Here is a 144,179-nt window from a genome sequence, read left to right as displayed (position 1 = left end):
ATGTAGTCCTATCGTATTTATATTTATAAAATCCTTTAAATCTCAATTTTCAAAGTTCTAAGTAGGTTTTTTTTTTTTTTTTTTTTTTTTGAACTTACTCCTAGCTGTACTATGTGAAAAAGTTGTTTTTATGTTTTAGGTCAAATTTCCCAGCAAAATAAACAAAAGTAAAGCGAAAAAAGAAAGGAAAGAAAGAATAAAAAGATATGAAACAAAAAATGAAGTATCCTAGTGAAATTGCCTTAAAAAATTTGAAATAAAATGAAAATTCGAATAAATTTGGAAGTAAAATTAAATAAAATAAACAATGCGATTAATTTGTTGAAATTGAAAAATCTGTTTATTTAACACAACTCTAGTTATTTTTTTTTTAATTCCGGTTTGGAGAAAGGTTTTAGTGGAAAAGGTTTCTCTAACACCTTTGCGTCTGCCTTATGTCCCAGTAATCAATCCGAATATGTTTTAATTTGACATGAATATTTGAAAAATGCTTAATGGATAGAAATGTAAAAGTTAAAATATTTGTGATTTCTGCAAGAAAGATGATTTGTGGGGTGGAGATTCTTCAATAATAGGTAGTGTACCCTGGACAAGTTTGCACCTTGAGTCATCTCATTTTGTATTGTCCCAGCTCGGTCATTCCATGTACAGAGGACCAATGAGTACTGCTCTTGAATGAAATTTGATGCATAGGTTGTAATATTTCGTGGCTTATCAAAAGTAATTTTCGTTGTAATAACATGATAACGTTTTTATAATTAACATTTCAAATATTAATTGAGATCTACTGATGTCCAGTGAAGTACTTATTTGGTTAATATTAGGCATATTTTGGTTTTAAGTGCGTTTTACAATTCGTCAAGTGTAAGTAATAGTTCAATACGTTTACTTATTCATTCATTTATTAAATCACTTACGCATTCACTCATGCATTAATTCATTTGTATTCCATCATTAATTCATTTTTTTTTTTTGTATTCTTTCACTTTCGTTTCAAAGTCTCTTAAATTCACGTCAACTTCTTCTACGTTTAAAATATTCCAGTCTCAGCAGCTCTCAAATTTTGAAGCGGATGTTCATTGTCGCCAACAATTCTTTTTAAGTACGTTGACAGGTGTCACAGATGTTTAAAGCCGTTGCATTCAGAAGCAGAAAAAAACCCCCTTAGAATAAACAGAATATGCAACATGCTCGTAAGAAGGTACTTTTAAAGACAATATTGTGACTTAAATCGCATTATTTTATGCGCAGATCAAAAAGGTTTTAAATTTGTTACTAAAAATGAAGAGTATGGGTAATTCTGTTGAAATTGCCAGTTTTAAACATTTTGGTGAAAATCAGTGGCAGCATTTCGATGGTTTAAAGTTGTATAAGGGAGAACGGGCACTACACTTTTTAAGGATCCTATGAATTTTTGAAAATGAAAATGCGCTTAAGTGCTCATTCAATGATCGGTCTACCCTAGTTGACTAATACGCATTTTCTGTTTTGATTTTTCTAATTTTCATTATAACGTACTAAAATAAAACTTCATGTTTTGCTATTACTATTCCCACATTTTTTTCCCCATGCACTAAAAATCTTTTTTTTTTTCGAAATGTATCAATTAGAACCAACTTCGAGGGGAGACGGGGGGGGGATTTACGCAACCGGGAAAAAACGAATAAGCTGTTATTTTGGTTGTAATAAGCAACAAAATGAAAAATTTTCAGAGTTGTTTTTTAAGAAAATTTTCACAAAATGTTTGAAGTTTTAATCCAAGTTCGATGATAAACGTAACTCTGATTTACATCAAGCAAAAGTGCGACTATCTTCTCTGAAATACGCTCTTTGAAATATTTCAAGAGGAGTTTCCTTATTTTGAGTTTTTTTTTTTTTTTTTTTTTTTGACATTTCCAAGCAATTCTGTTCAAAGAAAAACTTGTGAGTTAAATTATTACATGTTATCAACTTCACCCAAACAACGCCAATACGTTAGCACAAAAACGGTTAAAAAACAGCTTCGAATATAAGCAACTTCTATTATATGTAAAATCAGGTCTTCTATTCAAGGAACACAAGAGTATCTAGCTTAATAAGATATAATCATTTGAACATCCTATACGACAGTGGGTTTTTCTTCTTGCTTTTTTGTAATCTATTGTACGTTAGCTTTATTGTACACTGTACAAGCATGCTTAGTTGGTTTCCGCTGAAAAAAAAAACCTTGCATAAAAATGTTATTTCTTACCTACATTAATATTGAAACTAAAGTCTTACAAGATGAAGGGGAAGTGTGAAAGTTTGTCAGTGATATTGTAGTTAGTTATTTCAGTCCGAGCACATTAAATTACACCACTCCTGCTGATCCCGTTTTTCAGTTGGGAATGCAGCCTACTGAGTTACTACTTGAAGTTTGATTGTAAAAGGCAAAAACATATTTATCATTAAAATTTGACATAGAACTTTTTGACTGAAGATGATTTGGATAATTCCTGAAATCAGTAATTTACTACATGAGTACCTGAAAAGTTCATTAAATATAGTTAACGTTCTAGTCTTTGTTTGGAACCATTCTTCTAATCTATTGAATCGGCAAACTTTTCCACAAATATTTTACTCTTTTACTGTTCCATTTATGTATGCGTCATGCTCCCGAGTTACAATTAGGATCAACGACAGGCTATGTAAGCCTGATCGAAAACTAGAGTTCCAGCTCTTTTGGGGGTGGGGGGGGGGCACTTGGAGTCTGAGTAATATAAATTCTATAAGTTTTATGAGGAGAGGGGGCCCGGCGACCAAACTGACAAGGGGCCCACCTTGGCTCTCGGTGACCCTGCTTATAATCCTTATTGGATTATACATACAGATGGTTACAAAAATAACTGAAATACCCTACGTGTGTGAATGGCGTTTATGAGGATTCTGATTATGTTTACCAAGCAATCTGATGATTGGCATGCTTTTATCTAAGCCCATGTGCTAATGATTAGGAAAAAAGTTCTTCACACAGACGCTTCACTTTAAAAGTTAGCGAAATGCTGGAGAAAAGTATGCCTATGTATTGCCTGCCACTGTCTTTCACCCAAATGACTTGATCTCGATCCCTAGTATGAAGACAACCAACCATTTCTCCTACGCTAAGTAACAATGTTAAGGGCTAACGCAATAAGGGGAAAGGAATGTAGTTATAGTGGTTTCGGGGAAAAGTGATGGTGGAAGTCAACAAAGAGAATTGCGCTTTGACTCCAACATTTGCCGCTTTCATGAATTACTGGATGGATTGGCGATTCTGTTCATGAACTTTTGCTTACGTGATTGGCGCTATTTTGAACCATCGCAGCGCCAAACAGACAATGCTGTCGACAAGTTTTACGTTGCTTTGGTTACTTCCACTATCACTTCTCGCTGAATGCACTATAGAGAAGAGCATGATTTTCTTGCAAATAGTAGCTCAATTAATCCAACATCAGCAAGTTGTTCTGAAAGTGTCTACGTATCGTTTTCCTGTAAGGCAGTTCAGTGTGTTTTGACCCACCCAAAGTTTTTGCAGTCACTATAAGTCGCCTTTTTTGATGAAACCCAAGATATTTTGGCAAAACATTTTCCCCAGTTTTCGGCTTCTGGAAAAAATTACAACTGAAATAAATATATTTTTTTTCAGTGTACATGAATTATAAATTTTCAAGTGCGTACTTATCCCTGGTCCACATCACCTACTGGGGTAGTTAATATGATTCTCTGTTTTCAGACAATAAATTTTGAAAATCTTAAGCAACGTAACATTAGATAGGGGAATGAGCAGCATAGAAAAATTGAACATATAATAATTGAAAACTTCTCTTGATGACATAACTAAGAACACGTGTCTCAATTTTATCCCATATTTCTTTAGGGAGGCCAAAGTTTTATGAGGTTTATCCCACACCCTTGTCTCCACGATGGACCAAATAGAATAATCCATTGGGTTCAAATCTGGGGAATACGGTGGCCATTCTTGAACTCCAATGATGTCCGGAAAATGTGTCTTGCACCAATGTTGAGTGCTTTTAGCTCTGTGTGCAGGTGCGGAATCCAGTTGGAAGCCCCATCTTTTGTTTCTAAAGAACTTCTGCGACTCAGGTAAGACAGCATCGTCCAAAATGAGTTCGCGATATGTTTCTTGATTAGTCTTTATCCCTTGATCAACAAAAACAAGTGGTGTTTTTCCACTAGCACTTGTGCCACCCCAATCCATTACAGATTGGGGTCGTTGACACCGTTCGACAATACAAGAAGATCTTAGAGACAAGGGTGTGTGCTAAACCTCATAAAACTTAGCATCCTAAAAGAAATCCTTACGCAAAAAATGGGATGAGATATCAGTGAGTGAGTCACGAACCACAGCAGAAAAGTTTATGACACATTGAAAGTTCTGTATTAAGACTAAACGAAAGGTAGCCATTTTGAAAATGTGTAAATATATTAGACGAAATTTTGCATTTATATTTATTTTGAAGTTTGGACGTAATATTTTCATTAGCATTAAAATTATAATGCATCATGTATGTCCAAGTTATTTCTTGTCACCCTGTAGATAATGCTATTTTTGCGACAATTGGATGCCTAAGTTGCCAAATCGATTAACTCCACTTTTAAAAACAATCAACATTTCGGCTTTATTAGTGCTTAATCAGCATGTGAATTAATATTAAAGTTTTGGTTCAGTACATTTCTGACCATGATGGCAGAAAAGGTCCTATTTACTCCTATGAATAACACCATCTTCTTCATAACTTTTTTCTACTTTTTGTTTTATGGAGTTAATCTATTTGGCAAGTGAGGCATCCAAATAATAATTACGAATAATTATTTTTGTTTTATGACTAACTTTAAACTTCCTATAATTCAATTAAAACCGATCAAAATATTTCTGAACGAGTCCATGGTGGTCAAAACCTAGACAATTTTGACGGTTTAAATTTTAGTTCATTTTTAAAGTAGTTTCTAATTAAAGAACTACACCTCTTTTAACTGTACTATTTTTTTTTCATTTTATCTCTGGTAATTGTCATCAACATTTTACGTAATTAGCAGCCATGTGACAATATTAATATCCCCTCTTTGTCAAAGAATACCACGTGAGCACAATCTGTTGACGAACTCACGTCAAGGGTTTGAACGTTGGAAAGCAAAAATAACCCCTGTAGGGTGGGAGAGGGCGGAGAAAACACCATGAAAGCCCTAACATCAACTCGCGCGCGGAAAACGACGTCTTTTAGTTGATCTATAAACAGTGTGCAGAGGAAGGGAAGACTACCATTCGAGCGAAGCTTGCGGAGCGTAAATTAAACTAGCAAGTTCTCCTGAAGGCTGCTTGACGAAACGCTTCAACCCCGAAGAAGATAGTCTGGTGTCAGTGGGTTAAATTGTTTGTTTACGTCCGATTTGCGAACTTGGACTTATTCGCCGCAGACTTGCGATGTGGAAGCTTAAACTTCGGTAAAGTGAACCGGGATGTGAGAAAGAACTCATGTTTAGGAAAATTTAAAGACCTTTTCCCCCAAGAAAGATAGATACTTTCATTTGTGCCCCACAAACATTTTACGAAAAAACTTTTTTAAACGAGATGTGGATATTTGAATTTAATTGAATGTCCAGTATTTCTTTATTCATGGTAAAGTGTAATAGAAACAGTGATTCTGTGTTCATGAAGATATGTCTTCTGCGTTAAGGATTTTGAAGCACATCACGAAAGTATTTTACCAAAGGATTTGCTCAAGACAACAGTGCATGAATACGCATTAAACGATAAATATTGTGTATGACTTCGATTAACTTCAACGGAATCAGTGCTTTTTTGTATGTAAAACAAGTCGTATTCAAATCTCATCAGCAAAAGATTTCATCCAATATTTCAATATTGCTTACAACCGGGATTAATCTGAAAATACCCTTCCGTGTCGTTCTTCTACATTTCGTTTTCAACACTACGATCACTAGTGATTGACTTAATCAAGTTATTTTATAACTTGTGCAACATAACTTGCTACAAAGTCTATTTTGTACAATTTGTTCAAACCATTAAAAAGCTCGCAAGTTTGCTATATGAGTGAAATTATTTTTATTGGTATTAATTCATTACCAAAAAGTTAATCTTTAAATCATCTTGTGACTAATGCTTTCAAATATTATTTAATACTTTTTTGATGAATTTATCAAGTCATCATTACGGACTCAAGATGCTTCTTGACTTGTTTAAAATGTTTCAATGCGTAGGCATATAACTTTATAGAAGAAAACACTATAAATTCAGAGATTTTAAAGTGATTTCAGTGAAAATTTTGGAGAATTTTTACGAAGGACAGGAAAATGAAGCTGTAAGTATATTTTCCTCCTTTTTATGATCCATCATTAGCCATTTTTTCATAGCGAATGATGAAATTCAAATAGAAAAATAATTTATTATTATTATTTACTTATTTATACTCGTATTTCAGGGTGATCTTTGTTTTAAAATCCTTTCATACAGCCAATTTTCATTTAAAAACGTATATTTATTACGGGTTTGAAACAGAATATTGTTTCATGTGCATTTTTTTTTCTTCAAATGCAACTCCTGAAAATGATAAAAAAGTAAGCAAATGGATTTTGCTTACTTTTTTATCATTTTCCTCTGGCAAACTCACTACTTCATCTTCTCTAATTTGATCCTGCTCTCTCGCTCTCGTGATATAGAAATAAAAATGTTGATTGCGGCAAGGTACAAAGAAAAGCGTGTTGTGGATTTTGGCTTGCTTAACGCTGTGCCAGTGCCAATTTATAACCTTTAATTACTGCCAACACGATAGGGAAGTTTAAAATGTTACTTTAAACTTCAAATTCTGCAAATCAAAGATTTAGTTCATAGCGCGTTTACAGCTATCACGAAAAAAAAAAAAAAAAAAGAAAAACACAGTAACCACGCATAATTCAGTGCGCATCTATAGCGAGATAGTTTTTTTTTTTTGAGATAAATTAATTACATTTAATCAATTAAAAATGAGTTTAAACGTAGAAAGCCAAATAAAGAAGAAATCATGTTTTATCTGGCGTGCAACAATTGATTCGATTGTCAAAATAAATTATGTAACGGAGCAAAAATGTAATACAATGTTTGTACAAAAACAGCAAAACAGCGAAAACATACGCATTTTGTATTGAAAAAACTTTCCTGTTCTTTTATCCGTTAAAAGTTTTTAAAAAGCTGCGAAGATTATAAAGGAAGTTACAGTTGTTTTTGTTGTTGCTAAAGTCAATGTAGTCTAACAGAGCCTTCAATTTAATAAACATTCTCGAAACAGCGTATTACAATCGAAACACCACCACCCCCAATCTAAACGTCCCCAACTTATTTCTAATTGCTCAAGAAAACCTCATAAAACGACATCAAATATGGGGTTGTGCAACAATACAGAAGTGCATCAACTAATAGTGCCTCCCTTTAAATAATAAATAGACTACACTCTTTAAGAAGAAAAAAAAATCCACGCAAAGGAGTCGTTAGAATGAAACACAATTTTGGACACGTAGGGGCAACATTAATATAAGAAATTACAAAGTGAAATCAAAATGATCATTTTTTATAGGAAAAATTCGAATTGAATCCAGGTTTTAGTGTCTTGTTTAGCCACCTTTATCGTGGATACACGAGGTGACGCAGGTGATCTATGATGCATAAAAGTTTCGTACGATGTCGAAATCTCGCTACACGGTTATTGCAAACGCGCCCCGCTAATTCGATAAAACTCGTACGCTGTCTTACTTAAATCCCAAGTGATCCCTGATATGCTCCATCTGTATCAAATCAGGAGAACAAACAGATCAGGGAAGGTGATAATGTGGTAGAGATGGATCTGCGATACCCTTGTTGTGTGTGACCGAGCGTTGTCCTGTTGTAAAATCCTTAGAGCCCTGCCATGAGGGTCAAGACATGTGACTGAAGCGAGTCACGAACGTATCACTGAGTCAAGTTGGTTTGGATCAATATTAGGGGTGACCATGTATCGTACTCTACACCGCCCTAGAACATCACCAAAGCTTTGAGTGCGGTATGCCACTGAAAAGCAAAGTCACTATTGAGGCACACAACCGAGGTGCCTCCGCACACATGCACAAGTGTCATCAATGCCTGAATTGAATCTGGATTCGTCGCTGAATATGATCGAATGCTATTTGGTTGCAATCCATTCCCGTTGAACGCGACACTACTCCAAATGGAGCCGACAGTGTGAAAGCTCAAATTCTGAATTTGTTTTTAGCGGCACACCAAACCTACAGCTGGAGAGAAGTTATGTGGTGCCATCGCATTCGTTCGTGACATGTCTCAGTCACATGCATTAGCCTCATGGTAATGCCCCCATTAGTCGTTTTTAGAGTGGACAATGCTCAGTCAAACACAACAAGATTGTCACAGGACTTCCTTCACCAGATTATCACCTTCTTTGACCTGTTCGAGTCCCTGATTTTTCACAGATTGAGCATATCTCAGATCACATGGGATGTTAAGTTAGACAGCCTACGAGCTTGATCGAATTACGGGGGCGTTTACAGTAACTGCGAAGCGAGATGACGTAGGACATAGACTTTTATACCTCAAAGATCGCTTGTATCACCTCGTGTATCCACGCTAGAGGTGGCTCAACGTGGCGCTAAAATCTCTATTCATTTGAGATTTTTTCTGTAATAAATTATCATTTATTCGCATGTCCCTCCTGAATAAATAGTTGGAAATGTTATAGTTAAACTTGTCATTAGGAAAAAGACAGCAGTCCCGAGGTACCGTTAACAGACTCAACAATTCGTCATTAGTATGAGTGCAACATAACGCGGACATTTCTTTTTATTATAATCACGACATTAGTCCCAAGAGTCCAAGTTAGAAAAAGGACAAAAGTGCATAAATTATCTCATGAAAAGGAACATAACACTTCCTAACTAACGTCAACGGTCCCGTTGAAAATTTTTATTAGAGTTAAGTCAACAATCCTCAAAGTGCCCCATTTTAATAGGGGCCTTATTACGCTGACCGTCCCCAAAAACTCCCGTTAAAATAACGTAAAGACCCTGTAAGGACAACAATCCCTAAAAAGTCTTATTTGAATGGAGAATAATGCCTTATTACCCTAAGGACTACAGTCAACCAAAATCCCTGTAAATTAAGAACCGAAATTTCTAAATATCTCCTTATAAAAACGACCCCATTCTCTAAAAAACCCCATTCGCAAATAGTTTCAGAAGTTTTTCGTGCTCAAAACTCTATATTTTTCAGCATGACCCATCCTAAGTGTTATCTGTCTGTATCCGCCACTGCTTTAGAGCGCTCTGAAAAAACTTTCAATGCAGACAGCTAGGGCCGGATTAACCTATAAGCTAAACAAGCTTCTGCTTAGGGCTTCGTTGGAGGCCCCCAACTCCAGAAAAATTGCATGATTCGTTCCTAAAAAAGTTAAAAGTACTTGAAAAAATTAATTTGATTTTCAAGTGCTTGAAAATGTGGAAAAGTGTGGCTGCAAACCCTGAATTTCAAAATTTCTAACAAATGGGATAGACTAGCGGATGAATCAGAAAATGTGTCAAATTCAGCTACATCCTGTACCAAAAATATAAAAATCATGGTTCTGACTTTTCACTAGCATATTACTTACAAGAAATTTTTGTGACATGTTTTATATCTTGTTATTTATTTAACTCCGAACGCGGTATTTTGGAAATTAATTAGTTATTGCTTAATTTTATCTAACGTCATCTGCTATTGTCAATCCGTCTAACACGGGAAAAAAAAAGAAAGAAAAAAATCACACTACCTCTATTTCTTCTCGTTTTCTACATTACTTGTTATTGAAAAGAAAGTTGATGTAATGAGAAATCTACAATTTATTTTTCTTTTAAACTTAAAGTAGCTGTTTCTTACCAAGTTAGAAAACTATTCAATCAAGTACGGAAATGCTAGAAGCTGGAAAGTGCAAATGAAGCGCCTTAAGTAATTTTATATTTGTTCTAGTCCTTAAAAACAATTATATAAGTCTTTAAAACTCCTAAGCAAAGTGCTTCAATTTATTTTTTATCAAGTGCATAAATTATGAATTGTTCAAATGGGCAGTGTGTTCTCTCTTGTTATTTTCTAAATCTGTACACCATTTCTTTTAAGCATGTTTTACTATTGAGCATTTTTTTCACTGTAGTATTTGTGGGTGGGTTAGAGGTGTGATCAAAAAATAATTGTAACAAAAAGCGATGTGAGCAAACGACAGTGCATTTATCTTTTCTTTCCTTCCTCGCTCTTATCTCTGTCGACTGCTCTCATTGATTTACTTAACCAAATTCAATTTACACTGTGTATTATCCACTTTGCCAAATCTTAATTTGCATAATTTTATAAACTTATGTTTGCAAATTTTTTCCTGATATTTTTATAGTTCCAATTACCCCTTACAAGGCTCCAAAAAGCAGAATTTTATATCTATTTTTCAAAATTTCTAAAGGGGGAGAACCCCCCGGACTCCCTAAAATTGGGGATGTTCTGTTTCCCGCTTAAATTGGAGCCCTGCATCAATTACTCTCTTGATACCATTCCTTCTCTTGTGGTCAATCGAAAAAAAAGACAGCATGCAAACACATTAAAAAACAAACAAATATTGTTAGAAAAAATAGGCTTTATGTATCAGAAAAGAGACACAAGCGTAGTGAAAAAAATATAATAAATGGACATGGCCTCTTTCGCCACCAACAGAAAAATTTTTTGGACAAAAAAGAGGCCCCATACCTGAAATAGTAACTTAGGGTCTAAAAGTAGACTTAAGTAGTAATTTTAAGTCTAAATCCGGCCCTGCAGATAGCAAAAAATCCATAAAATTATGCTTTGTAGTTAAATATTTTTTTCACTTTCAGTCGATTTTTTAATGTCCCTTCCTCCAGAAAAATCATAATTCAAACACCACAAAAACACAGTAGAACCTAGTTTTTCTGGCCCTCGGTTATCTGGATCAAATTTGTAGCTTTTAAAAATTGTTTGTCGTGACATAGATAATTTTAATTATGATCGCAAGAAAACAACTATAAGTATGCCTAACATTCGGCTCTTGTTTTGATTGAATGTACAGCTCTTGCAGAGATTGTACGATAAATTATGGCAATCTGAGATTTACCGTGTTTTATTAAAACGACGCATGTATTTGAGCCAAAAGACAATTCTTTGTAAAGAAATGATGAGATCATCCAGACTGCTTTTGGCCCCAATAGTCCAGATAAAAGAAGTTGCACCGTAGTTCAAATTAATTTCCCATGAGCATAGTCATTTTGATAGATAACAGATGGCGACACCAAAAATTTATACTATTGCATTCGTAAATTAAAGTTAAGAATTGTTTCATGTCTCCTACCTTTTTTGCGATAATACTTCCACTGATTACAGCAGAAATTATTTTAAACTTATTAATTATTCGTTTTCATTTATATCAACCAGTAAAATGTCAATCATTGTTTATAAAGTAGAAGTCAAATATTTCATTCTTTGAAAACGTTTATCAACACCGTTGCTTAGGAAAAGGGTTGACGAGGGTGATTTTTTGTGGTTTTGAAAAATATAATGCATTTATATTCTAATGCGAACAATGTTGTTGTTTTTTGTTCTGCATTGAGTGTCTGAGGCCTGCCTTACTCTGGAAAAGGCAGGAATTTCTGGAAAACAATGAAATGACGAACTTGGTTTTACAGACAACATTTGTTTTACTTGATGAAAAAAAGAGCTATAAGTTGTAAAGTACAAGATTAAAGTCGAAAGCTCTGATTGATGCATTTTTCAAAAAGGAATCGACATCCTATGCAATAAATTAAAACTATATATTTCATAAAATACTTCTTTATTCTATCTTGTATCTAGTAGAATGTAGATGGCAGCACTAAAACTTCAGATGATACCGATTTTCTATCTTTCTTTACCTTTCTGGGTTTTTTTTTTTTTTTTTTTTAGCTGAAAACTTATTGAGCATTCAATTCCTGCTACTTTCGCTCGTTTTAAGATTTTTATTGTGATTTACTTGCTATAGTGCATAAATATAAATTTAAAAATAGTAGGGGAATGTGGAGGAGGGGGGGGGGGGGCAACGGGAAATGGTGAAATATTTACTTATATTTACTTTGCTTTTAGCGCCACCTACCTAGTAATATTTTGACCATGTAGTTCATTTCAGTCTCTCTCTCCCTCTCTCATATATATATATATATATATATATATATATATATATGAAAATCAAAGAATATGATAAGACAAGCAATTTACAGAAATTGATACTCATTTTGTAACATTTTGTCGTAAGTCAAAAATTATTTTTATCATTATTAAATGATAAAGTTCTTGATATTAACATTTTAAATATTAATTAAGACCTACTAATATTCGATGCAGTATTTATTTGCTTAATATTAAGCTTATTTGTATTTTAAATGCTTTGTACAGTCATGTGCGTACGGAGCAAAGCGGATAGGGCAAAGTGAAATAGTTCATTTCATTTACTTTTTCAATCCTTTTATCAAATCACTTACACATTCATCTATTAGTTATTTCATTTACATTTCTTCATTAAATAATCCCCTTATTTATTCATTCATTCGCTTATTTTTTTTTTTTTTTTATAAATTCACTATTTTCTTCATTCGTTATCATTATTTTTTCATATATTAAATTATTTATTTAATTATTTATTCATTTATAGTTCCATTTCTTTTTCATTTATTCATTTATTCTTTTATTTACTCATATAGTTGGTCAAAAATGTCTTTAACAATCGAATAGAAAATATTTCATCAGAAAAAAGTTTTATTTTTCACTTTGCCCCATGAAAAAAAGAGAAGTGAAAAATGTGCACACTTTTTTGAAAGTAAAAACTTACCGCCAAAATAAAAAATCATGTTTCAATGCAGGTTTCATTACAAAATATATTGTCTTTTCTCTATGGACCGTAATTTTCAGAACAAATTTCTAATTTGTTCATTTTAAAAAACGCAGGTTATCTTATATATTTCACTTTGCCCAACATTCTTCTACTTATTATATTTCGTGTAGAAAACCATTGACTATTACGAAAAGTAGACGCAAAATGAAAGTAAAAAATACTGTATGAAACGTTATTTAAATTTTTTTAATATGGAAAATTCTGTTAAAGTGAGCAAGTAAAAAACTCCGAGGACAGGCCAAATTTTCCGCCTATAGAGAATTGCTGTTTTAGATCACTTCCTACCTCTAAAACAATAAGGAGCCTCAAAAATTACATATCTTTTCTAGTGAAGCTAATTCATTGTATGACATGATTCCTTATCCTACTAAACTGAACTGAACACAATATTAAACAATTAAATATACTTAAACAATTAGTATTTGAGACACTTGTGAAAGGAATAATAAATAAATAAGTATATACTTTTAACTAAACAAGTTATTAAGCAACATAAACAGTCACACCAGGTATATGACATGCCACGGAGGTGAGAGTTCACATGTTGTGAACCAAAAATATATTAAAATAAAAATTATTATTTAAAAGTTGTTGACAGGTTTAAATAGATATGTTTCTGATGAAATTAAAAAGCACTGTTAAATGAATTGTTCCTTAAAGTTTTGACAGTAAAAGGCGTGTGACAGAAAAGTTACACTTTTTGAAGAATAACCCATTAGCGTTTCTCTACTTTTTAGCATTCACGACCCAGTTTATAATCTTAATGCTCACCACATCCATTCATAACAACATAAAAAAACAATAGTCTAAGTATTTTGGTTTTGAACCGAAAGCTACACCGCGACCTAAACTAAAAATTTGCAGTAAAATTGCAATCCCCCCTTTTTTTGTTTTTGTTGTTTTACAATTTTTTTAAAAGTTAAATAATGGACTGTCACAGGTTTCACTAAATACTAGTAGGGGAATGAGATGCAAAGTGAAATAGTTTTGACAGCGCTTCTCAAACTGCGGAAAAAAACCCCTTCCTGCTTCGTGCCAGCGGACCCATTTCGAGGACCAATATTCAATGCGAACCCCTGTCGTTGGAGTGTGTATAGATACTTGTACTTTCTAGATAATTGAACTTAATTACATTAACCAGTAGGGTCTGGTGGGGGAAAGTGGTCAATGGGGGGAAGTAGTCATAATTCAAAAAAATGGCTGTACCTTAAAAATAAATGTTCGAATGAATGTGAAAATTTTATTTTAGAGTAGTGCAGTTAGAAACTTCATTTTGAATACAAAATTTTACAACTGGCAAAATTTTATGTGGTAAAAAAATATTTTAAGTGATTATGAATTTTTTCAAAATATAAACACCTTTTTTAACTTCCTTGGGAAATTTTGTTTGTTAGAATTATGAAGAGATTGACTGCACAGGAAGCTTCCTACATGTCTCAAGAACTCATACTCATTAGCAGTTAGCTGAATCTATTTTGAATAATTTGTTACAACAATTTTAGTAAGATGGGGTAAAGTGGTCATAATATTAGGCGTAACGAATATTGTTCTTTTAAAATCACTTAATCTTTAAGTATAAGGCAGGTATAAATTAAATATTAATTTCACTTGATGTATTGTTTTTACAGTAAACAAGTTTAAATATATGAGTATATGTGCATGCATACGCATATACTCGTGTAGGCACGTATATATACTTATTCACATAAATGCACCAATAAACACGTATTTGGGTATCTCGTAGTAATTTTTTATCTATACAGATATACACTCGACTATACACGTATATATCCGCTTATACTCGTACATCTACGAACACTTATATACTCAGGTAGACACGACGTATATACACGTACATACTCGAGCTGACACTTACATACTAGCATATGATATACATGCGTGCAGGGTGAGTTTAAACTCTTGGGCAAATTTTTAAAAGGTGTTAGAGAGGAGGATAAGAAGTAAGAATCATAAGAAACATATGGACACAAACTCAACGCTGACGCTACATGCAAGCAAAGCCAGAAACTAATGAATGCAAAACAGGTCACAAATTTATTACAAAAAAGACAATTTTACGCAACGACTTAAGAAAGTTTTCAAGTCATCGATGAAACTTGCGGCCGGCATCTGTAATACATGCGTCGTAATTACTCTGTTGCAATTACGAGACTCTTGAAAAACTTTCATCAGTGGCTGCGCCTTTGTTGCGATGCGTGTATTAGAGCTACTACAGACCTTACTTTTTAACAATTGTCTAAATATTTCTTAAGAACTGAAGTGTCGGGTAAAATCATCTTTGTGTAACAAATTTGTGACCTGTTTTCATTTCATCGATTTCTGACTTTTTGTGCATGTAGCGCGTCAACGACCATAAGTTCCTTATGATTCTTTGCTTCTTATCCTCCCCTTTCACACCACTTAGATTTTGCCCAAGATCTTGGATTCACTATGTAAGCATACATGTATATTAGCGGATATACTCGTAGATATACGTGGCTACATGTACTGGTGTTTACACGGAAATGTACGTATATACGTCTAACAAGTATAGAATCGTGTTTACATGTAAGCATACGTATATACTCTTGCTTCCACATATATATATACGTGAGTAGACACGTACCAAACACGCACTGGATATATCCACGAATTAACTCGTGTATACCCGTATATGTATGTAAGTACACTACTGGCCGTTTAAATTGCTACACCAAGAAGGAATAATCTGAATGAAACAAAATTTTGCACACGTGATGGCAACATTGACACTAGAAAACGATTACAAAATGAAAGCCAAATGATCATTTATTACTGGAAAAATCTCATATGAATGGAGGTTTAAGTACCCTGTTGCGCCACCTCTAGTTGGAATTTAGGAACCGATATGGTCGAGCATTGAGGTACAGCAGTTTCGTACGATGTCTTACGTCTTCTCGTACCACAGTTGCTGTAAACGCGCCACTAATTTGATCAAACTTACAGGCTGTCCAATTTACCGTCTCAAGTGATCCCAGCTATGCTCAATTTGTGACAAGTCACAAATCGCAGACCAGAGCATCACGCAGACCAGAGAAAGTGATAATGCGGAAGAGGAAATCCCTTTACACCCTTGCTGTGCTTGACCGAGCATTGTCATGTTAAAAAATGGTTCCTGGGAGCCCCGTCGTGAGTGCTAACACGTATGAGTTTGATCGAATGAGTGGCACGTTTACAGCAACCGTGGTACGAGATGACGCAGGATATCGTAGGAGACTGTTATGTCTCAATGCCCGATTGTTTCGCTTCAAGTACATCGTACATTCGCGCTAGAGGTGGCTTAACAGGGTACTTAAACCTCCATTTATTCTAGATTTTTCCAACCATAAATGATCAATCTGCTTTAATTTTGTAATCACTTTCTAATGTCAATTTTATTATCACGTGTGTAAAATTTAGCTTCATTCTGGCAATTTCTTCTTGGTGTAGCAATTTTAATGGCCAGTAGTGTATCTATGTACACTTATATATGCGTATATCGATTGACTATACACGTATATACTCAGAAACTCAGGTATGCACATATATACTCGAGATACATGTGCAAACACGCAAATGATGTTCGTTTTGCGCGTATATACTCGCATATACACGTGACTCGTATATACTCGTGTAGACACGTACACTCCTGTAGGCAATCACGTATACATACTTATACGCTCGTGTATACATGAATATACTTGAGTAGGCACATGCATGCATGTATCTGATGTATACATGTATTTATTCATATATGAACATGTTTACTCTTGTTTACACGACACGTATATACTCGTGCATACCCGCATATACTCGTACGTATCCTTGTAACTAAAAATAACCGAAATATACAAATAATAGGGTTATTTGTAACAGTTTTGCAGCTGTCTTTAACTATGACCACTTACCCCATGCTATGACCACTTTTCCCCACCCCATGGGGTAAAGTGGTCATAAATACAAAGAGAAATGAAAATGTTATAAAACTACTTAAATCAATATTTTTTTCCTGAAATTCAATGTACGTGTTCTTTAATAATGCAATGTAAAATAATAACAAAAAAAGTTGAAGTATTTAAAGAATTTAGTGTATTTATTATCCACCTAAGTTGAAAACCTACGATTTTATGACCACTTTACCCCACCAGACCCTACCCATTAGAGGGGAACATAACTATTTAAATGCATAACTAGGTAGGTACTTTACTATGCATACCTTTACTTACAAATTCTGGAGTACGAAATCAAATTGAACAGGCAGATTAATAGACAACACTGGAATTAAAATTCAAAGTTGAATTTCGAGTTAATGGGAAGAATTAGGTTGTTATATAGCAGACACAGTTTTTGATTTATTGGGTTTAATTTTTTTATGGCGGTAGAGAAATATTAACCTCCGCATCTACACAATTTCGATACTTAGTTTTAGTAGGCACACAGGTTGAAAATTCGGATTTGAATTGGTAGGTTGTGGCAAATGGACGAGCAAGCTTTGCTTTTGGAACGAGCGGTTGGTATTTTTGTTTTCCAGTCGAAACCAAAAATGGGAGTATGTATCCTGGAAGATTGATTTCAAGGTGCATTGCTATGTTATGTCTGTTAATCAATAGACGAAACAGAAAAATTCCGTTCACTCGCCTTATTTGCTTCTCAAGTTTCACAATTATGCATTTAAATTCAGTTTTTAAGTTTTTTTAATGACTAATTTTATTTCGTCAGCGGATTACTTTACTTCTTATCACGCTTTTATTAGCTTCACCCGTATGTATGCATTCATATATCTTGCAACTCGATTTATCCCCTGCTTCCTGTGATTAATATCTTTTGATTTTTTTATGCGACCTCAGATCGGATGACAATGCAATCTCTAGTCAAATTAATTGATTATCAGTTTATTCCAGTTTTAAGCAATAAGTTTGCATAAATCCTCTAACATGAGGGCGAAAAAATGCTTGCACAATGCACAAGTTAGTATTATCTATCGATACATGATTTTTTTTTTGCATCGCATAATATTTGTTCGACTTTACTAAAAAATTTGAAAGCAAATTATAATTGTTTTTAACTAATTTCATGCAAAAATGTAGGTGAGTCTTCATTTGGCAGTTCATTGTTGATCACGGTCATTGTTGAGCAATACTTGTATTAAAATGTATATCAAATTTTTAAAGTTATATAAATGTGGTTTCCACTTTGATGACTGGGCTGGATTAGCGGGTTAGACAATTACTCGACAGGCAATTTATCGGAGTAGTTCAACTTCTTAGAGCTCTGCTGTTACATCTTAAGGAGTATAATTATTCTTATTAATTCTTCTTATTCTTCTAGATGAATTCGAGAGATTTCAGTTTCAAATGTCGCCCGAGCCTTTAAGTCGGTTTTTGGGAAATGACATGAATACAAAAAAAATCTGTAATCATGTTTAAAAAAATATTTTTTCCCTAAACAAGTAAAACCAAAAAAAAAAAAAAAAATTCAAGTAATAGTTTTAAAAACTGGAAAAAAAACACGCTTTTGTAGCAATATGAACTAAAAAGTAAAAGATAATCTTTAAACATGATTGACCAAATGATAATTGAGTAAATTTATTACAATAGTAAATTCATGAGGAGTTTAACACTTCGATAACAAGTCTGAGAAATTTGAGTTTTTTCGTGACTTGTGAAAATATTAATAGATATATTATATAACAGCTCTGACTTTGAAAATGACCTTCATTTTATCCATCACGCTTAGATTTTTTGGGAGTCGCAAATGTCGAAATAGACAAAAAAAAAATAAATAAATAAATAAATAAAAGTTGCAACTTCAGAGTAGACTCATTTTTACCTCTATTTTTGCCTATGATTTTTCTTTCTTTCTTTATTTATTTACCTCATTTATTTATTTATTTATTTATTTTCTTGTTCTAAGCACCAATTATGCCTAAACAGGAGAAAGTTTTAAAGATGAAGGAAAGGCCATATGTGGCCCGCAAAGCTAACCCGTGTGATTCGTTGTTTTGTTCAATGTTACAAAACGAAAACTACGATTCTTCGAGTGATCACAATGTTACAAATGTATAGCCTAATGCTCACGAATTCATTTTTGGGAAACATATGCAAACTGCATTATTAACTTAAACATTGAGTGTTGGATAACAATTCTCAGTTCGTATTTTTTTTTCCTTTTTCATGTTTTCGTTTGCTATTTGGAAAAAATTAAAATATTTAAAGAATTGTATGTGTTCTGGCCCACGAGAATCATTTAGTATGAGGTTTGACCCTCGGTTAAAAGATTGTTGGGCACCATTGCTTAGTTTCTTTATGTAAACTGCCCCAAAACTGGCCTAAATTTCGTTTTTAGCGCATTTTAAAACTATTTCATTTCTCTGTATTTTTTTTTGTTTGAGACGACATATTAGAAAACATTCCCCATCTTCAGTCGCTCTTGAGGAATAAGAATTTACATTTATGTCATGCGTCGAGCTGCCTTGGATCGCTCATGCTCTGCTTCTTGTGGTATCTTTCATGTTGCCTTATATGAAGAGTCTAGATGTTACACAAAGATATCTAGATGTTACACGAAGATGAACCAGTAGTAAAGTTGTCCGCATCTATTGATGTCTCATTTCTGATGAAATCTCTTACCTATATTTTTGGTTATAGCAACTAAGAGGCTATTTACCTAGAGATTTGAGATTAAAAATAAAGTCTCATCAATTTGGATTATCAAGTGTGGCTCGTTTCTTAAAATACGATTTTTCCTATAAAATTAATGTCTAAGTAACGCTTTAGTAGTAAACGTGATAGAAGTATTTCTTTCGTAAGCTGAAATTTCCGCCAGGAAAAAATGAAAACAACAATTTTTAGAATTTACTGCAAACTAAAACTATGAAATTGATGTGATCAACTATTTTGAACTGACCATTATATGAAAAGAGTGCCATCGAAGAACGCATGGAAATACATACCTTGAAATTAGTGCTGCATTGACTAAAACTAGGAGCCGACCACAAATGAAGCAGTGAGAAACAAAGGGGTGTAAGTGGACATTTTCAAGTTTTGAGTAAAACGTGTATAAAGATTACGTCCTAGGTAGACTTTCATTGATTTTTTTTTCTAAATCATGCTGTACAGCAGCACCTACTAGGGTTACTAGTAGGGGAGACTGTTGTACCTTGTGCCATGCACTCTAATCAGCTAGCGCTTTTACCTAGTGAGGAATCACGGTACTATGTCAGCCACGACAGTCTCTCCACCTGTCAGAGTGAGTTGTAGGTTGAAACTCTAGCTTTTATATGGACAGTGATTGTTTTGTGATTTGTGCAAACAAAAGTAAATAATTCCATTGTTACTTAAATGAAATTGAACTTTTAACGACTGGTGTTACCCAACTGATTGACCATTATATCTATTGCCTATCTCTCGGTAAGTGCATTCAACATTTAGTCTTTACTTTTTACGTAGCTGTTAGGTTAGGGTAGCCACTTTTGTATAAACATGCACCCTCGTGTACCTTGACACCAAGCTCCATCTTGTACCTTGAACCACTGGATCAAGGTAAATAGGTTGTAGTAATTGTTTTTATTTATTTATTTATTTAAGGTAGGATTTCATCATGCCTCGAAGTAAAAATGGAATCAAGAGGGATCCAGTAGATGTTGAGGCATTGCAAAATGCTACTGAAGCAGTAAGAAGTAATGATCCTGAAATGAAAATGACTTTTAGAGAGGCCGAAAAAGTATTCAAAGTGAGCAGGTCAAACATTACTAGGCATTTAAGAAAGTTGAATGAAAGTGGGTCCAATAAACTTGAATATAACGTAAGTTATGCGGTTAAGCTAGTACAAGAGGTCTGTCTCAAGGTACACGAGCATCATGTACCATGGACCAAATTACATAAAATTTGTGAAAAATATACAAAAATAGAAAAATATTTTTTTATAATCCGAAATATTTTTTTTACTTATGCAACAAGACTTGAAGTTAAGTTTTAATAACTGAAAACCATAAAAATCACTCATTATTTTTTTGAAAACCCAAAAGTTTTAGAAGTGGTCTAAAGTAGAACAGTCTCCCCTACTATCTCTTGCCCCAAGACAGAGGAGGGGTTCACCTACCATTTGTACAGGTTATCTCCAAATTTTTAATTTTGCCACTTGATCCCTTTGCTTCTCACTATCTCAAATGATATCACGCTTTGAGTGGGAAAGGAGAGTTCGTGAAATTGTGACAGTTTGGGACAAGAGAGAGGGAGGGGATAACAAGGAGTGTGACATCAGGTATTTTTTATTAGAATATGTTTATGAAAAATAGCATGGCATGTGACAAATGGGAGGGAGGGATAAGGTGAAGTGACAAAGGATGGGGGGAGGAGGGGGCTCAAAAAGTTTTAAAAAAGTGTGACATCATTTGTAGTCAGCCTTTTATATGCCTCTGAACATTCAGCAACAAAATGCGAAGCACTTTTTTGTAACAAACATGTTTCACTACAATGAATAGTTTACTTATTTTGAGAAAACAATTTTCATCTATACGTTTGTTTTTAAGTTTTTACAGAAGCTATTCTTCATGTACACCAATGTTTTATTGAACTTAATAAATAAATGTATGACAGTGAAATATAATTTATTATTGTTTATTCAAACTTTTTCTTGTTTTTCATAATGTTTTGAAGGCCTCCTACATCACCACCTAATCCAAGTCAAGAAGATTTATTGCAACCAGGGCATGAAGTAAAAGACAGATGGCGTGTAGTAAGTTTTTGTGGGACATTTGTTATGTGAAATGTACTTTTAGTCATTTATTTCAAACGAAGTTTAACTCAAATTTAAAAAAACTTGAATGCTGCTGCATGGTTATGTTATGATGTAACTAACTTATTTAGATATTTTCTGAAATTTTAAGGTGTTTTCCTTTTTTCTCTTTCGTGCCTTTTTCCGAAGCTTTGCTTATTTAAAACCATTGAGTAAGCCTGTAAGTAACAATGATTTTAAAGTGGTAAAACGGACTGAATTTTGCATTTTAGAACAAAAGTAGAATATAAATAGGTATGTTTCACATGGTATCATCGTTCTGAAAGGCACCTCAAGTTTATTCCTTAAGTTGTCATTCAGTTTCGGGTTCCAAAACTATTTTTAATAATCAAATTAAAAGCTTCTTTAAATTTTGCAGTTGGTGTTTTTGTCTTTGAAAAACGAGGATTTTTAATAGAACATTGTAATTAAACTGAAAAAGGCAAAATAAATAAATAAATAAATAAATAATGGTTTACCAAATAAAGTTAATGTTAATGATAAAAACTAGTTGTTGAATAAAGGCTTTCCTTCAACATTATTGAAAAATTTAGGAACGAATGAACCGTTTATAATAAAACACATATTTTTGCTTTCAAAATACGACAAAAGTATTGTTGCAGTCTCAGGGGCTTTTGCTCTGTATTCATAGTTATAAATAATAGTTGAAAAAATAACAGAAGAAAGAGCTAAGTCTTCAGCCCAAATTTCGACACACAAAATGGAATTATGAAGAATTAGATTTCTTTCCGCGCTGTATTAGTAAAATACGCTGAAAAAGAATAAAAAGCTTTTAAGACGAGTGAAACAATAATTAATACTTAACAAGTACGAACTAAGAATAGAAAATAATTTAAATAATTTTAATAATTAAAGGCAATGTCACCAACCTTTGCGACATTAAAGTAGCCTACATTGCTTTATTGTTTTAAGGATCCTAAGGATCTAGATGGCATATAGTCATAAAAACAACATACACACATTGACTTCTAAACTGACAATATTTTTTCACACCACAGTATTAACCCAAAAGTTTTTTTTTATTGAAAAACTGTTTACACGCTAGAAGTCTTATTTTGCTGAATCCATTTTTACGGGTGTGACTTTTTACGCATAAGTTTGAGGTAAAATCCGAGAAATTTAAAATTGGACTCTAAATTTTTGCGTATTTGAATATAAGTAACTATTATGTAACTTAAAATAAATTATCAACTTTCAACTTTATTTAATTAATTTAAAAAATCCATACATTTGTACTCAAGGACACACAACCATGTGTATCCACGGACAGCAATTTTTAGTCTCCTTGGGTCACACCTGAGTCTTCTTGCAATGTGAAGTACCTCAAAATGGTGCCTTGTCATCAACGTCCAAAATTTGCTATTAACAATGATGATGAATTTGAAATACGACTTGAAAATATAGTGTTGAAGTTAGCCCCACCTGTTGTAGGATCTACAGGCCGTCAATCCCACCTGTTTTCATTTGAAGTCGATTTTTCTAGATTTTGTTGGTTTAATCTAAAGTGAGTTTTTTTGTAATGGGTTAATTTTGGTTAAAGGTTTCAATTTGCATATAAATTGAAGTTATTACGTAAGTACATAGAGAGCCATACTATCATGAATCTAGTTATTTTTTTGTTTAAAAACATATATTAATTATCCATAACATCATTAACTCTCTTAAGACTTATAATTTTTTAAAGAGTTCACTAAAGTTAAAAATTAAGGAAAATTTAAAAAATTGAAAAAAAAAACCTTCGATTAATTTTCAAAGTTTAATTTCTTTTGGATATGTTACTTAATGTTATTTTCAACGGATGTTTGAAGTGTTTCAATATAAAATGGTTTATGAAAATGCGTTAAGTATAATTGAGTTCCTCAGACCTATTTAAAAATTATTGTTTTATATGTTCATGGGTACAAAGGCACCTGTTCGCGGGGTGAACGGGATGTTGTACCCACGGACAGAAAAGATGGTTTTTAAGATTTTTTTTTGAGGCTGAAAGCTTTAAGGTTTTCACCTGACAAAAATTGCCAAATTAGATGATAAGTTGTAGATTCTGCCAGAAAAATTTTCCGATCAACTATCCATTCCCAGAGACCAGCAAAAATTGAGAAATAAATTTCGTCCGTGGGTACAGCAGTTTCCCCTACTTTCAATTTCAAAATGCTTAATTTAGAAAGAAAGTACAATTAGATCTAGGTTTATTTTACAAATGATATTTGAACTATGGTGAAACATCGTCATAGAATAAAATATATAATACGTTTATATGTCTGCTTTATAAAAGGTAAATTGAGTTTTTAGAGGAAATGCAAAACTCGGCCTCATTATGGCAGGATGGAATTAGTCGGAGTGCGAAACCGGCAGTTTTCAAACTCTGTTACCCGTTCGGACACATTATGTCAAGTTTTCGAGACTTTGCTGTGCATTATATAGGGTGTTCCGTTATAACCTGCAAGACCTTTATTTTCGCAACCGTTAGTCCTAGATGTATACTTCCAATTTTAAAAATGTTCAAAATCAGATGCAGAGTTAAGATATTGAAAGTTTGAAGTGAAACTAAAAATAAGAGGAAAAAAAATAATTTGAATTTTGACATCTTGAATTAAAATTACGTTTTTCGCAATCACGAGTGTGTGTGTATGTAGGCGTGTGTGTTTGTGTGTGGAGGGTATGTGTGTTTGTGTGTAGGGGGTATGTGTATATGTGTGGAGGGGTGTGTGTTTCTGTCTCTGTGCAGGCATGAGTGTGTGGGTAGTTGTGTGTATGAGTGTTTGTGTGCGTGGGGGCGGGGTATGTGTATGTGTGTGTGTGTAGGCATATGTGTTTGTGTCTGTGTGCAGGCATGAATGTGTGGGTAGTTGTGTGTATACGTGTATGTGTGTGTAGGTGTATGTGTTTGTGTGTGTAGTTGTGTATGTATGCGTGTAAGAGTAGGATATTGACACAACCTGGAGACGGCTTTCGCTATAGGAGCACCATCGTGAGGAGCCGGTCAACGGTGGTGCTGCAGAGGGTGCTGGCGGGAAAGTAAAATGATAGCACGCCAAAAACAGTCAAATGAAAGCAATAAGCAGTCGTGATTGCTCAAAAATACAAAATTTCGCTTTTTATACGGGCCCCAGGTCCCCTAACTAATACTTAGAGCAATAATCTCCGTTGAGAACTACACTGCTTGACAATTGCTAAGGAACAAGTGATTTATGCAAATTTGTACCTCAACCACCTGGCCAATGAAAATAAATTCAAGTTCAGAAGGCGTGGTAGACCAGGACTCGTTATCTGTATAAAAGACAGTGCATGCACACTCAAGATTCGTAAGAAAATTCACGCTGATAGGTTTTTAACAAAAATGGTGCTGGATGTTAAAAAAGATTTTTCTCTGAAATTATGTTTGGTTCTTGAAATACTTAAGAGTAAAATGTCAGCAAGACATAAATTGAGTATCTACCATCGTGGACGAGCGGTTGGACGACTGGAAGCAGGTCAAAGTGTCACAACTGTGGCTGCTGCAATGGGTGTATCAAAAAGTGCCATCTCCCAATTAAACACGACCGCTGAAGGTGGAAATGTTTTGCAAAAGCATGCCGGGGGTCGTGGTAGGAGCACCACACCTTCAGAGGATCGCTATGAAGCCCTCGTGGCAAAAAGGAACAGAAATTTCACTTGGACAGATAGCTGCAATTATAACAACCGCTACCGGTACGCATGTTTCTGCATGAACCATCTCACGGCAAGTAAATGACGTCGGTTTGTATGCACGGAAGCCCGTACGTTGCATCCAAGTTCAACCATGAAATCGTCGAAAGAAATTACGCTGGTGTAAGGAACATGTTGGTGGGATCATCAAAATTGATCTAGAGTGATGTTCTCTGACGAATCTCGTTTCAGTGTGGCAAGTGATTCTGGTCTCCAACTACTGTGGAGAGAGCGTGGAACACGTTATGCACAAAAATTTGTTTGCAAACGCGATCGGTACGGCCCAGTCGTCATGGTGTGGGCAGGCATCATGCACAATGGCAGAACACCACTTCACATTTTTGAATAAGAAAACGATACGTCGCAAATGTATTGCAGAGATGTTATGCTGGACCATGTTCGTCTTTTTAGGGAGGCTGTAGGCCCAGACTTTCTCTTTACGGACGACGATACACGACCACACTGGAGTATTGAAGTGTCAGACACACTGCAAAGTGAAAACATTCTCCGTATGCAGTGACTTGCTTACTTTCCCAACTTAAATCCAATTGAACTTGCCTGGGAGGCTCGTGGCAGACGTGTTGCGCGAAGAACCGTCCCTTCTAGAACAGTACAAGAACTCAAATCCGCATTGAGAGAGGAGTGGGAAAACATCCCCCAAGCACTCCTCAGTAATTAGTGGGGAGTATGGAAAACAAATGTAAATTGTGCATCAGTGTCCCTGGTAATCATACATCATATTAAGGTACTCATGTCTCTATCATTCTGACCTAGATCATTTTTTTGTGGTTGTATGAAAATCATCTAAGTAGGATTATTTTTTTATTTTTAAGTTTTTACTTCATTGATGCAGTAATATCTGTATTATTTTGTGCTTATAATAAAGGCACATCCTCCCTACTAACTATATATTTCCTTCTGTTTCTTTAGTCATTATCTATTCTTAACTGTTCCAAAAAATGTAATTGTTCCTTAGCAATTGTCAAGCAGTGTATTACTGACACAAAAAACTTGACATTTGTGCAACCAAAACTCAAGGAGATACTCCATTGCAAAGTTTTAAGGGACCATACAGAAGATGAGATTGAAACTTATCGCCCTTTCAGGAGAATGAGAGGTCGTCAAAGTAAGAAAAACAAGGTATTTATATTTTTCATTGCTATTCACAAATGTTATGCCGTGAAACGCAAAAACACATGACAAAACCTCGAACAATTTGAAAAACCACTCTATGCACACATATCATTTTAAACACTTGTTTTCTTTACACTATATTCCCCCCCCCCTAAAGGTGTTATTGACGGCGAGTGAAAAGTGGTCTAATTCACAAATCGCTGCGTTTCATATCTCAGTGAATATTGGTCGTACTAAGTTCAAACTTTTTTTGTTGGAATTATTTTTCGATGGATATTATTTTCCTAAATATAAGTTAGGGGATCTAGGGCCAGTATAAAAAATTAAATTAGTATGTATTTTTTGACTTATTTTTATTTTTACTTCAAACTTTCAATATCCTAATCCTGCATCTGATTTTGAACGATTTTGCAATTGGAAGTATACATCTAGAACTAACGGTTGCGAAAATAAAGGTCTTGCAGTTTAAAACGGAACACCATCTATAATAATGAACGCAGAAAATATATTCTTCGCACTAAATAAGCGCTTTTATTCGTAAAGTGGTTAAACATTTCACGCAGCACGCTGCCAACTCCGGTTCAATCCCGATGGTGAGTTGCTCTGTTCAAATAATTGCCACATTACTTTTGATTATTAAAATTCATGGCATTACTTCCGCTTTGTATTTAAATTATATTGTTAATAACGATGAAGAAAGTATTACATCACAAAAACTTTTTGTAAACTTTGAAAACTTGCTATCATTTTCTTTCTCATTTACTTGACCTGCCGAATCCTAAGAAATCTTCCTCGTGTTTCTAACAAATTGTATGGTTACAACGCATTACTTATGTGCATCACAATAAAATAATTAGTTATAAAATTCTCATTAACTATTTAAAAGCATTATAAAATTATTGTACTCAAAGGTCAAAGCAGGAGGCTTAAGTAAGAGTTGGTCTATATAAAGAAGCATTAACTTATTATGTTTCTCTGTTCAAATGTGGTTCCAGGTCAATTAAACGAAGTCTATAATTTTCAGGTAAGCAAAATTGGATTCGGAGGGTTTGGAGAAATCTATGAAGCACTTGATATTACTTCCAATGAATTAGTCGCCTTGAAAGTGGAAAAACCGTCAAAACAGTCTTTAAAGATGGAAGTTTCAGTTATCAAAACTCTTCAAGGTAGGATTTAAAGTTTGTTATAATCCAAACAATAGGTAATTATATTTTTCTTGAGGATATTTTGAGGCCAAATTTTTCCTTATTATGAATACAATAATAAACAATAATCTTAATGCGAGTAGTTTTTCGTGTTTCTAGCATTAAATTTATTTGGTGCAGATTTAGCTGTAAACAACATTTCAGATGTTTGGGGCAAGGATGAGGGGGGGGGGGATCCTAAAATAACTATGCATTTAATTTATTTTTCTTCTTTAATTTGCTTTACACGTTTTCAATATAAAGCTTGAATACTCAGGAAAATACTTATTTCCAAATAGAAACTTAAAATTTCCACTCTTGATACTATATTCATTCGTAATTCATTTCATGTATTATGTGTGCTATTTTTAACGAGTGCTTTACTTAAACGCTTAATGTATCTATAAATATAAATATAAATATATATATATATATATATATATATATATATATATATATATATATATATATATATATATATATAGTGTAATAGCTGAAATAAAATATATGTAGTTTTCGTATGTGAATTAAAATTACTAATTTTATATTTATCCCTTTATTTTATATTGTTTATAACTTTGTTGTAATTCAGCTCTACAATTTTTTTATGCCATGATTGTACGCTTTGGTAGTGCAAAAATAAAATAAAATAAAATAAATAAATAAATAATAAAGAAAAGGTGGAATTTAGAGCTCCCAATAAGTAGCATTATTAATAGGACCTTACGGAAACATAACGTCTAACATTTTGACAAAATTAATTTTATATCGTTTTTAATTTAGTTGTTAGTTTTATTACACAAATGAGACTTTAATTGTATTCAGAAATCTTTTTAAACCATTAAAAAGATACTACACGGTGTTTATAGTATAAGAAGTTATGAACCGACAAAGAAAATTTATTCAAAAAAATATTGAAGATTTATGCATAATTCTTTGCTAAGTTTTGATCTTTATCTCAAATTTTGGTTTTCCCTATTAATACAATATTAGCTAAAGGCATTTAGGCAGTGCTAACATCAAGTATTGAAAATGGCGACTGCGAAATAAAAAACTCTGTGGGGAGTTATGAGGATTGTCACACCCTTAGAGTCTTTGGTTTTAGCATATGTTGACAATCTTAATACAGCGAATATCCTATCCATATAAGTAGTGTTATTACCAAATCTACAAAAAGGGAAATTCTGGTTGCGGTAATGCCTGGCGCGAAGTTGAAAGTCGTCCGAAGCTCCTCAGAACTACGAAAGGCGCTCACGCAGAAGTATCTTAACATTGTAAAAAAAAGCTTTTTTCAATAAGGATCAAAATAAAAATAAATTATGTTTAAATCCGATATTTTTTTTTTTTTTTTTGCTTTTTTAAAATGATTTTTCTCTATCAGTGCAAGATTTTATGAAACCCATGTAATATATAATCCGACCGCAAACAAATGACCCTTGTCAATCCTTTGAGAAAAGAAGTCCCCATTCCTTAAAATAGGTTGAGAAGGATGAAAGTACGCGTGCCATATTTTGGAGTTTAGTAACATTTTGGCGATATGAAAAATAAAATGTATTCATAGTATATTTTTATTCTGTGATTACTTAGACCTGAAAGGTTTAAGCTGCAGCAATAACTGCATTGAGTTAGCGAAAAAGTAAAAATGACAAGCTTCGCATCCTTTATTGCAATCCTACTCTCACCAATTTTCAAGTGAAATTAATTATAGGAGGCGTTGTTATCTCTAACCAATTGCTAATAAATGAAGTAAAACCAAGACACTTACGTCTGTCCAATGAGACATCTGCCTTGACCGAGCAGAATTTAAACGTTTTACCTCTTTGGCTAATTTCTTAAATTGCAAGGTGACGTATTCAAGCTCTAGAACCAATGACGCACTAGCAAGTTCAATTCCAACTTTCCTATCCATGTCGCCCCTTCATGAAAATGGACAATAATTCTGAAACAAGATGGAACCAAGGGGATCTCATTGTGGTCAGACTTTACCTACGATGGCGAATAAGCCACTTGAAAGTGATCTACTGTATTTGATGTTAAAAAACCAATGCGAGCACCGGGCATACAAAAACGTAGGCGTTAATAGTTTTTGACAAAATTTTTGTTTTACTACAATATTAAATAGAGTTTTAAAAAGCTTGATGAGATTAATAAAACGTAAAAATCTGTTTTTTATGATGAGTATGTTTCTCTAATTTTGGTTTTGATCTTCTAAAATTAGTTTTCATTGGATAAAATTTTATGGAGCATCGTTTACTTTGCAAAAAACTTTAAAATTTTTAACCCATTTGATCGAAATACATTTTATGTTTAATATGTCTTGCAAATGTTTTTTCTTTCTTTTTTTTTTTTGTAAATAAACTATTAGCTTTCTATATGATACTAAGCAGTATTTTAATTGCTAAATTACACATATTTTTCAAGGAAATGATGGTATCAGTCGCTTTGTACATGCTGGAAAAAGTTCAAGTTTTAACTATTTAGTCATGGAATTACATGGTCCCAGTCTTGCAGACATGAAACGAAGATTTCCAAAAGGTTTTACTTTAAGCACAACATTACGCCTAGGAAAAGAAATTCTGAAAATTCTTACTTGTCTTCATGAAGCTGGTTTTATTCATAGAGATATAAAACCTGTAAGTGCCTTTGAATTATTAATAATGCGTATTAAAATGTCTGTGTGAATATATTTATATCGAATGTTACGGATACGATAAGAAAGCTATTAGTTTACTGCTTTTATTGTAATCTATTTTGAAACGAATGTCTTGATGAGGCTTAAAGTAAAACTGTTACATTACCTCAATTCACTTATTTTGTTACATTACCTCTTGGTTTTATTGGTATTTAAGCATGTTTCAGAAAAGTTAAGCGACAAATGCAAATTTTCAAAGTTACCCCAGTATAATTTTATAATAGATTATTCTGTATCTCAAAGCCAGACTAACTAAATCACATTACCACTACTTTTCAGGAGGACGTAAAAACTTTCGTTTCTGATAAATAATTATAGAAGACTTTTTTTCCTTTGAATTACTGCTCAACTCTTGTGGATCAATGCGCAATAGGATTAAAACTACAATGTAGTAATAAGCTACAAAATGCCAGTTTTGGACGTACGTTAGTCTGGCCCTGAGGCATTGACAAAAACAAAATTCAATTTTTCACCAAAAATTCAAATATATTTATATAGTAAATAATTAATAATACATAATAAAAATACTTTAATAAAAACATAAAGGAGACTATTTTTGCATGATAATGTAATCATAATGCACAGCAATATTGTGAAATATAGGAAGAAATCTTGTCTTCTTGTTCTATTAAGGAACATGCCTCGTAATAATAATGCCGTGTTACTGCTAAAATCACCTAAATCCTCGGATGCTGCGGGGATACTATTTTGCCTTGTTATAATGTACAATGTTTTCAATAATGTTTAAAAAAAAATTAATAAAAAAAATCGGCTTTAATCATTCAATCAGTCAGTCAAAGGGTTTATCAGAAAATCAGTTTTTTGTGTCTCTTGCAAAGTTTTAATTTTCAGCCTTAAGCTACAGTCTGAAGCCATTTTCGAAACTTGAAGTTCACTTCTTTCAAAAAAAATAAAATAAAATAAAAATAAATAAATAAGTAAATAAAAGCATATTTCAGACCCTTCTAAGGAACAAAACATTGAGCTTGAAATGATTTCGTTGAGAAATAAAGTTTATCACTATACAGTAAAAATCTTTAAAAAGTTGTATTTACGCGTCATGTTAAATTTATGTGGTTGAATTTCTTTGTTCGTCGGTTCTGACACTCAAAATTCAGGCTCAAAGAATGCTAGTTTCTATTCAATTTTAAGGGTGATGAGTCAAATATTTAGGTGTTTACTCAGGCGTAAGAGTGAAGACATTTTTATACATGGAAGCAGAAACTTTGTGTGTCTCGGACAACATTCCTTACTCTTTCGGTTCTCTTCAATCTACTTCCTCAACATTCATATTGTCTCGGCATTACATTTCGTACGAGCTGCTGCAGCCTGATTTGAAGAAATTGTTCCAAGGAAATCGGTCATTCATCGTTTAAACTTCGTTGTTTCATTGTCAGAAATTATATTCAGCGCCCTTCTATCATTTTACCATCAGCTGTCAACATTCAAGGCTACTGATACTGTTTCCATATCCTTTTCAATGCGGCAATGAGTTCAATTTCGTTAGCGAGCCCTAGGTCTAGAACCTTTTCCTTTAGGTTTGACGAAGCCACAACTTTTCGATGGTATTCAGATCGGTAGAGTTGCTTGGTCAGTTTAATACCGAAATCCCTCTTTCTGTTTAAAATTTACGAGTCAATTTAGAGATATGACACAAACCGGAATGAAAGATAAATGCGTCACTGAATGTGTAACTGTTGTGTCTCAGAAAATAGTGCCATGCAGTAATTTAGTATATCTTGATAAAAAGCGGAAACCACACATTGTTTAAAGATCATATTGTTTTAAGATACATACAATTGTCCAGTTCCCAGTAACTCTCATGCATCCCCAAACCATAAAGGATGTTTCAATTTGAGAGCACGTCTTACACAAGATTTCTCAAACACTTCGCTTTTCAAATGTCAAACCCGAACACCTCTTTCTTCAACAGATATTTTAAATAAAGATTCATCGCTGAATAGGGTACTTTCTCACTCTTGTTGTACCTAAATGAGCTTCTCTTTGCTCCACGAGAGTTAAGCACGTCTCTGCTTTATGTTCATCTTTGGTTTTACTTCGGGCAATTACTGCAATAAACTGCAGTTACAATAGCAACTGCAGTTTATGCAATCATCCAAGTGTAGTTGGCTTGTACAGGATAACTACAGATTCCTTCCAACACTTATGGTGGTAAGAGATTTTTTTAAAACGATTATTTTAGACGATTCACTTCAATTTGAATTTATCTCTACCAGTTGTTAAAAGTTTTCCACCTCATTTACTTCGGTTATTTTTAAATTGGTCTCGATCCTTCTATATTCTTTTAATATCTTCGAGAACTTAGATAGTAAATCGATCAAGATTAACTGTTTTTCCCCCCTAACTTTAAACAATGATGCAATAAGAAACTTCCATATTTCCGATTCTATCACGTTGACAACCCGTTTTCAGCAAAAGAATAACGTAAAATTTCCTGACGCCAAGTTTTATACATACTTGCCTCAACCTACGCATAGTTAACAGGCATACAAATATTTTCGCTACTTTTCAAAATCACATTAAAGTAATTAATTATTCTAATTTTTTGACCCACACAGAAAATCAACATACTTTTCAAATGTGTTTACTACTCTTAAATTGTTAAAATAATACTATTAAGGTTGTTGAAATCGTTTTACTCATTCATAAATAACTTGTTTTACTTTGTTTAATTAGGATTCATTCATTTTACCTGACTCATTGACAATTTTGTTTAAAGAGTTCTGATATTCTTTTTTTTTTTTTTTAAATTTGGGTTGTATATGACCACAAAATGAGGTGTATGACATTGCCGCAGTGAACGGTGAAGTGCCAATTTTCATTGTTTCCTAACACTCATTAAACTGCTTTCTACACTGAAAAATGCAGAATTTTTTACAGAAACTTTTGCTGTATTGTTCCAATCCCTTTCCCACAATATTTTCATATGCAATTTTCCCCTTTCTATTGGCAAATTCATTCGTATTTATTTACAGGCGAATTTCGTTGTTGGATCAAAAAACTGCACAAAAAATGAGAAAAAAATATTTATGATAGATTTTGGGCTTGCTAAGCAATACCGTACAAGTTCAGGAGAAGTAAAACCACCTAGGCAAAACATTGGATTTCGTGGCACGGTTCGATATGCATCTCTGAGTGCCCATCAGCATAATGTAAGTAATTGACAACTTTAATTGAATGAATATTGTTAATTTTCTGACAATTTTACAATGAAACGGGCATGTTACAGTTTGACACGTCTTGTAAATTCAATGAAATTCGAATATTTTTGGTGATTCACGTTAAAATTCATAAATGTGATAATACTGTTTACTGTGTCAATTTTTGATTATTTTTAACTACATTTTCGACAGTGTTTGTGATAACGAGATGAGAAGTTTAACCAATATAACTACACCTCTCAGGAATATAATACTGTGGAAGACAAAAATCCAAATTGTTAGGGTAAGGAGTGGAGAATATTTTTGTGCGGCAGTGATGCGTCAAGGTTCTTCCACTCAGTAATTCCCGATTGAAATCTATTATAAATGGTTGTTTTTGCTTTTATTTTATTTTTTTTTTGTCTTAAGTTTTTGGTAAAATAAAAAAATTTCTTACGTATCATTATAAAGAAAAAATAAATAGCTCCATCGGTCTTAATTCGTCGAGTAGTTCCGGTTACACCATGGCTTAAAAAATAAATAACTTCAACAAAGCCACAGCGTTTTCAATGCATTATTTAAAACTTACTTGTTATAAAGATTAGCTTTAGGTGTTTCATATGTTTGGTGTATTGATATTTAGTTATTTTATTTTCCATAGCTTGATAAGCTTTGACCTTGAAAGTAGCATTTTGTATGTAGTGCAGACCCTGCCTTTTTAAAATAGTTTTTCGTTAATATCTTTCGTTCTACTCATTAGACTGCTGTTAAATTTGAGCACACAGACTGTAGCAAACAACACTAATTTATGTTATAAAATATTTTCTAAACAAAAATTCAATTTTCTGTTCATTTTACTTCGTGTATAGCCCCTTATTATAGCTCTAGTAAGCAATTTTAAAGGATACTAATCCATGTCGATTGATACATTTTTTTTTGTAGTGTGCATAATATCCGAGTAATTAATAGCGTTTTGTGTATGTGTGTTTTCGTGATTACCTTAGACATGTCTGTATGCGCTACTGTGTAGAACTATTTTCACAAAAATTTATACACACTAACTACACAGTTCTTGCAGAAATCGCATTTTAGTTTTTATATAAATTCCTTTTTTTCCCAGATAATTCTCCTTTTCTGACTCAGAATCTAAATTACAATGATAAGCTGATTAATGGTATGTTACAAACTAACTAGATCCCGAATCTCATCTCGAAGTTCGTGAACCTTTATTTGTGCATAGTATCTCAGTACTTCAGCTAGACAATCAACACAATTTGGTGTCAAATGCTTTACGAAGTGTTTAGATCAAGGATAGATGACAGATCAAGAATATCCCTCGTGCAGCGCCCTATGCCGTTTGAATGAGCTTTATAGTTTTGCAAATATAGTGTTTGTTGACGGATTAAACATTGTAGCTTTTACTATCTGCCCCCGCCTGGAGCGGGCCTGGTTTCAAATCGAATTTCCATCGAAAAAAATCCAATCATTTTTTTTGATCCAAGTAACAACAATATGATGCCTAGTCTGTTTTGAAATCTTTCTAACGTAGTTCATTCTTATGTTTTTAATCCATTCTTGAGTATTTTTTAAAAATGAAAACACAAAACTTTCTGTGTATACCACCAAATATTCCACATTGCTTTCATGAGTACGAAACACAGAAAAAGGAACAAACAATAGGAGAAAAAATAAGAATAAAGTATGGAGGAATTACGAACAATTATCATAAAATTGTTTTCAAAAAGTTAAAAGCTACCCTTTCGAAAATAAACTGATGACAATTTAAAGTTCATTTAACATTAATACTAATTTTAATAGCTGGGGAGCTAACTGATGGAAGCTGCAAATTATGATAAGAAGATGCCACTTGGTAGGAATGTTGTTTATGACTATACAATGAACCCAGAGGCACTTTCAAAAACCGTTTAAATCCAAGGTGGCGGCGATTTTCAAAATGGCTGTCCATATTCGAGTTTTTTATTATATGTTGTACAAAAGAGGTTTTTATATTGAATTATAGATTTTTCAGGTCACAGATTTTGTTTTGTACGTTAAAATTGAGCAATGTAAAAATTTTGGTGCTTTTTTAAAAAATATAATTTTATTACTTACAAAAGAGATAACATGCTTTTCAAAGTACTAGTATGAAAATAGGAAAAATATTAAATCCAAATGTGTACCAAAATATTAGTAATATGTCTTTAGTCAAACACTGCTTCATTGTTTGCATTCATTTTTGCATTTGTATAATAGTGTGTAGGACAGACACAAACTTCTTTTTGCAGATTTTGCACGTGCACTTAATGAGCTTAGTGCATGAATCAGAAATTTCCGTACAACTCAGACTATTTCAGCTGCCAAGATTTGTCATCCAACCGCCATCCTCATTCGCTTGGAGATGGCGAACGTATGGTATGTTTGTGAGCTTGTCCCCAAATGTGTCCAGTTTGCAAAGCACAACGCAATACTTGTTGCTGTAAAAGCGTTTCTCTGTTGGTGACAAACTATCAAGTGGCCGATATTTTGTCATAAACAACTCTTTTCTGGTATTATTTAGTTACGTTATTACTAGTGGAACCGTGCAGTAGTACTACATACCTTTCGAAAATGTCGAAAATTTCACTGGGTATCGAACTTTGAGGTTGCGAAATAAATAAAAACGCCGCAGTTGCTTCTTTGAATATCACCCATGCCTTCCAGGTTGATTTTTTGGACTTCCCAGTGAAGCTAGGAATGCTTTCACAACCTGTGAAGGCATGAAATCCCGGTGAAGGTAAAGCCTTTTTTTTTTCAATAGCTTTCAATAGCATAATAAGAACATTAATAGAAAAAAAGGAGGAAGGAAAAGAAAACTGAATTTACGCCCTTTTTGAGCATTATTAAACTGACATTTTATCTAAATTTTTGTAATATATACATCAAAGTCTAAAAAATACCATTGTAATTAAAAAAATTTAAAAAATGTTAATTTTATTTAAAAAAAACCCTGCCGCTCGTTTAGAAATGGTTTGCTTCTAATATGCCTACGAATGTGTGTGAATGTGAGACCACAGCTGCGTTAGAAAGGACGATGCACGTTTTCTGGAGTGCCCCCCATAGTGATAAACTATAATGGCTATATTCATCAGCCGAGTTGAACCTCTGTCAGTGCCCAAAGCACCTACATGAACCGGAATAAATCTATAGCTCTTTCCTGTTCCAAAAGGAATCCAAAGTTTATCCAGACTTAATGTTAGAAAAAAAGTAAGATGTTGCTAATACTAACTAAGACCATTGTATCAACAGTGCGAATGACAAAATACCATGTCTTGAAGATGCAGTCCTTCTTGGGTTTTCTTCTTCTTGGCCAGGGCAAGTAACATCAATGAGCGAAGTTTTACCAATATTATTTCCTTTAAAGTCTTCACCTAAGTCGTAAGCACCTGCACATGCATTATGGTACTTACAGCTAACGTACCTATAGCAGAGCAAATAACTCTTTTTTTTTTGTTACTTGAATTTCTTACAAAACCTTGCCAAACTTTAGGTAAAGGTCTTGTCTTCTTATCTCTGCTTCCCTCTTCTTTCTAGTTTGACCTTTAATGGCTGGTGTAACATATCTGCCCCAAATAAAAATTTATTCTCTGGCGTTGGAAAGTATCAATATATTTACAAACGTAAAGTTTAAATATGTTTTCATAGTAATTAAAAAATCTTTTAGAAGTTTATGACTTTAAAATATGAGTAAAAATAAGCGCACCATCGCAAATTATAGCGTCACAAGTGTCTGTGAAGGCATGGTCATTTATCATGATAGTATCTTCTAAAATCTAAAATGTGTGCTAGGTCAGCTTTGTTACTTGATCGACATTTACCATTACTGGAAAATGCAGCTGGAAATGGTTGATTTTCATGTTTGAAAAAAAATTGACAGATCCAACTAACAGTTTTGTGAAACAATAAAGAGCTTGGAAAACAGCTGAACGTCCGCTTTTATAATTTTTAGTTCACTATTTGTCTTATTCAATTCCTTCTCAGAACTGCTGAACAAAGGAACGTTGTTCTTTTCTAAATGTTGAAATATTGTAACCAGTTTTCGCAAAAGTCTTTCTTCGATGAAATTATGGAATAGTTAAAGACCAGTGGACTCGGCTGAATAAACTGGCATTGACATCACTGTGCGCAATAACCCTGCTATCGATTATGATAAGGTCCTGGTCATTAAAAAAATGGATTTCCTAGCTCTTTCAAAGTGCTATAAAGAGCTCGAACCTTAGAAACCAATTTAACTTGAAAGGAGTAGCAGTGCTCAAGAGGAAGCAGACTATTTTCTGTATGCTTTTGCTCAACACTACACTCAAACTCTTCTATTAATCGACTTATTTCAGGTCCAGAAACCATCCAACGCCTAGGTGTTGATAGATTCTGTGTAAATTCTATTGCACCACCATACCCTATAACAGTTGCATTATTTTGTTCATGTGCTTGGTCTATACTAATTGCTGAGAATAATCTCTTAGATTTTCTTATCACAAAATGTCCATAAATGAATGATCGATGTATCTCTGGTAGTTCAATCTCTGCATTACAAAAATACCCAATAAATACATTTTTAATGATGATCGTAACAAAACTGCCGTGAACGAATGAAATGCTTGGATGTGCCCAAAATTCTTTGACATAATTCATCATAAATAAGATTTCATAATCTGTTCTGTTTTATATGAAAAGGAATTTATTTCTGAAAATCTCACTCAACTTTTTCTTAAAATGTGGATTTTTCAAATTCATTGGAATATATTAAAAGTCGTGTCATTGGAATATAACTATTTTTTTATTTCAGGACCTAGGAAGAAATGATGATTTATGGTCATTTTTTTACATGCTTGTTGAATTTGTCCAAGGCAGTTTACCTTGGAAAGGCTTGAAAAATCACGATGCAGTGAGTGTGTCAATTTCAATTCAAAATATTTTTTGTACCTAAGTTCAATATCTTATATGTTTTTCGGTTATATAAATTATCTCATATTTCAAGTTCATCAACTTTATTTTATTCTGAGATTATAATTATCACTTGTACAAAGGCTGTTTTTTGAAATATTTCTCTCATATCTCACATGATGTCTTGTTTTTCTTTTGTTGAAGAAATTATAGCTCTCAATAGTACAATCTTGGAAAAATCGAAACACTTCTTCGTGTTTGACTGTGATCACTACTAGAGATATATGAAACATGTCAGCTTATTCAGGTATAGTCCATGTCAATTCAGGCACAGGGGTTACCTTCACAAACTCAAAAGATTTTTGATTTAGCATTTGTTAACATTAAAAAAAAAGTAAGTTATTGGCATATTTTTGTTTTGCACAAAAAAATTCTGACCCGCGATACAGCCCGCCAAAATTGGCAACCTGGGCGCCATTTTTCACTTGCACTTTCTAACACAATTTTGAAACTGCTTATCTCAAAATGATGCAGGATATTTTATTGCAGTTTCTTTTTTAATTCGAAGGCCCCATTGGCCCCCCACTTGGGTTCACCCCAAAACTCGCCCCAACTCCTTAGGGAATAAGTGTCAAACTCGCGAGGCTTCGAAAGGAACAAAGGGGAAGAGATAAGAATTACAATAGATGCCTTCTCCTCCAACTGGAGGGAAAAGTTAAGTGAGAGGGGAAATTTTCAGGGATATTTCTTGTGTATGATCGTTAGACCGCCACCTTGGACTGCAAAATGCTAATATTGTCTCTCTAAAAGTCCACTTTGAAGATATATTGAGTCATACAACTTATTTCTCATTAATTGTTTTTTTTTTTTTTTTTTTTTTTTTTGTTAAAAAATATTTTAAGATTCTTGACACGATATCATATTCTGTACTGTAAATGAAGAAAATTTTATTTTAAAATCAATTATGGAATCGTTAAAGACCAGTGGACTCGGCTGAATAAACTGGCATTGACATCACTGTGCGCAATAACCCTGCTATCGATTATGATAAGGTCCTGGTCATTAAAAAAATGGATTTCCTAGCTCTTTCAAAGTGCTATAAAGAGCTCGAACCTTAGAAACCAATTTAACTTGAAAGGAGTAGCAGTGCTCAAGAGGAAGCAGACTATTTTCTGTATGCTTCCTCTTGAGCACTGCTACTCCTATATTTTCTGTATTATTATTAGGCAAAGGCTTTTCCCAAATATTTCTGAATCTCCGAGAAATATCTTAATATCTTTTATACAGTACATTTATTTTCAAACCGAAATATTTTAAATGTGATTTAATGTGGGATGGCTATTTAGAATATGAATATTATGGATGTGCTGAGTAAAAAAATAATTTTAGTCGTAAAAATAATAAAATATGAAATTTTTTTAGTATGGAAAGTGAATTTAATTCATACGCTTGTTAATTGCATATATTCCTAAAGTTAATTATTCTTATCTGAACTTGATAACTGCAAACTACATTTCACAATGTTCAACCTATCAGATTATTTAATAAATAAACCGAGAAAAAAAAACAGCTCCTATAAAGAAGAAATTTAGTGATTCGGAAATAGCATGAAAATAATGAATTAAAACTAACTTCTCGTATTATTCACATGAAGTTCTTTATTTTCATGAAGTACACATTAGGGCCATTTCACGGAAAGCGGTCACTTTGTCTCGCAAGTAACGCCTCATACATTAGATTAAAAATAATAAATTTAAATCGGCATTGAACAGTATCTTGTTACTTAAACACACATGTATGTGCGATTCATTAAGTAAAAAATTTCGTTATTCCTTTTAAAAATTATTTAACTTCTTAATGCTTCTTAACCCTCATGTGCTAGACAAAATGGCTACTTTTTCGTGGACTTAAATTGCATACTCAATTTTTTTCACTGGTTCAAGTTATTATTTTTCAGCAAATGAGACATGTTTCATTAACATTGGAACTTTAGCTTTTAAAACTTACAACTTGTATTGTCATTGCAAAACTATTAGGGTTATCTCCAAAAAGTATCTTTTCCGTCACACGCCTTTTAGTAAAAACTTTAAGAAACAATTCATTTTATAAAGTTTCTGTTTTTTTTTTTTTTTAATTTTTTTTAACTTCATCAAAAGTATATATCTATTTAAACCTGCCAGCAATGTTTTAATAGTAATTCTTATTTTAACTTATTTTTGGTTCCCAGCATGTGAATTCTCACCTCCGTGGCATGTCAAACACCTGGTGTTACTGTTTCTGTTGGTTAATAACTGGTTCTTTATTTATTTTTTCTTTCACAAGTGTCTCGAATGCTAACTGTTTAAGTATATTTATTTTTTTAATACTGTGTTTTAGTTCGTTTTAGAAGCATAAGGAATTACGTCATACAATAAATTCTCACCTCCGTCAGAAAATGCCATTTCTCATTAACAGATGGCAGTAATGACATCACATTTTATTTTCCCTTATGCGATGGAACCCCTTGTTTATGTTCAACCATATAGAAGTTGTGAGATTTTACTTGAAAATCAAGATAGATTTGGTTTTAAAAACTGAGAGTGGTTGTTGAGAATTCTCACTTCCGTGAACTTGAATTTCAGAACGTAAATTAATGTAAAAAAAGCATGTTTTCATATGCTTAACATGAGCAGACTGTAGCAACTAAGAAAAAATTTATTTCCCTGAAAAATTTATCTATTAAGCCTACATTAATGGAAAATTCTTCACCTCCGTGGCAGACCTTATTAATGTTATTATTATTATTATTTTTTTTTTTTTGGAGGTGAGAATAAATGATGAAGGGGAGGAAATACCTCAATTTTAGAAAATCTACCAAAATTATAAATTACCAATGCATTCTCAAATTTTACTAATTTGGAATTATATTAATACTATACAATTTTTAACACAAATTTGAACTAAAAGGATGACTGAAGTTTAAGCCGTACTTTAATTAAAAGAACTTAATATTAGATTCACAATAATCAATAAAATAACTAATTGTTTGCACATTTAACAAAATTTCTCCTATGATATTAAATTGACCTCTATTTTCAAACACAAGTTTCTTCCTTTCTTTTTTTTTTTTTTTTGATTTCCGTGAACAAGGTATTTTATTTTTTATTCTTATTTATGAATAAAATAATTGGAATTTAGCCGAGCCTTTGTTTATAGTTACTTCTAGTAGGTAACACTTTCATGTAAGACTAGAAAAACACACACACACACACACACGTGACGCATGAAGATAAATTCAAATTTAAAAAAAAAAAAACTCCTTCATAAAAAAATAGTAAAGACAATTTTTACATCAAATGTAATACTTAAAAATGCTTACTCCGGTTAACTTAAATATTTAGTTTTTGATGCAAAATGTTGGTGCAATAACTTGGTCTTGCAATAGCTTAGAATGTTTGTGAAGAATTCAGACACGTTCCCAGTGATAGCCAGGCATGTTTATTGAATAAATCAGGAACCTTCGACGAAAAGTTAAATATGTTTATACACTATTACCTTGGTACCTTCCTGATTTCTTCCTACTTCCTCTCAGGGCCTGAATACAACACAGGTCAAGTATGTCTGGGCCTAGGGAACCCAATTTCCTAAGGGAACCCAAATTTTTGAAAAACCTATGCATAGCATTAAAGGATCATGTATTGTTTAGAAAATAATTTAAAAAAATCAATGATAATTAATTAAAAAAAACTTCTTTGATGTTTGGTTAGCATTTGTCTCATTTAGATGTTCTGTATCAGTACGAAAGCTTCATTCCTTAAATTTAATCCAAAGTATAAGTTTATTATCATTAAATAACTGACTAGTAAAACGAAGAAGACTGAAAAAAAAAAAAAAACTATTTGGTACATGACCTAAACCAAAATCCCTACAACTAGTTTGAATTCACATACCCCACACCCCGCACTGGGAGATTCCCATCCATCATACTCTCAAGAAGAAATCCCCTTGGGGATTGGGGCGAAAGATGGTAGACACGCCCACTTGTCCCCCATATGGGCGCCTATATTCCATGTGATTCATGATAAAAAAGATTATTTGCGAAAGATCTCTCACAGTTCGTCGCCTAACCTAGAGTTATCCAAATAATAAATTTTGATGTATAAATTTAACACTTGTAGGTTATATGCCTTGCCGTCTTTATTCACTGCTTAATTTGTATTTTTTTCGAAATTTTTTTTCAGGTTCGAGATTTGAAGGCGAAAATTCCCCCACAGAACCTAATTAAATATTTTCCAACTGAATTCGAACCATTTTTAGGACATTTGCTTCAACTCACTTTTGAAGATACACCAGATTATGCATTGCTTGAAAATACGTTTAATGAATGTATGCAAACTAGAGGAGTCAAAGATGAGGATCCATATGATTGGGAGCATATTAAACATGGCTTTGTCAAAACAGACTACCCTGCTGGACCAATATCAGTGTATGTATTTTTCTTAGTTTAATTTATTTAATTAAGTAAACTTCTGCACATAGGGGTGTATCGTTAAGATCCCCCCCCCCTTTTTTTTTGGAAGTTCAAAATTTCAAGCTGATTAAATGTTGTCCATATAGACCTCTACATACCACAAAAAAATTGTCCAATTCCAAAAAATATTGATCTAAAATAGATTGTTTCTTGAAACGTTTTCTAAATTAATGACAAACTTGAAAAATAAATTTCAGTTAAAAAACATAAGCAATGATGCATGCTATTAATGTTAAAAATTTTATTTTGCTTTGATACAATATTAAGTACTTAAAAAAAGGGGGCGTTTTTTAATTTTAAGTTATGATTTTTCATTTTGAACTCATAGTTATTTTTTTATTCTTTTGTAAATGTTGACAAAAAATTAATCACTAATGACGATTTTCAATACAAGTTTTAATTTTGTTTCATAAGTAGAAAATGTTTGGATTTTTTCTGAATATCTTGCAAGTTTAATTTTTAGATTTGGAAATGAAATAAAAGCTTTAAAATAACATTTCAAATATGTTTTCCCTTTAAATACATTGCAATATATTTTTGTAGTTTAACAAAAAAAACTCATCACTAGCGTTTATGCTAATGTACTTGTGTTATATAAAATAAATATTCATATTAGATCAAGCTATTTAATACACTAATTTTTCCAGCAGTTGCATTTGAATATGTATATTTTGCATAGATCCTGTTTGGTCCGAAACAATAGCTTTTATATCAAGCTAATTGCATTTGTTTGCAAACTATTAAAAACTAAACTATTTCGGGTATTAGGGGAAAAAAAGACTAAATTAAAGCATATTCTTTTACAGAATAATATTTTACTGAAAACACTGCAAAAAAAAAAAAAAACCTTCATAACACTTTTGACATAATTCAAGCTGTTTCTAAGGAAATGGACCCCCTGAATATAATTATGACCACCATTTCCCCCCATCACGTCTGGCTTTAAGGGGAATAGCGCTCTTCATTTTTTTTTTCTTTTCTCAGTTTTCGACAATTTCATAACTTTTATTTTTATTTGGAGAGAAAGGAGCATTATTTTAGCCATAAACACTCTTGTGAGAGGATCGGGAGGTGCAAAGTTCAAAGGCATGAACATTTGAAGCAATCTGGTAGACTCATCAGGTGTATTCCGCCCTCCCTATAAACTATTTAAAATGTCATCAAAACTGATTTTTTATAGGGGTTTGTTTTACACCTTTTTCATTTATTCTTCGGCATAAAACCGGTGACTCACTCCTGTGAACCCCATGTCGGAAAAAAAAAAAACGTCGTGATTGAAAAAAAGAAAAAAAAAAGAAAAGAAAAGAAAAAAATATAGCATCATATTTTGCATAGTCAGAGTCGCATCGCAGAGCTTCAGTAAAGAACCTTCCCGTATTATTCAATTCACATTCACAGATATAATTAAAATGAACTTAAGCATGTTTATAATGTAGCATATATATATATATATATATATATATATATATATATATATATATATATATGTATGTATGTATATTAATATTACCTAGATGAAGGGAAATCACATACCAATGCATGGTCGGAAACGCTTTCCTGACGTTGTAGTAACGACACAAATCACCAAAAAGACGACACGAACAAAAAAAGAAAACATATTTATTATCCTTAGTACAGCAAAAAACTAAGAAAAATGAACATGAAGGAGCCAACGATCGTCATCAAAGTAGGTGTTCGAAATTACGATCCCGGACTGTGATGCATGCCTCATTCCTCCAGCACATTGAAAATCGAACGTAAAATCGAATGCGGCAACAAAAACCGCGTGTGCGCATGCACCGTCATCTGACGCTTCGGTTTACGTAACGACGTCTATCGTGTACACCAGACAAACACTTATCAGCATTTTTTCTGTATTAGAAATAACAAACAGGTCTTTTCCTTTTATTTGTGCCCTGTCTTTCTTGTACTTTATGTCGTCACTATCGCGTCAAGAAAGCGTTTTCGACCATACATTGCTGTGTGATTTTCCATCGTCTAGGTGTATTCTATCAGCCCTGAAAGTCTGTAAACGCTGCAGTTTTACACCCTGTATATGCTACATGAGAATTTGAATTTCCAAAAAAAAAAAAGTTTTTCCGATGCACCGTACTTTATATTTGTACAAATATTGAAGTATTGATTGAATATGTGAGTGCAAAAACAATATTTAAATCCATAATTTAATATGAATTCAGTGTTGGCGTTAAGTTTTTTAGCACACTCAGTAAAATTTGTTGCTTTTGTTATTTATTCAACCATACTTCTATATTTTTTCTCTTTTCGAACTATTTTCATAAAAACAATGTTTATAATATGTTGCCCATTTACGTGTTTATTTCTCGTTTAGGTCGGAGCAGTCTGTGGCGCAAAAAGATGACGACTCTTTGAGCAATGTAAGCCTCTTTTTATTATGATCAAAACTACTATTTCTTTCATCTTATGTGGTGTTAATTTTTCATACATAACAGATTTTCAAAGAATTTAGAATATGAAATAGACCTGTTCCCAGTTTTCTGATTCCACAAGTGCGTTTTGTAGTACAACTGCCTTAGCACACAAACGCGCAAAATAACACAAAATAGAATACCATATTACTAAGGAGAGTGATACAATAATTTGCAAATCTGATATATTTAATATGCATTTTGAAAATTACATGGTTGTTATATTTTCAGTAAGTTACCGCCCTATAGCCAGGGCTAAGGCAGAAATACATGAAATAAATGATATGTAAATAATGTTTTCCACCTCCAGCTCAGTCACTTCCTAAGCCGGGCTGATGAGTGCTAATAAGCACGAAACTGCAGTCCTCGGCTGGAATGACTGAGCTGGCGGTGTATTTCAAGGTTGTTATATGTTTGAACTTCGGCATTTTATAATCCAACAATATGCGCTAGTTACTGCTTTATATCTTATTGGCGTAGAAAGCATTAATTTCACAAGAACTTTTTTCGTAACTACGTATCAGTTGAGTTAAAAACAATACTGTCATGCAAAGTGGTAACTGCAGAAGAGCTCAATATGAGTTGCTTTTTAAAGTTTTACAACTCCAATCTGATTCAGATGCCACAATTTCAGAAATTTTTAAAAATATTTTCCATTTGCAAATGACCGTAAAACATTGTATTTAGGTAAAATATGTTACAAAAAACCACCTGGTGACAATAGCTTTGACAAATATGCAGATGCGACTTTTGTGCTTAACACTGCAGAATAGTTGATGTAGTAGAGTAATTTCATGGCGAAAAATTTCATCAAACACAAAAATTAGGCAAACAAAGTGTTCCAGACCTTTTACCACCATTTTGTATGTACGTGTATATACCAATTATTTAAACGTTGCATCTCTAAACTAAAAAACAAACCAAGACCTGCATTTATTGCTGAAGAAATAGTGAAAAAAAAAAAAAAACTCTTTCTGTATATTCATAATAGATGGCAGATCCTGCTTCAGCTCTCGGTAATTTATGTCTTCGATCTTTTTCAGGAAAAACAATTGTTTAACACAACCGTAATTTCTAACACCTAAGCTGTCGCATGTTGAGAAAAAATTAAATTTTTATCATGGAAATATATTGTAGGATACATTGTTATTGTTCAACTTAATTTTGAACTTAAAAGTAGAATCATGTTTATAGATATTTTAATTTTTCTTCGTTATTTTCTTTTTCGTTTTTCTTTCTTTCTTTCATCTTTTTTTTTTTGGCCCTACATGGATGTGACAAAATAAAGCATTTTAATTTTTATTATTAAGAACATAATATATCTTGATTTAATCAAATATTATTACTTAAAAAAATCGGAGTAACAAGAAAATAACTGCGTATGACGAAATTTATAAAATTCATTGAAAAAACATTCTGTCTATCCTGCTTCCTATGTATTTAGTACCATTTACAAAGCTTGCAAAAAAATTTTAACAATTTATAAACTTAGTGCTTTAAAAGTTCTTATTGCCCACGAAATTGGATAGTGTGGCAACCGCAGATTCCTCCGCTAATTTCGCTAGAAGCCGCGAAATGAGGAAGAGAAACAAAAAAGCATTCAAACCATTTTCATGAATCATATTATTTACGCATTAAGTGACTTCGTTAACAGCATCTTTAAATATTTACAAAACATCTTACTGTTTCTGTTTTCCCGTTTTGAAACTCTTACATCACGTTAATTATCATCAAAAAGAGGAGAAAGTAAATGACCACGTGGATGAATTGCGAAGAAAATCATCTGTCCACGGATAGCCGAGAGTTAACTACATTAAAAGTAGAAGATAGTAGTGGAACCCCGGTTTTACGTATTCCGTTGGACTAGAGATAAAAAACGCACCAAGAGGGGGAAACGTGAAATCGGGGGCCAGGGTAAAAATCAAAGCATATTGTTTAAAAATTGACATTTCCCGAAAGACTAATGGAAGAAATCTGTCCGTAAGCTTTAATTGTTTTTGTTTTTATATACAGGATCACTTATAGCACGCTATGCGCGAGCTTTTTTTTTTTTTTTTTTTTTTTTTTTTGCAAATTTGCTCTTTGGTTTGCATTTGCAAATAAAAAGTGTTTTTCTGATTTTTTTCTTCGACAATAAAGATAGTAAGGCGAAACAGAAAAAATAATAGAATGGCTTCAAATAGTTAAGAAGCAAATTTGTCTAGAAAATACCCAGAAAAAAGTTGGTAATCTTGTAGAGAAAATGTGATTTTCATCTGTTTCAAGAAAATTGTATTAAGCAGATTTTCTGAAAAAGACTAACGTAGAATGAGGAATATTTTAATATTATCGCCAAAGCAATTTTCATGGACCAGCAGAAAATGACGTCGGATGCGGGATAATGTATGAAACGCGCAATGTAAAATCGGGGTTCCACGTGGTTACTTTTGTAGTTAATGACTGATACGCGGAATATATAAATAATTAGTAATGCTCTTGTCTACGTTTTTCCATTTGTTATTATTATTATATTATTTATTTACTTAATTTTCTTTTCATTTTACATGCATTCCTCTTTAAATGGTCTGTATTAAAATGCACTTATTATTTTATTCAAGGAAAAACTGGATGTTGTTAAAGAAAAAGGTTGTGTTAAATCAAATAAAAACAGTAAGAAGACCAAAAAGCGCAATTCTCTATCAAATGATAAGCGTCAGGTTGCGAGCCCTGTGATTTTTGCTGATGATTGCAATAACTTTTTACAAGATTCCTTTGACAATCTTACTGATCCTGACAAGCAACAAAATCCCAACGCTACAATTGTGCCATCTACTTCTGCATTTCTTGATGCAACGCACATTTCAGTTGAAAATAGAAGTGGTTTATGCATCTCGAAATCTCAAAGTAACCTTTTATCTTCGTCACAGTTTGCTGTAGCAAATGGCGACACCTCTATAATTCAGTTTACTCTTGGGGATGAAACACAATTAACTTCGGTTTCAAAATTGCAAGAATCTGTAGAGCTTAGTAAAAATACGGACCCTGTGCCGCAAATGGTTCATGATATGGAATTTAATACAACTTTCAAAGAGAGACAGTATAATTTTAAAAACATGTTTGATTTCTGCTCTGGATTTCAATTCAGGAATAATGATTACAGAAAAGGTATGCAAACTCAGTTAAATTGGCAAGCAGAAAGAAATGGTTTGAAATTATTTGATGTTTGTGAAAAGCGACGACGTCCCGTTCGTCGTTCAGTTTCGCATCCTGCAAAAGTTCACCCTAACGTAAAAGTTAGAAGCCCTGTTGTAAAAAGAGGAGAACTTTCAAATTTCTTTCAAATGGGCAATTTATTCTCTAGTGGTCAATCTGCTCAAGGTTTGCCACGTTGTTGGAGTTGCCCTACTATTTCACTTCATATTCGATCACACTTACAACCTCCTTTGAAACAGCAAGCCTCGTTTGATGAAAGTGTATACGAAGTAGATGTTATGAGAAATGTTGCGGCGAAACAGACAAGCGTCGAGTCCGTATTTTCGAGTGATGAAAGAAGAACCTCTTTGCCACATATTTCCGCTAGTGATGCTCTGTCTGAAGAAAACCAGAAGTCAAACAGCATGATCTGTGATCAGAGAGACAATTTTACAAGCTATGTGAAAGAGAAAAGTGATAAAAATAGTTTTAAAAGTGGCCGTAAAAGCAGCACCGATTCTTTCTCATGTTCCCAAAAGAGCATTTGTTTTGCCGAAGAAAGCAGAAACGTCTTATGTAAGGACTCAAAGCAAAAGTCAACTAAATTGCAGAGAAGTTTTTCAATGCCACGTAGCAGAAGATGGGAAGTAAAAGAAAATAAATGCAATTTCAATTGGAATAAAGCAAGTTTTCCACTAAAACCTTCTTATGCTAATGCTGAAATTGATAAACAACTCTCTAGTATTAAATATCCGGTGGAAAACAGTTGCAATGCAGAAATCAAAACAAATGCAACTCTTTTGACTATTGAAAACGGAAGGAGAAAAAACAGTTCTACCTCATTTTTAAATAACAAAGAAGTTTCTACCGTGAACGGTACTAAAGATTCATCAAGTGAAGAAAAGGATATTAGTAATATAAGAAGAATAAAATCATCTAAGTCTGATTCTAGAGTAAATAACATGAAAAATAATGAGAATAATAATGGTAACAAAGATAAATCTTATAACCAAATAGTCACTAAATCCAATTTACTAAATGGTGAAAAATATGTTGACAGTATAAACAAGAATAATGTAAACACAGAAAGGAGTGAAAAAGCTACGAAAGAAAACGAAAATATTTTATTTCGTCAGAGAAACATAGAAAACTCAAATGTGGTCAAAAGCGGCCTTGCATTTGAAAAGTTTAACGACTCGCATAAGTTAGACCACCAACTCGTTGAACGTCCTATGCCTGGTATTGTACTTGATGGAAAAGAGAAAGAGAACAAACTATTAAAGGAACTTAATGGAAATGGAGAAATTGTTGTCGATAATAAAACTTGCAGTAACAATCGGCAGCTGCAAAAAGAAGAAAACTCAAAGCGTCTAATAGTACCATTGCACTGTGATATTTTTTGCAATGAATCAAGTACTTCAAATTCGGGTGAAATTAATGGTTCCCCACCAATAGATGAACCTCCAAAATTTGATGGCAAAAGTAGCCGGTTAAGAAGACGTCGAGTCGACCCAGACAGCAAATACGTAAATGACGAAAGTGAGCTTAAACTTAATTTTCTTAGAAGAAGACAACGTCCGAACTCTGTTATGAACTTATCTCCAGTGACTTCACAAGTACATTCTTATAATTTACAGGTGTCAACTTCGAGCGACAGTCTCTTTAAGCCAAATAATACTCATTCCATTTACAAAAATGAAATAAAAATGATGAAGTCTGATAGCTTAGACCGAGCTGAAGAATCTTCAATCCATTCAGAAAGTAAGCAGGTGCCCATTTTCTACCAAGATGTTGAAAATTATGAAAATTCTGTAAATAAACTTTCAAACGGTCTGCCGATGGATCCACCTCACAATTACCACTTCTCTTCAAGGTAATTATGCATCTACATTCTAAACATTACGTTTGAGTCCCTGTCTAAAATCTCCAGAATTTTCTCTTTCGAGATTTCTTTAAAGATATTTTATTAATCTTTTAAAACTTGAAGTATATGTCTACGAGTTAATTCAACCAGGTATAACATTTACGACAATCTATAGTAAGTAACAAAAAATCCATATAGTAGTTGACTTAATATTGTTGATAAAAGAATATTTTGCTCAAAAAATATTGAAAATATTTTTTAAATATCTTTTTTCAGAAGCTTTTGCTCAAAATTTTGGTTTCCGGGATTAATATGTTAATAATTTGTTTTTACACGCTGTCAAGTGTTTATAATAAAGGGTTTTTTTTAGAGACAGAAAACTTGAAAGTAAAATACAAGAAATAAAAATCCTTAATATTCATTTAAATTGCTTTATTTGAAAGATAATTTTATGCCATCAATGTTTGTTGCGCCACCGCGGCTGCCGCGTACATGGTGTAACCTGGAGGTCCAGTTTTCACACACTTTTCGCAGTCGACCAGGTTGACTGTTTGCTATAATGTGCTGAATGTTGGCTTTCAAGTGCTGCATTGTTCCTGGTTTATTGACGTAAGCGAGGGACTTCACATATTCCCAGAGGACATAATCCAAGGGCGTTAAATCGCAAGAAAGAGGTGGCCAGTGTGGGCCAGTTAACAGATTCATTTCGGGGTATTATTCTTTCGTCAAATGTTACTTTCAGTAAGCTAATTGTCTCGCGTGCTGTGTGATATGTGCTGTCGTCCTCCTGGAAGCACCCTCTCCCCCCCCCCCCCTGTCAGCAACATTTATTCCTTGCAATCGAGGCACAGAAGCCTCCGTACCTCTGAGGTAGAAACTTCATTTCGAATGCCAGAGGTTGTGGGTTCGATTCCCACCGAAACCCTGGGTGTTATTTCCCTTCTTTGTGCTGTAAAGCTTTCTTGTGCTGTCTTATATGGTAATAAAGAAATCAAACCTCTTGAGACAACCCGTAACTTCTTAGTGATTATTACCTAGACACGATAACAACAACAGAAACAATCGAGGCTCGAGAAAGTTACTTATTATGTCTCGGCACCACTCACCGTCGACTGGAAAGATCTGACCCTAATTTCTGAAGACACATGAATCAATGATTCCAACGGCCCAAAAGGCGCACCTTGCAATTTGATGCCATTGGATTATTTCCAACGGGGAAATGTGAAGTTCCTAGCCTACCTAATAAACCAGGAACAATGTAGCATTCAGAAGCCAACATTCCCCTCATTATTGCCTACATATCGCCAGATCTACTGCGAAAAGTGTGTGAAAACTGGACCTCCAGGTTATGCCATGTACGCGCCAACTGCGATGGCCACATACCCAACATCATATTCAAATATTGTCATAAAGTTATCTTTTATTAAACTTTATCTTTTATTAATCTAAAGTTATTTGCTTCAGTTGTAAACTGAAGCAAATTACATGACTATTAAAGATTTTCTTTTGGATTTAATTTCCATTTCAAGTTCTCTACCTCTAAAAAACATCCTTTTTTCTGTTAAAGTCAGAGAAAAAAATCATAATTGATCTTATTTTTTTGAACAGGTATCCCTATCATCAGTCCATGTCCCATTGCTGTTAGTGGTGAAAATTTTACTTTTGCAGTGTTGCTTTTCGTGTTCAATAGATCATTTTGTGATGTCTTTTGCTCTTCATATTTGTGTGTTATCATCGTAATTTAATATTTGAATTACATCTAGTGATTTAATGTTATCTTCAAATCTTTTCTTATAGCCTTCATTCCAACGTTGCGAACCTTAAAAAAATAGAAATAATTTAAATGCTTTTTTTAAACCGATTTTGTAAAATGCATTTTATAAACAAAATGTGTTTCATGTAAACACAGCTATTTCTTCTTAGGAAAATCCACCATCAAAAAATTTCATTTGTCTTAACTGTCTGCATGATTTTATATTTCATAAGTATATTAATTCCATTCATTGATATCCAAACACTTTAAAAATGACTCCAAATCATTATTTTGCTTTGACATTTTCCAATTATACAAATAACACACTATGCAATTTTTTTCTCTTATGCTGTCAATGAGCAGAGCAAAAAATATTCTCAAATCATTTCACAGCATCCTATATAATTTTTAACTGTGTCAGCAATATTCATTGTAAAATTACAAATGTTCTTAAAACAAAAGGCTGTTAAATTGCATAATTTAATGGAAAAATAATATTTTATTTCATTAAATTTCTAACCTTCTAAAATCTTGTTACAAAAGTGATGTTTAACTTTGAGTTTGAATACAATTTATGTTTAAAAAAAAATGAAGTAAGATTCAAAATATTGTTCTATTATGTTACAATTTATGGCATACACTTTTAAACACATTGAATGTACATGACGATTCAAACTTGTATTTTCTTACAAAATGAATATGTCCTATAAAATGCAGTGTTAATTTTACAGTATTGATTTTGTCACTTTTATGTTCATTATCAATTTCTTTGCTAGAATTGAAAAAACTATATGTGTCCATTCATCTTTTGCAATTTGTACAACATAACGAAAAAAGCGAATCATGTTTTATATTTTAACCATTGGTGCTAACATACTATTTGTCAATGAATTAAATTTATTTAGTATTTTATGTGTGATATAAATATCTTTTTTCAAAGAAATTTTCGTTCAAAAGAGTTATTTTTTAAGCGTTCTCACCTGGTTCACTATAAAACAGACAAGTAGGGGAATGTGAAGCAAAGTGAAATAGCGGTGCAAAGTGAAATGGTGAAACATTTGCTCTGCTTATAGCGCCACTTTTATAGCGCCACCTCTATGGTAATACTTTAACTACATGCCAACACATGTAATCTATTCCAGTCAAGAAAAAGTTAACTTTGAAAATCAAGGAATATGATGGGTAAATCAAGGTATATGCAATTTTCAAAAATCGATACTCATGTTGTAATACTTTGTTGTAACTCCATAACTATTTCTGTTATTAAAAAATGCTATAGTTCTTGTTATTAACATTTTAAATATTGAGCCCTACTAATATTCGGTGCAATATTGGTTTATTTAATATTAAGCTTGTTTTTATTTTAAATGATTTGTACAATTAGTCAAGTGTATGTGAGGCAAAGTGAACTATTTCATTTTGTTTACTTATTCAATCATTCATTAAACAACTTACAAATTCAATTAATTTATTCATTAACATTCCGTCTGTTAATGATTCACTTATTTATCCATTCTCTTATTTTCTTGTTAGCTCATTATTTTATACAGCCATTGATTTTTTTCTCGCATAATAATTAGTTAAAGAATTAATTTATTCATTGCTCCATTATCTATTAATTTATGAGCTCTTTTTTTTTTTTGAATTACTCATTGATTTGATCAAAAATATTTTAATAATCAAACAGAACAAATTTCATTCGAAAAATGTTTTATTTTTCACTTTGCCATATGAACAAAAAGGTGAAAATTTCTACTTTTTTTGGAATGTACAAATTTACTGCTCAAAATTAAAAATAATGTTTCAGTGCAAAGTTTCATTATAAAATAAATTGTTCTTTCTTCATGTACTGTAATTTTCAAACCGAAATTCAAATTTGAAAATGGTACATTATCTTAACTATGTCACTTTGCCCCACATTCCCCTATATATCAGGGTCGAATTACGGTCGGAGTGCCGATCCGATTCTGCTTTCGTGGAAAAATTAATTTTCCCTTTCACATAAAATTAGTCAGGATTCAGTTGATATTCATTGACGTATCCGGTACTGGGAAATATTAAGTACCACCTCAGAGCAACAGTAAGACATCAAAGTTCAGGATTAAAAGTAAGGTATGCTAGAGTCCTTGTATAGGGACTCAGAGGTAACTTATTGTTGCACTGGAGCGACGATATATATAGGGTCTTCCATTTTTACCTGCAAGACCTCTATTTTCACAACCGTTAGTCCTAGATGCATACTTCTAATTGCAAAAATGTTCCAAATCAGATGCAGGGTTAAGATAAGGTCCCTATTGTAAGGAGCCGACGCATCCGCCATCTTGGATCAAAAGTCGTCTGCCGTTGATCCATTACCGTGGAGCAAGCTTGTAAAACAACGTTATTAGTCGCTGTATCAAAGACATAAAAATGGTTGGTTGTGCCGCAGTTAATTGTGCAAACAGTACACAGAAAGGATTCCGCTTATTTAGATTCCCGTACCAGACAGATAGCAGAAAAAAGTGGATTATTAATTGCTGACGTGCTGACTGGAAACCTGGACCTGGAGCTCGATTGTGCGAAGTGAATAATCTTTATATCATAAACATTATTTTCAGTATGGTTGAAACACTTATTTTGAACATTAGTTTGAGACAGTTTCAGTTCATTTCTGATTAATTTCTAATTTAATTATAAAAATCTAAGCTGCAAAGAATACAAGGTTGCCAGAAATGGGACAAGTGTATTTTCTTTCAAATTCTAATACTGTTAAAGGAATTAGAGAGTTTATGCACTCATATATCATAAGTAATAGAAGTAATAATTAAATTATTTGATTTCTAATCATAATCGAATAGTTTATAAAAGTTTTTGACCACAATACTAACTAGCGAAGCTCCAATAACTCGCCAACTGAAATTGCTTCAATTTTACGATCTGTTTGTTTTGTTTTTCGCTCATTCTTGACAATGTTCGTTCCCTATACTTGATAAATGTTGTTTCTGTCCCTTTTTATTTTGAAAGAAGAACTTCTTAATCACTTTTCTATAATCGAAATGTTGACATAAAAATTCATTCTCTATAATGAGCGGTTCTTAACTTAAGGCGACAACTTTGGCGTCATTTTTAAAGGGCTGCAGAAAGTTGTTAAAAAAGCTTTAAAAGCTTAAAAATCAGATGATTTTTTCAACAAAAAAATAGGATACTCCTTTTAGGTGTACTGCGTCTCCCATAGCTTTTTCAAATTTAAAAGTAAACAAGCCAGTTGAAATCTGATAAGCTAGTTGAATACAAAGTTAGTTATTATTTTGTTTTCCGTAACTTCTCTTACGGTTTCCAGCCTGGGGAGCGGGGGAATTTAATGTAAAAGTCCTGTGTTAATTGTGTCGTGTAACATTTTTTGTACAATATTTGAAGCCTTTTACTTAAGTCTTGAATTTAAGTACAGCATTTTATTAGAAAACACTTTTTTTCAGCCGTTTTATTTTTTTACAAACGTTGTAAATATTGACTACAAACAATTATTCATAAATTGCTACAAACTCTATTGTGTGTGTGTGTGAAGATATTATTTTTGCATTCAAAGCACTAAATAGCTCCAAACTATTAATATTTTTGAAGTCATCTTTATCTTTAAAATGCAGAGTGCATATCAGGGCTTGAAATTATAGTGGTTCGCGGGTCCGGGACTATCCCATTTTTTGTTAAAGATTTTAGGTCACATAAGTTTTTTAACCGCAGGATCAGGCCCATCAATTCTCTTTTTTGAGGGTAGGGGGGGGGACATTTTATCAGGAATTTTTTTATGTAAATCCCTTTTTGAAATAAATTTTAAAACTTATTTTCATCCATGATTTTTTGACAAACATTTCAAACCAAATTTAGGCAAACATTAAATAAAGTAATACTTTTAAAATACAATTAAAAAGATATGAAGTAAAGGAGGTTAAGTGACACAAATATTACTCTTTTTTTTTTTTTTGCACGTACACAGTTATTTTTATTTCCTGCGTTCTTGTGTTCACATAATTAGTTCATTCCAAATTCAAATCTCATTGTGTATTTGCGGGAAGAAAAAAAAAATACATTGCGCGAGTACGAAGCTGAGCTGAAAAGGGCGATAACTCGCCTAGCGCGGCAGCACGTCAGATCACCTTTTAATCCAAATTGGCGGATAAGTCGGCCTGAGTACTCATAGGGGTTCTAGGTTAAGATATTGAAAGTTTGAAGCAAAAATAAAAATTAGTCAAAAAATACAAAATTTAACTTTTTATACGGGTCCTAGGTCCCCTAACTTATATTTAGGGAAATTTTCTCCATTGCAAAATAATTCGAACAGAAAACGTTTAACATTAGCAAGAGCAATATTCACCGAAATATGAAACGCAGCGTTTTGTGACTTATACCACTTTACGCTCGCCACCAATGAAACCTTTTGGGGGAAAATATAGCAGTTTACAAGGGTTTGAAATTACATGTGTGCATAGAGTGGTTTTGCAGATTGTTTGAGGTTTTGTCGTGTGTTTTTGCGCATTATGGCATAACATTTGCATTTGTTTTTGAATAGCAATGAAAAATATAAATACTTTGTTTTTTTACCTCGACAACCTCTCATTCTTCTGAAAGGGGGATAAGTTCCAATTTCATCTTCTGTATGGTCCCTTAAAACTTTAAAATCAAATATCTCCTTGAGTTTGATGGCACAAATGTAAAATTTTTTGTTAGTAATATCTATCAATGGAGATTATTTCCCTAAGTATAAGTTAGGGGACCTAGGGCCTGTATAAAAAGCTAAATTTTGTATTTTTTGACTCATTTTTTTTTCGCTTCAAACTTTCAATATCTTAACTATGCATCTGATTTTGAACATTTTTGCAATTGGAAGTATGCATCTAGGACTAACGGCTGCGAAAATAAAGGTCTTACAGGTTAAAACGGAACACCCTGTATATAGCACAATAACTAGTGTTAACAGGGCTCCATAATTAAAAAGATCTTTAATTTCATACATTACACTTCCAAACGGAATATGCTCACATACAACATCAATAAAATGCAAAAATTTCAATTGTGTACTGCCATGAAAAACAGAAAACAAAGTCTAATAATTTGGAACAGAACCAAGACTATGCCGAAAAAAAGAAAAAAAAGTATATTGTATCGCATATTTCCATCTCCTTCAAGGGAAGAAGAGTTAGTATCGACTTCGAAGCACATTGTATGCAATTTGCATCAGATGTTTGTGACAAACAACACTGGACTTGAAGTTGAATAAATACAATAGTTTTCGAATTAATTGGGACAAGATTTTTTGTACTTTCAACTTGGTTGCCAGCTAGCTCCAATGAGTTCCCCTGAACAATTCTGTCTGTCTTAATGTCATCTGGATTTCAGTTTTGACTGTTTAAAACTTGTTTAGATGGGAACATTGAAAAATTCTTTAGTTTGTTTCTGTGAGAGGAGAAAGTAACGCTTTCCATTCTTTCATTATAATGTACGAAATAGGGATACACCTTCTAGAGGGGGACAACGCCAAATATAATCAGACTTAACAGGCACCACAAGGGCACATCACAAGAATTGGACCACAGGACATAAAAAAATATTTTCTGTGATTGGTATTAGAAAATTGAACTTTCGACAACTTCTCTAATGATCAACAGTGAGAGGTCTCCGATGCAGTCCCAAGCAGTGAATATGCATATGAATACAATAAGCAATAAATACTTCATAATAGATTGGCAAGTTCTTGTTGGTCTAATAATGCTGTTCCAGAGCAAGAACTGATCCAATTTTGGAGTTTTTTCTTTTCTCCTTCACATTTGCTATTTCTTCGAGGAGGAAATGGCTGAGTTAAATGCATTTCTTCAGACGCTGGGAGAAGATCGATATTCTAATCTTAATCATGGAATTAGTATTTTTTTTTACAGCTACAGATGCGTGACTGTTACGTACGATTATCTTTGCAAACTTTCTAAGAATTATATATCCTTTTAGCGTACTAAAATGAACGAATGCAAAATGTAATTTCCTTTTCTCACAGAAACACACAATCTGAAGAATAGTTCAATATTCATAATTTCTCATCTAAAACAGTTCTAATCAATCAAAACTCACATTCAGATCGCATTACGACAGACAGAACAGCTTAGTTGGACCTGCTAGACCCAGCTGGCAATCAACTTGAAAATCCGAAAAAAATTTGCTTTGTCCCAATTAATTCGAACACTATAATACTTTTGTGCCTTGAAAAGAAAATAAGAAATAACAACGTATAATTTCAAATCTGCTGATTACTACTGGCAGTAATCTACAATTTTGATTAGTTTTACGTTGTTACATATTTCTTATTTTACATTGGATTTATTTACATGTAGTTATGCTCATAGATTTTCTACGGTTAACAGGATACTATTTTTTTTTAATTTATACAAGGTCGGGTCTAAATTTCTAGGACTGACGTAACTGTACGAAAACGAAGGGCTGGAAAATGGTGCAAATGATTGCATATTGAAGAGCGTTTTCTCGCGCATGCGCAGTGCAATCGGCGCTATTCTGAAGTATGTGGTTCTCGTGGAAAGGAGACATTAAAACGCACAGTGGCTCCCAAAAGTGTTCGTACACCTTGAAATTTTGTAGTAAAACCAAAATAACGCAAAACTGAATTTGAATATGAAGTTCAATTTTTTTTCACACCATTCTTATGCCATTCTGAATAAAACTCAGTAGTTTTTTTTTTTTTCAAAATATTGCCAGATTTTATTTTTGAAATTTGTCAAAAAATGAAGAGACGGAGAAATAATACGCCACAAAAGTCGTCGTACACTCAAATTTTTTGAATAAATTCATGATTAAAACTATCATATGTCATTTTTTTATTATTTTTGCATTGTGTTGACCCTTAAAAGTCATTTGGCTTTAATTTTTTGTTTATTTATTCCTTAATATTGTGCTTATTACTTTAAAATGACTTGGTATTTGAAAAACACCACAAACACCATTCGAAATTTGAATTGTTTACTCACAGTAGCGGTAAATTGGTTTGAAATGTCTCTAAATTAGGTAATTTATACCATTCTATAGTGACGTGCTTGATAAAATGCTTTAAAGACAAGAATAGGATCGAAAACACAGTAAGAAAAGGTCAACTGGCAAAGTTAACAATGCGTGATCGAAGGTTTACAGTTAAAAAAATTATGAAAAATACACATTTGAGTGCTGAAAAAACTTCTGCAGAATTGAATGAAACATTTTACGTTTAATTTTCACCTAAAATTGTTCGCCAAGTTCTCTGATTAACTGGATTAAATGGGACCTCTTCCTGCAGAAATTTTCTTGTTCGTGCGAATAACAGTAAGCTTACGCTTTCCGTCGCAAAATCAATGATAAATAAGCTCAAAACGTTTTGGAACAACGTCTTACTTATAGATGAAAATAAATTTAACATTTTGGGTTAAATTGTTGTATAATTGTAAATAAAAGAAAAAATGAGGAATTTAATCTGAAGAACTTAGTTGGATCAGTTAATCAGGACGGTGAAAGTGTTTTAATGTGAGGGTGCATTACAGCATCAGGACTTGGAAATTTGGAATTTTTTGATTAAATAATGAATCATGCTGTTCATTTAAATATTTTAAAAAGCAATTTTAAACTATTAGCCCAAAATTTGGTAATCGGAAACAACTTTGTTTTTTTATCGAGATAACGATAAGAAGCACACGTTTGCGTTTGGTGCCTCAAAAATTGTCCTTAAGCTTAGAAATACCCCCTCAATCTCCAGATTTGAACTTAATGTAAGATATTTAGAAATATCTGGGGGCTAGATAACGAAAATACAGCTTTGAAACGAAAATAGAGCGAGAAACAGTAAGACTCAAACTGGGGTTGAACACTTACTCAGAAATTACGCAAAAAAAGAAAGAAAAAATAATGAAATCTATTCCCAGACGTTTAAAAGCTCTTGTTGATACTGCATGATGTTCTACTAAATAATAACTTTGTAAAAACTTAGATTATTTACTAATTTTTTGACATTTTTTCAAAGTGTACGAAGACTTTTGTGAGATAAAATTTCCGGCAATTTTTGGTTTTTGATTTTTTAAAAATTATTTTTTAATGTTTTATTAAAAATTTTCATGTAGTTTTGTTAAATATAGATCATAGATCTTATAATAAAATACCTATTCCGAAATATTAATTCTAACCAATGGATAATGACCTATTTCATTGAAAATCGTAGGTGTACGAAGACTTTTGGGAGCCACTGTAGCTTTTAAATTCTGTTGTAGAAGTGAATATGACGCAAAGAATTAACATCAAATTTTGCTTCAAGGAACGCTTCCTATCCAGGAACGCGTTGTAAGTTCGCTACACGCGTCCCGTAAACTTGTTTCAACATTTCGTAGGTTTCCGCAACAGTCTTGCCCAATTTGAAGCATTTAATGTTAATTCTTTGCTCCATTTCAACTTCGACAACAAGAGTTTGAAAGTTACGCTTTAATACGCCTTTTCCACGATAACCAATTACTTCAGAATGACGCCGATTGCACTGCACATGCACAAGAAAACGCTCTTACATATGCAATCATTAGTGCCATCTTCCGGCTTTTCGTTCTCTCACAGTTACATCAGTCCTGGAAATTACTAGCCGGACCTTGTATTATTTAATCTATAACCCAACTAACTCATCTATGATACATTAAAATAAGATAGATAAGTCAGTATCTAGTGCTGTCTGGTTCTTTCTAGTACAGGATGAATAAAAGTGCAGCCTTCCAAGAAATTCGAAAGGTTCCAGATGAATCCAAGTTTTTTCGTACTGGGTATGGCATACATAAATAAAATATTAGTGAAAAAAAAAAAAAAAAAAAAAAAAACGAAGCACGCGAATAAGATAAAAGCTCAAGCTCTGATCAAATCTTTATTCAAATTATATTACCTTAAAATATTTTTTATGTGACTCTGGTTATAATATCTTTTCGTTTCTTTTCCAACGTAGGACATTCAATCATACAGTTTTTTGGGGGAAAATTCGTCTTTCAAATGAACACAATGCTTAATGGCATAAGATAATATAAAAAATTATTGCACGGTACAGTTTTATTAAAAAAAATAACTATAGAAAACTCATCTATAATTATCTCAATTCTTCGTACTGTAGTATACATTACTGATGCTAATAGTGTGTTAAGTCTCTCCTAATCGATTACTATTATTAAAGTATGAGTCATTATCATTGAGTATCTTCTCAAATTTATCTTACTGAAAATTTAAAAAAAATTAAAAATTTAGAAAAATATTTGTCAATAAAATCATTTTTATAAAAGTAATTGAACAGGATTGAATAGGAATTATTTGCATACATTTCATACAAATTATAGTAACTATAGGGCCATTCCATGGGGAAACAGAAATATTGCCCTAAATGTGACAGCGTTGTATATAGTTTCATAATGAGTATTTTATTTGTTTCTTTGCCTACGAAATCACACAGGCATATGAGATTTCTCAAACAAAAAGTTTCGTCGATTACATCTTTTAAACAATAAACATTCCTTTTAGAAATAAAATATAAAGTTTTCATAAGCAGGACAAAATGCCTTATTTTCTTTTGAACAGGCAACATATGACAGCAGACTAGGGACATATTTGAGAAAGGATTGGGAACACATTTGGGAACACTTTTGAATTCATCGCTTTCTTTGTTACAACGATGATGGATAGTAAAAGATTGGTTGGTTGTACTACCGTACTACTGTGTGCGTTCTGTAAATCTTACACCTATGGAAAGCGGAAAGATTTTTTTCCGCTCCGCAAGAAGCTTGCAGATTGAAAAGAGCAATTTTTACTAAATAATATATCTCCTTTTCAGCATTTTTAAAGAAAGCTAACTCCAGAAAATCTTTATAACCTAAACGAAAAATATTTTATCTTAAAAATTAACTTGAAACATAAGTTATATACCTTAACTTTTATCTTTATACATTTGGTAGAAAAATTTTTTGGGGCTTTATAAGAGATGTCACACGCGTAACGTTTCTGTATAATATTTTACTATTTTTTTACATGTTGCACCTTTAAATTTGAGTGTAATTTATCTGAAAAGTTTGTGTGCTGGTCCTAAAAATAGATTTCAGTGAAAAATGCATTTATGAGTGTTTAAAGAAGATTTATAACTGAAAAAAGTGAACAAAACTTTAAAAAAAAAAAATCATACCTAAACAACAATTTAAACTAAATATTTTTCATCTACCTACTTGCACGGCGAAGAGGTTAGTGACAAGGTGGGAGAATGAATAAAATCTCTGTTCAAGCAGAAAAGTTCCAATTAATTTGGAAAAATAAATGTTCAGTCATCAACTGATTTCTTTAATATCATTGAAATAAAGATCCTACGCTTTCAAGTTTTTTTTTCTCTTTTTTTTTTGTTTAATCAAGTGGATAGTGGTTTGAAGTAACACAAAATAACCTTTCATAAGAAGAAAAAGATATTCCATGTGTCCAAAGAATTCATTCTTTGGATACCAATTCGCAAAATTATGGCACATACATCATACAGATGTTAAATCTGCACCAAATTTGACAGTAACCTTTTGTGATGGTTCAGATGAAACAAATTCTGTTATTGAGCTACAAGTAGGTGAATTGTGTTTAGTTATGCGGATAGAAGAAATCCTATCAACATAACTTCGAGAATCAGAAATAGACCTACAGTAGGTTCCCGATTAATCGGCCTCCGTTTAACTGGATCTCTAATTTAACCGACCGTGATTAGTTGTAGTACAAAAATCGAAAATCAAGTAGCAAAAAACCGAAAATTTTATATTCACGTATTTTAAAAAGGAAATAAATTTAAAACAGGGAAAATACTTTTCTGGTGCATTGGGTATCACATTCTACAGGGACGCTGATATACACTGGTGTGCAAAAATTAAGGACGAAGTCGAAAAATTAGCATATCAGATGAACGAAGAGGCAGAGCGGACAGAAAGACCAATCAGGAGATTAAGTAAAGTAATGTGGGGTAGCACATGCGCAGATATGCAGGCAGACGTAATGGGGGAGTGTGAGTAGTATAAAGCATGTTGTCGGTGTAAGATCAGTATTTCTGGCAAAGAGACTGCACGCCGTATAGCAGTTAAAATCACATCGAGTTGCTGCCTCAGCGAGAAATGGCGAATAATCAATCTGTTAGACGACACTGGATGCTTTTACCCGAGGTCGAATCATTGGGAAGTTGGAGGAAGGCCGCAGTGTGACAAGTGTGGCTGCAGAGTTCGGAATTGCTCATAGCATCATTTCACGAATTTAGAGACAATTTAAAACTACAGGAACAGCTATCCGGGGGTTCAGTAGTGGTCGTCCACGAGGAACCACACCCGCAGATGACCGGTATATTGTCTTACAGGCCAGAAGAAACAGGCGGCAGACAGCGGAAGAAATCGCTAGACACACGACGCAGGCGACTGGAAGACCGATATCGCGTTTTACCGTGGCCAGAAGATTGCACGGTGGTGGTTTGTTTGCACGACACCCTATACGGTGTGTACCTCTAACGCCTGCCAATCGGAGAAGGCGTTCTCTGTGGTGCCGGGAACACCGGAATTGGAGAGACAATGAATGGGGACGAGTACTCTTTACAGATGAGAGCTGATTCAGTCTGAGTAGCGATTCTCATCGCATACTCATCTGGAGAGAGCGGGGAAGCCGCAATCATCCCTCGAACATCATTGAAAGGGACAGGTATGGAGGTCGCGGTGTTCTCGTTTGGGGAGGCATCATGCTTGGTAGTCGTACAGACCTTCACATCTTCGACGCAGGTTCAGTCAACGGAACCCGTTATTGTAACGAGATTCTTCTTCCATATGTGCGTCTTCTTAGAGGCGCTATGGGTCCGCAGTTCCTTTTCATGGACGACAATGCACCATGTCATCGCACAGTAGCTGCCGAACAGCTCTTAGAGAGTGAGGATATTGAACGTTTGGATTGGCCGGCACGATCTCCGGATCTCAATCCCATCGAGCATGTATGGGATTTTCTAGGCAGACGCTTGGCAGCTTGTACCTTACCACCAGTAACGATTCGGGAGCTTCGATTGGCGCTGCAAGACGAATGGGCAGCAATGGCTCAACAACTTATTGACACCCTCATTCACAGCATGGGCAGACGCTGTGAAACCTGCCTAGCAGTCGGGGGAGATCATATCCCCTACTAAAGACCGGATGTTTCTTGCTGGACACCCATCACAGGGATGTTTCGGCCTTCAGTCGCATTGCGCTCCATGCTACTTTTTCAATAAAGCTTCTTTTTATCCCTCTGATTTCTCTTTTAGTAAGTGTTGCTTACATTACACATGTCCTTACGTATCGGGGATCTTACGGTATTAAATGTGTCGATTTGGAAAGCTTTTGTACAAAGTTATATTGAAAAAACCGTCTCGTCCTTAATTTTTGCACACCAGTGTAGTTCACAATAACCCCGTCGTATCATCAGAAACAGCAAATGCACTTGAAATAGCACTATGCTATGTGGAACAACAGTCATCAGCATCATCTACTGCTGCTTTTTTGAAAAAAAAATGGAGAATTCCGCAGAACTTCCACCTTTGAGCAGAAAAAAAAATGATTTTTTCAAAATCTCCTTTAACGATATGCAAAAAGCTTTCTAAATCAGCTCTAAAAGGTTTATTTTAAAGATTAGTCAGTTACTTAATGAAATCTTAAAATGTGAGATTATCAAAAAAAAATTTTTTTTATTTTATTTATTTTCATTCTCTGCTTTTAAAGAAATTTTTCTTACCCAGATGAACCCGTGATCACCGGTGGCATTTAAGTCAGTTTAATCGGGAGTTTAATGTATCCGTGATGGTAACTTCAGGGCAGGGCCGACGCCAAGGGGGGGGGGGGTTGCTACACCTCCCTCCAGTTTTTCAGAAGAGGGGCCGCCAATTTCCTTTTAGTGATGCAACAAACGAAGAAAAGGGAAACTCTTCCCTGTTTTAAAAAATGAAATTAGTAAATGTAAATGAACAATTGAAATAATAGTGACAAAATATTTTTTCTGTAAAATTTGAATGGAAAATGCAATCTTTTAAAATACAATTAAGGAACATCCATGATTATTTTTTATTAAGATTATCAAAGTAAGGGTCGCGGAAATGTGCGCTTCAAACCTTTTTTAACGCATAGTGGTTATGTCTGTGTTGTCAGAAACTATGGGCCCAGCTCGGCTCAAATTAAATTATTGTGCATAGAGCAAAATTAGCATAATGGGAGAAAGGACCGGCGACAAAACGTGCGCGCCTTGTCTCTCGGCGGTCCTGGTTATACAAAACCATGCTTCATGGTTATTCAGTTTAAAAAAAGAAATTGAAAATTAATAGGATGGCTTTATAGGGGCCGGCGATATATAATTTTTTTGATGAAAAATATTGTCTTGAAAATCGTTTCTAAGTGGAGAAAAATGCATGGGTCGCCGAAATATAGTTGAAACTAAGAAAGGGGAAGAAAAAAAACAGTTTAATGCTTAAAGTATTGTGATGAATACTCACACCAGAAGTTCTAAACGTTTGAACGTAAAAATCGTAAGTAAATCAAAGCTTGATCAAGAGATGCAGGTGACACATTTAAAATAAAATGAAGTGGAATAAATAGGACCTGAGGTATCACAAAAAATTTCCACATCCGTTCTAAATTTTAAAAGTTCTTTTTCTGGGGACGCAGACGCTTGTATTTCAAGAAAACAAAATTATTAGGCCGGAAATTGAGAATTTTACAATGGGGGAAATCCAAGCAAATAATCGTGTTTGGCAAAGGAAAATTGGAAGAAAGTATTACCACAATATGTTTATCAATAATTAAAATTTAAAATGAAGACAGGGACGTAGCCAAACTGAGGGTAAAGTGGAGAATTCCAAATCCTTTTTTTTTACGTCCCCAAAGCTGGCCTGAAAGTGCATTTTTAAAACTTCGGTTTTGAAAAAAATCCGAGAAAACGTTCTCAAACCCCATCTTTTGCCCTAACGTCATTAAAGATGGCCTATACATGAGTATTTAGGACTACACTTTCGAAAAACCATGAGAGTAACCCCAATGTAACCCCCAGAGAAAATTATTCATTCATCATCATTCACGGTCGAGTAAATTTTGTCATTAGACTTTGATTTAAAAAATAACTCCTTGAGTTCTGCCGAATCTGTCTCCCTCCTACTGTTACCGAAGATCTTCAAAAATTTCATTGTTAAGGCTTCAATTCAGAAACTTTTTCGCGGGAGATCACCCAAACCCAATACTTTTCTAACAGTATTGAAAATTGCCTACGATTGCGTAAATTGAATTTCAATTTTGAAAATTTACCAGTGGACAGGAGAGGACTCCGAATCTCTCCACCCATTAACATTACCAAAAATCTTCTAAAACTGTGTTTTCTACAAATCAAAAATTTCTCGAGAGAATGCCCCCCCCCCCCCACTCCCTCGCCAACATCATCGGAAAACGTCTTAAATCTCGCTTTTAGTGCTTCAATTACAAAACATTTCTGTGTGCGAACCCCTTCAAACCTCCCCACCCCCCCCCCCCCCTTTTCATTGAAGTTTGGCTTAAATTACGTTTTCGAAGCTTTTATTTTCAAGAAACTGGCGTTGCACTCAATTTTAACAAAAGAAAAAAAAAAAAAAAAGGCTACAACCACGTTTATAAGGATTCAATTTCAAAAAATTTCGGGGGAATGGCCCCCGCATCTCTCTTATCCTTAATATCAACCGTAGATAGTCTTAAACTGCATTTTTCCAACTACAATTTTCAAAATTTTCTCGTGGGAGAGCCCCCTTTACCTTTCACAATCAGAATCAATTGCTTGCTTGGAGTTTGGAAATTTATCAGCGGATGACCTAGAGTCTCTTCCTCTCTAAACATCACCATAGATCGTCTGAAACCGTGTTTTTCAAACAACAATCTTGAAAATTTCTCAGGGGAGAGCCCCCGGACCCCCTCTCAATACATAATCAAATGTAACGTACGATTGTGTGTGGAACTTAAATTTGGGGAGGAGGATTATCGGGAGAGGCTATCGAACATCCTCTCCCCTTCCTCCCCAACTTAAAATATAGTATGAAACTGCGTTTTTATGTACGCAATTTTGAACAAATACCAGGAGGAAGCCCTCCAACACCCCTTTTATATTACTGGTACTAAAGTCTAGTAATATGACTATCCCTGATGAACCAGAAACTAAATCTTCTCTCTCTCTCTCTCTCTCTGCATATTGGAACATGCGTTTGGAACAATGCATTTTTCCAACCAAATTAAGGGGCCGCCAAACGCATGCACTCCCCCAGTTCTTTGACCTAGCGACGACCCTGCTTCAGGGAAAAAGTGGATGAGCCAGATATTTTGTTTTAAGGGATCAAGTATTTAAAAAAAATAAAGCCATCAATTGTAGTTATTAACAGGGGCTAGCACACCAAAGATTTGCGGTGAGATATACCACATCTCGCAGTGCGCCAGGCTCACTTATAAAGGGGTAAACTCTCAGCTGGGCTGACGCCCAGCTAGGGGAACTTACCGGGCGCAATAAGTACAATACCGTCCTTAGCATCTTTACGACTTCCTACCGCAGATCTCAGCCGTGCGGGGGGTCCGCAACGCCTCCCCCCCCCCGATGGTAAAACCTAAGGCGCACGCTAAGTGGTGGGGTGATGCGGAGAAAAATTACTTTAGGGGTGTCTGTCCCTCCAAATGCGATGGCATGCGACCTTGAATATTAGAGAGCCCCCCTTCCCCCAAATGAGATCAAAACCCTATAAAATGAATCCACCTAAAAAAATCCGCGGCGTCATTATCGCCATGAACACCAATTCGTGGGAACCCTCTGTTTAACACTCTTGGACAGTTTTAATTCATTTTGAGATAAAAGCTACTTAAATAAATCATATTTTAGTATTAAAATGACTTTTAAGTGAAAAATATTTCATACGATCATTTACGTAACGCTCTATTGTCACACACGCAAGATAATGCATTATTTTTTACTGCCAATGCATGAACTCCAGGAAAAAAAATTTCATAGAATAAAACTTAATTTAGTAAGTAGACACATATAGAAGAAAACGCAATCCATTTCGCTTTAAAAACTTAACAGCAAATTATAAATTAAAATGAGGTGCAGATAATATTACGGATTTTCTGAGTCACACACTTAGAGCTACAAATTTCGAGAAAAAAACAAATTATCCTACAGAAAAAAGAGTGTCATAAAAATAATTTTAGATACTCTATATTATCATGCTAAAAAAATAAAAGATATTTTAATAGCTTAATATAAATTTTAATTTTTATTTGCAAACGAACAGCGTCAAAACGACACACACGTAATGGTGGAATGGCCCTGAACTGAACCATTGTTTAATTGTTGGCCCGCCTCACCTCCAAAAATCTACAATATAGGGTAGACCGGGGCACGTTTACGCGGATTTTTTTTCAATGCATTTTCTAATTTTTATGTTCTAACCTAGGAAATTTTAGACATTGTGGTTCTATGAAGCACTAAATGAAGTCAAAATTTGTATATTTTGTTGTTGCTCAGCTTGTGTTCTTAACCGTAAAAAATGTTTTTTAAGTCCATGTCGGTTGCATAAACTTGCCCCCGAAACTTGCCCGATTTTACGGCCATGATGCGTAAACTTGCCCCGAATACGGGGCAAGTTTACGCATCAAGCGGGGTACGTTTACGCATATTAAAAATGATACGAAGGAGTAAGTGAAATAGATATTTAACCAAATTTAAATGATTTATTTATCTTAAAAAACTTTTAAAATAAGAAAATTACAAATAACTAATTAAAGAACATTTTATATGCTAAACTAAATTCATAGGGTTTACAGCTACTTAAAAACCGAAACTATTTAGTCATCTTCTTCATCACTGTAAGATTTTGCCAACAAAAATAAAGAGTTTTATTTTCACGTACTTGTCATGGAATCATGTTTTGACACCTAAGACATTGAGCCCTGTCTTGTCCTTTTTTTTTGGATTGGTTATGTGCTTTCAAAAAATAGATGCAAGCACAATTTTCTACTTCGTCATCAGCAAAGCTCACTAATTTCCTTTTTACAGAGTGTTCTAATTTTTTTCCTGTCGCAGTTTTTGGTTTCATGCTTTTTTCTTTTGTCTTCTAGTTCTGCTTCAATAGAAACTTGGAAATTTTTGGGTAATTTCTTTTTTTTGTTTTGCCCTGCCCATTGTGCTTTTTACTTTGTAACTTCTAAATGCTCTTGTCTTTGGGCTTCTTTAATCGAAGTATCAGTTAGGATTGCGAGCATCCTCTTTGTTTTTCTTTTCCTGGTTCCTAAGTTTTGGTTCTAGTTATACAAATGGTCTCAGTAGGGGTAGTCCAAATGTGACGAAGTGGAAGGCCTAATGGGAGAAATACTTGGATTATCAATAAGCCTTTTCATAATTTTGACATCTAACGTGGTTTTGTTACTGTTGTGAACACAATGTCTTAACATCTTTAAAATAAAGAAAATGCATTACAGAAGGCTGAATAGTGCATAAAGTTAAAGCTGAACAGGCATTAAGTCACTATTATATGATTGTAAGCTATAAGATACGAATATTTTACTTAATTAAAAATGAATGGCGATTTTCAAAACTAAATAACCTGAAAACACTAAAGGTTTGAGACAGTACAGAGCGAAAAAAGCTTCCGGGGACCGTTTAGAAGTAAGGCAGAGTAGCAAAATACAGTAAGAAAGTGCGTAAAAGTGTCCCGATGTCAATGCGTAAACTTGCCCCGTCGCCAAGTTTGGATTTATTTTTAACATGCAACAAAATTTAATAAAATTTTTGTTCATACAACTACAAATCTCAAAAAATGATAAAATTCTACTAATTTTTATTTTTTTTATTCTTAAATAAGTATTATTTATTCACAATTAGCTTCAAAACGTTCAACACAAAATTTACTCAACTTGGTGAAAGGTAGATTATCCTTTCCGCATGCTAGACCGAAGCTCAACTGATGCTCAAAAACTTGTGAGAATATTTACTAGGGAGCGGCATCTATCTGTTATAACTGTTGGCTCCCCAGTCATAACTCGTTTTGGGGAAAGGGCACTGCGTTAACGTAACCCGGTCTACCCCATATCTTGAGTGAAGAATGTCGGAGAGCCTTGGTGTTAATATAGTTTTTTTTCCCTTTTTTAACACACAGTATACTTCCATAATTTATGGCAAAGTTTTTAGTTCTCAAAGTATTTACAGATTTCTTACTACCTTACTTTCTACCAGTTACTAGAATTCCTCAATATGATACTACTAGAATTCTTGCTACAAAAAGATTATTGATTGACGACGCGAATCCCTTTGTACAGGATCGCCTCAGACCTTCACCGGTCGATCACTATCCATTGCCCGGAGGCTCACTCAGTGGCGTAGCTAGGGAGGGGCGGAGGGGCGGTCCGCCCCGGGCGGCACTTTTTGGGGGACGGCAATTTCACATTTTTGATGCGAAAAAATCCAACGCGTTTTCGCAAGGAAATCATGCTTTTGATCTATTACTGGAATCAAAAAAAAAAAAAAAAAAGTTCTTCGAATTGTAAGGTTTTGGTACGACTGTGATAATAAAATTACTCTAATACAAAACAGGTGTTTTTCGTGTGGACATCTCAGTACTGTTGTTTGTTCTTTCTCTTCCTTACTGTGAAGCTACAGACCAAGGGTGGTGTCAGTGTAAAGACAAGAGAGTACCATGTATTTTTTTTTTTTTTTACTGTTACGATTAACTATTGCAACAATAAGTTTAATATGGAAACAATAAGTTTCATAACGTTCTCGTTATATGATGAAGCTGCAAATTGATTTTCAAAAAGTTCCCTGGAACTCACCTTATTTTTAGAAAAAAAAAAAAAAACACTGTTTTTTGAAAGGAAAGTGACAACAAGAGTAAAAGAAGGGAGGTCTTAAATGGTAGATGATTTCTTGCTCATTTTCAGGATAGCATTTCAACAATTGCTTTCATTGGTAATTGATTACGAAATTTTCATTAAGATAGAATGAATTTTCTGTCCATTTTATAAAAATACTTATTCACAACTCAAAAAATGCTTGCGTTACTGTTTGATATCAACAAATCCTTTTAAACAATGAGTTTCACATTTAGTCATTCATTTAAAAAAAAGGTTTCTAATCAGCAAAATAATATCTAGGCAAAGCCTTTCACATTTACATACCAAGTAATGATTTTTGATACAAGCTTTTTGTTATGAGTCACACTATGGTTAATCGAATGTAAAAAGGGCCACCTGATCTTATCGCCATTTATCAGTGAAAACGAGAATCATCCAAATTTGGTAATATAGCAGTACCGTATCTAGAGGAGGGAATGGAAGGGGGGGGGGACTTACTCTTACCCTGGGTGGCAACTTCTGAGTTTGTCAACATTAATGTGATTCGCTCAGCACGGATCCAAAAGGGAGTTATAACTCCCTCTGAGAAACCAAATTTACCCTAAATATGCGTTTCTAAAACTTTAAATTAGGAAAATTTCCCCGACATTTACGCTCCTTCCTACTCTCACAAAGCTTAAAATGCATTTTGAGGACTTTGATTCGAAAATTTTCCAGAGGAGAGCTACTTACCGCCTCCTTCTCCCTTAACTTGGCTAAACATAGCCTAAAACAGAGATTTGAGGGGCTCCTTTTCAACCTCACCCCCTTTTTCGCTGTCTAACGTTGCCAAAGAGAGCTTTAAAATGTGTTTTGAGCCCGGAGAATTTGGACCCACCGAAAACGGCTTAAAATTGCGTTGTTAAACACTCAATAAATGTCACATTTTTTGGGAAGAGCAACCAAACCTCTCTATCCCTTAACGTCACCAAACTGCTCAAAAGTCAAGTTTCAGACATTCAGTCTCGAAACATTTCCAAGGGATAACGTTCACCCAACCTTTCACATCTCATCTTTTAGCCTAATATTGAGTTTTTAAAACTTCAATACCAACATATTCCTAAGGGTCTTTGTTGGAGTTAGGGAAGATCCTTTTACCATTAGATACAGCCTACATTTACGTGTTCTTTAATTTAGTTGGAAAACTTTCTGGACAGAGTGCCTCTGAACCTTCCCCAATATTTTCACGTATCCAAAGATAGCCTAAAATTGCCCTTATAACACTTCAAATTCAGAAAAATTCCTTGAGAAGTTCCAATTTTCTAGTGTTACCAAATAAAGCATAAAACTAATTTTAATTTTGGAAAAAAAAATAGCGGGAGCTTTTCAAGCCTCTTTTTTCTATATGCGTTACTAAAAATTGCCTGAAACTCTCAATTTTGACTTACATTTTGGAATTTTTCAGAGGGGCTATATGAATTCCTTTTTTTTTCTCTTCTGCAAGAAAAATAAGAAGGGAATTGCTTAAGTTTCTTTCCTTTTTTATTAAAATCTTATTAAAATACTTTTGACTCTTTAATATATTAACTATTTCTCATCAAAAGGGCGGCAAATTGAGGAACCGCCCCGGGCGGCAGAAAGTGTAGCTACGCCACTGGGCTCACCATGCCATCTTGGCTTTTACCGAATAATTATTGCACTAGCATAGTTGCATTGAGAAGGAATAAATGGTGGAGAAAGTGAAAATTTTAATTCTTGAAACAAGGATCCCAAGTCAAGTGATATATTTGAAAGGAAGGTACTGGAAGAAATCTGGTTTCTTCCACTTGCTTCACGGAAAACGTGTCTCCTATTTTTAGAAGTTGAACCATGTGACTTGAGATATTTGCCTCAACATTTCCTAAGCCAATGATTGAACTTGCTCTCTCTAGTTACTAATTCCTGCTCTAAGCATGCGTGCTGGTAGAAGATGAGTGCCCCATTAAATATCCCAAAAACTTTTCTAAAAAGGGTTCTAAAACCGATGACAGTGTAAGTTTTCAAAAAATATTTTCAAATGCATTCCCAAAGGAATTCAAAAAATGTGCTGAACTAAATAATTATTCTGAAAACTGTTCTAAAAAGTGTGCTGCTTCAAAGATGTTCCAAAAAAAAAAAAAAAAAAAAAAGGAAACGTGTTCATGTTCAGAAAGTATTCAAAACGTGTTTCAAGATTTTGAAGAGCATCGACTGTCTGATTTAACCCGAGTGAATTTCCTACTTAAAAAAACCTTTCAGACAAAAGTATTTCGAACAGAGCTTTATAAATATCGAAAAGAAATTTGCAAGAGCATTTTGTGGAATTGGGAAATGTTTTCAGACAGTAATTACAACCTCAATTCCCATCAACATCAATGTAGCTTAAAATGACTTTGTTGTTATTATAATTACAATTTAAAATATCATTCTTTTCCTATAATACGTAGAGGTAAAAGAGACTGAAAATTAAAATTGAAACCGAATCAATGAATATCATTTGAATCAGGAAAAATTTACTCATTTTGAGTAATTCGACTCATTATTTAATTACAGTTTAACTCGATTTCATTTTCAAATTGTTTTCTAATACCCATTTAAAAATTAGTCTCTTAGGTCGAAAAAAACATAAGTTGGTACGGGTAAATGAACTGTATTCACTGAAATGAAAATGTGTATGCTTTTTCAGTAATGGAATAAAATCAATGAATTCAGCTGCCGTTATCTGAAAAATACCCATCACAAAAAAAGTAATTACTACATTAATCACTTATTTAAACTTCTGCTTATAATAAAAGGCTACCTTATTTTGCACGTTTTTTTAATACGCTACAGAAGGTGGCGCCACCAGCAACCGATTTTATCCATTTAATTCAGAGTTCCTCAACGAAGACCATAAGCATCCTCGTAGGCTACGACCATATGGACACCTTTTAGGGGGCCACAGAGAAATTGAGAAGCCATGATACTTGCGAAGGGAAAAGGCGTTGAGCTTTTTTTTTTTTTTTTTTTCCTTCTTCTTCTACCCATTTTAAAAAGAAGTGAAATATTTCACTTAATTTTGACTAAATCTGTGATACATGTGTATGGGAGAAAAAAAAATCCAAAATCATAAGTTGTTGTGTATCTTAAACAAAATCATACATAAAGAACATAATGTTAAATAGCCTCTTTTTTTTTCTCAAACAACAATTAAGACATTTTGAAAGAATATACGCATTTATTCGCAAATAGTGACTTTTAATAAGAATTTTTGTTTCAGAAAAAATACCAATAGCAATTTGTCTTTTTTTTTTCTGCTACTACATTTCTGTATTTCCATCAGCAATATTTCTGAGAATAGTTTATTTGCAATTTCATATAAATAAAAATCAAATTTTAAAATTATGTGGGTTTTTTACTCTTTTCGGCCAATCTTCCCTTAAAAGCACTTTAGAAAATAAATAAATAAATAAATAAAATAAGAACATGACAAAAGCTCCCGTTGGAATATAATCCCTTCAAAAAATATCGCAAAAAACCAAAATTAGTCAAGAAGTAAATTTAACTAATGGAATTAATGTTTCAAAACGTTTTAAAAAAAATGAAAGCAAGTTAATGAGCTATGGGAAATATGTGTTTCTCCTCATGAATTTTGAAAAAGAAAAGTCCGATGCAAGGATCTTATCCAAAGACTTGATGCTGGAAGGGGCTCATTCCCATGATTCATGTCTTGATTTGTACAATATTTCCTTCATTTTTGAACAGTTAAGATAGAAACTTAAGATACAACTCAGAGAAAAATTGTTTAAATTGTGTGTAATTCCACACATAATAGGTGGACTGGTTTCATCGAAAACAGTTTCAAATGTGAAATTTTTATTTTCTCTCTATTCAAAATTTTAAGGCTTCTTTCCCAGAGATAAATATTATTTATCGGAGTATATTAATACATGCAGATGAAGATTAAAATCTTTATACCTATAAGCCAATGGCAATAAAATATGTGTGCGAAAAAATCTAAGACATTACAAAGATTCAGCATATACTTTTTAAGTTTTTTTTATTCAATGGGTTAAAATGGAGAAAAAATTGAAACATTTAACATAGGTAGAAAAATGAAAAATTCGAACATTTAACATAGGTCCTTGATTAATTGAACGGAGAGATTCAATTAAAAATTTCTGAGAAGTTAAAGTGCATTTTGTTCCAAACAAAATGAAAAAACTGCAAGGCCTTAGCAAATTCCTTAGTAATAAAAAAAAACCACGATCATTTGCAATTATTCGATATACATGACGAGGCTTTGTCGTATTCGGAAATTTATTTTGAACATTACCGTACACAAAGAAAAAGACAATTGTTTTTTTTCAATTGAACTTGTATTGAAAAATTATTTTTCCTTTCTGGCAGTGAATTTGTGCCTTTAAAAAGATCGATTTCTATCGTCTTTTTTTTTTTTATTAGATTATTAAAAATCTGTTTCATCAAATGACTAAATAAATAAGCAAATTAATGAATAAATAATGAAATAATAAAAGAATAAACGAATTAGTTAATAACTTAACATATGAGAAAAATTAAACGTGTAAATAAAACGGTGAATGAAATAGATTATTAAGTGAATGAATGAATAAATAAGTGAAATAAGAAATGAAGGAATGCAAATAATCAGTTAATGAATGAGTACGTAAGTGATTTAATAAATGAATGAATAAGTAAACGAAATGAGCTTATTCACTTTGCTCCGCGTGCACTTGACAAAATGTTTCAAACTCTGAAAATCAAACATGACTATTAACTAAATAAGCACTGCACTGAATATCAGTAGATCTTAATTAATATTTAAAATGTTAATTGCATCATTTGTTAGTTGCTTTCATATGATGCTAATTGCTCTCATTTTATAATAATAATAGTACTTAGCTTTGATAAACCACAAAATATTAAAATATGCGCATCTAATTATGAAAAGGATTTGTACACATAGAACTTCAGAGCTGCTTACATTTTGACTTTAATCAACTATATGTTTAAGAACATTGTTAAATTATTGCTAGATGGGTGGCGCTACAAACTGTAAAAATATTTACTTATTTCACTTTACGACGTCATTTCTTTTTACCTCTCATTCCCCTACTATTCACTTCACCAATCTATGGCACCTGTCAGGTGTTTCCATTTAGCATCCACTTGTATTTTCAATGCTGTTCCCCCCTTTTTTTAAATGCTTAAGTTGGAAAGAAGTTCCAAAATTTTCTTCGGCATCAACTTGTTTTAATTCTTTATCAACTGAATGCCAGAACAAATTAGGTTTCCGCAATTGTTCTGAATTTCCTTAGCATTGTGCTTCCATGTCTTTTGCTACTTTCTATTCGGGGTATGGTTTTTAAGATAGAAAAAGCTGTGACAATAATAAACTAGTTTTGTTTCTTAAAAAAAGGTATAAATTATCATTACAGACAGAGGCATTGGAAATGTGATTAACGCTATAAACAGGTTAAAATATTTTGGGTAAATGAGAATTTTCCTGGGGTCAAAAAAAAAAAGAAAAAAGGCAGGTTTATTGGTATAGACAGTGTTGTAATACATTTTTCAACGCATACATTGTTAAGACGTCATAGGAGTTATGATCTTCTTACCTCTCTCTTTATTGAGCTTCTTTTTCAGTAAGTGTTCGGTGGAGGGCCTGCAGTCCACATTTTTATCCGGGTCCAGGTTAATATCTTGGCAGATATGCCCGTACACCAACATTAGCAGAGCAACTGAAAATGAAGAAAATCAGTCATTATGGACCTGTGGGAAAGAGCATGTCATTTTTAGTTACTTATTTATTTTTTTGGTTAGTTTATTTTAAAGATTCAGTAAGGATAAATCAGCAAGTTTTCTGCAGCCAGGGATAAACCACCGAAGGCGCCAACTGTCCTAGGAATATTTTAACATCCCATTAGCAGAAAAGTCAATGACAAAAGCAGTATTAACCACCGTAATTAAAATAAGTAATGGCGTTTTTTTTTTTTAATGAATCTCGCATTAAAAAAAAAAATAATTGAAAGGAAGGTTCATTATCTGAAAAAGAAAGAAACACCATTTGTGTCTTGAACTTATTAATAATCCCAGAGCACCTAGGGCAAAGACTCTTTATTAAAATCGAGATATTTAAATGATAAAAGACGGTTAGCAAAATTTACATCTTCAAACTTCAACCTTCAAAAATTGTTATTCGGCATGCCATTCGGGATAAAAAGGTGACAGTATATTAGTTACCATTTGATTCTAAAATAACTTCAAACTTTTTACTGTATTTATTTATTTGTATTTTATTTAAAATTTATTCATTTTACAAATGCTGCAAAATATTTATGTAGTGATTTACGACGCCTTTGAATCACCACTACTTCAAGCAAAACCACCACTTTATACAAAAAATTTATTTTATAACTTTTTAGTTGCATTCTGAAAAATGAACGAAACAAAAGAAAAAAAAAAGAAAAAAACATATGTTATAACGGCACCATAATTCAAAACCATGAAATTAGAGAGAGAAAAGGGACATTTTATACACCCTTTCAAATGTTAGCGTAGGAGAACTAAAAATATTTAAAAAAACATTCTTGAGAATCCTAAGATTAAACGATTAACATATTGAGTGTAGCATATTTCTATAAAATTAACTCAGTGTTATAAATTTACGAAAAAATTGATTACAAAAGAACAGCACAGTTTAACTTCTATAGAAGATTTTAAAAAGTACAAAGACATGATACATTCCTAAAGATTCGATTTGTTTTTACATCTTAGTCACCTTACCCGTTACTACTAGTGCTATTGAAAGAACATTTTCAGCTTTGAAATATTTAACACTTCTGAAGAAAGGGTGGATATGATTTGCATTTAAACGATCACAACCATGCATAAAAATGTATTTGTAAGTCCAGCAGTCTTAAACACCTATCAAAAAATAAATAAAAGCGGTGAGCAAAAATTACTTTCTAAAAATTAAAAACGTATAAATTTTTTATTTCATGATACTCTTCTTAACCATTTCTTAAATCATTAAAAATTCTTTATCAATTTTTCAAAAGCATTACATTCCACCGATTCTAGTACGTACTCCTATCTCTTTTCCTGATTTCCCAAATAATTTTCATTTTAATAATTTTTATAATTTGATAAAATTGAATTCTTGCACTATATTTACGTAAGAGATATATTTAAGTAAGACTACATACAGAAAGTTTTTTTTTTTTTTTTGAATTTTCGCCAATGGAAATCCTTAACTAAAGAATTTACTTCTTTCATGGCAAAGACGATATGAATGAACAAAATCAAAAATGAATTTCTTTTTTAGCAACCGCTTTTAATAATGCGTTTTGTTAAAAAAAAAAAAAAAAAAACTTTTTTAAGTTTCGTTGAACATCAAAACCAGGGCCGATCCTAGCAGGTGTGCAGAGTGTGCACCGCACAAGGGCGGCCAAAGCAAGGGGCGGCCGCAGGTCGCATCAAAAAGTTATTTTAATCAAACAAAATTCCTCAAGAATTTCTCAAAAGCTAACTTATAATAAGTCAAATAAATGTGCTAAATTTTAAATGTTCAATTATCAAAGTAAGTGCCGATTTCCCAACAGCATAGCATAGTTTAAGAAAAATAGATTGTTAGGGAACATTGTGCTGGTTCATTGTCCATTAATATCTACTCTTTACACACATGCTTCATTTGGTTGCAAAATTTATGACAGAACCGGTAATCAGGCATGGATACAGGGGAGGGGAGATGAGGGAAATGCCCCCTCCTGAAGCATGAAAGGGTTGCTTCCAAAAGGAGCACTCAGGGCCACTAATGTTTACCCTCCAAGCTTTTATAGACCTAAACAATGAAGACATATTTCTTATATTATATTTAAAAAAAGCTATACTGATTAGATATTCTCGCAAGCATTTCAAACAACAAATTCTGTTTTCAACAATCGCGGCTGCGTGGAGAGACAGTGGAAAATTGCGACTCCCCTGAGAGTCAAATATATATGAATGAACTAAAGTTTTGTATTTTTCCCCCTTTACAGCATTTTTGTAGAATTAAAATCACGAATGAACTGCCCGGTTTCAGATCAGGGCTCTTGCCCCGGGTAGTAAATTTAAACGTGGCTTCAAAATGAAGATCCAAAAGGATGCCATGACCTTCTTGACGAGACTAAAAAAGGCTTAAAATGGCGTTTTTAGGACTTTAATTTCGGAAAATTTTGCTGATTGAACCATCGATCTTAAGGACCCAATTAAATCTCTGATTCACCCCTTCGAACTTAACTTAATCAAACATAGCCTGAAAATGTTGGTTTTAAAATCCAAGATGTGTTTTCAGAGGAGAGCCCTTCTTAATGTCATCAAAAAATTGCTTAATGACATTTTTCCTATTCCTTTTCGAAATTTTTGCGATGGAGGGCCCCGAAATCCATTCCCAAACATTACTACCAAAGATAGTCTCAATTAGCGTCTTTAGAGAGACCCCTAATCCAACCCCCTCAGTTTGAAATTGATTTCAGTTTCAAAAAACAGTTCCTGAGGGCACACTGAACCCCCGCTCGCTCTTTGTCCCATCGTAATCAAACAATGCCTAAAATACGATTTTGGGACTTCAATTTCTAAAAAACTCTAGAAGAGAACTTCCTGGCTTATGTAACTTTTTACGGCGCTAGGGCGATCCCCATCAATCGTCGAAGTGAGGTGGACAAAAGTCTATAGTTGTGTTTTTCAGATATAATATTAATATCGAAAAATATCCGAAAGATCCGCCGAAGCTTCCCACTTTTGTAAACGTCACCAAAGATAGCATAAAATTGCGCTTTTAGAAATATCCGCTTAGGAGCCCCAAAGCCCTTCCTTCCCAAAAATTGCCTAAAATGAATTTTAGTTCCGAAAAAAATTTCGGTTCGGAATTTTTTCACGTTTTCCCTATCGTTTTCAAATATAGCCAAAGATGGGTTTTTGAAACAATAGTGCCAAGAAATTACCGGATCAGAGCCGCCAGATCCCTTACCGTCACCAAAGACAGCCTAAATTTGCGTTTTAAACTTCAATTTCGAAAACTTTCAATGGGAGATGATTGAATCTCCCTCCCTCTAGCAACGTCAACAAAGATAAGCCAAAACTGTTTGTTTAAAACTTCAGTTTCGGTAAATTTTCTGGAAGAGCGCCGATTTTTCCTAAGCTATGGTCACAAAAAATAGCTTCAATTGATTTCAATTTTGAAAGAATTTTAGGAGAGAACTCCAACATTACTTTTCCCCTGAAGTCTCGAAAAGTTCCTAAAATAGCGATATTTAACGTCAATTTCGAAAATTTCTCCATGCACCTTGAATATACCCGACTCTTTTCTCCTTGCAACCAAACACAACCAAAGATTACTAAAACTATTTTTCATACGCCAATTTCGATAATTTTCTGGGAGCAATCCCCCCTCCCCTGATCTCCCTCCTTTGTCCTTTCTCTGATGTCACCGAAGACAGACCATGAAATGCGTTTTTACAACTAGTAAATTTTGGTATCTATTACTTTCTTCAAAGATATAAATTGTACCTAAGTCGTTTCTTACTATGAAACTTTTCTTCCTTTTTATAAGTTCATCATTCTTGTTTTTTTTTCTTTTTAAATTAGAACTTGATATAGAAATTTGAAGAAATATTTATATGGACGTCAAAGATTAGTCCAAATATGCAAATTACTGTTGAAGGGCGGCACATTAGGTCTTTGCACACGGGCGGCCGACACCCTAGGATCGGCCCTGATCAAAACGAGAGTAGGATAGATTAGAAGCAGCGTCTGCAGTGTTAATTAAACCCAGCTTTCCAGCGAATAATGAAACATTAGGATGGACTAATAGTCAAATATTCTGAACTGTTCAATTCGTTAAAAGATTTGAAGTTTTCAATCGTCTTTCAATAACTTTGCAAGATTAATATTTGGTAAAAGTAAAGATAAAACACGGGTTTCAGGTCTCTCACACAAGTAATTTTTGAAATGGAAGGGAAGGTTTTTTGAAAAATTACTAAAATTTCTTCTATAGGTTTCGAGGGAAATTCGCTAGATTGGCAAACTATTTGACTTTAATATCAAATGTTTCTTCCTTCCTTCTTTCTTTTTTCAAGTAATATTTATAATTTTAAATTTCTTTAATTGTTGAAACGATTTTAAAGGAAAAGATCATTAAAGGCCTCATACTCTTTTCCTTAGGCTCTCTATGTCATGATCTATAGCTTTTTCAAACAATTATTAATTTGCAATGAATAAAAATGGAGAAGAATAATAAATCCCGATTAAAGTTTAACTTAACTTGAATGCAGTCATAATTTTTAAAGGAGTTATGCTATGAGAGCTTCAAAAACAGGTCCCAGTACAACAACCAACGAAAATTTTCAGAAGGAAATCGCGGTGTGTAAATATCGGCTTAGTTATTGGCTACTAAAATGTTTTTTTTTTTTTTTTCGTGAATGGACGGTCTTCCCTTTAGCATCACTGAGAGCGGAAGTTCCCACACCGTACTAGTCTGATACATCGCTCAAATACAAAAGACTAATACTCATTTTACATTTTGTTTTTGTTTTCATTCTAAATGTGAAAGTTGTTGAAATATAATGACACCTAAGAGCGCTGTTTCATTTTGTGAAGGTAGAACGAAAAAGAAAGAGTTTCTGACCATTAATGAAAAGCTAAAGATTGTGTGATTGAACAAATACGTCGAAGGTAGCACGACAATTAGGTTTGAATGGATCTTGTATGTGTGCAATCAAAAGTCAAGAAAAGGAAGTCCGTAAAAGTTCACCGAGTAATATCTAAGCAAAATGCAAAAATTATTAAAATGGAAGCTGCTCCTGTATTGTGAATTTAAGAAACCAGGAAGAGGGGTGTTGAGTTGCCATAGATGGAAACGTTATGAAAGAACTAGTGCAGCAACTGTACTGTGTATTTAAATATATAAGAATAACGGTTTGATCAAGCAGCATAAATCATCATCATCTTACAACTATCATTACTGGATCCACTGTACAGTAAAACTATTGCACATTTGTTTTTCTTATTACATACTGCACGTACCGCACTGGTTTATTTTATGTCTTTCTTTCCCATTGATCATTGATTTTGTGCATCGTAGCAGTATTTTATCTTCTATAAAACTTTTTTTTAATATAAAATACAAATAAAAATTCAGTTTTCATTTAAGAAGCAGTACTGTATAGTTAAGAAATGGGTTTTAACGAGTAAAGGTGGTGTTTACAAGAGTCTAAAATAATTGGGTTTGTTTATAAAAGTTTTTACACATACCCTTTTCCACAATGCGAAATTTCGACTTACGCGACGTGTCTTTGAACGCATCCCTCGCGTAAGTCGGGACTCGACTGTAGTTATGCTAATTTTAAAGTTGGACTTGTAAAACACATTTCAGATCACCTTCTACAGTAATTTCTTTCCTTTAATCCCCACAAGAAATTGAGTAGTTTATTGCGCAATTTGTATGTGTACGGGAGATATAAATTGAGAATTGAAAATGATTTCAAAGATTCAAGCAGTCTATATTATGCTTACCTTGTTTTTTAAAAAATAATTTAACGAAATAGTTAATGGCATCCTACCAGAGTTTCAGGAAAGTGAAGTTATTTTATTTGACAGACAGTGAAATAAATTTTCATTTGAAACACATTCGCCTTTTTCAGTTATACTAAAAAGAGAAATATCTCTTGCAACATCTGTTACTCTTTTCTATCAGTCATTTCCTATACGGAACTTATTTAAATGGTATATTTTATTAGGTTATTTTAATCATAAGGGATATCCCTATTAACGAGTAGTTCAATTTCTCTTGTAACTCACACAAGAGAGCATCCTGAATACATATTCAGACAAAAATGCACGTATATTTTAAATTTCTGTGCAGCTCATTTTACTCATTGGGCCAAAAACAACCCTTTGTTCCTACATTTTCTAAAAAGTAATATAATAAATACTATTAATTGAACAGTTTTAAATTAAAATTATCAGGCTTACTATTATTGTTCGCATTTTTCTTTCTTCCTTTTTTTTTCAATATTTTTTTTAACAGCGCTCATTTTGGAAAAACGTGTTCTGCGTACTTTATGGTACTCTCTCATACTCTTTCATTGTTTTGCTGTATAAATTATAACATATTTCACTACTGCTTTTTTTCACTGATAACAGCTTTTAAAGTAATTATGTGCTTAAGAAAAAATGTATACAACTTTTCATTAATAAGTGAAGTATGATCTCCACAACATATTCAGCGGATTCTGACCTTTTCCTCCTTGTGAATTCCTTCCAAAATCTGAAAGAAGTCCGTTGGCGAACCCATCGAGTGTATGGTGGAGTGGAAAAAAAAAAATGAATTTTCGAAATTCGAAATGCCTGGGGTATCAAAAGTTGGCTTTTAGCATCAATAGATCACCCTTGAAATTTTAGTCTCCTAAGATAATATCTTTTAGTTCCTAAATTGTCCCAAAAAATCTTAAAATATCAAAAATATTCACCTTTTTTGAGTTTTTTTACGAAATTGAAAATGTAATTAAAGAAATGCTTAGGGTTGCAAATGATAACTCTTAAGTAACATTGAAAGATCCTATAAGTTTTAGTTCAATAAAAAAAGTTCTTTGAATTTCCCAAAAACCACAAAATAAACCAAAAATCGACTCTTTCCATTTTTACACTATCTTACAAAACAAAAATAGGTTGGTGACACAATATTAATATTTTAAACAAAGAATTTATGCTCTATTTACAAGTTACATTTAATTTCGTATTTATACAATACAGTGTGTTTGAGAAAGAATTCCCCTTTACTTCGGAATGATTTAACAGCCAAATCGTGTAAGATTGAAAGGCGAAACAATTGGCATGTTGCACCAGCAGGTCTGGAATTTTTTATAATCAGTTTTCAAAATACAGTAAGATCCCGTTACAATGAATACCGACCGATGCAACGAAATATGCGTTACAACGAACAAAACATTCGATCCCGTTTTAAAACCCATTTAGATAATGTATAAAAATTCTCGTTTTAAGGAAGCGATTTTTTTAAAAACTAGTTACAACGAAATGTTTTTCTCAACGTTAGTTTGAATTTTTTTAGCTACACCTGTTTTTGGAAATTAAAAAACGATTTTCACAAGTCGTAACATGAAACCTCAGTTTTTACTTTCGAAACAGAGCCATTCAAGGTAACGTCATTCAAGGTGGAAATCCGCTGAAACGTAATCCTGATGTGAGACACATACGTGCCAAACGTGAGTCACCCTGCGAACTCGCAAGGGATTCAAGAAGATTTCAACTTTTCTTGTAGTCAATAAAGTGACGTTTATAAATTAGAATCTTTTTTAATGTCCTTTGGTAATTAATTTCTCTTATAAAAGAAAATAACACTTTCTGTGAAGACGACCAATGAATAAAACGTCAGTGTTCAATATTTTCCTTTGTTTTTTCAGAAAACAAATGTGTTTAATTATAATTTAGATCGTTAGTAACAGCCAATGTTACATATTTGTATCAGAGCGTAGAGTTGCAAAACTAATATTTTTATAAAAATAAAGAAAGTTTTCAGGTGATTCCGTTACAACGAAAAATTTTATCGGTCCCTTGAAGTTCGTTGTAACGCGATTTCACTGTAGTTCGAAAATTGAACATCAGAGAGCGAGTCAAATGTTTTAAAAATTGGTGTTTCAATTGAAATAATGTTTTTGCAGTCGGTTACAGAAACAGCGCAATGCTGCGACGTACGCTGCAGACACTTAAGAAAGTCTGCAGACTATTTCTTGAGGCAAAAAAAAAACCTTAAATTTTTTAATTAAAAATATTCTAACATTTCAGCCAGTAAGATTTGTACGTAATTTCTGGAATATAAACCATTGGTAGCATAAGACAAAACAACGTTAGAAGAAGCACAAATTTGTAAATTACAGCAGACACGTGTTTCGGCGTTACAGGGAATGCCTTTTTCAATGCAAAAAATAATGAGCTTATGGATGAAAAGACATCCGACAAAAGCCAAGCTTTTTTTCCCTATAACGCCGAAACACGTGTCTGCTGTAATTTACAAATTTGTGCTTCTTCTAACGTTGTTTTGTCTTACTTTACTGTTCAGCACAAAGGTATTTATTTATCTCATTGGTAGCATGTTGTAGTGGCTTTTAACTTTATCCTCTTATTTTTATGCATTTTCGGAGCTGAATTAGGTTTTACACTTTAATGTCGGTTCATTTTGCAGACTATTTTGGGGATTTTTAATCTACGTCGCAGACTGCTGAAAGAAATTCTGCTGCCGATTTTATCAATTCATCTATGGGTGGTCATCGTCCCCACCTCCCCTTCCTTTAATCCATGCTTGCCCCCTCCCCCACCCCCCATTGCTCCTAGGCCTTGCAAGAAGGCGCCAAGGAGCCACACGCCACCAGCTTTGATTTTAGGTTTGAATTTTTCAGTAATCATGAATGGTTTATTGTTTTCACTTGACCGCTGAATGACATCCGCGTAAATTGATTTTTGGACCGGGCATCTGCAGCACCACTGTCTACAGGTGCTCCTATACAAGCACCGTCTCCACCAACAGCTCAGACCACCAGAATACGCTCCTCCTGAGAGGTTGCTTCCATTGAGAAGGAATACTAATGGAGGGAGCGACAGCAAATGTCTCAATGAGATAAGTTTGACACCCGATCACCCGATGTTTCCCAGGTCAGGTGACTAGTTTGGCTGGGAAGTTGTCGCGTTTTGGCACGCAATCGCTCTTTTGGCCTTAAACATTTTTCATGCGACGGCGCTAACTATGATGTCGGGGCTACAAATCAGAGCTGAGGAGTTGTAGAAAAAATAACAGACTCTTTCTCCAACTCCTTCACCCAAAACACAGTCCAACTATGAATTCAACTCGAAGTTTAAAAGCAGTCGGACTCTGACTCTTTGCATCAAAATCAGTCCGGCTCAGAGTCCGACTCCACAGCCCTGCTACAAATTAGGGATGCGGAGTTGGAAGTAAAATGACCAACTCCGAGAATTTAGAGCATTCGACTCCGACTATTTTACTTAAAAATCAGTCCGTCTCCGCAACCCTGCTACGAATTAGGGTTGTGGAGTCGGAAGAAAATGACCGACTCCGACTCAGGGAACTTTAGAGCCTTCAACTCCGACTCCTTCACGCAAAAAGCAGTCCGACTCAGATTTTGATTTGGAGTTTCAAAACCTTTTATCTCTGACTCCGACTCTTTAACTCCAAAATCAGTCCGACTCCGACTCCGCAGTCCTGCAGCAAATTAGGGTTGCGGAGTCGAAAGAAAAAAAGCCGACTCCAACTCAGGGAATTTTAGAGACTTTTTTGACTCCGACTCCAACTCTTTCATTCCAAAAGCAATCCGACTCCGAATTCAACTCGGAAGTTTCAAAACCTTCAAACTCTGGCTCCGACCATTTTACTTCAAACCTGACTCAAATTCGGGAATTTTAGAGCGGACTCTGATTCCGAACACGCAAAACTAGCAATCAGTAGTTGTACACCAAGCTTACCAAAGTAGCAAATAATATGCAGTACAAATCTTTTAATAAGGACTGATTTCGGATGAATTGTATTTTGAATTGTGTTTCAGCACATAATGTAAAGGTTTGATGATTTTATTATCTTGAATTTCGACTCTTAAACGTTGAATGTTTACCAGAAGGTTTTTAGAATGTGTCTTTCTTCATGTTTTTACGTAAATAAATATGCAACAGTTATTAGCATTTCTAATTTATATATAATTTTTACAAACATGTTCTGGTGGATCGAGACACTTTATGAAAATTAAAAGCTTCTCTTTATTTTGGTAAAATCTGCCCGTCTCTGTTCAGTTCAAATGAATATGAATTGTGAAAAAATATCGTCTGCTTCCAAGAAGCAATATTATTAAAAAAGATTAAAGCCAAGCAAGAAGAAAACACAGTAGAATTATTCAACTGCCCAATTTTTTAATTTATCGTCTGCGTAAATTTATTTTTATTATGTTTTGGAAACATGTTTTAATAAATAAGAGTATGTTATTTTTTCTGAGAACATTAGATCGACCAATTGTGTTGTGAGTAAGCGAAAGTTTTCAGCCTGAATTATTGTGATGAGTTTTTATATTGTTCATCGTTATAGTTAAATTGAGCGCGTGTGTGTGTTTTTTTAAAAAAAATAGTACTGAAACTTTCCCTATAAGAATTATTAGAAGATTAACAGCGTTTTGAGCAATGCTGAAAGATAAGTTCTAAAAGGTATCGTTTCTGATTATTGTTACTGGCATAGGCAACGCCGCGAACCTTTTCCCAGATTTAAATAATAACGAATACAATAACAGATACCTGTCATTTGGACTCCCCCTCTCCCCTTCTTCCCGGACTTTAAAATATAATGTAACTGCATTTTTCATGTGCTTTGATGTTTATTCCTTGTAATGGCGGGTATATAGAACTATATGTTAAAAAGGTTTTGTTACTGACAGAAAATTTATGGATTCTTATGTCTTGTAATCAATATTTTGAAATTATTTCATACGCAGGCATACTAATATTTAAATTCAATCAAATCTAAAACTTGTTTTAAACGCATCAACTGTTCACAGGAACTTGGCGAGAAGCTACTCGCCAACAAAGCAAATGTACACAAAATACTTGAGAGCCGTTAAATTAATTAATAGTTAAGTAGAAAGAGTTTGTATGGAACTAAATTGTTATTTGCATTCATGATATACAATGTTTTATTACATTTATAGGTAAAATCAGTACAAAAACTTAAAAATTATAGACAACTGTGGGATATGTACTCGTTGAATGCATAGAAAAGTTTTTTTTTTTTATATTTAGAAGTAAAAAAACATTCGTACATACCTGTGAAAAGTTACTGGACCTTCTGGTGTATCTTTTTTTTTTCAGTTTATAATACTACAATACTGCACTAACTCTATAAGTCTAATTTTTCCCTTCTACAGTTAAATGTTTTTATCATTCATGACTTTAGCTAATGAAAACTTCTTTAGCGGTTACGGTCAACTCGATATTGCTGCCCAGGTCACATGGTACTGTTGCCGTATCAGGATAGTAGGGTTGCACTCTCTCCATCTATTCCTTCTCAATGGTTGCTTCCATATCCTACACAAACTCGCGATTGCGAAAAGCATGATTTGAATTCAAGATATCAAAAATTCAAAAAAAAAAAAAAAAAAATAAATAAATAAAATAAAATAAAATCTCATCAGTTTTCCTATTTATTTCAAAAGCTGTAGCTTTTCATTTTTGCTGCTGCTTCAACAGTTACGCACGGATTTAAGTTCAAAGTTTATGAGCTTCTGAATAATAAGAAATTTCACTTCGGCTCTTTTTATTTTTCCGGGTTCCTAGAAAAACCTTCGGCACTTCTTTTTGATAAAGAATAAAATAACGGCATTGGAATGTTTTGATTTCTTGACACTAGAGAACATTATAACGTGGATGGAGTTTAACCAGTAACTTGTTTTTTTTGGCATTGTTCTGAAACATTCCAAGACCAAATCATCGACCAAAGTACTATTTTTCCCCTCTTCTTGATCTATGGACCAGTAATTATATTTCGCAGACCGAAAGATTTTACCCAGGCACCGGTGAGTCGAACCCTATAATTGTGAAACGCGGACCGGTGGGTTTTATTTTTATCGTATCTTCAATCGTATTTCACGCAATGAAAAACATAAAAAAATGCTCAAAATTTTAGTTAATCGTACTTCTTGTTTGTATTTTCAACAAACATTCAGCATCGTAGGATATAAGATACAAGAGGAACTCCAGCAAGCATTTTCACTTCTTGAAAAGGAAAGGAAAACAAAAGAAAAACTAGCTCTCAATACTAACTAGACTAACTAACTAATAAAACTAGAACACACACTCAATGCAAATGCCGTTATTTTCTGCACATGATATCTTGTATTTTTCAAGCTAAGCAACATATTTTTAAACATTTCTCGGCACTCATTTAGATTTTGCGATTTATTTAATACCGGTGGTTTATCTAAAAATTTTGCAGACTATTTTTGGGATTTTAAATTTGTATTGCAGCCTTCTGAAGGAAATTCTACAGACAGGTTTTTACGTATAAGTGGATGTGTTTTTTGTTGTTTTCCGATAAAATATATCCCCCCTCCCTTTTTTTTTTTTGAGTAATAACCAGAGTAGCGATCAAAACTTGCAGAAGTTACTACTGACGCAGTTCAAAAAATATTCTTTATGCGTTTCCCTTCAACTTTGAATGGAACAGCTCTTAGCTCAGATCAACAATATTTGCATAAAATTTACCAAGATGTTTCATCCGGAGATCGCTTAAGCGATCTTGGTAATGAAAAACCTGGTCCTGCAGTACATTCCTGGTGGATAACGATTGTCGTCCGTCTTTTAAAGTCATACCCTTCAGAGAATCAGAGTGAAAGTATATGTCACGCAGTGTACATACGCCATGAACATTCACACTAATGTCTGGTGTTTCATAAAGAAACACACTTCTTGTCTAAGAAGGCACCCGTTATGTCTATAGAATAATCGCACTTTTTAGATTCTTGCCAAACAACTTGAGAAAGATCATGGACGATTTATTTCAATGAAATTCAGTTTTCGGTCCCAAACCTCTTTTTGAGCAGGCCTTTTTTTTTTTTTCTTTTTTGTGCGAATTTCTTTTGTGCGTTTTATGAAAATTATTTATAAAACGAGCAAAAATTGTTTATAAAACGAGTGCGAGGTAGTATCTTCAAGTGACGACAGGGGCATCCCGATGGGAAGTCACTGTGACCTCCCAAAAATTTCTTTATTCGGGAATTTTTTCGGGAATCGGCAAAACTATCATCACTTGGTTTATTTTGATTTCGTTTAAATATAACATTTTGGGTTATTTTCTACATGAGACTTTTTTTATGCTGTCCCTATCCACCGCATAAAAAAAATATTTTTTAACTGTGCTGCGAAAACAACTTTTTAAAGCTACTGGTAAAATTTCGAACAATTTTTTATGCGGTCCCTATCCACCGCATAAAAAGAGGTTTGGGTGTATTATTATCAATGGATTGATAAACAAAGACACATTCTATTTCTAGTACGTCGTATAATTTTGTCGATAAAGCACCAGTGAAGTAACATTCAGTTACAATGGTTAGGCAATTGAAAATGTCTGGGTTAAATTTTAACTGTCGAATTAACACCAAACTTATAAACTGGCAAATAGAAACACATGAGCCTCCATTGCAGAAAAAAACCTACTTTTACCATCAAATCTTTCTTAAAACCAATCACTTCAATGTGCATTTCGGACTTATACCCATGTTACAGCCAAAACAGCAAAACGCTTCATCAAATTAGTATATCTCGACCACGGTGATATGACAGAAACTGGAAGCTGAAATGGACCACTTCAATTTATAATTTAGAGCTAGCGAGATCGCACTAGCAATAAAAAAAATTTTACTGCTTGCGCATTTTCGCTGATCCTACCTATTACGAAATGAAATGTTATTTTTCAGTTTCCACTCCATCTGCTATCTCTCCGTGGCACAGCTATAACAGAGGCTTCAAAAACTGTTTGAGGTGAAGAAAAATGTGAGGGTATCATCTTGAGCAAACTGGGGTCAAGAAAAAAAATGCTTAGGTTCGATACTAAATCAGATTTCATGCCTAAAATGTTATTGTTCATAGTGGCTGCTTTTTAATTGGTTTTGAGGTACTTTACGCACTTAAACTCATGAATAATTCAGTAACTACAGGTATTTTCTTTATCATAACTTTCTTTTCGAAAATACTAATTTTCCCTTAACGATGTTGCAATAATATTACTAAACAAAAGTTCTAAAATGTAATGTAATATACTATATAAATAAGAATGTCCGAGTTTTAGTGACAGTGTCCGATGACACTGTAGTTCAAACTCAAGCAAAAGCAGATGAAAAAATTTTTGAAAGCGTTGACGATACCGAAAAATGAGAAGAATTTTAAAGTTGAACCGTCATAAGCATGGTCCCGACCCTCTACATTAGTTGTAAACTGCACGTTGTAGAATGACATTTTTAGAAATAGTTCCTTTAAAAAAACAAGAAAAAAAAAGTTTAAGTAAAGTTATTTTACTTAATTTTTAAAACACTGTTGTTAATTTACTGTTTACTTGATTTCTTTTTCTGATTCCGTTATTTTTCTAATTCCAATTTTTAAACCTTTCTCTTTCAAAAATGTATAGGAAAGCATTTATCAATGGATTTTCAAATATGTATTACTGACTAAAGCTGCAGCTACATCAAGACAAAAGAATGACGTTAGAAGAATCAATGACGTTACTCACTTTCAAAGAGTGGTTGACGAAAATCATTTATCGCAGTTCCCTGGCAATCATTGATCATTTTTTGGTGCAAGGTTATTACATTTGATTGTCTTATCTTTTTCCAGCACTACACTGGATGCGTCACTGTATCATTGTTTAATTTTTCTGTATTTTAGTTGTAATGTCGTAAACTTACGAAAGATTATTTCGAAATTTGTTAATGCATTTTCTCATTTGATCTTTGGAACCTTCTAAAAGAATGTCTAGTTTGTGTATTCGAAAACTTTTAACAAAAAATACGGAATTACAGTAGAACCTCGATTATACGAAATTCTTTTAACCGAAACCTCGTTTAACCGAAGTTGGTTTCCTTTAATTTTGTTCATTTTTAGTAACTCAACTATCCTTTTATTGCCAACGGAGGCAGCTATTCCTTGTGCAGGCATTGAATTATCGCATTTCTATTATTTTAATTTATTTTTTTTTAAATACATTATTAAATTCTTGAAATTGTAAACAATTCAAGTTTTTAAACTGATATTGAATTCTAAAGCGATCGAATCTGAGAGTAAACAATTATTTTTTGGAAATTACTTCTAACTACATAATAATGTTTTACGATTAAAAGAACATGGCAGTAAAGCTACTTAACGAACAAAATAAACACAGTAAATATTATTAACACTGTAAAGATTAGCGTTTACTGTATTATATGCTATTAAATTTAAATTGCATTTCCGACTTGTGTGACATTTTTTGAAAATATTTGTGGTTTATAATAATAGTAGAGAACAAGACAGTAAAGTTACTTAACGAATAAAACAAACACGGTAAATATTATTAACACAGTAACGATTAGCATTTACTGTATTATATGCTATTAAATTTACATTGCATTTCCGACTTGTGTGACATTTATTGAAAATATTTGTGGTTTATAATAATAGTAGCATAATTAAAAACATCGCATTAAAAGATGATCAAATAATCTTTGTGCTAGAATGGAACTGAAGGGAAAAAACCAAAGTAAATAAAGCACAAAATATCACGAAAATACAGCATTCATTACTATTTCAAGGCTACATTGGAGCCTGTTCATTAGTGCAAAAATCTAGGCACACTACAAGAGAACAAGTCATGAGAGAACTAGAACTCTTAAAAGTCGAGAGTTCTCTCGCGACTTTCTTGCACTAATGAAGAGGCTCCATTGTAGCCTTGAAATAGCTATATTCTGTATTTTCTTGATAATTTGACGCTTTACTTTCGTTGGTTTTTTCACTTTGATGATATTCATTAGTCATTTTGTTAATGTGTAAATGTTTAAATCCAGAATTAAAATTTCTATGATCTTCTGATTTGCTTTTACTAGAACTCTCTCTTATCCAGAATTTTCGATTTACCCAAAGTAGTCTGGTCGCGAACACTTCGGGTAGTTGAGATTCTACTACATTATATTTCCTTACGTAAAATGAGAAGAGAATAATATGAAAATTTATCATTTAAGAAAAATATGAGCGTCATCTGTGTGAAAAATTGAAAAGGACCCTCGTTGTTTCCATTTTAAGCATATATTTTTTGAAATGTTAAGTTTATTTTTGGAAACCCTTTTGTTTCGGTTGCAAATGTTTAAATTTCGTTTTTTGCATGTATTTTAATGATAAAAAGCCCGTAGCTCATATTTATTTGATTCTTAACACAGGGGCCGATACAGAACTAGTTTTTGGAGGAGACACGGGGCAGTAAAAGTAAAAAGCGCCTCCTCAAACAATTTTTATAGCCAAGATTTCTCGAAATTCTTTTAAAATTCTTTTTGGACTTCTTTAGTGTTGATTACCAATTTCAAAGAAAAATTATTGGACGAATTGCGATTTTAAGTAGTGAATTTTTGGCCAGTGATTTAAGTTAATTAAATATATTTTTCATGCTGACCTCTGATTCCAATATTATTAATTCTATAGGAAACAGTAGTGCTTTTATTCAAATATGCTGTGTGTTGGTGGTTTTTTTTTTTTAATAATATTTTAAAAAATTTGATTTATGCTATTTAGAAACAAATTAAAGAATACTTGATGGGATAGTTGAATTATTTTTCTTCTTTTGGGAAGGGCATGGGAACCCTGTGCCCCCCCCCTTCCTCTAAAGTCTTCTATAGACTTAATACAGAAGGTTGAATTTGGTAGATTATTAGAACGCAACTTTTTCATGGAAATGGCGAACTAACTCTTCCTTTTGAAAATCTAAAGATATCTTTTCCTTAATTTCAATGACCACTATGGACGTGGAATATCAGATCGATTGAGAATGTAAGATGAATGGTTATTTTACAGACAAGTGAAACACCCTGTAAATACTATTTAACCATACATTCAACTCCTTTCTGCTGGAATTGACAAGTCTTGTAAAAACTACTCATTTAATGCTGTATGAAGCGTGAGTAAAAATTTCGTTCTCATTTCTAAAAAAATATTTACATTACTTTACACGTCGCATTTTTATTGCACTGTATTTAAATTTTGAAAGACAATAGACTACATTCGCTTGGTCAGTTTTCGCGCAAAGTAGTTCAAATGTTGGTTATCATTTCCTCCAATTAATTCTCGCAATAAGGATAAATAGTGAAAAAACGTTTATGGCATTTAATTTTTTTTTCGTAAAAGTATTTACATTTGTATCCGTAAAACCTCAAACTTGAAGAACACAGTATTGAAAGAACTAAAAATGAAAAAGTATTATTTTCAAAATTTGTATTTTAGTCACGAGTTTGTTAATAGTATATTTGTGAGCAATTTAATGATTGAAAAGTAGTAACAGTAAACAAAATAAAATAAGTAAACAAAACATTAAAATGACATTTTTTATTATCTCTTCCGAAATACGCAACAAAGATATTTTAAAAATGTGTCTCACATTTTAAAAGCATTGTTTGGCTTTCCTTTTTGGTATGTTGTTACACATACATAAAACGAAACAAACTGTTACTAAGATCTAAGAAAAAAATATTTTAAAGCTAAATGTTTGAATATACAGAAAATTCTTATTCTTATAGGCACGTTCAATATTCTTGAAACAAAGCATATTTTAAGAAAATAATGATTTCACCAACCATTGATAAGAAATTTCTCGAAAAATTGATTACAAAACAATGAAACAGAGTGAAACAATAAGATGATTTATCTGATTATGCCTTTTTTGGTATTAATCTCATTAAAGGTATCGAAAATTTTCATATGAAAACCGCATGCTCATAAAAGTATAAAATTAGCCGAGTAATTTATTTAAATTAATTTTTGATGATTTTTTATGATTTAATTAATATTTAACACAAAATATATTTTTAAAATGTAAAATTCTGAGAAATATCTCAAAGCGGAAGCATGGCTTGCTCTTTAAATATTTTTCGTCGATTATTTTCTTATACTTTAAAGAAAGGTCAGATATGAATTCGTTTTTGCTTAGTAGTGCCACATTTAACTGAGTATACGTTTAGAATTTATCTTTCATTAAATGAGTTGTATATTGCTTTCTACTAATCGTGTCATGTAAAACTATTCAAGAGTTACATCCTTTAGAAAAATAAGACATTTCGTCTAGAGCCATTTATTTTCTACTAATCGTGTCATGTAAATCGCTTCAACAGTTATATCCATTAGAAAATGAAAGACGATTTCGCCTAAAGTCAATTATTTTAATCTCACTGCAAACAATCTAAAAATCTTCAAAAAGTGAGCGGGCAGAGAGTGAAATGTTTTTGTTTTTTTCAATTTGGAGAACTAGAAGGGGCAATTTCTTCTCTGGCTTGTTGTTGCTTAAACCGCTAAGCTAACTGAGCCAGAGTAGATCAAGCTCCTACAACTAAGTCGGGGCCAACAACTATAATGTATGAAAGTAAATTTAAACACTTTATCTTTAAAAAAAATATTCAGCAAAAATATCGATTTAAATAATAAATCAACAATAGTATTTACAAATAAAAGCTGCGAAGTATCACTTTTTTAACACTATTTGAAGCTTTTAGTAACAAAACCAACTAAATCCATGAATTTTCAAGGTTTTTTTTTTATATCATAATTTGATACTTCTTGATCGATGCCGTCACGCTTCAAATCTATTATGAACAAATCCTTCGTAGTTAGGTTGAAAACCGGTTTTATATCAAAACTAGATGAGTCGGTTAAACTGAACGACCACTGGAAAAAAGCGCACGGATAACAATATTATAAGGAAATGCTTAATGAACTCACACTTTCGATTATGCGGGCTCATGCTTGGGATAACATTGAGACACCACATGAATTTAGCAGATTTTTGAAAGGAAAAGGGAAAAAAACCTATTCATTTCAAAACCAGCTCAATTAAAATTATTTTAACTATAAAAGAATAGATAATACTACTAATTGAAAAAAAAAAGTTGTCATATACACTAAGTTTTTTCGAGAAAAAATCTCTACCTCCGAGCCAGAAGGACGTAAGTCACATTATGGTAATTTTACAGGAGAGGGGAAAAACTTTTTTATGGCTCATACAAAGGATGGGACGTGGGCTCTTTTAACCCTGGTAAAAAATTAAAAAGGATCTTTTTTAACACTTACGTCCACATGGCTTGATGCGGAGTAAGCTTCTACATCGTACAATGCACTTATTATCGGAAAATCGGAATTTATGGACTTCAGTCAGTCTGGCTCTGAGGTACAGAGTTAATCCCTATGAAGGAAGTAAGTGTCCAAAGTGCGAAAGGTTTTTTTCCCCTCTTGTAAAATTTTAAAATAAATGGACTGTTTTTGATACTAAAACTAAAAGCCTCAGTGAATGCATTCACAACACGTGCAACTGTTAAGAGTCACATCAATACATGATGGAGACATTTTTCATTATGGGAACCTCTAAAATTTTATATCCCTGGACCGCGTCTTGAGAGACCTTTACAGCAAACTGGCCTTAAGAATAAGTAAATTTTAATAAAAAGGCCGCATAATTCATTCAAGCTAAAACCCACCACATTATTTCTGCTTATACATTCAGATGAACAAAACAGGAAAAACATCGTTTTGGGGGCCCTTTGTCGTGAGGTCATAGCGATATTTGCGACGAGGCAAATCCGTCACAATGTAGAATTACTCGGAATGTTATTACAGTCGAACTCGCTTATAGTGGGTCCTGATTTAACGAGAACCCGCATTTAACGAGGAAATCAGTAATATTTGGTTGGTATAATGTTAAGTCTATGGAATCATAACTCACTTTTAACGAGCAAACCCCGCTCACAGCGAGCAATAGTTTTGTGATTCATAACATTTCTATTGAGTTCCAGCTCAGATTATCCTCTCTTAGAAAACTTTTTTAACATTCTGAAGTCAACCGAAAGTTACTAGTCATAGACCTTGAGAACAAGTGACGACAGCCCCTTTTTTCTTAATTTATGACGTAGAGAAGCACACTGAAAGTCCTATACTTGTTGATGCTTATGTTACAATTTCTGAGTTCCGAAGATATTGTAGATCAAATTCAATTACAGTGGATGAAAAAAATAATGAAAGCGACGACAACAACGACAATTTGAAGCTGAGCAACCCTCAGCATACTCAATGCCTTTTGATGTGAAGAAAAATTTCAAACATTTTCTAAGCCTGGGCTTCAAACGGCAATGTTTTCCGGGCTATGAGTCTCGAAGACAATAAAGAACAGTTCAAAGAAAAATCAACCAACATTTTTGATACTGAACTAAAATAATAACAATAAATAAAAGCCAGCATGTATGAATTTTCAGGATATTTTTGAATATTCACGAACTCGTTTTTATGAGAACTTGGTTATAACGAGCAAATTTTTCGGTCTCTTCCCGCTCGTTTTAAGCAAGTTTGACTGTACTCTTTGATTTTCTAAATAGACCACGTTTTTCTTCTGTAAAGCAAGGATGAACTTCTCTTTTAGAAACATAAATAACAGAGTTCAAAGGAAGACTTAATCTAGGCCTCGAGGCCAGTTCCAAAATTATTTCATTCGGAAACCTCATGCTGAAAAAAAGTTGAAATAAATTTCACAATAAAAAATTTGACAATTTTCCATCTGCAAAGGATGTTTATGAAACGGTAGCTCTAAATTCCTTTTAAGTAGAAAACGTCAAGGTCACCAGTTTAGAAATTTAATGGCTCCAGCATTAAATCCGCTTCCATGTCCTAAATTAGAATTATTTGTGTTAAAACTTTTTTGTTCATGATGGACCAAATATCATTTTTCCTTAAGCTGTTTAGACAGGGATTTTGCTTTTTATCACTTGGAAAAGTCTTCTATATGCATGATGATGTAAGAAATTATACATTATGTTTACTGCCTTACATAATAAAATACGCTCAATTAAAGTTTTAAAACATCAGTGGATAGATGTAGAAAAAGTTTTCTTGATATTTATATTTATACAAATAGATTTGAAATTGTAATATATTGGCAGATAGAAATAGAAAGCTAAATATATAGGGTTCGAATAAATATAGAGATGGATATATTAGATGGACTTAAATATATGAATAGAATTACAGAGATACCGGCATATATATATATATATATATATATATATATATATATATATATACATTATAGTCATCTCGCGATAACTCGAAGCCTTACAAGACCCATTTATAGTGAAGTTGTATTCTGCGAATTTGAGGCTACAACGTAATAGCTATAACTTCCCCGTCACGTTTTACTTTGTATTATTTTAAACTTTTGTAACGAAATTGCGGGTGTAACGAATTTTTCTTTTGGTCCCTTCATCACCGACTTCGCTATAAACTAGCACTATCTGTACTACCTAAGTTAGTGTCGCGATGCATCAGTGACATGTGATTTACTTGGTAAAAAAAGTAAAAAGCTTCCTTTTCGAATTAGTTTCCAAAAATTTCTTTAATTTTAAAATATCAAAGGAAACGAGATATTCCACAGTGCAACAAAATCAGTGTAAAATTTTATTTCATAATAGTCGTCAAAAAAGCTGATTTTCAGGACATGCATTGAAATGCAATACTTAGTTCAGTTCTCTCCCACTAAGAAAAATAACATACTAAGAATTGTTCAACTCATAACCGGAAACACTGGTACATACTTAAAAACTTATCTTTAATAATACACTACATTATTGACTTTAAATTATATTATCAAAAATGAATGACGTGCATTTTTGAAAGCGATAGATAAAAAACCTACGAGCAAGCACAATTAAACGTATGGAACGCACTGAAAAGTTTGAAATGAAACGCCAAATATTTTTGAAGAGGATTCGAAGAAGATTGTAAGCACAAACTAATTTCAGCGCAAAATTGTTCGGATGCTGATTGTCCGCTGTAAGCAAAAATATCTATTCTAATCCTGTCTTTATTGTGATCGCAGATTGTTTTAAAACACATGTATGACAAAAACATTCTTTGAGGTTTGGTATCTTTGAAAAACAGACTGGCTGGTTTTAGAGGTTAGTTTTCTGATTTTCAAAATTTGAAACCATGTTTTATACGCGTTACAATACGCACGAAAAAAAAAGTACATTTCTAATTTTGATTCCTTTATTTGTTGTACATACTTTCTGCAAAAAAAAAAAAAAAAAACCGTCATTGGAATCTGGCAGAAAAAAGTAACTTGGCATTAATTTTATACGATCAAAACTGAGCAAGTTTTGCGAAGCAAAATACGTGCTCTTGTGTCTTCATCTTCACGCATGTGCATCAGATGCTGAATAACGTTATATTGACTCTTTTAATGTGACGTCATGGGGCTAGAAGAGAAACGGGTAATTTTCTAGCTAACTATTGCTATGCGTTTTGCTAAGGGAGTAAGAAGGCATATCATAAACTGGATAATAAGCCAGGATGTACTAATGCCTTTTAAACTCTTTATTGTTTCTAACATTGCTATGTTTCTTCATGTCAAAATATTTCATGTATTGACATGCTATAATCACTTATCGTAAATGAATATTCAAATGTTTCTTTGTTATAATGAGTGTAATATTTAATTAATTCTTTTATTTAACTCAGAATTTTCTTGCACTATGTTTTTAAGTGTATTTTCTAAGAGCTTATGTTCACGTATTTGGTTTTTAAAGCCTAGAATTTACTTTCGTCAAATGACCATTCTTAATAAAAATCTTGTGCAATTTTTCTTTCATTTCAATTTAAACGAGCTGATGTGTGCATCACATGACTTCCTTTTACACCAATTTAATGTTATTTCCACATTATTGCAATTTTAATGTGATTCAATAGTTAACTCTCTAAATATCACCAACAAGGGCCAAATTGAAACCAGATTTAAAAAAAATAATAATAAAAAAATCGCCAAATTTGTCGCTAAGTTGGCGACAAAACTTGGCGACCAAATGACAGGTGATTGTATCGCCAAATGTCCGCCAAATCATAACACCACTTGAGTTTGCATCGAAATTAACAATGATTTCCCCCAAAAAAGGTGCAAGACCCCTTTAGAAACACCTGAATGCAACCAAAAGGGGAGGTGCACAACCAGACCCTACTAGAAGTCTACGTACCAAATTTCAACTTTCTAGGATATACCGTTCTTGAGTTATGCGACGCACATACGTACATACAGACGTCACAAAAAAACTCGTTGTAATTAACTCGGGAAACGTCAAAATGGATATTTCAGGCATCTATACGTTCTTAAGTACATATTTACGTGTGGTCGCGTCGAAAAAAAAACAACATTCATTCGGAGGTGAGCAAAATTTAAATTAAGGCCGGTTTTTGAGTGAAAATTTTTTAATCAAAAGATCGAGATTTAAGTCAAAATAATTATCGCAAAGTAAATTTAAAAAAAAAAAAAAAAACTATTCTGCTTCATTTTATCAATTACTTGTTGCCTTAAATCCCGAACGATAAACTACAAATAGTTAATTGAAATATATAGTTTATATTACTGAATTTTAACAAATACTAGAATTTTAAGTTACCAGAATTGATGTCTATTTTTAGTATCCGCATTGCTCCTAAAACGACTCTAGTTAGTCAATGTGCTAAAGTTACTAAATTTATAACCCTTTTTAGAAGCGGATTTGCAGGTTTGGGGGACTGTCACAATGCATTTTTGAGGGCCTCCTTGTTTATCACAGCACTATGTAGATCATTCATATTGTGCATTTTTTATAACCCATCGGGGTGCCTAATGATCAATTACTTCACCCCTCACAATTTCGATATTTGCGGCATGGTAAATCCACCACTGACCTTAAAAATGTGTCGTAAATAAAAGAAAAGTGCAACAGAAAAAATAAATATTGAACTTTTACAATTAAAATTTAAAAAGAAGCAAAATTAACATATTAAACTGATAAATAATACTTACCACTACATCAAAAAATATCAAGTGAATCAAGTAAAAAAAAAAAATCAATCTTTAAGATGGACTGCTGAAGGTGTGGGAATGCAAATAAAATAAATTGCCTAATTTTCCATAAAGATAAAAATGTTTGTATGTTTCCTTAAAAATTTTCAGAATCGCAGAATATTATCATTTTGGAAGCAGTAATTTTTGTTTTTACGTTTAAGCATGTCGAAAAAAAGTCATTGAACTTCCCAATTACGCTTGAAGCTAAAAACAGCAGGAGGGGGGGGGGGTATTTTTAAATAGTTTTAATGAGAGCTTTTCGCTATTCTAATAAATGTTGTTTATTACAACACAGAATAGAGAACACACTTGAAGCTTAGACTAAAATATGTGTGAGCTCCCCCTAGAAGAATGTTTTTCAAATTAAAATATACATTAAGAGTTCAGTAAGCAATTGGTACACTTAATAAAGGAATTAAACAGGATCCCAAAACCATGCATCAGGCGCCCCCCCCCCCCCAGTTCACAAATAACCCCCTCAATCCCCCCCCACAAAAAGAGGAAAATACCCCTTAAAAACAACCCTCTAAAATAATTGGAATTTTAAACTAACACCACTATCGTTCTACCCGTTCAAATGTTCCTCTCTCAACGCTTCAACTCTTTTCCACGATTTTATTATCGTGTATTTCAAACAACGCAGTTAAAAAACAAAGGCAATGAATTTTGTTTTTAAAAGAAATTATAAAAAAAATCGTGCCTCCTTCAAAATCCGTTTATTCTAATTTTAACATAGAACTGCCCTTATACAAAACCGGAATTGCAGTTTGAGAGATATTCGTCACACTAGTCAGTGACTTAAAGATTCTATTTCTCTTCAGATCTTTTGTCTCGCGTGCTTCTTAGCCACTGACACTTGACGCTATCTTTCAAAGGATTCCGTCTCAAGCCTGTTTTTCAGGAGCTGATTTATACAGCATTGTTCTTAAACATTTTAAAGTCTCGTATATCATATGAACAAGGAATGCAGCAAGTTTAAGGAAATATTCTGTTTCTTAAGTAAGCAGCCACGCATGTAACAGATCAATGACCTGGGTGGGGCAATGTTTTGATTTTGTGTTGAGGGATTTTGAAGGGTTGTCATGAGAAAAAAAAAATTGTTTTTCATGGTATGGAAAAGCAAGAAAAAAACAGTAATATAGTAATCCTCCTTTGCTGCATTTAATACAAAAATTGTTCTTCCAAAATAAACACATTAAAATAATAATATATAATTAAATAGGAATAAAATGGTGGAGTAAAATAGAATATTGATTGATCATATTCCGTAAAGTACCAATCAGATGAGACAAATATGACCATAGCTAGGCTTTGATGATTTTTCATAATTTTCTAGTTAGGTGTCTTTGGCTTAGAACTATTACTATTATTATTTTATGTTAAATTTTATACTTATCTGTAAAACATATCGCTCGTTTGGAGAGAGTCACAATTCGAAATTTTTGCTTTTTCAGCTAAAGGGCTTCAAATCACGGTATTTTCTTTGGAAAATAATGAGATTTTCTGTTCTAATATTAACCACTGGAGAGCACAGCAAATTTACTTTTCTTGCAACAAATTTCCTGAAGAGTTAAACTTCTAAAGCTTCTCCTGTAAAACTTCATTTCTTCGTATTGCGGCACTCTTCTTCCAAATGAGCGATATGAAGTGCATTTTTTTTGTAAGGTAAAATATAACTATTTTTATGATACGATTTCAAAAGTGTAGGTTGTGAAAATAATTATTATTAATGTTCTAGCTGCGTTGCCAGGTGTTGCACGGTCTACCTCGAAAATAAAAGTGATGCATATTCAACAATTTGACTTAAAAGAAAAAGAAAAAAAAAAGGTAAAATTCCCCGTCAGCGGGAAGAGAAGAGCAAGTGTATGGCTTAAAGTTTCATTCTAAACATCTTTAGATTTTTTCGAAATTCCAAAAAATAAATAAATAAATAAATAAATAATTTTTTATTGATAGGTGTAAATATTTTGTTCCGCAGATTTTCAGGCGAACCCCCTTCACCCCCCGGGTCTATTTAGCATCAGAGGACCTCTATGCCTTTCAAATTGGCTGTATATACAAATATTATACTATACATACGAATATAGCTCGGGCTAAAACCATAGTAGAGAAAATAAGTTGCCAGGTTATGCGAATGAGCCATGCTTAATATATAATATTAATTAGTGAAAGGTAAAAAAGGTTATCAGGTACAAACTGGACAGCTTAGGGCTGATGCCGTTTTAACGTTAAAATATAACACCAAAAATATACAAGAGGCATTAAATAACGTAAGCAACATTACAAATGAGGCAGTGAGAAGCAAAGGGATATTTTCAAGTTTTGAGTAAAACGCGTTTGAAGTTCCGGTCCTAGGTAGGCTTTCATTGTAAAGTTTTTCGAAATCACACTGAAAAGCAGCACCTGCCAGTACGACGAGAACTATCTTTCACCCCAAAACAGAGGAGAAGTTCACCTACCATTTGTACTAGTTATCTCTAAATTTTTAATTTTGGCACTTACATCCCTTTGCTTCTCACTGCCTCAAATGGAAAAAATAATAGTTTTTAAGTCATTATTTTAAAAAGGGAATTCGTTGTGAGCGAAATGAGTATACTTTCACTGTCCATTTTCTACCATCAGCTATATATCTCTGTCAACTGGCTTAGGCTCCAAATTACTTCAAATTACTTGTGTTTGCGTCATTTATTTTTTTTTTTCCGAATAAAAAATGTGGCAACTACTTAATAGAAATAAATAAAGATTACACCAATTTCAAGTAGTAGCTGTAAAGAAGAGTTTGAGTATTTTGAAAGTAGAGGTGGGCAATGTCGTTCTTTTTAATGATATCCATTCATAAGAGGATCGCTCTTTTTTTTTTTCTTTTTTTGATCCGTTCATTCAACACGTTCATTTGAACGACTTCGGTCATTTAAAAAAGTTGCAGGTGATCTCTCTGCACGACATACTTACGTACATTTGAAATGTTTCATTAGATCATTAATATTCTTTGAAGGAAAAATAACTAAAATCATCTAAAAGTAAGAAAATATGCCTACGAAAAATGAATCAAAAAAAACTTTATTTAGGTTTCGATGTATAAAGCAATTATAGATCTTTTTGTAAGATATTTTTTCGTTGTCGAATGGTTCGATATGTTTTCCCTTTCCAAAAATCGCAGATTTGATTTCAGCATGTTACAAAATTAAATCATTAAAGTTTACTATATAAATAAATAAATAAATAAACTGTTTGTGATGTCAGAAAATTTGCAAAATTGAACTTTCGTGAAATAGTGCATTGATTCGAAATAGAAATATCATATATCCAAGTGTAGTATGGTCACAAGTGAAAATAAAACGAAAAATAATTTTGAATAAGCAAACGTAAATCAGAAAATAAATAAATGAGAGAATTACGGGGGGGGGGACCAAATGAAGCAGACTATAATATAAAACACGAGAATAAAAAAAATGCTTATAAAAACTATGTACGTTAAATATACATAAACTTAATAAAAATATTTTAATCATAAAACGTCTGCTTTTTGCATAAACTTGCGTTAGTTGTCGAAACTGACCTTTTTTGACCCCCCCAAAACAAATATCATCAAACAAACAACCATGACATCTACCCAAAAGAAAAAGGTGCGTTCCTTCAATAATTTTTTCCAGCTACAACACTGTATCATTGAGAAGAGATAAAATGGAAGGAGTGAAGACTTTCTTACGCGAACCACAGACCCCCAAGTCACGTGATAGGTTTTAAAGCAAAGCATTGGATGAAAATCAGGTTTCTTTCGCTAGTTTCACGCAAAACGTGTCAACCATTCATCGTTGTTCAGTCACGTGACTTGGAGTCGTAGCCTCAGCTTTTGCTAAGCAAATGATTGGACTCGCTCCTACCATTTATATTCCTGCTCTAAGCACTGTATACGTACATACATCTAGTATTACCAGTAGACCATGTATAACAAAAAAAGCAGCAACAAATATATTGGTAGCTCAGCCGGAGTTCTGGTTAACTTAATTAAAAAAAAAATTCACCTAAATAGTAGGGAGCTTCAAAATTATTCCGCAGCACCAATGAGAACAGAAAAATAACGCAACCCTTTTTTAATGGGGGGGGGGGGGCATTAGACAGAAAAATCCTTATTAAAAATGTCTTTGTATTGAATGTAAAATAAGCGACTTAGAAGTCGCCAAGTCGGAAAAAAAGCCAAATCAACATAGATGGTACATGAAAGGAAAGACGTTATAGAAGACAAAAGAATCGCCAGAAAAGTTATAAAAGGTATTTTAGAAATAATTTTTGCGACAGAAAGCATGAAAAGGTTTTTAGCACGAACGTGAGACAGGAAGTGGAAATTCCAAACAATTTGTTAGCAGTCCAAACAAGTTACACGAAACATTACTAATGGATACATTGGAAAATTGCAACGGTTAAAGAAAAATGATGAATAAAGCAGAAAGTAAAAAGGTTCGAAATTAATATACTATACTGCAACTGAGAAAAAGGAAATTTGAGTTTGATTAAAAGTTAAAAATTTGAAGATGAATGTAATCCAAAAAAATAAATGCGATTTTATCCCAAGTGCATCAATACAATGTTCCAAACTGCTCACCGTTCAAAAGAACGGTCGTTCATTTTTTAGGTGAACGAACGGACCCGTTCATTTTAAACATTCGTTCTTTCTGACTCGTTCATGAACGACACATCCCTATCTGAAAGAAAATATAAATAGCACGTAATATGTTATATATATATCGTTTTTGGATTCAAAAATTTGATCAATGTGCATTTTTATTCCCTTATTTGTTTCTTTCTTAAAGGACCCAATATTTTTTTTCTGCGTTCGGGCTTCAATTGATCCTAACTCGTATCTGGCGATAACACAACTGCTGTTCATGTTAGGGTGCAGTTAATTTTATTTATTTCAAATGAAAAGATTCAAGGATCAATCTATAACTCTAAAAATGGAAAATAAGTTATTTATCCTCTGAAATTAAAATATATATATATATATATATATATATATATATATATATATATATATATATATATATATATATATATATATATATATATATATATGTACAGAACATATGTTCATTCGGTACGCAATAGTATATTACTGAAATGAGAGCGTGGTAATTGATGTTTTAACTAGAACAAAAGAATCACTCCAGTAATGATTTTCGTCTCAACTAAGCATTACTTAATGAAAGCCTTGACCTTTAAATAAGGCTTAATAACATTGATTTATGTTAAATACATTGTACCGAAACTCAAAACACTAATTAAAGGAAAATGGTGATGGATAAGGTTTGTTTAAGGATTTGGTGGTTACGGCTTGCGTTTTCTTTAGAAATAAATACCGTGTTTTTACTCTTTCATATTCTATAGGTATAGAAGCGAAATAAGTCTCAAAGCTAATTTGAAAATTCGCTTCTATACCTATAGTTGAAAAAATAATTTTAGAGAAGAAGAATTGTATGCAACCATTCTATATTGATCATTATCACTTAACAGCTAGGGAGTGATAATTCATGTGAGTAAGATGAACTTCATTCTCTTTTTCGTTTTTATTTACTTTTTTATTTATTTATTTATTTTTTCAAATCGCCATTCGACTGATTGGCTAGAGGGACAATTAGACCTTAAAATTGAAGGCAAAAGTGCGTGGCTCTTAGCAGTTTCCACACAACAGCCACTGAGCACCTGCATCTCGATTAGAGGAAAACAAGTAAAACTATCAAACCGTTTGGCGCGGGTCACAGCAGAGGTTTTATCATTCCATTTCTTTCCAAGAACCATCTGTAGGAATTCATGCTCGTTATCTACTGATCTGGAACTGTATTACCACTGGGGCGTGAGAAGAATATTTCCAGCAATTATTGCAGATTGATTATTACATATTTTATTACATTGCTCTCAAATTGATTATTTCATATAATTTCGAAAAGCATTTTATGACCTTTCAGTAATCTACTAAGCATGAGTCATGTACCTGATGTCCAACTACGGTGGAAATACGTCCAAAATATAGCAATAATCAATTCTCTAAATGCGCCTGGTCTTTCATTAAAATTATTATTTTGACTTATTTATCTATTGTGCCTCAAAACTTGACTATCATTTCGCACTTTCATGCTAAAAGTAGCCAGACACTGTCCGGAAACCTCCATCCCTTTACTTCTCCATCCCCTTACCTCCATCCCACTTTTCCTGTAATAAATGATCATTTTGCAACCACTTCTTTATATCAATGTTGTCTTTTCCACATGTAACATTTCGTTGCATTCTGTCAACTCTTTCTTGATGGACAAATTTTGTGCCAAAGAAACATCGCACCCTTAATACATCAATGTTGTCTTTCCGTGTGTAAAATTTCGTTGCATTCTCTCAACTCTTTCTTGATGCGCAAGTTCTGTGTCAAAGAGAAAAGAAATTGCACCCAAAAACAGAAGTGACGTACTCAAAAAACAGCTTTGGAAAAGGGGAGAAAAAACGCAATGCTACTGATTTATTCTCAAATATTGCAATGCGTGAAATAAAATTATAATATTATGTTTACTAGTTATTTAGACACTGTTCGGAAGTCTCCATTCTTTTAGGACTTTTTCCTGTAATAACGCATTGTTTTGCTTTCATTTTGTAATCACTTCTTTATATCAATGTTGTCTTTTCGGGAAAAATTTCGTTGTATTCTCTCAACTCTTTCTTGGTGCGCAAGTTGTATTTCAAAGAGAAAAAAAAATGCATTCTAAAAACAGGAGTAACGTACTCAAAAAACAGCTTTGGAAAAGGAAAAAAAATACGCAATGCAACTGATTTATTTCCAAACATTGCAATACGCGTAAAAAATGATATTATGTTTACTAGTTAGTTTTTGTACTCTAAAAGTAGCGTATATAAATTCAAAAAATAAAAATTCTTCTGAATTATAAAAATTTAAAATTGTGTATCACTATTGGTTATATCGTTCATACGCGCCACCATGCATTCATTATGTAAATTAACTTTATGCGAGTATTGTAGCAAGAGAGAGCATTAAATTTAGATAGTGAATCAGTAGTTAATACGCATTTTGTAATTTTTGACATCATTTCTGTTGCTAGATTGAAATTATACAGCTGAAAAAGAAATTTCTGGTTCCATAAATTTGAAAGCATGTGACAGTTGTGTTCATAAAAAAAAATGAAAAAAAAAAATATTAAAGTGGAAAATGGAAAAAAAAAGGTTAGAAATGAAAAAAGTTACCGAAAATGTATTACAGAATGTGACTAGCTATAGAAAAGAAAAGAAGATTCTGAAAATACGAAATACAGCCGAAAAAAAAGATTAGAGAAACTGACAATTGAACAAATAATAATATTTCACTGATGAATAAAAAAAAACAGTTTAACAGAAGATGACTAATGAAGACATTACACCCTCCCTAAGAAGGGTAAAATTAATGATTTTGCAATCAAAGAACTATTAAGAATATTAAGATTTAAATGTGTCAAAAGTCAGAACATTTTGAAAATGTTATCAATCATCTAAAAAGAATGTGGCGGAAATAAGGATAAGAAAACTTTTTTTCTTTTTTACAAATAGTTTAGAGTTTTTTTTAATAGTTGAATGCTATTATTCGTTTCAAATTAACCTTTGCAGAGCAAGTTTGTGGAGTCGGAATTCCAACGACTGCTTGTTTATAAACAGGAATATAGGATGAAAGGGTTTCAACCATTCTGTCCTCAAGTATGCGGATGTTTAATTGGAATGGAAAATACTCTTTCGAAATCTATTTTTACATTAAAAGGTCATTTGCATTTTCGTGCTCAGCGTGTGATTTGTTCCACGCGTTAAAGTTATAAGATTACAACTATGAATTTCATTGATGAAGGTTATCATCAACTATATAAATAGTGCATGCAAAAATAGAATACATTTAAATAGACTTACCCCAGTACATACGTATATATTAGGGTAATTACTAAAAGAAAAAAACCTTTAGCAGAAATCAATAAGTTTTTTAATACATAATCAGAAAATAACAATTACTTTGTTCAATTACAAAACAAAAAAAAAAAAAGTTTTCGCACCAATGGCACTGAAAATTCCTAAACTTCGGTACCCGTTTCACTACAGTCAAAATATACTACGTAGTTGAAATAAAATTCAGATTCGAATAATTATATTTTGCCTCTGATAAAATGCTACCTTTAATTTTACCCTTCGTACGGCAAAAATATTCTTCCGTAACATCTGTACCTCAGAGCCAGACAAGAGTAAGTTCAAGAAGTTTTTTTTTTTTTTTTTTTTTTTTTTTGTTTATTAGTGCACTGAATGTAGAGAATCCTATTCCACATTGAGCCATATGAACATAATTCTATATGGAAAAAAAAATCCTATAAAATTATTTACCGGTGTTAAAAGAGCACGAGTCCCATCCTTTGTTTGTACCAGGCAAACTTTTTCCCGTTCTCCTGCAAAGTAGTGGTTATGTGACTTATGTTAGTCTGACTCTGAGGTGCAGATACATGGAAAAAGAATTTGTCAATAAAAGTTTAAAATAGTTCATGGCTACAGAGCAAACAAATTTCATCCGCCTAAACTTCATTCATTTATTTATTTTATTTACTTGCTTTTTTTTTTTTTTTTTTTTTATTTTTTGACAACAGAGGAAATAACATGAAAAACTAATTGAATTGCGGTTACAGAGATTGATATTTATTCCACCAATCTATTAACTCGTTTAAAATTCTCGTCAGCTAGTAATGTTAAGTTATGGACATACAACACAACTGACATGCAATTAGAGGAAATGTCGAGAAGAGAAATGTTGCGTTAAAATGCAGCTGTGAAGACAAAATGAAGGAAAGAGCTAATAGAATATGCAATTGGCGGCTCAGACGGCTTGTGCTATATGCATCTAGAACATCTTTAAAAGCTTGTCATTCCCACGAAAATACACTTAGAGTAAGAGTTGTCGAACAAATATGTGAAAAATATTAACGACTAAAGCGACCTATAAATTATTTAAAAAGCGGAAAAATTACGTAAATATCTTTGCTTTAACAGAACTAATGTTTACAGTTGAAGTAAATCTCCTTTTAATTCGCATTTACTCGTTGGTAGAAAATTAGAGAACGTTTTTATCTTTTAGGAATATTTAGTGAAAAAAAATCTTCGTTTTAAATCTTGTTTGCCAACGAGAGTGATTGAAAAATGAGTGACTTTTGTTTATTGCGTACACATAGGAAAATATGTTTATTTGTAGAAAATCATTGATAAACTCAGTTTATCCTTACGGAAACTTTGAATTGTTTATTTTGATGTCTAACTCGAGTCTTATTTTCAATGTCTTACTCCGTCATTACTGAATCGATTATTTCAGAAAGGGCGGAAGTACTACGGGACTCCATTTGACTTACGCCCTTTCTGAAATAATCGATTCAACTTTCAATGTACCAGCTGACCATTTTTCCACTGGGATACAACCAACTGACTTATGTATTTATTCACAGTTGCATATAAACTGTCATCAGGCTGATTTTTAGCTAAGAGGAAATCACTGATTTATTATTTTTTTTACATGTTTGACCTACCAGCTGACTCATAACCCACCGTGTTACGTCAGCTGATTTTCATTTTTCCTTCGAAATATTGTCTTAACTATAATGTAACAAAGTTTCAGCCGGGCGGAAATGACTGGCTTTTTATTTATTTATTTATTTATCTTTTTGCATGATTGGGAGGCTACTGCCGCTCATCCCACCCACGGACTCGCAGCTGACTTTCACGAGGCGTTTTGATACCATTCCCTGATGCCTCTCCCTAATTATCGTTCGAGAGGAAATAATAGACCACATTTGTACCTGGCTCCCGGACTATTAGATTTCTATGTTAAAAGGAAAGAGAGATTTCGTGTTGTTAGCATATTTAATTAATTTTTTTTTTTCAAACTCATGTAATTTAAGTAGAGATTGAAATAGGCTGTTTTTAACCTACAATTTATTTTAGCATCATCACTTTCTAAAGGAAACTAAGGATAAAACATACAACAATAAAAAAATGTTCGGTACAGTCAATAGTTAATAGGTTCCTAGTACATTTAATAATATGAACGCTGTAAATCGAGAAAAAAAAAATTCTTTTGCTATCTTGGGTGTGAATTAACAAAAAACTAACTTGATTAGGTGTTGAAAATTGAGACATTGCTCTACGGTTTACAGAATTATTGTCATTTGTAACACAAAACGTGAAGAAACCAGTTGATCCAAGGTCAATTATAACATTATAAAGAAATTCATGAAGTACATCAGCATTAACAAATTTTACTGGCATTATTGCTACATCTTGTTTACTTGATTCCACACTGTGTATCATAAAAACATCTAAGTTAGCAGCTTCAGAACAATTATAAGATGACCTTAATACACCCTTGTGCGCCTTAGTGGAATCAAGTTGGGAATTTTTAATTTTCGAATTTTTTATCTTGTTCAATCTTTGTTTATAACAGCTGTTTAGTTTACCAGTTGATTAAACACTATAACATCACTTTTTTTTTGTCATAAATATTGTGTTTTGTTTAAGTGTTATAAATTTATACATATTTTTGTTGTTTTTTCTCAATCCGGTCACTTTTTATCTTTTTGTTAGCCATTGATATTTCTCCACAGAAGAGGCAGGCCATTGTGACATTGAGTAAAAATCTGATTGCACAAAAAAAGAAAAAAATGATTAATGCTTTGGTAAAACATGGTTTAGAGAACAAAAATTCAAAGAAAAGTGCAAAACTCTAGTTGACTCCATGCCAAGTAGAGTGAAAATGGTGCTGGACAAAAAAAAAGGGAGGGGGCATACTAAGTAGTGATTTTGATTTTATAATTAAATGATGTAAATAAAGGTGATTTTGTAAAAAAATTGGCTTGATTCCATTAATTCGCACAAGGTTGTATATTCTCCTTCTTAAAGTCAAAAAGCGGTTTCAGATGGACTTCATCCATCATAATAGCAGTGGCGACACTACGGGGGGGGGGATCCACCACGGGTATCATCCTTCAAGGGGATCCAAAGTGCAATGGCAAACTTTTGAAAGATACAAATGCGAAAATTCAGAAAAATTTCCCCCTTTTTTGAAAATTATATTGACTCTATCAAACGTAGTTGCATCACCACGGGGAGAGGGAAGCACTTGCGCTGTGAGACACCCTTTGGAGGGGGCTGATACTAATTTGGATTTAAGAATTTCATTTATCAATGTATAAAACTTTTTTTTCTGAGTTTGTAAGGGAGGGGGGGGGTGACACCCTGGGTGTCACTCATGCTAGGTACGCCACTGATTATAGTAACTGTTTTATCTTTATTCGATAAGCAAATAAAATTTTGCCCAAAATAAGATAAAAAATTGTAATCATTTATTTCATTCTTAGGATATAGATTGTAATAAACAAACATTTTTTAACAGTTGAATGATGTGGGAAAGTAATTAATTTACTGTTTCTCAAAAAGTAGTGAACAACAACATGTGGAGATATTGTTAGGGGCAGTGTAGTTCAAAAATCTGGTTCAAATATGCGTTGATGTTTTTCAGTGAATAGTAAAGACAACTGATCTTTAATGAAATTACAGGGGGGTATAGTACCTATGGGGGCCCCCATAGGTACCCCCAACCTGTGGGGGGTGAGGTCATGGTGCAGACTACGAAAATTGAAAGTTTTAGGGGGGATGTTTGGAGGGATATTTCTCTCATTTTTTGGAGGAGCTCTTGCTTTTGGGGGGGGGGAGGTCTCCGCGATATTGCCGGGTGTGCGCCCTTGCACTTAGGGGGACCCTCGGAAATCAACACCTTATTTCTCATCTACAGAACAGAATTTTTTTTTTTTTTTTTGATTTAGACAGTTGAAAAAAGTAACAGAATTAATTAAATTTGATTACATTTAGACCCTTCTGTCACAATATTTTGATTTAAACTGCATAAAACATTTGAAATTTAGTGAAAATTATCAATAATTATGAGAAAATCTAATTCATTTATTTTTTTAACTTTACTTAGTTCCTGAATACATTTAGTGAAAGATATATGTCAACAATTACAAAAATATATTCAGGTACAGTAGACGCGCTTAATGTGATCACTTTGGAACACAATAACTTTGATAACAAAAACTGATTGGTAACGATAAACGAATCATTAAATTAGCGAAATTTACCAATATATATATAATGCCTTTTAAGTTTCAAAAAAAAAAAAAGAAACTAAAACTTCTTGCATTTATGTTGGATTGTATTTTTTTTTAAATTAACACATAAAAATTATACAATCCTTAAAAAATCATCGATTAAGTGATTCCAATTTTTCAGAAGATCATTTGTAATAGATCGTAATTAAAAAAAAATTTAATTCACCGAATCGGTGTTGTATTCCGTGGTATGTTTTCAACAGTTTCAATGCATTCCTCATACTAACATATTTAGGATTTTGCCCAACAACAAGACAATCTTCTTTTAACTCACGAGTTCCATCCTCCATCTGTTTTACAATGAAAATTTAACAAACTGATTATTTTAAAGTGGAAGCTACGGGGATGTTTTGAACCTTCTATAACTCGATCTCTCGAATGTGGCTACAGAAATCATATCTGAAGTAAGTCCTGTCTTTTTAAAATTTCTTGGTTAACTTTTTTCGTAAAATCTTGAGTAGGCGAACCTGTTTCTGATCGTTTCAAACGTAACTCCTGATTTGAAAACTAATAACATTAAACGATGTAAAGATCACATAAAGCGGAGTCTACCTTTTTTTCCATTTACTATTATTACTTTGATCAAAGAAAAACTTATCAGTACTTACATAGATAAATCCATTATTTAAACGAACCAATTGTTTCATGTAGATCATTAAAAGTGTCCACTTTAAACCATCCGCCACTATTATCAGTACTATTTAGCAATTTGCACAACTTGATAATAATTTTAATTTCTTTAGCGAAACTTTTCTTACGAAGAGAACGAGAAGCACGTGTTGGTAAACATTAACGGAAAAATACTTCGCCAATAAGTTGAATTGCTTTAGCTGAATCTGAGCAATTGCGCATGCTTGAGCTGTAAATTATTGCCAAGCTGGCTCCTTTTATCGGATTACGATTTTTTCAGAAAAATTGCTAATAGGGTAAATAGCTAATAGGGGGCTAGCAATCTAGCCGTCAAAAGGCAATTCTAGCGGTGAATATTAATTCAAAATATTTAATTAATTCATGACAAAATCTAACATTAGTTATGATGAAAAGATGAAATGGTCCCCTTTAACCGACGGGGCCCAAAGCAATGGCAGGCAAAGATAAGGATTTGTAAGGAGAATCAAGGATAAGAATGCTCAGTTACTGTCTTATCAATGCATAATTCACAAGGCAGCCCTATGTGGTAAACTAAGTGTAATTCAGAAAGAAAGAATGAACAGCGTGATCAAATTAATCAATTTTATGAGGTCTCGTTCTGCGCTGCAGCTCAGAGAATTTAACCAGTTTCTAGCTGAGGGTGATTCGGCACATTCTAACTTGCTGTAATGTAACAATGTTTGCTAAGAAAAGGTCAAGTGATTGAAAATTTTGGGGAGGTAAAAGTAACTTCCTTCTTAAAAAGTTGGATGGTCAAGAAGTAAGAAATCATTTTGAGTTCATAAGAAACGAAAGCAGTTTACTAACTGTGGCGTTCTTGAATGAAATTTTGAAACATTTAAATGCGCTTATTACCTAACTGCAAGGACACAGGAAATGCTATTCAATGCAAAATGAGTCTTCCTTCAGTTGAAAGCTAGACATCTTTCAAAACGACATTACAAAAAATGAATTCCTTCATTTTCCAACAGTTTTTGAATCTAAAAATAATTCTGAACCAGAAGTTAGAACATTTTCGTATTTCATCTCTGATTTGTAGAAGGAATTGCGTATACGATTCCAAGATTTTACAGATGTAAAAAAGTTGTCTCTATTTATTAAAACGCCTTTTGAAAGTTCTTCAGCGGCAGAATGGACAGATATGGTCTCAAAGCCATTCAATTTTATAAAGTCATCTGTTCTCTGAATGGAAATAATTGACTTGCAGGAAAACATTTCTTTGCAAACTCATAAAACAGCATCTCCGGAAGAATTTTGAATAAAACATGTTACAGAAAAATGAGGTAAGATAATTGCAAAATATTAGCCATTTACATGGTTACTATGTTTAGCTTCACTTATAGTTATAAAACTTCGTTTTCGAAAAGGATTTTTTTTTTTTTTTTTTTTTTTTGAAGAAAAAAATCGCTTGAGATTAACAGCTGTTCACCTAGAAGACTCTTCGCATTAGTTGCTTCCAGAATGAACCGAACTTTAAATTAAAAAAAAAAAAAACACTAATGTTATGTCTCCCATTGAACACAAATATGTCTACTGTACAGGGGAGAAAGTTACATTTTTTGGAAGGCGGAAACTCTCAACTTGCCGAATGAAACTCCAAACTGTGCCGATGATGATAATTTTACCAAATCGTCTGACAAAATTACCGAATGATGATAATTTTGTCGAATGGAACTCCAAATTTTGCCGAATGACGATAATTTTGCCAAATCGCCAGGCAAAATTTTCCGAATGATGATAATTTTGCCGAATCATCTGACAAAATCTGCCGAGTAAGGAAATTTTGAGGAGGTCACAGTGACCTCCCATTGAGGCGCCCCTGCTGCTGTATTTCATATTACTCGATAAATAAAGTTTTTTAAGGGATTATTTTTTTGGACCTCGATAACAATTTTCAGATGTATCTGGACATCACCTAAAATTACTCGCCAACCCTGATATAGATTAGTAAAGTCAGAACAAACAACGTAAGTAGAAGCACAAATTTGTAAATTACAGCAGACACGTGTTTCGGCGTTACAGGGAACGCCTTTTTCAATGCTTATGGATGAAAAGACATCCGACAAAAGATGTCTTTTGTCGGATGTCTTTTCATCCATAAGCTCATTATTTTTTGCATTGAAAAAGGCGTTCCCTGTAACGCCGAAACACGTGTCTGCTGTAATTTACAAATTTGTGCTTCTACTTACGTTGTTTGTTCTGACTTTACTATTCAGCACAAAGGTATTTATTTATCTTACCTGATATAGATTGTTTAAATATGCGATTCCTAATTTAAAAAATAAGCCACACAATAAACTCAACTACTCTCTTCTTCCTTTTTTTCCTCAGCTAACTTTTTGTGACTTAATAAAGAAAACAGAAGCACAGTGATACGCAGATTAACCAGACAGTGACCGACAAAACAAAATTCATGAGATTGTTGCTCAGATGTACTTCAATTTTATGTAGTAAAATGAGGCTGTTCGCAGAATTCCTTACCTTCTCTTCGCAATTTTACACGAGTCTTTGCATATAAATAGAAAAGACGTATTTGAATAAGTTTACTTAGGCGTGTTCCAAGTTCACGCACTGCTTTTCCGCTATATGACAAAAAATGAACTTGGACAATTGACTCTACAGCTGAGAGCAGGTGGCGTTGAAATGAGAACTTGTTGTCACGCACACCTGGTTAACTAACGAAATGCCAATCGATGTCCTCAAAAGTAACGCACGACACTTCAGCGCCTACATCTGGCACGCGGCAGACATTCTTAGGCATTTTTATAGAGTAATGAATGAAAGAAGAGGAGGCAGAAGTCACACGAAACACGGAGTGAAAGTTTTCGAAGCGCAGTTGTTGTTTTCGATGCTCGTTTCCTTTAACATGGAAAAAGCTATTCGCTATTGTTAAATTAATAGACGCTTTTGTGCAAAAAGCTGGTTAACGCACGGTCCCACGGAATCATGAACACAGGGTCAGATTAAGGCATGGGAACATGGAGCAGGGGCCCCAAGGTGTGTATCAATTTCTTAACTATTTATAGTTTATAAATAAATACACACTTTGGTGCACAATGGGTTCAATGGGTCCATGGACACACGACTAGATAAGGCATATGAGCATTGGCACGGTGGACACTGAATTTGGAAACCAAAATTACGAGTCACAAAACCTGTTTAAAAAAAAAAAGAGTACATTCATACATCCCTATAGCAAGACTATATTAACTTTAATTTAAGTTATTATAAAGTCTTATAATTCAGTTGATATTAAAGCTGTAAAAAAATTTCTTTAAAAATTTTAATCTTTTTCAAATGTCAAAGTCGCTCAAGACTACTATATTTAGTTTCATTTAAAATTAAACACCTTTGATATTTACGTCTTACTGCAGCTAGGAAAATTGACGAAATCTTATATTATGGTGTGTATTCATCATATGTATCACTCCTACATATTTTATTGCTATTACAATATACTGTAATGAAAATCTGAAAAAAAAAAAAAAAACCTGTTTGATTGCGAATATTATATATACATTAGTTCATATTGTTAATTATCTTTCTACGTATCTAATAAGCTATACCTCGGATTTATAACTTTATATTTTATTACTGACGCCCCCCCCCCCTCTTCTCCTCGTCTTTTAGTTATTTAGGATTTTTATTATGAAATACGTATGTAGACGACCTCATCCAAGGACGTAGCCAAGGGGTGGGTCCATGGGGTCCGGCCCCCCCCCCCCTTCCCGAAAGACCCCTGTCCTTTTTTCTCAGTTGTTGCATCTCGCATCAACAAAATTTTTCCGAAAGAGAATGTTTTTATAACACCCTGCATTTTCCACTTAAATATTCCCAGTAATCGGCAATTTTCTCAGCGCTTGAGTCAATTCAGAACACGAGAACCTCGTGCAACAACTGCAGGTTCCCAATTTTCGTCTGCTTTTTGCTGTGTCACCTACTCCGTCCGAAACGGGGAAATGTCCCTTTCGACTTTCAAACCAGCTGGGTCCTGTGACCTTGAAATTCAGTCCCTCTTCTTGGTCCATCAAATTGCCATTGGCAAAGTAAAAACAAGCATTTATTGCCACTTCCGCTGTATCCCACAGGCTCATTGGCGTGGTTTTCTTCATTTCTTTCTCTTTTCTTTTTGGATTTTCGTGGATTTCGTAGACGCATGTTGTACGAAAGACAGCCAGAGTGAGGTGCGTTCCTGGTGAATCAGTAATTGAATTCCGATTCTTTTCTGTTTTAACACGCAGTTTTTATCTACATCATACCTATAGGAAACATATCCTGAAGAAAAATATATGCAAAAGAAAATCAAGTTTACCCAAACTAGGTAAGTTGCAGTGCTCCCTTTTAAAGTTTTCTTAAAAATACAAGCAATTTTACGTGTTAATGTGTTTTTCCATTTAAAAACTAATTTTAGATTCTAAGCCAGCAGTGAAAAAAGAAATTCTACACATTTCATGTGCTTGAGGATGAGAAAAAATTATTGATTTTTTTTTTTTTTTTCATTTTAATTCTTTATATTTTTGACTTGGTTCATTTCAGATTCATTTTATATTTTGATAACAATTTTATTTGAACTTTTAGATTATTTTTAACATTTCTCTCCTTTCTGAGTAACAAATTACATAGATTTTTTTTCTGATGTTTCCCCCCCCCCCCCGCCCCCCCCCCCCCCCCCCAATATTTAAGCATGATCATTGAACATATTAAATGCCCAAAAAGAATTCGTGTTTGAAGGTAAAATAAATAAAATAAATGAATAAATAAAACTTGAAGTTGATGTAACGAATTTTTTGCGGAATCAAAATTTTATAGAAAAATAATTGAAAATTACTTGAATATTTTTCTGTGATCAGTTTATGAAATTACAAGTTCGGCCATATTAAAGCATGTAATAAGTAATTTATTACGAATTAATACTTTTAAATCTTACTGAATTGTGATTCTATGATCCCAAAAGAAAAACAGTTTTTTAATTGAAGAAAAATTATCTCTCTCTCTCATCTCTTATTCGATGTTGTCCCAAAAAGCATATTTGTATTCCAATTGTACTGAGAAGTTATTTAATTAGCATCTATGCATCCATCTTTAGTAAATTGTGAAGGTAGCATTAAACGTAACAAAAAACAGGCATATGCATTTAACTATAAATTGCTAGGTGAAAATTACCGCTATTTATTGCGCTACAAGCAAAGAAACAAAAAAGGTGAATACGAGATAAATTTTTTTGAGTTTTTCGTTTCTATATCGCTTTTTTTTTTTAATTTTTTCGACTCTTATTTTCTTCAAGCTAAAGATATTTGCTATTTCTTGCAATAAAGTGTTTTGCTAACATCGTATTAAAGAAAAAAAATCATTGCCTGCGTTGTAAAATATGATATGTATTGTTGTTAAAATTAACAACACGTTGTTAAAATAAAATCACACAGATGTTTAATTTAATTCATTAGGTATACATTCCATTAATCGGCATGTAAAAGATCCCTTAGGTCGTTTGAGCTCTTGACAAAATTAAATTTCTTTTGCAGTTTCGCATCGAAAAGAGCTCAGGTGTCTCCATCTGGTGGAAACTGGACATCAAATTTTTCTCTGACATTCACATCCGCGCCTTAATGGTGGCATATGAATGACTGGATGCCATATGGTTGGTTCTCACTTGTTCCGCAAAAGGCTAAAGCCTCTAACACAGCCCCATTAGAAAAAAAAAAATGATAAAAAACGGCAATACGCCTTTTCCAATATTTAAAATTTTTTCGAACAGCTTTTACCCTTTGAGGAATAGTGACTTCACTTGAGAACCCCATTTATTTCTTGCTTCTCTTTTTTTATTTCAGCTAACTGGAATCATTGTGTCAGTTGGCTAAAGAAAAAAAATTATATATATAAAAAAATGGTTGCATCAAAGGAAGCCTCCGTCTCTCAAAGAGTTAATAGTTTGTTCAAGCTTTTAATTGATGAAAAGGAATGATAATTATAAAACGGATAAGATTGGAAATATCATTCTATTTCGCATTATCAAAAGAATATTATAAATGTAAATCAATAAAAACTAATTCAAGCTTTTTAAATGAAACCTTGTTAATATTTTCGTTGAGAGAGTTGTGGGATTTTGCCTGAAATGTTGTTCAAATCGGACAGAGTTACGTTATATAACATTCATATAGTTATACATTCGACTCCATAGACATAGATATATTTATCCTCATATAAATAATGCCGATGATCGAGTAACCCGCGTGTTTCAACAATGAATTCGCGCCACGGCATGATATGTAATTTGATAATATGTTTTGGTAATGATTAACATTCAGGGAAAGGCTTTATTGTGACAAGGCTGAACTCGATCCGGTAACTTAACAGTTCTACTGGTAAGACTGTGTCATCTCAGAGGAATGAAGAAACGAAAACAATGAACGCTATCTACCGGAGTTTAGGGTTAATCCACTGGTGTTAGAGTTAAAATTTCAACTATCAAAATATTACCAAACAGGCAATTGCTTCGTTCAAATGTAGAAGAGTTGAAGCAATTTTCACCCGTCATACCTTGATGGGCTACTTTCTAGTTTTCAAATAAAATGGCATAAGTGCAAATGTACATATTTTGTTGAAATATATTACAAAGCTTTAATATTTTAGTAAATTATCGCATGCATTTTCCAAGTAATTTCTAGAACAGTTTTCGTTTTCCGTTTTTCTTTTAATGTGCCCTTTTTATTAATAGAAAATATTTCACTCATTTTCAGGAGGACAGAGGTTCACCCGTGTTTGGAAACTTTGTGTGTGATAACTTTCACTTTAATGTTAATTTACAAACTTTCAATAATTAATTTACCACTTAATATAAAATTTTTGTTAACTAATTTTAACTAATGGCTCCATTAATTTCAATTATTTAATTAATTTTAGTTAATTATCATATTTTAATAATCAGTTTTAATTGGATTTATCTTATCTTGTGTAACTATCAGCTACTAATTCTGCTTTAGCATGCCTCCTCTTTTGAAGTTCGTGCAACCTTGGACCCCCCCTTTAACAAAGTTCTAGCTACGTGCCTGCCTCATCACTCAAATGCCTATGGGTCTCCAAATCCTTAATCCGACCCTTCTTGTCTGACACTGAGTGAATTTTGACCGTAGATTTTAGAACGCATCGCACAAACATTTTAAACATTGCTTGTGTTAATAGCTACTATCACCCCTCTAACATTTATTCGGCTCTTTATTAACCTATTGTTAAGAAGTCACTAGCAAAATCTGATTCCATCAAGCAGGGGTTTGTTGACGTTGACATACACTTACTTTACTGTTTTGCACTTTTTTGTACTTCAGTCTATTCGAGTTTATCTCATATAAACATGTATCTTAATTTAGTAGCTTCTATGCTTCTTACTAGAATTAGGAAGTCTAATACTTGTACCAAAACATAATTTGCATTTAAGTTGAGAGAATTAGCGAAAGTAAGAGCACTTTACCGTATAAATTGACAAAATTTGCTAAAGCAGCGATCCAGAAAACATAGCGCATGGAATCCCGCGCTAACTTCTTGATTAAAAGTTTGTTTTCAGTATCTAGCCACAGTATTTATTATTAGACTACTGGGCCCCGCCCCCCGCTCGCTTCGCTTACCAACCACCGTCCGCCAGCTACGGATGACAATTGATGATTTTAATGCTTTTACCCCTGGATGTTCTGAAGACATCCAGTGGTAAAAGCACCGGGATTCTTTCAGAAATGGATATCTGGCTCCTTATCTCCGATTCCATTAGGTTTAGAGGGGTGAGACAGGGCAGAATTGCTTCTTCTAGATGCCCTGTATCCAACGATACCGGTATTGACCTGGTAGACATTGCCAGTCCGTAGGCGATAGGGTTACCAACACACACATGGACACGCATTTAGACACACACTCATAAACACGCATACAGGCACAGACACACACACACACACACAAACGCGTTCAGGTTTTAATAGAATAGATAAAAAAGTTTGATTTTTCATATTTTAGTTTAGTGTTTCGAATATAAACCACTTAATAACAAGTACGAATTGACATTGTTGCATTTATTATATGCGAACAATAATTTTTTAATGCACTTGTTATTGTCGCGAGTAATTAAAGTATAGCTTGACCACGAAAAGAAGGCGGATGACCTTGAAGCAAAAACATCATGTGTAATAGGTTGTTTGTTATAATGTTGGAATAGATAGGTTAGCGAGACCATGCCTCTTACTATTCGGTGCTTTCTGGCAGATTCTACCTATTACAAATGATACAAATGATGTTTCGCTTCAAGGTCATCCGCCTTCATTTCGTGGTCAAGCTTTAACCTCTCTCTTTTACGCGCTCTCTTTTAATCTCACTTTTCACTTATGCACCCCCCCCCCCGGTCCTGGTTAAGAATACGGGGAAACAATGATAACTCGTATTCATTTATATACTAAGGTAAAAAACCTCTCTCACTTATTCATGTCAAGAGTCTTGTCAGTTCAAAATCTACAATCAAGAAAACATTTCTCAACCGTCTAAGATGATTGAACACCGCTGAAAATCAAGCATTTTTTTTAACCAGTAGCCTAACGTCAAACAAATAAGTTTTAATAATGTTTGTGGGAAACCAAAAGTGCGTTTCTTCTCATACCTCTGAAACTCATTTCTTGTCGGTACTTCAGTAGAACAAAAAAGGGTAAACAAACTTCGTTGTTGGGTCATTCCTCAAACTTTCGACTAATATAGGTTGCCGGACTATTTTTAATTTTCTTCAAATTTTATATCAAGAAAATATATATCCAAGGACATAAAATCCACTTACAGAAAAGATGTAACTCATTTTTTTCTCAAGCTATGCTTAGTCAAAAACTGCGAGTTAGCCCATTTTAGCAAAATTGAATGGTTTACAAAATGCCTTATGCTTCTGAAATTCATAGAGATATACAAAGAATTCCAAAACTACTGAGCTCTGGAAGTTTTTCTGGTCAAGTTATGTAAATTACTGGTTTTATCGGAGTAAAAAAAAAAAAAAAAAAAAAAAAAAAAAAATCTGAATGCCTTTTAAAACTAAGTGAAGTAAGCGAAAGCAAGCGATAGTAAGAAAAATACGAGTTTTCAAAATAATTATCTCATACAGGGGAAGATATTATTTTTTATGTATGATATTTTACTATACAAACATGTTCTCCAAGAAATACCAGACTGTTTTTTTACTTTGTTTTGAAATTTTTCAAAAGTGAATATTTTTGACAGCTCGTAACTTAAAAGGGAGAAGCAGCATTCACATGAAATTTGCCAAGGTAAGACTTATACGAGGGGGAACCCAAAAATAACCGGATTTTTGTTCTAAAATATTTATATATTAGTTTATTCACAAAATTTATTTAGTCTCCTTTAAAGTGTTCACCGTTAGATGCAATACACTTGTTAATTCTTTTTTTTTTTTTTCACTGTTAGAAGCTCCCCTAGAACTCTTTAACTTTGACCATGTCCAATGCCCGTTGCGAAGCAGTTTTTACAGCCTCAGCATCATCAAAACACTTCACTTTCAGAATTTTTTTTCATCCTCGGAAACAGAAAAAGATCACAGGATGCTAGGTCTGGCGAATACGGAGGTCGAGGAACGACTGGCCACCCCTGAGAGGCCAAGTAGTGGTTAATAGTGAAGGCTGTGTGTACGGGAGTGTTATCATGGTGAAGGAACCATTCTTCTGATCTCCCGCGCGAGCTCCAACTCATTCTTCTTCTAAAGTTTCGTCAATCGTAAAACGACAACTCTCGTTGATTTTTTGGCAGATTTTTTTTAACATTTTCATCATTTCGAGACGTTGAAGGGCGCTCAGAGCGAGCATGATCTTCAACATTCATGCTACAACGTTTAAAGCTCCCGAGCCACTCAAAAACTTGTGTACGGCTCATATCATCGTTCTTGAAAGTTTAATGAAGCATTTGGTAAGCTATTCCGTTGTCTACTTTTCAAGCAGGAAGCAAAATTTCAAGATTACAGTTTTTTCTTTTAAATCTGCCATAATGAGTTCGCAGGCGGAAAGCAACAACACCTGAGAAAACCAACACTACAATCAGACGTTATCAACTAAACTGACGCCACTTGCACAGCTGGTTTGTGAAGGTCTCTGCTTGAGCCATCTAGCTGGAGAACACTCTACTATCTAGGATTGGCATGTGGCATCGCACCATTAGTCCGGTTTCTTTTGGGTCCCTCCTCGTATATCGATATAAATAATGTTTACAATCTGTGAATTTCATTCGGTTATTCAGGTTTATGAGACAGAGAGACCTGAAATTGAAGAAATGATCATAACTGTGAAAGACTTTGGCATAATTCACACAAAAAAAAAGCATTGGAAAACATTAAAGAGCTTCTATTGATACTTTTAAATTTCTTCTCTTTTAATTTTAATCGTTATGATTTATTTACAGAAGCAATAAAAGGAGGTTGAGGGATCATTCATGAAGCCGAAAAGAAGAAGCATTAGGGTATTTGGTTTAATTTCAATGCGTCTAAATAATCAAGGTAGAAGCTTTAGTTCTTGTTTAGATTACTAATCTTGTGGGCTTGTACATTCTCCCAGTGGTAGGATTCTTTTCAGTTTGTATCAGAAAAGTGTATATAGTTCTTGTGAAAAATTCCAATAACAATACATTCATTAAGTTTCAAGTTGCTCCTTCGGTTTCTATATAAATACTAGTCACCGGGATGGCTAGATTAGCTGTCTTCGGTGACCGCCCCGACCTCGCTGCCTACGGTGGCTCGTGAAACCTGCGTACAGTGGGTTGGTGTAAGCTGCCTTCGGCGGTGTACTTTGGGAGCTTCGCCTTTTCTTACGAGTCGAAACACCCGAGCAAAGTTGGACATGGAAAGTAACCTTCGATGTGATTTTTCACAGTTACAACTCAATAATCAAAAACCTCTCAAGAACAAACAATGGCAGCTCTCCCAAAAACCTTTTGAAAGTGACGAACATTATCTGCCAACCTCACCTAAATCCTAGATCACCTCAAATTCTTTTGTGGCTAGTTCTTTGATTCTTTAATTTCATATGTTCTCATAGTAATATGTTGAAAATAAAGTTATGCGTAGTTTTGTTATCCTTTGTGCCTGAAATCATCCATACATACCGGGTGATCAGAAAATGAGAACATTTTGAAAAATCAAAAATACACGGAAGATAAGTAAAAATTCACACACATGCTTAAAATGATATGAGGTTTTATTGCATTCACGAAAAAAATATATGCGCAGGATTTGTATGCAAAATGTCGCTCCATCCCATTCTGCAAAACATGTGAAAGGTTTCTTGCTCGCGTCATTTGGTGATGATCGCCTGCTGAGCAACCACTTACGTCATGATTGGATTCTCAAGCCCCAGATCTCACTCAATATGATTATTGGCTCTGGGGGTACTTGAAGTCAACAGTCTACCGCGATCGACCGACATCAATAAGGATGCTAAAAGATAACATCCACGTCAATGTCTCAACATAAACTTCTTTTTCATGGTCACAATAAATCCCCATGTCATTTCAAGCATGTGTGTCAATTTTTATCGAAAATAACCTCTGAAATCTTAAATACTGGTTATATGTTAAACATTATTATTATTTTTAATTTAATCACTGACGTCACTACGAGGGTGGTCCGCCCCGGGTGCTACCCGTCTGGGGGGGGGGACACCCAAACTGGAATTGCAAGTTTCTGAAAAATATGAAGCTGAAATGCATTTTTAAGACTACAAATTTGAACATTTTTCGGAGGGAACATTTTTCCCCGGTACCACCCCCCCCCCCTCTACCACCCCACATCATGGGGCGAACACTATATTCAGGATTAGGTTCATATTGTCAGTACTTAGACTGAAAATTGTATGAATTTTGTGATTACGTAGAATATTAAAACACTTTTTTTTTTTGCTGCGTTTGTGGAGGGGGGGAGGGTTACACCACAAATTTCCGCCCCGGATGTCCCCATGCTAGGTACGCCACTGATTTATTTTTTGTTATTTTTATGTACTTATTGTTATTTTTTGTTTTGTTTATTTTTACTTATTTATTTCGATAACTTTAAATACAAAGTAGTTTGTCAAAAATTAGGTATAAAAGTAGGGGTTTTTTTTTTCGGATGGCTTATCGTATTAGCAAGGCACTTAACACGAATTTATGTTTAAAATGAAGCATAAAAATAACAGGAAACCACGGCAATTTCAAAAAGAAGTACATGCGTCGTTAATGAAAGCTATTCTATAAATTGAAGCTCAAAAGAGGGGGAATGTCGGAAAAAGTTTCGAAAACCATGATTAATAGTCTTTGTCCTTTCAGCTGTATGATATAGAGTAAACCCTAATGGAATCCTATCTCTAACGTGGCTTGAGTATATAAACTTTTTTTTTTTCAAGACTCTTGTAATGGCTCTTGATTTATGATCGATTACTAAACCAAAAATCCTCAAATTCTCCATTTTTTTGCGGGCGGGGGGGGGGGGAGGGGGGAATAATATTAGAATGATCAGAAGAAAATAGTTATTTCCACTAAAATCCACGAAATAGATTTTAATGCAAGTAGAAGTGACGTTAAAAAGAAGAAAGTAAGAAGTTGAAAGTGTACTTGAATGAAATCGAAATTAATTGAAATTAAAATAATAAAAATTGTAACTGCCAAAATACAGAGATGAAATGTGGAACTAAAATCAATGAGATGGATTATTTAAGAAACGAGTGATTGAAAAGAAATAAGGTGTGAATGTAAATGAATCAAACACTGGAGTTTGGAATATGAAAGTTATATATATTTCTTACTTCGTTCTAAATATTCTACAAAAGAAAATGGGAAATAAAAAAACAAAAATTGGGCCAAGTCTCCCTAGTTTACCCTATAACGGTCCCCTACGTTCTTCAAAATGGTTTTTTTTTTCTTTTTCCCACTGATAGGAATGCAATCAAATTTGATATTCAGGTTAGTTTTAATCCACAAAACTTATCCATGCAATTAAAAAAAAAAGTTTTTTTTTTCAATCAGAAATTGTTTTTTTGTGTCACTTTACTATTTATATGGCCTCCTGTCAAAATTCCATTCAAGCAGTTTTAAAACAGATCTAGGTTGAGTGATGCCTTCTTTTTTTTTTTTTTTTTTTTTTTTTTTTTTTTTGTAGAATATGTAATAGTTGTATAAGAGAGAGATTTTTTTTTTTTTTTTGTCATGATTCTCCCTTGCAGGAAACAGAACAAAGGTTAGGGTAAACTAGGGAAACTTGACCCAATTTTTGTTTTTGTTTTTTTATTTCCCTTTTTTCCTCCCCGCCCCCCTTTTTTTTGTAGAATAGTTAGAACGAAATAAAAAAATATACAGAAATAGTTTGCCATTTTGCATATTATTATGACTAAAAATGATTGCATGATTTCCAGTAGAAATGGTACAAAAAATTTTCATCAAGTCTGCAAATGGGTCAAGGGTCCCTAGAGCTAGGGAGACTTGATCCAACACTTAGGGAGACATGACCCCCCACATGAATGTAAGAAGAATCATAGATATCGAAATCAAAAACGCAGGTTTGATGGGGTTTTTTTTCTTTGTTTTAATAGGTGATACTTGAAGCAAATATACAAAATGTTCACTCTTTAGGTGAAGTGTTACATATACTTGTATTTTTATTATTATTATTAATCTTACTACATATCAGCAGGAGAGCAGAAGTCGTATTCAAAATTTTATCAGACCAGACCTAAGCAATTTTTCAGTTATTTTACTAAGTAACAACTCATTGGGCTCAAAGATTATTAGTTTTTTAGTTATTTGTAAAATAAAAACGATTTTTCAGACCAAAATATTTTATATTATAGTTATTCACTTTAAAGAAAAAAAAATCAGACCTTCATATTCACATTTGAGTCATTGCATGAATAAAATCAAATCATTAGGCCCAAATGACAATATTTTATCTCTTCAAAAATAAAAATTCATTGAAAAACATCAAATTACACAAAAATATCAAATTAGTCTTTGGGTCAAGTCCCCCTACTTAGCTTAGGTCAAAGCTCCCTAGTTAGCTTTCTTTTGTTTACCTTAAACTTGTAGCAACTTAGATTAAATGTATATAAAACTACTGTATATCCATAAATAGCTAGAAAAGTGACTAAAGCATGCATACTTCTAAAATTCATTTCCCTCAAAACTGGAAGTTAAAATCTAAAAAAATCCAAAATCTTCAAACTTTACTTTTAAGGTGCAATATCATTTAACACTAAATGTCTTGAAAACCACTGACAATTCCCTTCAGGCTTGTCCCTGAAAAATACTGCTGTGTGACTGGTCAACCAATAATATGACTAAAATTTTCCCTAAATATCCTTTTCATAGAAAAAATAATCATGGGTTAAGTCTCCCTATGGGTCAAACCTCTCTAGTTTTCCCTATAACAAAAATAAGAAACTTATCTCTAAAGTTCAAAAAACCACCGTTTAAAATATTATTAAGGAATATTTCGTGTGCCTATAGACAGTAATTATAAATGTGTATAATTAATGATGTTAATGGTATTATAGTGCTTGTATATATTTTGTCTGTTTTTATGTATTTATCGATGCCAATGTTACAATTAGATGTACAAGTAAATGAGTTATTTAATTCATCAAAACTTAAACAAAGATTTTTCCTTTGTCAGAGTATTAGCCTAAGATGGTAAATTTGAATAAAACCGATGGGAATTTTTACGACAATGTAGCAAGTAACATAAAAACTGAATACAAAAATAAGTTACTTTTAAAACTAACTTATATAATTTGAAGTAGCATTAAAGTGAACTATTAAGTAATTTTAAAAGTTATTTTTTGATGAAAATATACTATTAGTTTTTTAAGAGTATTCTGGAGAATTATCTTCAAACGAAATCAGGGATTTAACTTTGAAATTAAGCTTTGAACACTTTAAGAATCATATAATTGATCCTAATATCAAAAATAATGAAGAATAATATCAGTTGCTAGGTTTTATCGTTCGAACCCGATAACAAATGTATTGTTTTACACTCGTAATTATCTAAACGCTTCTAAACAGCATATTTAACACTGAAGATGATGTTGACATTATTAGATATTTCAATGCATTGTTTAGATATTAATTGTTTCGTATGCAGTCATTTCAGGTCTAATCGGAGATATCAGCATGTGATATGTGTATGTATTTGCCGTTTAGTATATTTAAAATTTTACGGAACCTTGTAGCAAACGTACGAAAATTTCTTCATAATATTTTAAGAGTCAATATTAGAATTGAATGTCAATTTAAAAATTTTTGTTGCCATTTCAATTATTTATATCAAACAATAAATATAATTGCGCGGATAAGTTGATGATATCATTCTGATAAAAAAGAGTTAAGTTCTTGAAACTAGAGCTAACATTTTAACTGATATGTTTTTTACTGAAGGGAGGTTATTTGTAGTCTGAAAAATAGCAGCCGAACAAGTATAAAACACTGGTGTGGTTATCGCACGTCAATTTTAAGTTAGTTTCAAATGTTATGTATATGTTTTTTTTTTTTTTTTGTGCGATGCATCAGTGAGCCATAAACAATGATTCGCTGAAAAAAATACGTAAGATCACAAATAAGTGCTATTCAAAATCTCGAGGTAGAACTATTAGTTATTAATTTTTCGATTATTGATTTTCAACTCGTCTCTAGACGAAATATTCACGTCTGAACAGCGAATAAAAAAAAAGAGATATAGTTAGATACAGTGAATATTTATGTATTTCATCACCATACTATCCACTTAATGTGTCAACATTTTATTAATTTTAAAAAAAAAGGTTAACGGCATAGTTATCGAAACCCATACTGTTATTGACCATTTTAACTCTGATGCTGAAAACTAGCAACTCTCTGGTCAAAAGCTAGGTTTAAAAAATGAGCAAGGGGTAAACAGGGCCGGCTCTAGCAATTTTACCGCCCTGGACAAATCTCCAAAGTGCCGCCCCTACCCACGGTGAAAATTATATATATATATATATATATATATATATATATATATATATATATATACAGTCCAGTCACATTAATGTGACCATCTGTCAAAAGCCAGAATAACCACCTTTCGCAGAGCGGACTGCTGCGAGACGTGCAGGAAGAGAGTCACTTAGGTCCCTGAAGGTGTTCTCTGGGATGTTGAGCCATGCCGACTCTAATGCCGTGGCCAGCTGCGCTAGATTACGCGGTTGAGGATCCATGGCGCGAACAACTCGATCGAGATGGTCCCACAGATGCTCGATTGGGTTTAAGTCAGGTGAGTTTGCTGGCCAGGGGAGGACGGTAAACTCATCCTGGTGCTCTTCTAACCACGCACGTACACTGGCAGCTGTATGGCACCTCGCATTGTCCTGCTGGAAGATGCCATCATCCTGAGGAAAAACAATGCGCATGTGGGGGTGAACAAGGACAGATGCATACTTGTATTGATCCATCGTGCCTTCTACAATGATCAGTGAACCCAGAGAATGCCAGAAAAACATTCCCCAGACCATAACGCTCCCGCCTCCAGCTTGGACCGTTCCGGCAATGGTTGCAGGGTGGTTCCTTTCAGAGATTTCACGCCTTATACGCCAACGTCCATCTGTCCGATGGAGCATAAAACGCGATTCATCTGAAAACGCTACCTGTCGCCACTCAGTGGACGTCCAGCTGCTGTACTGACGTGCAAATTCTAGCCTTCGTCGTCGATGAACAGCAGTCAGCATAGGTGCACGAACCAGGCGTCTGCTTCGGAGGCCCAGACGCAGCAATGTTCGCTGAATAGTAGTTTGGGAGACACTTTTGGTAGCCCCTTGGTTCATTTTGGTGGTCAGTTGCTCAACGGTAGCCCGTCTATCTGCCCGAACGCATCTCCGCAACCGTCGTTCACCTCTGTCATCTATGGCCCGTGGTGCACCACATTTGTCACGTCGCTGATTTTGGACAGTCCCATTTTGCCATGCACGGTACACTTTTACCACGGCGGCACGCGAACAGTTCACAAACTCAGCCGTTTCGGAAATGCTTCCACCCTTGGCCCGAAAGCCAATGATCATGCCCTTTTGGACGTCGGATAAATCGCTTCGTTTCTGCATTACGCCAACGATTGAAATGTTTTCCGAAGCCCTCACACACCCTTTATATACGCTCAACTGCACTGTGCTGCCACCTGCCTTCTGTGATTGGTTATTTAACTCTGACGTGGGAAGTACGTGGTGGTCATATTAATCTGACTGGACTGTGTATATATATATATATATATATATATATATATATATATATATATATATATATATATATATATATATATATATATATATATATATATATATATATATATATATATATAAATTACTAAAAAAACACATTTAAACAGTACAAGTTGTTTTCATTTTTGCTTTACAAATATAGCTTATATAGCTTATTTCCCTTCTTTTTGTTTTTTTATTTTTAATTGGAAACGTTCTTCCAAAAATGAAACCCTCACCCCCCTAAAATGGTTATGATTGAAAGTAGGCGTTTCGCGTTGTCTTCATCTATTTATCAATTCGTCGGTCCTAACCAGGGAACCACACGACTTCAGTAATCATGGAAAAATTTCAAACTGGTCGCATTTGAAAGAGCACACGTCTTTTCGTTTTCGAGATATAGGGGCTTACAGTCTGCCGAAATCTCAAGAAAAGGCGCCAGATTTAAAGACTTGGCAACAAATTTAAAACACCGCGCGATTTCATCGTCTGCATCTTGCAAGGCAACTTATTTCCATTTTGGGTCATCTGCAAAGCGTGTGAAAGATGTGTTGCATTAAAAACTTACTTGTGCCTGTTAAATTAAAAGGAATCACCATCAAACCTATGAAGTGAAAAGTAGTAAGCTTTATCCAGAGGCAGGGGCGGATCTAGAGGGAGGCCATGGGGGCCATGGCCCCTCCCAAAGCCTAGTGATTGTAGGAATTTTTTTAAGAAAAAAAGAAAGGAAAAAATATTATGAGAAGATAACAAAATTTAACGCATCTGTTTTACTGAAAAAGAAGTATAGGCCTTAATTGGGGGATAAATTATATCCCTATCCTCAAAACAAAACTTTTATTTCCAAAATTTTTCTCCATCTTTTACATCATATTTCTTGGTTCCAACTAGAGACACTGGGACGATTTCTAAATGCTGCTGTTCTCAGAGTATACCTATTGTTCACAAGACCAAAGAGAGCCAAAAATTTTGTTTTTATCGTTTTAATTTCTAAACTAGGAGGAGAACCCTCTTTTCCCATGCGTTTCCACAAATGAATTGATATGTAGGAAAAAATTGCATTTTAAGTCTTATATTTGGAAAAAATGTCAACGGAAACTAGTTTATTCAGCCCTTATCACTTAACTTGCTTAAAAGCAACTTAAATGAAATTTTTTAAGACTTCAATCACAAAAGATTTTTGATAGGACCCCCTCTCTCCCTAGTTTATATCGTGATGATAGCTTTAAAAGGAGGTTTTCAGAGGAATTCACGAATCTTCCATCCCTTTCTAAAATGTGTATAAATATAGTTAAAATCGAATTTTTAGAGCCTCAAAAGCAAAACATTTCCAGGAAGGAAGGATTCTAAGCACCTTCACACTTCCTTTAATGTAAGCAAAGAGTACCTAAAGGTGCATTTTTAGGCTATTGAGCAAGAGAAGAGCACACCTCCCCTCTAACTTCTCAATGTATAATGACAGAATATTTTGGTTTCTAAGCTTTATTTTCAAAAAGTATTTTGGTGCCAGCGCCCGAAACCTGACCTTTCTCCGTACATCATCAAAAATAGACAAAATGAGTTTTTAGTTTCCTAAATTTAAAAAAATTACTCGGAAATTTAAATTTTGAAACATTTTCGAGGGAGATTCCTAAATCCATCCCCTCACCTTATGTCTCGATACCCCGAAAATTGAGTTTTTAAAAGTTGAAAAAATTGCTTAAATTGAGTTTTTTTTCCATTTTAATGAAATTTCTGGGGAATTCAAAGTTTGTTCAAAAATTTCGGATGGCCCCTCCCAAAACAATCGGCTGGATCCGTCACTGTCCAGAGGACCAGAGGAACGACAACTTTACATTGAAATTAAACATAAATTCTATCATTTCACTCGTGATAATAATACATTTCAGAATTTTTCTGTATTTTAAGTGTATTTAACTTAACTTATTTAAGTGTTAGTTCTCATTAATGAAATATGTTGTAAGTTCTTAATAATCAGGGGGAATTAATATGAATAACTACAAAAAGTAGACTAGTTGAGCTCATATACAGATAATGAAACGAATGGTCTTTGATATTGAAACAAAATGGTCATGAATTATGGTATCAGGTGTTTTTTTTTTTTTTTTTTTTTTTTTTTTTTTTTTTTTAAAGTCATAATTAATACATGAAGTTTTATTGCCTGACCACTGTGAGAAAAAATATTAGTTTTAAATTTAAAACAGAAAATAAAAATTCTAAACTGAAAACAATGGATAAAAAAATGTCAATAACCTGCGCCTCAAAACTATCGATATCGGAAATTGCATCATGGATGGAGGGTTGGTTGGTTGGTTGGTTTGCTTATTTTTAATGGCGCAAGAGCCCTTGAGGGCTATACTGCGCCAAACGATTTTTTAGTTGAAAATTTACACATAAATATAAAATCAAGATATGATAAAAGCAAAAATGTTTTGTGGAGAAAGGTATAAACATCAGAAGTTTAAAACAACTAATAAAAAACTTGTAAAGATTAAAAACTTTTAAAAACGTATGAAACAATAGGTTGTCAAAGAACCCTGTTACTCAAGAAAACGGACAAAACCACATCTTGACGACATTAAATCAAAAAGGAGAACCCAATCTCTTGGAGAAAGGAGTATATATTGCGATGGGGTGGGTCTCCCAGCAAGTCTTTCAAAGATGGATTAAAATCGTTAAAATATTTAAAACGAATTTGATTAAAATTTGGGCAGTTGCATGGATGGAGGGAAATAGTTATTTTTGTTCTTAGAAACTGTTAATGTAGTCGACGTTCGTTACAACAATCCCTGATATCCGAACAAAATCTGCCACTACAGCTAAAAGTGGGTATAACGTAAATGCACAACATACTGCATGTTTTTTTAATCATTTTTAAAAATACTGAATTAACTTTTACAAGATATGTTTAAATCAAATTATAATGACTTATTCATTTCCAGATTATTACAACCATAATACTCGGGCATGATACTATATGCTTAGTATAAGTCTGGGTAATTGAAAACTCTGCCACCTCCATTTTAAACACCTTTGCAATTTTGCATTTCCGGGGGGGGGGGGGTGACGGTTAAAATATCTGTACACGGCTTGAATTCATGACATGCTTCTAGTGCCACAATTTAAATCATTAATTTGTTCAATATCATATTTGTCAGAGTCAGTAGCTTATTTTTGCCCTTTTGACAGGCTGCTTTCATTTTCATTTTACTATATCTCTTATTTCAAAATTTCTGATTTAGAGGTTTTTTAAATAAATTATATTTAATTGCCTAAAGTGAACAAATTAGCTTTGTACAGAACCTAAAAGAAATACTCATAATTAATACTTATAAGAACTATAATAAGAATTACTTAAAATATATTACATCAATAATATTGTAATTAATACTTAAAGTACTAAAGTAAAATCTACTAAAATTGAAAAACATACTTTTATCCGGCCCGTCTCAGCAAAATTTTACTGGGGAAAAGGTCAATTCTTCCGTGGGAAGTTAAAACGCAGTATCTCCAGAGATGAATCTGAGATATTTGAAGAAACGCATTTTGGATTCCAAAAAGGGAAACGTTGAAATATAACGTTCTTTTCGTGCTTAATTTTCAGTGGAAACCAAATAAGCAATTTCGTACACTAAAGTTAAGGCAGAGGTGCCCAACCCCACCTTTAAGAGCAAAGGCGCACCCTCCCCTAAATATTACGAAGACCCTCCTCCCCAAAATGAGAAAAATACCCCTCGAAACACACACCCCCCCCCCTAAAAATTTCAATGGCACAGTCTGCCCTACGACCCCAATAGCACTTGAAAGTATGCATCTAGGATCAACGGTTGCGAAAGTAGAGCTCTTTTTGCAGGTTAAACAGGGGTACCAACCCCCACAAGATGAACGGCAGCCCCCCCCCCAAAAAAAAGTGAGAAAAATGCCCATCAAAACACCCTCCCCCCGCTAAATATTTCAATGGCGCAGCCTGTGCCATGACACCCCCCCCCCCTCCCACTCCCTTGCTGGGCATCCCTGGGTTAAACGAGAATATGCGGTGTATTATATGTGACTAGCTGCGTTGCTTGGTCCATCTAAAATAACGATTAGGCTAAATGGGCTTTAACTATACCTAAATACTTATCTATATATATATAAATGAATGTTTGTCTGTATGTCATCCATGAACTCACAGATTTTAGGACTCGACCGATGCATCGGCCTGGCCGATGCATCGGCGCCGATGGTTCAACAATTTAGCCATCGGCATCGGCATCGGCGGCCGATGCTAACTTGCAGGAAACATCGGCCCATCGGCCTTAAAAAACATCGAAAAGCCGATGGAATTGGCCGATGTTTTTGGGAAAAAAAAGGACCTTTGTTGTTTTACTTTTTAATACAAAGTAAAGTGAGTTATTGTTTTCACATAAAATTGTTTACTTAAATTTCAGTATGAATTTCTATTTTAGTCACCCCAGAAAGAGGTTTTAATACTGCATTCAGGTACCAAACAAGTTAATTATTGCGTTGTTTCTTGCGGCTGGATGTACGTATGTATCTCTCATAAGTCATAACTCAAAAATGGTAAACTGTAGAAGGCTAAATTTTCGCGTGTGGGGTGTGCGTACGTTCCAGTTGTGCAATTCCCTTTTTGTTTTCAATCGGGTGTTCTAAAAAGCCTATTTACTCATTTTTCTGTGGCTGTTAATTACTTATTTCAAGGCAAAACTAATACAGCGCCTCAGACAGACGATCATTTGGTGATATATTGCCGAATTGGAGACTATGGAAACAAATATGAGATGGCGAAACCGGTTTTGTTTCATTTTGTTAGATTCTCGTTGAACCGACGATAATTTTTAATTTTTCAATATTTGTAATATGAATCACAGTAATGCAGTCTTTTTTGTATCGCTTCGGCGGAGCTACAAGTTTGGGGCCCGTCGAAATACATTTTGGAGCCCTATTTCTCAATCATAGAAAATGTAAAACATTTATCATAAGCATTTTCTAACTCGGGCCCCTACGGTTATGGGGCCTCTTGTGCTATTGCAATATTTTAAATCCGCCACTGCGCGTCAAAACAAACTCGGGTGCAAGTTTTAAAAGAGTTTTTCTGTTCAATGTTTATGATTACTTTGAACTCTTTCTTTACGACTATTTTTTGTATTTCCGAGAACACTTGCGTGCCCCTCCTCCCACTCCCTCAATTTCTGAAATTAAACTGTAGTTGTACTTTTGAGTTGTTTAAAAGTAACACCATTCATAAAATTAGAGTTTTTTTTTTTTTTTTTTCAAGCTTTATTTTTTGTTTAGGAAAAATTTAGAGAATTAATCTAACAAAATTGATTAAAGACGTTTTGAATAGTGACATAATTCGGAAATCAAACTTTTGAATTTTTTCTTCGTAAGTGCTGAAGTTGATTCAGAAACTCTTCCGAGGCGTTAGTGGTAGCGGTTCTGTATTAAAAAAATGAGACCGAAGTTTAATGTTGTGAGTTACCCCAAAATCAAAGGGTGACCCTCCTAACCCATCCTCGTCGTGTCAAGCATTTATTACATATTTAGAGATTATTTATTTTGGTCAAGAAATGTCATTTTGTGTATTTCTTATATTTGTTTCACCTATATTTCGTAATGCGCCATCTTTTTTGCATCATCGATAGCGATCGATTTTTTTTTCTGTTATTGAAAAAAGTTAGTAAGTTAAATAATAGTTACCGCGTAAGTAACTATTTTTATGTATTTATATAAAATCAATGAATAAGTTTTTTTCGTTTTCATCATCCTTATATATTATTTCTGTAGCCTGTTTTTGGTTTCTACGCCAAATTTCCCTCAATTCTTGATCGATTTCTTTGATTTACGGCTAATTTTAAAGCTTATGGTGCTGTCTACTGACGAAAAATAGACCCACGGTCTAAAAATTAATTTTTTCAGCTGAAAAACCTGCTTTAAGGAACCAGAATGAGGTTTTCGGTTAAACTTATAACTTTAACTTGCACTATGACCGACAGAGCTGAATAGCTTGATCGGCAGAGCGTTCTCCTGGTAACCAGGAGAATAAGTGTTCGGGCCCACGTCCGGACAATCTGCATCATAAAATTTGAGAAATAACGCGCATTACATAAACACTTAATAAAATGAATAACAAATATGAGGGAACAGAATAAATGAGAAGGAAACGCTCCATGCTGTTATGAAAACTTGATGCAACGTGGTGCTAAATAACTTCTGCATAATAAAGCTTTTTTTTTTGTTTGTTCGTTTTTAAAGCTTTGGCTTCAGTAAGAAAATTAAAGCATAATGTAAGCGAAAGTGTAAGTAACAGGTTTAAGATTTCAGACTACAATAGAATTGTTTTTTGTTCAGAAAAAAAATAACAAATCGTATATTGAAATATATATTCTTTTAATGAGTTTTTGACTCTTTGCACAAATAAAAAAATTACTACCTCAATTTGAAGGGTAAAATATACATTTTTTCTTCTTTTTGCTAAAAAACAAATAGCTTATCACATTTTTACTACATTCGAAAAGTTACGCTTAAAAAAGAGCATAGTTCAATTTATTTTGTATTTTAACCGTGCTGTTAAATGATGAACACGTGCTGTCATCTAAGTTATAACGGTTTAAGCAGCCTGCGATAACAAATTGTAAAAATTTTCAAAAATAAAAACATTTTTCTTCAATATCTTATCTTATATATTAATCCCCTCTCATTTTAAAACTTATCAGGCTGGCCAATGACGGAAAAAAGACTTACGGTCGAAAATTTAAGTTTTCGAAATCGCCTCTTGCTGTTTCAAAACCTAGATGCTGCCTGTAGTTCTTATGCATTTTTTAAAGCAAAGTTCTAATGCAGTTTTCCATTTTTTACGTCGCTTTCGGCAAAAAAAAAAGCCTTTGTGTGTGTTCATATTTTAATAAAGCTTAACAGCACTGGACTTAGTTGTTCGGTTTAATTGATAAGTTTTTTTCGGTAGAGCGTTCGGCTATAAACTATCTGAACTTCGGGCAAGCTTGGGCTGTCCGACATAATATCAAATTTATATTAGTATTACGCATTACATGTGCTCATAACATACACACCTAATAAAATAAATGCAGTGGGAATGCTACTTGGTGTTTCGACTCCTTTATGCAGGCTACAGTTATCATTCGGATAAGTTGATTGTTAATCGAACTGTGTTCTTTGACTACATCCAGACTACTCAACATAATGTAAGCATAAAAAAGTATTAGATTTATCTAAAGAAATCCTTTTTGTGCAGAAAAACTTTTTTATTGTATGCTAAAATGTAGATGTTTCTAATAGCAGTGTTCGACCTTTTGTACAAATGAAAAAATACTACGCCCGATTAAAACTACGAGTTTCACTCAGTAAACCTTTAATTTTTTATTCGCGCGAATACGATATAAAGCATTAAAAGTATTATCAACTTCATTAGCAAGAAATTATTTTCTACTCCTCTGCTTTCTGCTGAAAAAAAATACATTTTGTCTACGTTCGAAAAATTACACTTAAAAACGGACTTAGTTTAACTGGTTTTGGTTTTGAATTTTAAGTGTTCGATTAAAAGAGAAACATCTGAGGGCATTTAAGCCGTAACGGTTAAAGCAACCTTCTATGTGAAATAGTTCAATATTCAAAGATAAAAACACTTTTTTTCAATCAAATTTATTACTTCTCTAGAATGTTTGTTTCAATCGCTACGTGAGATCTTCGTCATTCTTTAATCAAATTCCATGCTTTGCGAATAATTTTAAATCGTATCATGCTGGATCATGACAAAACACAGATGCATGATCTTATTATTATTATTATTATTTTATTTTTTTTTTTTGGCAAAAAGCTTTTTTGCTGTTTTTTACTACGCATTCCTTCAATGAATAACTTTCGAAAAGGAAGGCGCAATTGCTAGGTTTGTTGGGGTGTCGGGCTGTTAGTCAGAATGGCGCCAATTCGAATACGTGCCAATAAATATCTCTTTAATGTTTCTTTTTTTCCCGTCAGATGCTGACATGTGCAGGACTGTATTTGCCACAACCTGTTTTTTCACATGCACAATTATTGCTTTTTCACGAGTCACCACTCAGCCACACTTTTAATGACATTTATGTTTGCATTGAAAATATGTACGATTAAAAGGGGAGCTATGATCAAATTATCACAACGTTGTATTTAACGAGGTTTTGTTACTGATGTCTTTAAATTACATGCCTTCTCTTCTGCGCTTACTTTTTTTTCGGTTCTTCTTCATAATTTTCTTCCTTCGAAATTCTTAAAGAGCGAAATGCCTTATGAAACGATTTGAAGCACAGTGCGGAGTTCCGCACGGGTCGACTAGTATTTTTAATAATATGTTATAGAAAAGTTTAAAGGATTTTCTATTATGCATTTTTTTAAATTTCAGAAAATTATTGTTAAATTGAAAAATTAAATTTGAACTTGTTCGTAGTGCTTCATAAAAGATTAAACAATCAAATTATTCAATATTACGTGTGCATCAGATCAAGTAGTATATGTATTCAGTTATTAACTTGGTGTAAATATTGAGTTTGTTTATTGTAGTTGCGTTTTAAGAACCTCGTTCTTTTCATGCTATTTCTTTTTTCAGCAAAATTTATGTCAGTCTTATAGTTTTTACGAAAAATGCAAACTTTTCTATTCATAAATTTTAAATAGGTATAAAAATATTCCTAATATGATTTAATATTGAAATTTATCTGTTACCTTTTTTGTTTAATTTGATGACTAAAATATGTCTACGTGCAATTTTCCCACTTTAATTGCGTTATTTGTTGACGGTATCATAGTTTTATTCTTAATTTTAATGATAAAACATAATTTAATGTTTTTTAACTATGTTTAATGTATCTAAATCTATACATTATTACAATATTACTGAAATCTTAGTTATATGTTCAATCTAAAAAAATCATTTGGTTATTAAACAGTCTCTTTGTTTCTCTTCCTTTTTTTTCTTTCTTTATTTATTTCATTTTATTCTTTTTTTTGGTTGTTCTTTGTCTTCCATCATACAGCAGTCAAAAAAGGAAGAACATAACTACACCCTATACAGATTGTACGTATTACGATCCAAAAGTTCGGGGGACAAGCTGTATAAAACCTTACCCAGAATAGTTCACATAACCGAAGCACATCCACCTTCAAAAGGTCACCATGAGGGGTCACTATGTCAGTGTTGCCAGATGGTCAAATCCAGATTTCCCCAATTCCCTTCCAACGTTTCCCCCAAAAAGCGATGTTTTCTATCAAAATTCCCCAAATTTAAAAAATATTTTTCCACTAATATTTTCATAAAAAGAATCGACTTCCTCTGATGTTTTTGTCTCTTGAAAAAATGCCCCCCCCCCCCCAATTAGCCAAATTTTCTTACAATATTCCCCAACTTCTTTTTCTTCCCATTTTTGCTTTTTTTTTTGTCTTTATCTTTTTTTATCTTTACTAATAATAAAGCTGAAAGTCTCTCTCTCCGGATCTCTCCCTCTCTCTCTGTCAGGATCTCTGTGTGACGCGCATAGCACCTAGACCGTTCGACTGATTTTCATGAAATTTGGCAAAGAATCAGTTTTTAGCATGTGGGTGCGCACCTTTAAGCGATTTTTCGAAAATTCGATTTTGTTCTTTTTCTATTCCAATTTTAAAAACATTTTCCCGAGCAAAATTATCATAAGATGGAAGACTAAATTACCAAGTTATCATAATATGGAACCGTAACGTGGGCAAGCCAATTGGCGAGAAATTCACCATGCATTATTTGTAAATATACAGGGGAACCAAAATACCTTTTAATTTTTCTACTACGGGCAAAGCCGTGCAGGTGCCACTAGTCATAAATACAAGCGCCTGACCGAAAGATAAGAAATAACCAAATATTTTTTTTCTACTCGCAATTAATACTCTGCTTCTGTAAATTTTAACTATGATTTTTGTATATATTTATCCAAGAATATTCTTCATCACACTTATTTTTGCCCGTTTCACGTATCAACTAGAAACTTACGCAGAACTATTAATGCGAATTCCGTACATAATATTCCACATAATACGAAATGCGAATTCCCTAAAGTTGAACAAAACTTAACCAACGCTGTTTGATACAAACAATGTAACTACCAGATGTCAAGACGCAAATTGAATTACAAATTTTCCCGAGGTTTTTTTCCCCCAAGTTTTCCCCAAGAAAATTTTTTCCCCCAAAGAATTCCCCTCAAAACCCATTTCCTCAAAATTTCCCCAGAGAGCACCAGATTTCTCCAAAATGGGAAAATGTCCCCCAATCTGGCTTCCAGCGTTCATATAACTTTTGGAAACACTCATGGAAGTCATTTTTCGCTACCTTCTGTGATGAAGCTTTATCTTCTCCTGACGGAAGAAAGCGGCGTCCATGCAAATCTTTTTTGGTGGGAACAGGTAAAAGTCATACGGAGCTAAGTCCGACGAAACGTTATGTTATTTGTTTGTCATATCAGAGTATTGACAAACCAAACCGTGCATCCTCAACATGAAAGTCGCCTTCTTCCTCACGATGAAGTTAAAGCCTTACAGGAACTTGCGAAAATGGCTGCCAGTGCTTCTAAAAGCTATACGAACGTTGGCAGAAGTACATAGTCGTTCAAGGTGACAATTTTGTAGATAGATGTGCTTCGGTAATGTGAACTATTCAGGGTAAGGTTTTATACAGCTTGCCTCAAAACTTTTAGATCATACTACGTACGTATGAGTTTCCAACTTACTATTTCATAACATTTTTGAGTGACGTAAGTTTACGCGGATGAAGACATCACAAGTGAGTTTGCGATAATTAACTAAGGAGGAGTTCAAAATGGAAATTTCGGTCATCTATATGTTCTTAGGTACATATGCATGTACAGATGTGCCGAAAAAACTTGTGAAGTTTAAATTGAGTGATCGTAAAGTATAAATTTAGGTCGAAATCTGATAAATATATTTTGTGATTACACTTCTTTATTCGTCGAAAGAAAGTAAAGTGAAATGAATCAATGATCCTTTAAACATGACAATCTTATCAATTTATTTCTGTTCGATTTTTTTTTTTTTTTTTTTTTTTTTTTTGCCATCGGCCAACAACATCGGCCATCGGCCATTTGGAGGAAAACAATCGGCCATCGGCCATCTTTGAACAATCGGCCAACAATCGGCATCGGCCCATCGGCCAAAAAATGCCATCGGTCGAGCCCTAGCAGATTTGACTGAAACTTTCACCGTTTGTTATTTTTGGTACTGGGAATGTTTATAGACCAGTTCGAAAAAAATCCGATTAATAGTTCCTTTTTTATTCCAATTTAAGTCACAATCCATTGGATAAATACAAATAAAATTATCGGCTGCAGAAATTAATTCGCATGAAAGATCTCATTGATAAGAAGTTAGCTGTTGCCATTTTTCTTGAGTTTGAACAAATAAATTCTTTCTTTATTGTTTTATGGCTTTTCATGCAACGGGGGGATTTCAAACTTTTTCTATTTGATATTTTTAGCGATTGATTGACCTTGCAAACTGCGTGAGTACAAAATTTGAGTATAGTCACGGCTTCACTTGATACCTGGACCGATTATTATGAAAATTGCTATATATATGTATTTTTCCACGGAGAAGGTGCATAATATGCTCATTGAAGCCACTCGCCACCAGGTGGCACTGCAGAGTAGCAACTTCTGCCCCGTTCAACCGATTGTCATGAAAATCAGTATAATGATGTATTTTTTTGTTGGCGTAGCAACGCGCGTCGGGTACAGCTAGTAAATAAATATAAGTAAGTTTTTAAAAATTTACCTGTTTTCATCCCTCTGAGAACAATAGAACTAAAAATGAAGTTTTTTTTTTCTTTTGATGCTGTAATGGCTAACAAAACATTCTAATTCCATCAACTAGTGTTATGTGCCCTCAAGTAGCAGTTAGAGGAATTTTGATAGGTTAGTGAGGGATGACGTATGAAGGTAAGTACAACATTAAATGAAATTAAAGTTAATAATTTTAATAATAAATTATAATAATGATATACTATTATAGTCCCTAATTGAACGTAAAATCCAATTATTAAAATACAAATAATACATTCATGTTTCAAAAATAATTTTAAAAGTTGAAAACTTGTGTAGGGACAGTATGAGGGAGTGACGACTGATTAGTTTAAATTACAGAATTAACTAATTTATAAATATCAAATCATACTACCAAAACAGTTTTTAAACATCATATAATGCATGCCTGTTAAATTTATTTTTAAAATGAAGATAAACTAATACGATACAAGCTTGGGACATTGATTTGGCCTATTTCGAGAGAATCACCGTTATACCTGTATGGTTTAATAGCGATTAACTGGATTATATTATTATATTTCACGTTTTCACTTTTCTTTTGCATCTTAGTCACTTTGTCCACTTTCCGCTGCATAAAACCGTGTTTTTTTTTTTAATGTTACTACTGATTGGTCACAGTAATTTAAATTCAGCAAACTGTAGTGTTACATAGAAGAAATTTTCAATACTGGAAAATTGCTTTAATCAACAACTAAGACTTAGCCCCTCCTTCTTTCCTGAACAATTTTATACATTTTTACTGTCTTTTTACCAATTCTTTTAGCATGCTTTTTTTTTTAATTTATACTGCAACTATTATTTCATAAGTGCGCTATAACACATTAAAAATGAATGTCTTGGTTGTTTTTTTTTTTCTTCGTTTTTAAATTTCGATCGCTGTTGAACTGTGATGTTGCAATTCTAATTCATGGAAAAAGCTAATTCTTAGAAATTGCACTTTTATAGCTTTGATTTTTAACTATTATTAATATATATTTTTTGACATAAATTGGAATGCACTAGTTTGACCAGTTAGGGTCACAATCGCTTAGTTATGAGCATGCTAAAAACTAGTATTGGGCACCACTAGCCGAATTTAATTATTTTAAGGAAATACACAAAAAGTATTCAACAATATTAAAACTTTCTTGCTAGGGGGCGGCATTTCAGCATTTCATTGGGGGGGGGGGGCAAGTTTCTTACATGAATTACCTTAGTATGGAACAAAACACATATTGGCTAACAGGAAGTAATCATAAAATGGATTAAATGTTGATAAAAATTTGTGTTTGAAAACAATTTAAATTTTTATGTTTACTATTAGTTTAATTTTTTTTTTTTTTTTTTGAAAAGTTTTAATGCATACTTCATTGCTATCG

General features: G+C 33.3%; 1 protein-coding gene and 1 long non-coding RNA gene across 2 annotated transcripts; one reads left to right on the top strand and one right to left on the bottom strand.

Annotated features, from left to right (window-relative positions):
- The first annotated feature begins 19,219 nt into the window (after positions 1-19,219).
- LOC129219005 (uncharacterized) lies at positions 19,220-53,550 on the top strand. Its single transcript, XM_054853324.1, has 10 exons — positions 19,220-19,224; positions 21,626-21,704; positions 27,607-27,748; positions 30,188-30,399; positions 33,455-33,631; positions 38,442-38,540; positions 42,760-43,004; positions 45,400-45,445; positions 48,094-50,540; positions 52,140-53,550. Exons 1-10 carry the CDS (start codon positions 19,220-19,222, stop codon positions 52,174-52,176), a joined length of 3,489 nt encoding a protein of 1,162 aa, XP_054709299.1. The 3' UTR covers positions 52,177-53,550.
- A 15,573-nt stretch (positions 53,551-69,123) lies between these two features.
- On the bottom strand, positions 69,124-116,327 carry LOC129219205 (uncharacterized). The gene is made up of 3 exons (XR_008580377.1): positions 116,202-116,327; positions 76,784-76,906; positions 69,124-69,675 (listed from the first exon to the last, which is right to left on the bottom strand). It is a non-coding gene; the product is annotated as an uncharacterized LOC129219205 (long non-coding RNA).
- Positions 116,328-144,179: the final 27,852 nt, after the last annotated feature.

This window comes from Uloborus diversus, chromosome 3, assembly GCF_026930045.1.
Source record: "Uloborus diversus isolate 005 chromosome 3, Udiv.v.3.1, whole genome shotgun sequence".
In the NCBI taxonomy this organism is placed as follows: Eukaryota; Metazoa; Arthropoda; class Arachnida; order Araneae; family Uloboridae; genus Uloborus; species Uloborus diversus.
This window is presented reverse-complemented; position numbering and strand designations above follow the sequence as displayed.

What these genes read in the sequence shown, in the direction of transcription:
- LOC129219005 (XM_054853324.1), top strand. An exon ending in GCTTGAAAAATCACGATGCA is followed by an intron (nt 38,541 to 42,759) that starts GTGAGTGTGTCA and finishes ATTTTTTTTCAG; the next exon opens with GTTCGAGATTTGAAGGCGAA. An exon ending in CCTGCTGGACCAATATCAGT is followed by an intron (nt 43,005 to 45,399) that starts GTATGTATTTTT and finishes TTTCTCGTTTAG; the next exon opens with GTCGGAGCAGTCTGTGGCGC.